We start from the raw sequence: 144,179 nt of genomic DNA, 5'->3' as shown, positions 1-144,179 counted from the left end.
TCCATTCTATCTATGCCTCATATCACCCTTTGTACCTCAGTCAAATTACCTCTCACCCTCCTTCACTCCGAAGAGAAATTCCTTATCTTGTTTAAACTTTCCCCATGGTTCACACACTCTAATCACACAGCATCCTGGTGAATCTCCTCTGCACCCTCACTAAAGCTTCCACATTCTTCACACAATGAGGCAACCAGAAACGAACGCAATACAATAAGAGTGATCAAACCAGAGTTTTATAGAGTTGCAACATTACCTGATGACTATAGAACACAATCTTCTGACTAATGAAGGCCAACATGCCATACTCAGTCTTATTCACCCTATTAACATGTGCAATAACAAAGACTCGTACAAACAAGAGAAAATCTGCAGATGCTGGAAATCCAGGCAACACACACACACAAAGTACTGGAGGAACTTAGCAGGCCAGGCAGCATCTATGGAAAAAAGTACAGTCGACATTCTGGGCTGAGACCCTTCGGTAGGCCCGGAGAAAAAAAGATGAGGAGTAGATTTAAAAAGTGGGGGAGGGGAGAGAGAAACACAAGGTGATAGGAAAATCTGAGAGGGGGAGGGATGAAGTAAAGAACTGGGAAGTGGATTGGTGAAAGAGAATACAGGGCTGGACAAGGGGGAGTTCGATAGGAGAGAACAGAAGGCCATGAAAGAAAGAAAAGCAGGGCGGAGCACCCGAGGAAGGTGATGGGCAGGTGAGGAGATAAGGTGAGAGTGGAAAAAGGGGATGGGAATGGTGAAGGAATTGGGGCGGGGGGTGGTGCGGGGTGGCACATTACCAGAAGTTTGAGAAGTTGATGTTCATGCCATCAGGTTGCAGGCTACCCATACGGAATATAAAGTGCAGTTCCTCCAACCTGAGTGGGGCCTCATCACAACAGTAAAGGAGGCCATGGATTGACATGTGGGAAGACAATCAGGCTCAAAAGACATGACCTGTCTCTCAGAAGGTCATGCTGCTTATCCCTAATCAGACAATGCTTTTCCAGTTGCTCATAAATCCTGTCCTGGACTCACTGATCTATAATTCTCAGGATCATCCCTATTAGCTTTCTTGAACAAAGGAATAACATTTGCCATTCTCAAATCTTCTGGTACTACTCCTCTGGGGGCCAGTGACAATGCAAGGATAATTGTCAACAGTGTGACAATGTCTTCTTTTGCTTCCTGCAGTAACCTGAAGTATGTCACATCTGGCCCCGAGGACTTAACTATCTTTAAGTATTTTCAAAGTTTGAACACTGCCCCTTTCTTATCCTCAATATGGTCCAATATATTAGCCTGTTCTATGCTGATCTCACATTTTTCAAAGTTCTTCTCACTGATGAATACTGAAGTGAAGTATTAATAAAGGACCTCCCTACCTCTTCCAACTCCAGGCATGTTTCCTCTTTTATCCAGGATCAACCCTACATTCACTTTAGTCATCGTCCTGTTGTTCACATATATGTAGAATCCCTTTGGCTTTTCCCTAATCCTACACAAGGCTTCCTTGTGTCCCCTTCTAAATACCCGAAATCCCCTTTTAAGCTCCTTCATGGCTACCTTATAACTCTCAAGAGCCCTGTCTGATATTTGCTTCCTGAACCTTAAGTATGCTTCCTTCCTCTTCTTGACTAAATGTTCCACTTCTCTTGTCAACCATGGTTCCTTCATTCTACCATCTTTTCACTGCCTCAATGGAACAAATCTACCCAGAACCCAATGCAATTATTCCTTAAGCAACGTCCACATTCTCATTGTACATAGCCCGAAGAATATCTGTTCCCAATTTATGCTCCTAACTACCTGCCTAATTGCACTGCAATTTGCCCTCCCCCAAATATTTTCCCATACTATCTCCTCCTATCTCCATCCCCAAAGTCGTGGAATTGTGGTCGTGGCTCTGAAATGCTCTCCTACTGATAGGTCTGTCACCTGTTCCAGGTGCATTGCCTAGTACTAGACCCAGTATGGCCTCCCCATTTTTGGTCTGTCTACATATTGTTATCATTTTATTTTAGAGATACATCAGGATAATAGAACCTTCTGGCTCAATAAGACTGTGGCACCCAATTACACCATGTGACAAATTAGCCTCCACAGGAAACCTACATGTTGTTGGGCAGAACATTCAAAGTCCTTATAGACAGCAGTATTGAAATAACATTATGCTAATCGTTATGGCACCGTGCCGCCTCTATGGCAGGAATTCTTCCTCGACACTCCTAACAAGTTCTGCCTCAATTAAACCTTTTGCACTAAGCAGATGTCAATCAATATTAGGGAACTTGAAGTCACCCATGACAACAACCTTGTTATTTTTGTATCTTTCCAAATTCTGCCTGCCAATCTGCTCCTCAGTAACCCTGTTGCTATTGGGAGAGGAGTTCTATAGAATACTTCCAGTGTCTGACATTCACCACACTGACTTAGCAGACAATCCCTCCGTGATGTCCTCTCTCCCTGCAGCTGTGATTAGCCATGCCACTCCACCACCTCTTATCTCCCTTCCTGTCCCTTTGGAAATCATAAAAACCCTAAAATATCCTAAAGCCATTTCTGCCTTTATGACTATAAGCCTCTGTAATGGCCACAATGTCTTAGTTTATGTACTGATCCATGCTGTAAGCCCACCACCATTGTTTCTGATATTTCTTGTGTTAAAGTAAACACATTTCAACTCATCCAACTAACTGAATTTATGCTCTATCTACTGCCTATCCTTCCTCAGTTTCTCTACACATTGCATCTCCCTTCACACTGACTGCCTCATTATCTGACCTAGCCCTAGTTTACATCCTCCCCAAAAGCTCTTGCAATATTGGCCCCTCTCAATTTCAGGCATAACCCTTCCCCTTTGTCAAGGTCCCAGAAGAGATCCCAGTGATCCACAAATCTGGAACCCTGCACTCAGCACCAATTCTTCAGCCACACACTCATCTGACATATCATCCTATTCTTACATCTCTTGTGTGCAATCCAGAGAAGACAACCCTTGACATCCTGCATTTTAGCTTCCTTCCTAGCAATATTGGCTGTTCCATTTCATTTGTTAAGTACTTACCTACTCACTTACTCCATTTATATTTCTTTGTCACCTCCTGATTTCATTTTGACAATATACTTCCCAAACTCTTCCTGTCACAACATAACTATACTTTGATGCTTTTATAAGTATAACTATACTTTTATGCTTATATCCAAGTAATTTATATACATTGTAATAAACCAAAGCCTTGGAACTGATCTCTGTGGCACACCTATCATTAAATTTTGCTATTTCAGAAGCAGTCCCATCAATACCTCCTTCCTAATTAGCTTCAAGAAGACTTACTGATCAGAATGCAGAACCTTGTCCTTCAGTGCTGTGGGGGAATAATGCAAAATAATCTATTCCTCACATCTGTCTTATAGCAATACAACAGCTGTTTCACAGCAGCTAAGACAGAAACCCGAACAGAGGCAACGTTCCTTCTGGCAATGATGCATTGTATGGAAGTATATTAAAATGCATTTTTGAAAGCAGTGGGGATAGAGAAATAAAGTGTATATAAAACCTATTTTAGTCATATTTTTCAATACAAATACGTGTTGCAACTCTGGAGGAGGTATGTAAATGATTGGTAGTGAAAATCCTGCTTTGCCTTGCTCATGTCATTGGTTCTCAGGCCTGCAGGTACTGCTTCACTGGAATTTTGACTTAGTTGCTTTTGGCAAAAATATTATTTGACCCAATGAAGAAAATACGACTTGGAATGACTAACAGAATAATGTTCCTGATCCAGCACATCCTCTTTGAAAAATAAATTTATGCTGCATTAACAAAGAGACATTAGGCAGAACCTCAAAATTATTTCATACTTGACTTTGATGATACTAAGCATAAGGTATAGCAGACTGTGCTGCTGTACTTGGCAGACTGATGATGTGTCCATGGGCAATGGATATTATAACTATATTGTTTTGTGATCATATTCACAATACATATCTTTTATATCTTTGATGTTCACTAAGGTGTTTCAAAATGTTCATGTGTTCCAAATTAGTTCTGCTGATTTGACTTTGGAGGTGTTATTTAACATATGGCACAAAATTCATTGAAAATTCCCTGCTGTGCATAACTTATCATTGATTTATAATTGCTGTTATCCATCACTGTTTTCTTGTTATTGGCTGTCCGTGTGAGCAGTGGGTAGCTATTATGATAAATGATGCTCAAAGATCAATGCTTTGTTATGAAAGCGATGATATAATTTGAATTAAGTAACTTACTATGCTAGTGAATAACCCTGACATTTTCTCCAAAATAAGGGTTGCTTGGTAAAACAAAAACCTTTTTTTGAAGGAATAATAAAGGATAATGCAGCACTGAATGATTGGTACCTACCGTAGCACTTAAACATTTACTTCCTTAACCTGGTTCAAGAACCACCACACAATCCAGCTCTGAGGAGCCATGCGGAACACAAATACCACTGTAGCTTGGATGGCTCAGTTATGCGTATTCATGTATTCAGGAACAACATTGTGCTTGAAGGACACCACTGGCTGCTCATCAGCAAAATACTCTTGCTTAATCACACACTAGCATGCACTAGTCTGAAATGCCATAGCCCCCTGCAGTGTAATTTGTACAACCTAACGAGAGCCCCACCTCTCAATGACACATGCCTTGGCAGACAACAAACAGCACTAACCTGAGTGTCAATTCCATTAAACCATGAGTCAAATTGGGGTCATGCTCAGCAGGGAATTTTCAAAATGAATTTTGTGCCATATGTTAATGGACGCTTCCATTGTCAAATCATCTAAGCCAATTTGGAACGCATAAATATTTTGAAATCTCAGCATCTGAAGACTGACGTTGTTTTCTATTTCTATTAACATGGGGAGGAGCCTACGTTGCGCCTGTGACCACGCACCCCCATACTGATCTTCAACCAAGAGTGGGCCACTTCTGGCAGCATCACATTCATTCCCATTGCTTCATCTGAAGCCAAGGACTGGATTGCCAATCACAAAATATGATTGCTTTCCTAGCCCCATGGAAAAATGACCCTTAAACATTCCCATGCCTCACCAACTGGAACACCATCATTCCAGGACATACTGCAGTAACTTGCGTAGGCCATTCTTGCAGCACTTTCCAGACTCTTAACCTCTAACAGCTAGAAGATAGGGATTACAGGAACCTGTGAACCCCACCATTTTGAGGTTCCCATCCAGCCTTCCAACTCAGTAATATAATACCGGCCATTCAGCATCAGTAGATCTAAAGTCTAGTGCTCCCTACCCAACTTCACTGGGCATCACTAAAAACTCCTCAATGATATAAGACAATGGCTCACCATCCTGTAAAGGGAAACAAGGAGGGGAATAAATATTGGACTTGTCAATGAAGCCACATGTTGAAAGTGAAAAAAAAGATTAAAGTTAAAGATTTAAGTAAAATTCATTCTGATGCAGGAGGGACACCTCAATTTGCTGGGATGCTATCTAAACATAAGTTACTGTGCCATTGTTTGCAATGATATTGGTCAAGAAAACCTGTAGGGTATGGTGGCACAACAGTTAGTGCTGCAGTCTCACACTCCAGGGACCTGGTTTTGATCTTCATCTTGGCTGCTGTTTATACAAAGCTTGCACACTCCCTCTTATATTGGTTTCCTTTGTGTACTTTGGTGTTTGCTCATATCCCAAAGATGTGGTGTTAATTGCTCACTGTAATTGGTCTACCTCTTTGGAGGCTAAGAAAACTCCTTAAACAGGAAATTGAATGATGCCACTTTTAAACATTACATGGTACTAATGGAGAAGAAATAACATGGTCAGTGAAAGGATAATAAAAGAAGTGGTTTTCAGGAATCTGGAACTCTTCAAAACTAAGTTTATGATGGGGAGTGTCAGTACTCTGATGACAGTCTTGAAAGTTATTCCACTTTCTTGGTGCAGTAATTCAGACAAGTTGCCATTGACATCACTGCCCTGATGAGACCCACAACAGGTGTGAGATAGACAGCTCAAAGAACACATCTTATTCTGGAGGGGAACCCAGAAAAAAGGACATTATCTTTACTTGTTTGGCATCACCAATGAGAACAAATGCGTCTGTTATTCCACTGATTCCCAGGGGTTAAATGAATGGCTTTTGACACTTTGACACATTCATTCATAGAAACAAAATGCATATAAGCACATGAACCCCGACTCTGGAAATAGCAAAGAAACCGAAGAGGATTTCTGTTCAAACTTTGAGCAATCCCTGATCGGAATTTGATTGGAGACAAACTGATTCTCTTTGGCAATTTCAGTGCTAGACTTAGAAAGGACAGCTGTCAAAATGTTCGATCTCAAGTAAAGGAATGAGGCTCTAATGAAATCCTCCTCTTGCCAAAAATGCTTAGAATACAATCAGGTTATCACCAACATCCTGTTGCAACAGCCACAGGCACTGAGGGATTATATTTTCATCCAAGCAAGGGATGTGAGGACGTCTGCATTATCCATACCATGACAGGAACTAACAGCAGCCAGACCAATCATTCCCTAGAAGAATCCACACATTGTGGTTTGCTAAATGGTGATATCCTTTGCTCTATTGTTTTTAGATCATGGGTTTTTGGAAGTTGATCTGTTTTATTTCCATGACCTCTATTCCATCACCTCCAATAATTTGACCCTAAAATGATAATGGAATCTGCAGGAAAATGAATAGTAAAGGAGCCTAGCCAACCTAATGATATTCATTGAATATCCATTGTGCCTGGTCATTCTATCAGTGTTAGAACATTTGATGGTCTCTTAGTTTATCTACCAGAGAAGACTAAGATGAATGAACAGCAGAAAATCCAGAAGTAATACATCCCAAACATGTGGAAATAAAACAGTTCAACTGTCAAAACCTCATGAACTAAAAACAAACAAAAGGAAGATGGAGCAATGGAGCCCACCATCTAGCAAACCACAATGTGTGGATTCTTCTAGATTTTGTCACCTGGGGAAAAGTACACACTCAGGACAATAAATACTTTTTCGGGTTTTAATTCCTTTATCTGTTTTAGATGTTTTAGTTCCAGAAGAGGGTCTCAAAACAAAATGAACAAATTTAAAACCAGTTTCTGCTGTTACAATCTCAGTTTAGCTTTTGATCCACACCCTTGTGTATCGACGAATTGTGTATGCAGTATAAAAATACATAAAGCAAACTGCACAAAACTAATACAGAACTAACACCAAACTAACACAGAACTAATACAGAAGTAATACAGAACTAATACAGTAGTGGCAATTCTGAAGGAACACAATACAAACAACATTAGAATCCCACCAACCCTGTACCTTATACATAGCAGCGAAAATGTAAGTGAATACATCTCATCTAAGATGTCTACTACTTTTTAGTACACACGTACTAAGCTTCCAAACAGAGAGTAAACACTCATGTTACGCTATTGCATTCACAATTAGTCATGATAGAATAAAGTTAGACAAAAAGTACACTTTGGCACAACTTTTACAAGATATTGCCTGGTAGTTAAATTACAGGAAGACCGACCTACTTGGCCGGTAAGGAACTTTGCACAAGCCACACTGTCCAGTGCCGATGCCTTCACTCGTGAAAATCTAAAGCATCCACATGTAAAACATGTCAGATTATTGATATTCTCGATTCGCCAACAAGCATGAACGAATTCACATGGATATCGTCAATTAATACTCACCATTCCTCACCATGCTCAGTATCTCTGTGAGGGACTTAACCCCAAAGCCCCACCAGCTTCTTCTGCAGAAAACAAAAATGGTCTCCACACTATCCCGCACGTGCATAATGACATCACCATCTCCACTTAAAGGCACAGACAACTATTCTAGCATTACCCGGATGGATGCCTAAGTTCACTTTTAACGATAATGAATACGATTTGAGGTCACCTGGTTATATAGGTATCGCAGACCATCTGTAGTATAATTGTAACAACCAAACACCCTTGCTAAGAGCCAGAAATAGAGGGAAGTTCATCTATAACAATGAGGATGTCAGCATCCACTGATCTATGAACATCTCATCAACCAAGACTCTTGTTTTTGAATCAAGTGTCTTTGACTCCTTTCTATAGCAACACTCCAGCACAAGTTAGGTGCACCCAACGCCTAACAAGATCGTGAAAGCGCTATCTAAGAGTTGTAAGTTAACAAGGCCTCTGGAGTCAATGAAACTACTGTTGGAAGTACATCTGGCACAATTCATGAAGGAGAGAGTATCCTCGGAGATCTCAGGGATTTGAATAATCATAACCATATTTAGGTAATGACACAAGAAATGATCAATGCAGTTATTACAGAGGCATCTCTCTCTTCTGTTGATCACAGGTAAATATATTGCAAGGAGCCCCCTTAACCATCTTTCTCATGACCAAAATACTCTTCTCAAAGTTGCAATGTGGATTCTGCAAAATATGCAATGCACAAAATAAATCAAAGAAAAATATAAAGAATAAGATCATCTTCTTTGACATCAGAAGACAATCAACTCCGTTAACTGTTTCAGGAGGATCCATCTTAAATTAGGCTGTTGATTTATAAAGAGATAATCTTTGTGCTTGTCAAAGGTTTTCACATTGTGGCCTTGAGCGTATGTGACTGGGACTATGAGAATGCAAGACCATTAAGGAAATACAACAGAGAGAATATGGAGGCCTCTTGAACATGGGTGGGACTCGTGAAGTGTTGTGACTACTGATGATTGGTTTGGTGGACTCTACTAGAGCTAATATGTTGGTCCACTTACTGCAGCATTTCAAATCAGTGGAGAGTGTATAAAAATAGAGTGGTCAGGTGCTTGAGAATAGTCTTCAAGGCCTCACCAATGAACTGGTAGCAAATGGTGCCACAGATCAACTGTCGTGAGAGGGGCCCCGAGTACAAATAGCAAATATTTTAAAATTTGCTATTTTAACCTAATAAATGAAATTTTGTAAGTCCAAGTAGATAATTTGAATGTGTGTCTTTCTGCTTACTGAACAGAATCTGCAAACCTTTTCATGTAACATTTTGGCATAGTTATCGAAGAATCTACTGGGTGTGGTAGGAAGCAAAAATATTTGCAAAAGTGTTGAGGAGTAAAAGTAAGAAGGATGACCTCCTGCACGAAGAATACCGAGTACTGAGGTAGACCAATAACCCTGAGGGGTTTGGGAGCCTGGCCAGTTTGCTGGTGAATCATGGTGTGCTGGTGTATTAGGCCCCCAAGTGATAAAGGTGGCTCTGTCTCCTGTCCATACTGAAGGGGTTAGGGTCTCTGGATAAGAATGGGAACCAGAGAGGGTAAGAAAAAGAATTAGTGAATCTTAAACAGGGTGTTGAGGCATGAAACAGTGCTGCACGACCATGATGGAATCCTGGGCTAATGAGATGGAAGAAAAGAGCATCGATATCCCCTGCCACCTTGCCAAGATCTGGCAGGAGGAAATGGCCCAAAAGGCTAATTGGAAACTGGACCCATTGAAGGTTCAGGCTCTTATTTTATGGGGTGATGATCCTGGCTATCTGGGATGTGGATATTTGGTTTGCTGGGGAGGATTACGAGGTAAGGCTGGATGGGATCCTAGTAATTCCACCAGTAGAAAATTGGTCTCCTGTCTGTGCCTTCCCAGCCCTTAAAAGCAGAAACAACTAGGGTTACTATGTTCACAGAAACATGGTCCGACCAATTTCCCTCTCCAAGCGTCTCTCAGCCTGCGGGGTCTCCCCGCACCCTGAGACAACCCAGCATACAAGTTATCGTTCAGCTGTTGGTGCGTGGCCAAGTGGTTAAGGCGTCGGTCTAGTGATCTGAAGGTCGCTAGTTCGAGCTTCAGCTGAGGCAGCGTGTTGTGTCCTTGAGCAAGGCACTTAACCATACATTACTCTGCGATGACACCGGTGCCCTTCCCTTGGACAACATTGGTGGCGTGGAGAGGGGAAACTTGCAGCATGGGCAACTGCTGGTCTTCCATATAACCTTGCCCAGGCCTGCGCCCTGGAAACCTTCCAAGGTGCAAATCCATGGTCTCACGAGACTAACGGATGCCCATCTATTGTTCAGCTGGATGGGAGTGGAGACCTGAAGTGGTGACTAAGGAATACTCCTCCAGGGAACTGGTGGAGCTGGGAGATCGGTACAGACAGAAGTCGAAGGAACAATTAGTAGTGTGGTTGTTAAGGATAGGTGGAGTGATCTCAACTGGCTGGAAAATGGGTGCCTGGGAAGATTATCATCATGCCATGGGTAAATAATGCACTATGGGCAATGGTCAGGGAGGATAGGCCTTTATGAGAGAGAGAGTAATGTCTATGGCAAAGGTTAAACATCCCTCCCTATTAGACTGGGATCTATAATCTCAAAAAGAGTAGAACACAGCAGAGGTGGGCAGTAGGTAGGGCAGGGGTGGCCCTGACTACTGGGACATATGCGGGTGGGATAATCCATCTTTTACCATGTTAGGGTACCTAGTAAAAACGACAGCTCCCATCAGAAGAGGATAATACAGTCCCTTTTAAGGCTAGCGGAAGGATGGACAGTCGAATTGGTAACTGGGCTCTTGGAGCGGTTGGAACATGTAGACAGGGCTCGTAGCCAGATAAGGCAGATAGAGATGCAAAGTGGAGGGGGTCCCACCTGACCCATAAGGAGATGGTTTTGGTAGGCATTCCTTAAGAATGGTTGGAAGGGATACCCACTGCTGCCTTACAGCCTTTATGGAAAGACCATTGTTAGAACAAGAAGTGAGACAGATCACGGAGGTGCTAAGGGGGCTGCTGCTGACCCCTCACTGAGTGGAGGAGGCACGAACTCTCTGTACTCCTCCCTACAGGCGTTGTAGAGAGCTCTCTGAGACCTGCAGCAGCAGGACTCCAGCAGTGAGTGGCTCCCATCGAGGCACAGCCAGAGCTCCTAGCGTATATTCTCAAAAACCCTTTCCCAGATGGGAGGCCTGAGTCTTTACGTACCTATTGCAGTACTTTAGGATAAGGGAAACATATAACGATGGATTGCACTTGTTGATACTGGAGCATACTATTATCCCAGGTTACCCTGACAGGTGAAAAGGTCCCTGGCTGATGTTCGGAAGACTGGGAGGGTCACTCATGTCGGCTCAGGCTGTTACTGGAACCAAGCGCACTATTATCTACGGGTGATCTCAATAGGTGAAGAGGCCCCCATGTGATGGTAGAAGGACTGGGAGTGTTACTCATCCTGGACCAGATGGTTACAATAAGGTCAGCTATTGGCTCAGAACAGCCAGGACGCATGTCAATGCTGGTCGCGATATCCCTGGAGTGGCTTTTGTGCATGTATGTGCTGAAAGGTAAGTCCCTGCAGACCAGTAGGGGCTGTTTTATTGTTGAGGTGGCTCGAGCAACAATACTGGTGGGACTGGCCAAGTGGAAGCATCTCAGCATTCTGTCCCTGACCACGGTGGTGAACATCAAGCAAAACTGCATCCTGAGTGGCACTAAGGAGAGGGGGAAATAATGGAAGAACTGATAAAGGAGAGGGTTATTCAGCCAGCAATGTCTCCTTGCAATATCCCAGTGTGACTGGTGAAGACGGGATAGAACATGGTGAGAGACGAATGGACTTTAGACAATTGAACAACTGCACCCCACCCCTCACAGCAGCAGTCCCTGATGTAGTGACCACCGTAGAAGTCATAGGGAGCAGGAAGGGGAAGCATTGGTATGCTAACACTATCTTTTACAGTTCCCTGAGCCCCAAGTCCCAAGAATAGTTTGGCTTTACATGGGAAGGCAGACAGTATACCTTTTGTTGTCATCCCCAAGGATATGTGCAAAGCCCAAACTTGTGCCACAGCATTATAGTTCGAGTTCTACAAGGTATCTTACTTGACCCAACCATCTTGGTATCCTATTGTAGGGACCCTTGGAGGGGATGGTGAGGGAGGTGCTAGATATGATTGTTACCTCCTGAGGGAGAGGGGTTGATCTATTAATCCTGACAAGATCCAGAGCCCCAGCAAGATTGCTTTATTTCTGAGAATTCAATGGAAATCTAAACATTGGCAGATACCAGAAGAGGCCAAATGAAAAACGTTTGGGGCAGTGGTCCCCACCTCTAAAGAGGAGACCCAGCATTTTGTAGGATTACTTGGGTATTGGCTACAACATATTCCCCAACGAACGATGATACTGAAACCATTATATCGGATATATCGGAAAAAAGACCCCTTTCCAGAGGGGTCCCAACCAGCAAGCCACCTTGAGATTGCCAAACAGGCTGCTGAACAGGCCCTCCCCCCACTCCCCCCCACCCCCAAGACAACATGGGGTACCTTTTGAACTATAGGTCTCAAGTGAATGAAAGGATGTCAGATCCCTTGGACCCTCTCTAAGGCTGCAACCAGGTATGTACACTCCTTTTGAGAGACGGCTCTTAACCTGTTATTGGCCCTCTTAGCCATCCAGCACTGAAGCCCCAGCTCCCCATTATGCAATGGGTGAAATCCGAAAATGTGACCCACAAAGAAGGCGGAGCTCAGCACTCGCCTATAGTGAAATGGAAATGGTACACGGCAGGTCAGGTGGAAAAAGGCTCCAGTGAGCAGGTTACGACCATTGTACCTCTGCTATGGATGCAGCCATTGACCCCTCACCTTTACAATGGGGAAACCGTATGGTGACCTAATCCTGGAGGAGAAAGAGCACGTGTGGTTCAGTGATGGATCCGGCTGTTGATGGGAGTGACAAACAGTGGTGGAAGGTTGCAGCCCTCCATCCTGTAACAGGGAAAGTGGTATCAGCTGAGGGGGAGTGAGGACCCAACCAGCGAGGTCACAGGGCCAGTATGAATATGCACCGATTCCTGGACCATGGCGAATGGGATGGCCGTATGGATGCATGGGCAAAATTGCAGGATATATAGATGACCCCACTGGTGCCGATCCTATTGGGAAAATGTATGGGAAAACGCCCAGCATCGGCAAATCACTGTCCACCACATAGATGCCCACTCTTCTTGTGAAACGGAAAAGGCGGCACATGCCACTGCCGTTGAGAGAGCTGCTCAGTTAATGACAGCCACGGTGAGCCCAGGGGAGGAAGATCGGGGTTGATGTGCATGCATCAGTAGAGCAGGCATCTAGGAGTGGAAGGACTGAAGAACAGAGGCCTGACAGCTGGTGCTGACATATGATGAAACCTAAACAGCAGTAGCGAATTTTCCAGCTCGCCAGTAGGCGAAGCCGTGGGAATGGCCGATGGGTCCCAGGGGACGAATCTATAGAGGTGCAAGGGCAGTCCAGGTTTGGCAAGTGGACCTCACTGAGCCTTTAGCAATGCATAATAGCAGTCAACAGTCATTATATGTTGACTACGGTGGATACCTACATCAAGGTACGGGTGGCAGTGCCCTGCAGCCATGCTGAAGAGGAGCATTGAAGTAAGGGTCTGCAATATTTATCCTCCATGTGTGAGGGTGATAGTTTGCTTCCCTAGTATTGCAGGGAAGGCCACGTCATTGCTGCTGCTTCTCTCCACAACAGCGATGGTGACCTCAACTAATACCTTCCTCAGAATTCCTTATGAATATGCTTTTCATCTGAACATATGGAAGAGTAGGGTATGCTCCCGGATTCCAACACACTCAGGTATGGGAGCACTGATTCCTGTCCCTCTGAATGACACTGAATACTGGGCATAAAATGCATCTGACATGAACTTGTCGGCTATGACTGTCGATGGGACAAAAATGGGAGTCCTTTTAAGGCAGGGGTTCCCAATCTGGATTGGTCCACAGCATGAAAAAGACTGGGAATTCCTGTTTTAAAGGACGGTATATATTAGCATATGATCAGAGTAAGAGCAACGTACCAACACTGGATGATAGCTTTTTCCTGTATGGTACTGCTCAGTTATCAAGGGAAATCATCCTGATGGCTTCAACCAGAGTAGAATGGCATTGGATCATACCTTGGCAAAGGAAGGAGTTGCCTGCGCCAAAATAGGCCAGGAGTGTTGCTCGTACATTCCTGATGAGTCAGAGAATATAATTGAATTGGCTGACCTTATAGAATAGTCGGTAAATAAGATACGTAACGTAAGATATCAGTTCCATAGCTATTATAGCTTGTGGAGCACCAGGAGACTTCTATGTTACCTTACTGCACTAGGGTGTTACTATAGCCATTGTGCTTTAATGATTAGTAGACCATAAAACAAAGGAGCTGAATTTGGCCACTCAGCCCATTGAACCTGCTCCACCATTCCATCATGGCTGATTTATTATCCATCTCAACACCGTTCTTTCTCTTTCTCCCCATAACCTTTGATGCCATGACTAAACAAGAAACTCTCAATCTCCACTTTAAGTATACTGGATGACTTGGCCTCCACAGCCGGCTGTCACAATGAATTCCATATATTTACTACCCTCAGACTAAATAAATTCCTTCTCATCTATGTTCTAAATGAACATCCTTCTATGCTGAGGCAATGGCCTCTGATCCTGGACTTCTCCATATAGGAAACATCCTCTCCACATCCACTCTTATCCAGCCCTTTCAATATTTGATAGGTTAACCCTTGTGAACTTCCTCTGGACTCTCTCCAAAGCCAGCACATTTTTTCTTAGGGAAGGCACCCAAAACTGCTCATGATATTCCAAGCGTCATCTGACTAATGCCTTATAAAGCCTCAGCATCACACCCTTGCTCTTGTTGCTAAAAATTGCATTTGCCTTCCTCACCTCAGACTCAACCTACAAGTTAACCTTTATAGAAACCTGTGGAGACTTGCAAGTTGCTTGGAATACGATGGGTGTCCACGGGAGTTGTAAGAAAGCCTGAGGGGTGAATGTAATGGTGTTGTGACACTCAAAGGGTGAAATGTATTGTAAATCATTGTGCATGTCAAATGTCTTCACCATTGTGGCCTTGAGTGTACTGTATGTAACTTGGACTGTGAGAATGTAATATGCCAATGGAGATGCAACAGTGAGAACATGGAAGTCATTTGAACACAAGGGTGGGACTCATTATATTTGGTGACTAGTGATAAATGTTTGAGCTGGTGCTATGTATTGGTCCATTTATTGCAGCATTTCATGTGAGTGGAGAGGATGTAAAAATAGAGTGGTCAAGGACCTCACAGAGGCTGGTTGCGAACACTGCCATCAGTCAAGTGGGAATTATGCTGCAAGGAGCGGACCCTGCACGCGCTTAGATAAATGTTTTAATGCTTGCTATTCTCTCCTAATAAAGCAAGTTTTGTCACTCTTAGTAGATAATTGGTGTTTGCGTCCTTCTGCCTCACCAGACAGAAACCTTTGTGAACCCTTTGGTGTAATGTAACAGCTGTCAACAAAAATAATCAACATTCCCATTCTGACTCACAATAACCTTCCAATAGAATCCTCATCAAAATATTCACTATTTAAAATTTGCCACCACAGAAATGAGATCAAGCACAGAGACATGTTTGCTTCAACATCCTTAATCTTCCTCACTCTATTACTTCATCTCATCACCAATAAGTACCCCACTGGAACAGAGTAAATATGCAAGATGAAAAGGCATCTCTTCAATTTTTGTTACCTTCAATCGAGGACCCTAGTAATTGTTACTTTCACTGTTAAATTAAGTTTACAGGCAACACTTCCTGTTGTATGTACAGTAGTTGGAGGCCAGGCTCAAACATGGAGTGTATGAGAGGATAGGCTTTAGACTAAACATTTAGAATGGGGGTATCTTTCAAAGGCTTTCTCCTGCAATAGTAATCCTAAGCTAACAAGATCTGGAAAAAGAACCAAGACAGTACTGTTCTCTTTTCATTTCTCAGGAGCCACATCTCAGCAGGGACAAACATTAAGAATAATTGTTTCTCACAAGTCATCACAGCCTTTAGCTGCCAGAAGAAAATCGTGTTTAAAGGTTAAGACCTCTAGCCTGGAGTATACATGGTCCATCAAGGAGCCCTGATCCTCACTCTCTTAACCTTCTGGAGATGCAGACTACCTAGAGAAAGCATTTCAGCATGAGTTCTTTAAGGGAAAATCTTGCCTGACAATTTCTGTTCGAATCCTTTGAGGAAATAACAAACAGGACAGACAAAGTAGAATTGGTGGATATTGCAAGCTTGCATTTTTGGAAGGCCTTTGACAAAGTATAGCACATGAGGCTCCTTAACAAGGTAAGAACCCAGGGTATTACAGGGAAGATACTAGCATGAATAAAAAGTTGGTAGATTGGCAGGAGGCAAAGAATGGGAATAAAGGGAGCCTTTTCTGGTTGATTGCTGATGGTGTTCTGCAGGGATCAGTACAGGGGCCACCTCTTTTTATGTTATATGTCAATGATTTGGATGATGGATCTGATGGCTTTAGGGCCAAGCTTGCAGATGATGCTAAGATAGGCGAAGGGACAGGTAGTGTTGAGGAAACAGGAAGGCTGCAGAAGGACTTAGACAGATTAGGAGAATGGATAAAGAAGTGTCAGATGGAATATAGGGTCAGGAAGTACATAGTCTTGCACTTTGGTAGAATAAACAAAGGCATAGACTATTTTCTAAATGGGCAGAAAATTCAGAAGTCTGAGTTGCAAATGGACTTGGAGGTCCTTGTGCAGGATTCTCTAAAGGTTAACTTGCAGGATGAGTAGGTGTTGAGGAAGGCAAATGAAAAGTTAGCATTCGTTTTGAGAGGACTAGAATATAAAAGCAAGGATATACTGCTGAGGCTTTATAAAGCACTGGTGAGGCCTCACTTGGAGAAATGTGAGCAGTTTTGGGCCCCCATCTAAAAAAAGATGTGCTGACATTGGAAAGGGTTCAGAGAAGGTTCACGAGAATGATTCTGGGAATGAATGGGTTATCATATGAGGAGCTTTTGATGGTTCTGGGCCTGTACTCACTGGATTTTAGAAGAATGAGGTGGGGATCTCACTCAAGCATATTGAATGTTGTAAAGTCTAGATAGAGTGGATGTAGAGAGGATATTTTCTATAGTGGGGGAGTCTATGGCAAGAGGGAACAGCCTCAGAGTAGAGGCACGTCCATTTAGAATGGAGATGAGGAGGAATTTTTTTAGCCAGAGGGTGGTGAATCTGTGGAATTCATTGCCACAGGTGACTGTGGAAGCCAGGTCAATGGATATATGTAAAGTGGAGGTTAATATATTTTGATTAGTCAGGGCTTGAAAGGTTTCAGGGAGAAGGCAGGAAAATGGGGTTGAGAGGGAGAATGGATGAGCTATGATGGAATGGCAGAGCTGACTCAATGGGCTGAATGGCCTAATTCTGCTCTTACCTCTTGTTGTCCTATGTTTGTGGTCTTATGGCATTTCAAAGGCAAAACCTCAAAATAAACTTGGAGGATAGCTGAACCAATGTTAGTATCTTCTCCAAAACTAATATCTTCTACACCGACTCTGATTGTATTCAACCAACTCCTGTGGGAAAATCACATTGTCTGCATACATGACAACCAACTTTCAAAACAATTACTCCCATCTCAGCAAGTGATTTCCAGGACTACAGAAGTCATGCTTCATGACCATCCTCAAATCCTCTTAGAATGATCAACACTACCTCATGGGAATGTCTAGCCCAGAAGCACTCATATTGATGGAGAAGAACACAAAAGGCACAGTGGAATTACATGGGTTGAGTGAAATCATTTTTTAATAATCACACTAAAATCTCAGGTTGCTCTTCCACGGTGTTTACTCAGCTCTGCACTGAACTATGGGGCTCTCTCACGGACTTCAGATTTGCATGTGGTTACTATCTGCATGTTTTTTTTCATTGCACATTGATTGGGTGTTTGGTAGTCTTTTTTATGGGTTCGGTTTTATGGGTATGATGTGGTTTTTATTCTCTGCACATTAGGTGTTAGACAGTCTTCTTTATATATATATGTTATGTTTGGGTGTGTCTTTGTTTCAGACTGCCTATTAGGAGACAAATCCCAAAGTTATATAATGTACACACACTTTGGTAATAAATGTACTTCAAACAATAACTTAAGACCAATACTTCCATGGTGCCTGATGTACCTACAAGGAGGGGTATAGATCGATGGATGGATTACAGTTCTGTTACATGCTCAAGGAGATTTTTTTTTGTGAGAATGACGTAATGGTCTTTTGGAGGTCACATGATGTGATTTTCCCGCCGATGTGAGGTCACATGATGACATGTGCCCCATGGCTATATAAGGGTCAACCCAGGAGACGCAGGGGTTTTTTTTTAGTTTGTAGATTTCCAGGTAGAACGTGCTGTATCTCTGTTTCTGTTGCGTGTTTGTTTTTGGTGACACAGTTTCATTTTTAAAACGGAGTGTGCGTTCTGTTGCAAACCTTATTGAGTCTTCGTTGGAGGAGTAGCTACCTGCATTGAGATAACCCTTGCCAAAAAGAGCAAGGAGTTCATGCAAAAAGGTGCTCTCTCTCTCTAAAGGAATTTAATGTCAGTTGATTTAAACTGTTTATTTTCAGCATCGTGAATCCTGTAGACATAACCAGCAGTAAAGTTGCGTCTGTGAAGAAATCCTTCTCCAGAGAAGTCTCTCCCAATTGAATGTGTAAATCTGTTGGACTTTCGAAGTATCACTTTAAGAACTATATTTGACTTTATCGCTTTAAGAACTGTTTTTGCATTTAATGCTTTAAGAACCAGAGCCGAGTGGCGAGTTGATGAACGGCTGCATATCTGTTAACTTCCGGTTAAAGTTTTTGTTTGTTTTTTTTTCTTTATCGTTTATCCGTGTTTAATAAATGTTTGGTTGTTTTTGTATAACCTGTCTCGATTGATATTTATTGTTGCCGTTTACGTAACATAGACAGTGGCGGCTCGTCCGGGATATGTTCCGATTTTGAGTTTACGTGCTGGTAAGTGCCATTTTGATTTTTTTGGTTTGATTGGTGTGTGTGTTGTATTCGGCAACAATGGATATTAACAGGTTTTTGGAGACGCCTGACTCGGGTATCTTTAGAGAATGTGAGAAAACCTAGGTATTGGAGATTGCTAGGAAGTTGGATATTAAAGGAATTACGAGAAATTCTACAAAGGCTTTCATACAAAGAAAAGTCGCTGAACATTATATTAATTTGGAATTGTTTGATGCTGAGGTGTTAGATAAGTTTCCACTGAGTAATCTGGAAATGCAGTCGCATCTTGAACAGTTAAAGTTTGAAAGATTTAAAGTGGAAATGAAAGAAAGAGAAGCTGAAAACCAGAGGAAATTTGAGCTAGAGATGGAGAAAATAAGGTCTGGGAATCAGTCTTCTGGTTCTACGAAGCAGTTTATTGCCAGTTGTGAGGTTATTTTGGCTTCTCCATTTAATGAAGCTGATGTGGACACATATTTCCAACATTTTGAAATATTTGCTCTGAGTTTAAAGTGGCTGAAAGACCAATGGCCAGTGATGTTACAAAGTGTATAAAGGCAAGGCACAACAAGTTTATAGAGCTTTAAATGCTGAGCAAGCACTGGATTATGATATTGTTAAGCAGCAAATATTAAAGGCATATGAGATGGTTCTGGAAGTGTATAGAGAAAGATTTAGAAGTTTGAAGAAATCAGTGGAAAAAACTTATGTGGAATTTGCCTATGAGAAATCTGTGTGTTTTGAGAGATGAGTTTCCTCTAAAAATGTGAATGGGGAGTATAATAAATTAAAAGAGCTGATTTTGCAGGAGGAATTTAAAAGAAGCATTCCTGTTGAAGTGAGAACATACTTAAATGAACGGGACACTGTTACATTGCAGGAGATTGCTAAATTGGCTGATGAGTATGTTTTAATTCACAAGAATAAATTTTCCCCAGGTAAATTTTTTAAAAGGAAAACTAGCACAGAGAGTCAAGGTAAACTAGAAAGTAAATCTGAAGTTAGTGAGAAAACGAAGGATGAAGGGAGGCATGTGAAGGAAAGACATTTTGGTATTATTTGTAATTATTGTAGGAAACCTGGACATGTGGTAGCTAATTGCTTCCGATTGGAATGGAAAGAGAAAGAAGTGGCCTCAGATGGTTGTGTGCAGCATATTGAAAAACCTGTAAAGCTACAGGGTTCAGTAAATACTAATGAAGATGTGTCAGAGTCTGAACAAGTTAAGAAGGGATATGAAGCTTTTATAACAGAGGGATTTGTATCCTTGAAAGAAGGATCCAATGCAGTACCAATAAGGATACTTAGAGATACTGGAGCTTCGCAATCACAAATGTTAGACAGTGTGCTAAGGTTTAGTGATGAGTCTGACATTACTGAGGTAAATTATATAAGAGGAGTAGGGAGTGCCTTTATGCCAGTACATTTACATAGAGTAAATTTAAGGTCAGGATTAGTTACAGGGGTTGTTAAAGTAGGACTACAATCCAGTTTATCTGTGAATGATGTTTCTCTTTTGTTAGGGAATGATTTAGCAGGTGGACAAGTTTTTCCTGAAGTGCATTTGACAATAAATTCAAATCCTGAGGAACCACAGAGGGATTCTAACACTGATTCTTCCTGTGTTGTAACAACAGCTATGGCTAAAAAGACTGATGTAAAGGATGAGGTTGTCACCCTTGACAGTTCAAATCAAGATTCGAATTTTGAGGATGTATCAGAAACTTTCTTACCTACATTATTTGATCAGGATTTTGGTGGCAAGTCTGATCAGGAAGATTTGTCTTTATCTCGGAAGGAGATGATAGCAGAGCAGGGTAGAGATCCTGAGATAGTTAAATTAAAAGAAGAAGCTCTTCTAGATAGTGAAGTTGAAAAAGTACCAGTTGGATATTATTTTGAAAAGGGGGTATTAATGAGAAAGTGAAGATCGCCTACAATTCCTGCTAGTGAGGAATGGGAAGTTAATTATTAGGTAGTAGTTCCTAAAATTTACCGAAATGAGATTTTGACTATGGCTCATAGTATTCCTTTGGGTGGTCACTTAGGTGTAAAGAAAACTATGAACAAAGTTTCTAAACATTTTTATTGGCCTAGTTTAAGACAAGATGTGCCGTCATTTTGTAGAACATGTCATATGTGTCACCTGTTGGTAAACCTAATCAGGTTACTCCAGTGGCCCCACTGCAACCAATTGCTGTATTTGGTGAGCCATCCTCAAAAATCGTTGTAGACTGTGTAGGTCCTTTGCCAAAAACTAAAACTGGACATCAATATTTATTAACTATTATGTGCACAGCGTCTAGGTTTCCAGAGGCAGTACCTCTTAGGACGATAACAGCTAAAGCTGTGACAAAGGCTTTTATAAAATTCTTTACTTATTTTGGGTTGCCTAAGGAAATACAATCAGATCAAGGTAGTAATTTTATGTTTGGGTTGTTTCAGCAGATAGTTTATAAATTGGGAGCAAAACAGATTATTTACTCAGCCTATCATCAAGAACCACAAGGAGCCTTGGAGAGATTTCATTCTACACTAAAAACTATGATTAGGACATATTGTGTAGAAAATGAAAAGGACTGGGATGAAGGTATACATTTACTACTTTTTGCAGTAAGGGAGGCAGTACAGGAATCATTAGGTTTTAGTCCTTTTGAACTTGTGTTTGGACATAGAGTTTGAGGACCTTTGGCTTTGTTGAAGGAACAGTGGATTAATAAGGAAGTACACACTAGTTTGCTAGATTATGTTTTGAAATTTAAAGACAGATTATACAAAGCTTGTAGCTTGGCCAGGGAAAATTTAAAGTTAGCTCAAGAGAAGATGAAGAAGTGGTATGATAAGGAAGCTAGGATGAAGTCATTTAAGCCTGGAGATAAGGTGTTGGTTCTTTTCCCAGTGCAAACGAACCCATTACAAGCCAAATTCCATTGTCCTTATGAGATTAAATCTAAGGTAAATGATGTGGATTACGTGGTAAAAAATCCCAGATCGGAGGAAGACAACACAGTTGTGTCATATAAATATGATAAAACCGTATTATGAGAGAGAAGTTGCTACTGTGATCATTGTGATCAATAATGAGTCTGATCTTGATGAGAACTTAACAGAGGATTCATCTGAAACTCATTTTAAACCCAACATTATTTCAGGCAGGTTACCAAATTCAAAGATTCTGGAAAATATTGATGAAAAATTCGCTCATTTACAGCTGGAGCAGAGAGAGCAGATGAAACAGTTAAGTTTTAAATATAGAGATCTACTCCCAGACATCCCTAGAAGAACCACCGTAGCTACACATGATGTAGATGTTGGAAATGCCAAATCCATAAAGCAACATCCATATCGAATGAACAGGGAAAAATGTGAACTTGCTGAACAAGAAATTAAGTATATGTTAGAGAATGATATTATTAGACATTCTAATTCGAATTGGAGTTCACCGTGTGTTATGGTGCCTAAGCCAGACCATAGTATTAGATTTTGTACGGATTACAGAAAAGTGAATGCTGTGACAAAAACTGATGCATATCCAATCCTTAGAGTAGATGATTGTGTGGATAAAGTTGGACAGGCCAAATTCCTTACAAAAATTGATTTGTTGAAAGGTTATTGGTGTGTTCGATTGATGGATAGAGGTAGAGAGATTTCAGTATTTTTAACCCCATCTGGGTTATATGAATATAATGTTCTTCCATTTGGGATGAAGAATGCACCAGGTACTTTTCAGAGGATGATTAATAGCGTGATTCAGGGATTAAAAGATACAGATGCCTATATTGATGATTTGGTTACAGGGAATAATACGTGGAAAGCACATGTTACGGCAGTGGAGAAATTATTTGAGAGACTTTCAAAAGCTAACTTAACTATTAACTTAGCTAAAAGTGAATTTGGTCATGCCACACTGACTTACCTTGGTTATGTTGTGGGTCAGGGAAAATTAGCACCTGATCAAGTGAAAGTTCAGGCAATTTTAGAAGTACCCACTCCAACTGGTAGAAAACTCTCAGAAGATTCTTGGGTATGGTAGGATATTACAGAAAATTTTGTAAGGATTTTGCAAACATTGCTCTTCCATTAACTAATCTCTTGAAGAAAAATGATAAGTTTGTTTGGACAGAGTCTTGTCAGGAGGCATTTGATAAATTGAAAGCTATAATATGTAGTCAACCTGTACTTAAATCTCCTGACTTTGAAAAACCGTTTTCGTTAGCTGTAGGTGCTAGTGATGAAGCTACAGGAGCAGTGTTACTTCAAAAAGATGATGGTGATGAAGTTGATCATCCAGTAGTTTATTTTTCTAAGAAATTTAATGCCCATCAAAGAAATTATTCAGCAATAGAAAAAGAATTGTTATCTCTTGTTTTAGCTTTGCAACATTTTGAAGTGTATGTTGGTTCTAGGCATAAACCGCTCACAGTTTATACCGATCACAATCCATTAGTGTTTTTGAGTAAGATGAAAAACAAAAATAGGAGATTATTAAATTGGAGTTTAATGTTACAGGAGTACAATATTTTGATCACTCATATTAAGGGTAAGGATAATGTGATCGCTGATTGTCTATCTAGGTGTGAAATGGACAATGAAAATTTGTTTTTTTTGGAGTGATATTTTAGCATTTGTAACACTCCTACTGTACATTAGTTTGTAAAGGGCTGAAAGATAAGATTGTATGTATTGTGTATTTTGTAAATTTTATACCTTTGTATTTTTTTGTATAAATTGTTAAAATTTTGTTCTTCAAGAGACCAAATTTTTTTTTTGGAGGGAGGTGTTTCATGCTCAAGGAGATCTGTTTTTTTTGTGAGAATGATGTAATGGTCTTTTGGAGGTCACCTGATGTGATTTTCCTGCCCATGTGCCCCATGACTATATAAGGGTCAACCCAGGTGACGCAGGGTTTCTTTTTAGTTTGTAGATTTCCAGGTAGAACGTGCTGTATCTCTGTTTCTGTTGCGTGTTTGTTTTCGGTGACGTAGTTTCATTTTTAAAACGGAGTGTGCGTTCTGTTGCAAAATACCATAGTATTTGGACTGGAAATTTTTGCTAGATGTGTTGATTTACTCAATTCCAACATTAGAAGGGAGAGTGAAGAATTTATCAAAGTTACAGGATCGAAGGATCGAGAGGAGTCGGCATCGTTTGGCAGTTTAATAAATGATCGACCTTACTGAGTCTTCGTTGGAGGAATAGCTACCTGCATCGAGATAACTCTTGCCAAAATGAGCAAGGAGTTTATACAAAAAGGTGCTCTCTCTCTCTCTAAAGGAATTTAAGATCAGTTGATTTAAACTGTTTATTTTTGGCATTGTGAATCCTGTGGACAGAACCAGCAGTAAAGTTGCGTCTGTGAAGAAATCTTTCTCCAGCGAAGTCTCTCCCAATTGAACGTGTAAATTTGTTGGACTTTCGAAGTTATCGCTTTAAGAACTATATTTGACTTTATCGCTTTAAGAACCAGAGCTGAGCGACGAGTTGATGAACGGCTGCATATCTGTTAACTTCCGGTTAACGTTTTCGTTTGTTTTTTTTTCCTTATCGTTTATACGTGTTTAATAAATGTTTGGTTGTTTTTATATAACCTGTCTCGATTGATTTTAATTATTGCTGTTTACCGTGTTTAATAAATGTTTGGTTGTTTTTATATAACCTGTCTCGATTGATTTTAATTATTGCTGTTTACGTAACAGTTCCATGATTTTGGTTAACTCGTAGGTAGCCTGCAGATGGTGTAGAAACACTGAAAAAGCAACTGTTATTTACACCACGTCAGGCCTCCTTAAAAGGAGACACTCTGAACAGGTCACAGACTATGCAGTGTGTTAGTGGGCACCCACCTCACGTAGTTACCCTGCAGTCTTCTACTCTCCCTCAGAACATGATTCCAGTAGTTCCCCTCTCCCAGTTTGCCCACATGCATCAATTATTAGGCATTGTAATGCACCTTCTGAAGATCCATACCATTTATGGATTCATAGAAACAGGACCTCCAGCCCAACACACCTATGCTGATCAGGATGACATTCCAATTCCAACCACACATTTTTTTCACATTCCATCTAGTGCTTTTAAACCAATGCTTTACTTATTGACCTTCCAGCTGGTGGAATGAGTTCCACATAAACATAAACATAAACAGAGTTCCACCTGCAGTGAACATACTCCTCTCAATAGCAGTTTACATTTTGATACACCTTTTGCATACATCACATAAAAAATACTAGCAATCAGAATCAGGTTTATTATCACTAGCATGTGATGTGAAATTTGTTAACTTAGCAGCAGCAGTTCAATGCAATACATAATCTAGCAGAGAGAGAGAAAAAATATAATAATAAATAAAATAAAACATAATAATAAACAAATAAGTAAATCAATTACACATATTGAATAGATTTTTTTAAAATGTGCAAAAACAGAAAAACTGTATGTTAAAAAAAGTGAGGTAGTGTCCAAAGCTTCAATGTCCATTTAGGAATTGGATGGCAGAGGGGAAGAAACTGTTCCTGAATCGCTGAGAGTTTGCCTTCTCCTACTTGATGGTAACCGTGAGAAAAGGGCATGCCCTGGGAGCTGGAGGTTCTTAATAATGGACACTGCTTTTCTGAGACACCACTCCCTGAAGATGTCCTGGGTACATTGTAAGCTAGTGCCTAAGATGGAACTGACTAGATTTACAACCTTCTGCAGCTTCTTTCAGTCCTGTGCAGTAGCCCCTCCATACCAGACAGTGATGCAGCCTGTCAGAATGCTCTTCACAGTACAACTATAGAAGTTTTTGAGTGTATTTGTTAACATGCCAAATCTCTTCAAACTCCTAATAAAGTATAACTGCTAACTTGCCTTCTTTATGACTACATCAACATGTTGAAACCAGGTTAGTACCTCAGAGATCTTGACACCCAGGAACTTGAAGCTGCTCGCTCTCTCCACTTCTGATCTCTCTATGAGGATTGGTATGTGCTCCTTCGTCTTACCCTTCCTGAAGTCCACAAGCAGCTCTTTCGTCTTATTGATGTTGAGTGCCATGTTGTTGCAGTGGCACCATTCCACTAATTGGTATATCTCACTCCTGTACGCCCTCTCGTCACCACCTGAGATTCTACCAACAATGTATGTATCATCAGCAAATTTATAGATGGTATTTGAGCTATGCCTAGCCACACAGTCATGTGTATACAGAGAGTAGAGCAGTGGGCTAAGCACACACCCCTGAAGTGCGCCAGTGTTGATAGTCAGCGAGGAGGAGATGTTATCACCAATCTGCATAGACAATGGTCTTCCAGTTAGGAAGTCGAGGATCCAATTGCAGAAGGAGGTACAGAGGCCCAAGTTCTGCAACTTCTCAATCAGGATTGTGAGAATGATGGTATTAAATGCTGAGCTATAGTCGATGAACAGCATCCTGATGTAGGTCTTTGTGTTGTCTAGGTGGTCTAAAGCCGTGTGGAGAACCATTGAGATTGTGTCTGCCATTGACCTATTGTGGCGATAGGCAAATTACAATGGGTCCAGGTCCTTGCTGAGGCTGGAGTTCAGTCTAGTCATAACCAACCTCTCAAAGCATTTCATCACTGCAGATGTGAATGCTACCGGGCGATAGTTGTTAAGGCAGCCCACGTTATTCTTCTTCGGCACTGGAATGATTGTTGTCTTTTTGAAGCAAGTGAGAACTTCTGCCCATAGCAGTGAGACATTGAAAATGTCCTTGAATACTCCCGCTAGCTGGTCAGCACAGGTGTTCAGAGATTTACTGGGTTCTCCATCAGGACCTTCCGGCTTGTGAGGGTTCACTCTCTTTAAAGACAGTCTAACATCGGCCTCTGAGACAGAGATCACAGAGTCATCAGGTGCAGCAGGGATCTTCACAGCTGTAGTTGTGTTCTCCTCTTCAAAGCCTGCATAGAAGGTGCTGAGTTCATCTGGTAGTGAAGCATTGCTGCCATTCATACTATTGGGTTTCACTTCACGGGAAGTAATGTCTTGCAGACCCTGCCAGAGTTACTGTGCATCTGATATTGCGTCTAACCTCATTCAAAATTGTCTCTTCACCTTTGAAATACCCCTCCGCAAATCATGCCTGGTTTTCTGGTACAGGTCTGGATTGCCAGACTTGAATGCCACAGATCTCGCCTTCAGCAGACGAAGTACCTCCTGGTTCATCTGTGGCTTTTGGTTTGGGAATGTGCAGTAAGTCTTTGTGGGCACACACTCATCCACACAGGTTTTAATGAAGTTGGTAACAACTGCAGCATACTCATCCCGATTCAAAGATGAATCCCTGAATACAGTTCAGTCCATCGATTCAAAGCAGTGCTGTAGGTGCTCCTGTGCTTCCCTTATCCGTACCCTCTTGGTCCTCACTGCTGGTGCTGCAGTCTTCAGTCTCTGCCTATACTCAGGGAGTAGAAGTACAGCTGGGTGATCAGACTTCCCAAAGTGAGGGCGTGGAATAGCATGGTAGGCATTCTTGATGGTGGTGTAGCAATGGTGTGTTGTTTCCTCTGGTATTGCAAGTGATCTGTTAGCAGTAATTGCTTAGTGATTGCTAAATATTATATTGCACTTCAGCATTTTATTGACACTTTAAATCAGTAAGCCATCAAATTGAAATACAATAACCTGTGCAAGAGTTACTTGAAAATATAATGTAGAGAGAGTCCTCTCAGTTCTGATGAGAGAACCATCATATTCATTGTTGTGGTGTGCATTGGGAAAGTATGAAGATGAACAGCACAAATATTAAATCACAAACACGAGAAAGACTGCAGTACGAGAAATCCAAAGCTTCTGACTGGCAATTGGTCACGTATTAAAAAGTAGAATCATAATACTCAAAGCAATACACACAGAATTCTGGAGGAACTCAGCAGATTAGGCAGCATCAATGGAAATGAAGAAACAGTCGATGTTTTGGGCTGAGTCCCTTCCTCAGGACTGGAAAGGAAGGGGGAAGATGCCAGAATAAAATAAGAGGGAGGGGGAGAAGGAGGATAGCTAGAAGATGAGAGGTGAAGCCAGGTGGGTAGGAAAAGTAAAAAGCTGCCGAGGAAGGAATCTGATGGAGGCGAGTGGATCATAGGAGAAGGGGAAGGAGGAGGAGACCCAGGGAGAGGTGACAGACAGGTGAGAAGAGGTAAGAGGCCAGAGTGGGGAAGGGTGTTGTTTTTGCCACAAGGAGAAATCAATATTCATGCCATCAGGCTGGAGGCTACTCGGACAGAACATAAGATGTTGCTCCTCCCCCTGAGGGTGGTCTCATTGTGGCACAAGATGAGGCCATGGACCGACGTGTCAGAACAGGATTGGGCATGGGAATTAAAATGTTTGGGTACCGGGTAGTTACACTTTGCGCGTATGGTGCAGAACTGCTTGACGAAGCAATCCCCCAATTTACAATGGGTCCCACCAATGTGGAGGAGGCCTTATTGGGAGCACAGACACAATAGATGACCCAAGCAGATCCACAGGTGAAATGTTGCCTTACCTGAAAGGACTGTTTGGGGCCATGGATGGAGGTGAGGGAGGAGGTGAATGGGAGGTGTAGCACTATGGCTGTTTGAAGGGATAAGTTGCAGGAAGGAGATTAGTCAGGAAGAACGAATGGACAAGGGAATCATGAAGGGAGCAATCCTTGCAGAAAGCAGAGAAAGGGAGCCTCTGCTTCCAGCACATCACTCTCCGCAACTTCTGCCATCTCCAAAGGAATCCTTCCACCAAACATATCTTTACCTCCCCCTCTCTCTCCACTTCGGGGAACTGCTTTGTCGAGCTCCATCTGCCAAAAGTGGAACTTCCCGGTGGCCAAACATTTTAATTCCAATTCCCATTCCTGTTCCGACATGTCGGCCCATGGCCTCTTCTTGTGACACAATGAGGCCACTCTCGCTTGTGTAACACCTTATATTCTGTCTTGGTAGTATGATGGTATGAATATCAATTTCTCCTTCTAGTAAAAAAAAATCCCTACCCACTTCTTCTTCTATTCCTTACTCTGGTCTCTTAACTTGTCTCAACTGCTTACCACGTCCCCCTGTGTCCCCTCCTCCTTCCCTTTCTTCTATGGTCCACTCTCCTCTCCCATCAAATTCCATTCTCTCCAGCAATTTACTTTTTCTACCCACCTGGCTTCACCCATCACCTTCTGGATTGTCCTCCTTCCCTTCCCCCTACTTTTCTATTCTGGCATCTCTCTCCTCCCTTCCTAGTACTGAAGAAGGGGCTCGGCCAAAAATGTTGACTGCTTATTCATTCCCATAGATGCTGTCTAACATGCTGATTTCCTCCAGCATTTTGTGCGTGTTGCAATTATGAAATGCTATGTCACAAAACAGCAGCTTTCTTTTGACTCATTACAAAATAGTAAGATTTGTGGAATAATAAATTCATATTATCCTACTAGAAGTTATTACATCATTGGATCTAGTCACTTGAGATTATTGCTTTATAACAATGTGATTAATGATTGGAACTGATCATTTCCTCAATTATTAATTGTATGATAAGTTTTGCAATTAATGATAGCACTTTAAAAGTCTACCCTGGGAACAATCTTCTTCCCTGCAGCAATGTATACAGAATCTGTTTAACCTGACAGCAGGGTGTGTTATTCCTTGTTGTCTAAATACCAGGTTCCTGAACGAGACAATGACCTCAAAGGACCTCATTGCTTTACCCATCCTCATTTTTGAGATTGTTTCGGTTCTGATGAAGATTCATCAATTTAAAGTATTAACTGTGTTTCTCTCTCCATGGACGCTATCTAATCTGCAGACAATTTTCAGATTTTTTTTTCAGCACGTCACCTGCGAGGCAATAACAGCTTTATCATGAGCCAGCTGTGAGGTCAACCAACAGTTCTGTATCTGTAGCCTGCTCTTATCACTTTCTGTGTGGTATCCTCTACATTCCCAAAGGCATCCAACTGATTTCCACCGATTTGCTGCAAGGACATTTAGTTTAGTATTACCATTCATAAAGACTGAAGTGATGGCTGAGTCCATTGAATCACAGACAGAATGTCCTGGACAACTTCTAACAAACTTGAGATGTGCCACATCACAGAAAGCAGCAATACATCATAACATCTCTTGCTGTGTTATAAAGCCTAGCTCCTCCTTTGGAAGAGATGAAGGAACAGTCTGCCAACAAAATACCACCACCTTCAGCACCAATGCATTGTGGCAGCACTGGGTCTCAGATGAACGAACGTCAGCGTTACCTGGGCTTCTTCAGTAACACTTCCCAAATCTATAACTTCCAGCTGCAAGATACAAAACAATATCACCACCTCCATGTATGTTTGTTAAGTTACACGCCAATCTGATTTGAACATTTATTATTGTTCTCTCATTGTTACTGAGCCACTATTCTAAAAACACTCACCGAACACTGTTTGGAGCACCTTGTGGAAGGTGACCCATGATAACATTCTCAAGGGCAACTAGAATTGAGGAGTAGATGACTAGTGATAACATATTCCCAAAATGAATTTAAACAAAAATTTAATGTAGCCACCATGTTATTTGCAGCCAGAATAACTGGTAATCGACCCCCAAATCCCTCACCCTGCCAAGAAATATCTTTGTATTACAGAGGCAACATTTCAGGTTCATGACTGTTCATCAGAGTACTTACCAATTAAATATACTTGAGAGATACACAAGTGTTTGAAACACTCGGGAAAGTTGGAGAACTTGAATATACACATTTTTCTGAGAAATTCGGAATGCATCATTAACAGCTGGAGGTTTACATCTGCAGCTCTACATCTGTAGGAGCAAAACAAATTGCAATTGGCACTGAGCAGCAAGGTAGTGAGATTTATTCAGGAAATGTTGTTTATCTTGGACTCTGGTAGAAACTAAATCCTTTTTATCAGATTGTTATCATTTAGCAAAAGACATTAATTTGAACTGAAAGGCAATTTTAATCAGATAGAATAGGAACATGGTGTCATTAAAATAATCCCCCAATAATGAATAGCAGCTGTGGTTGTAAACATAATCTTCACCAGTACTCTTGGTGTAGCATCATCCTTAATTTATATTTATACTGCAACATATGGGTAACTTAACTTACATTTGGTACTGTGAGTGGAAGGTATATTTAATATGTTGGGGAAATATATTAATGTATCTTTTCTTTTTTTTCCTTACTTGCAGATTGTTATGACATATTACAGTGCATAAAATAAAAACTCATATGTGTTCTTTCAAGTGTAATATTCCTCACTTTGTTTCCAACACATTAAGTTCAAAGGCAAACCACGCAAAATGGTGGAGGAACTCAACAGATCAGGCAGCAACAATGGAAATGAATAAACAGTCGATGTTTCAGGCTGAGACCCTTCATCAGGACTGGAAAAAAGATGAGAAGTCGGAGAAAGAAGGTGGGGTGGGGGAGGAGAGGAAGAAAGTACAAGGTGGCAGGTGAGGTGAAACTGAGGGGGTGAGGGGGTGAAGTAAAGAGCTGGGAAGTTGATTGGTGAAAGATAAAGGACTGGAAGAGGAGAATCTTAGGAGAGGGTAGAAGATCATTGAAGAAAGGGAAAGAGGAGGAAGAGCACCAGAGGGAGGTGATGGGTAAGCAAGGAGACAGGAGAGAGAGGGAAACAGGAAAGGGGAGTGGTGAAGGGGAGGGGCGGGGCAATTATCGGATGTTTGAGAAATCGATGCTCATGTCAACAGGTTGGAGGCTACCCAGATGGAATATAAGCTGTTGCTCCTCCAACCTGAGCACGGTCTCACTGCAGCAGTAGAGGCAGCCATGGACTGACATGCCTCCTCCTCCTTCCCTTTCTTCCATCATCTTCTACCCTCTCCTATCAGATTCCCCTTCCTTCAGTTCTTTATCTCTTTCACCAATCAACTTCCCAGCTGTTTACTTCAGCCCTTCCCCCTCTCCTGGTTTCACCTATCACCTGCCACCTTGCTCCTCTCCCACCACCTTCTTGCTTTGACTTCTCATCTTTTTTCCAGTCCTGATGAAGGGTCTTGGCCTGAAGCATCAACTGTTTATTGATTTCCATAGATGCTGCCTGACCTATTGAGTTCCTCTAGAGTTTTGTGTGTTTTGCCTTGGATTTCCAGTGTCTCCAGATTTTTTTGTGGTTTAAAGTTCAGAGTTAAAGTGTGTACACAATGTACAACCATGAAAGTCGTCACCTTACAGGCAGCCACAGAGACAAAGAAACCCAAAAAAACTAATTAAAAGAAAGGTCATCAAACACCCAATGTGCGAAAAATGCAATCATAAGGAAAGTACTCCAGTGTCTTTAAAATTTCTTAGGAGATTAAGAAGGCACACAAATACTAACACTCTAACAAACTTCTACAGATGTACTGTTAAATGTATCTAGACTGGTTACATCATAGTTTGTCACGGCAATTCTAATGTGCAGATTGCAAATAGCTGCAGAGAGCCCGATAGATCACATTCACATTCCTCCCTACCATCAGTAGTATCTACAGGAGGTGCTGTCTCAGGAAGGCAATGTCTGTCATCAAAATTCCACATCATTTGGGCCATGCCATCTTCTCACAGCTACTATCAGACAGTAAGTACATAAGCCTGAAGTTCTATACCACTAGGTTCAAGAACAGCTACTTCCCTCCAAACGTTTAGTTCTTGAACCAACCAGAAAACCCTCATCACCCTACAGTTTAACAGCACTATGACCACTTTGGTCACTGCACTGATATTGTTTTTGTTTTAATTGTGTTCTTGCTTGTAAAAATATGTGTAATTTATGCTTAATTTATCTTTTTCTTGTCGCATTCTGACATGTTGGTCCATGGCCTTCTCTACTGCTATGATGAGGCCACTCTCAGGTTAAAGAAGCAACACGTCATATTCCGTCCGAGTAGCCTCCATCTTGATGGCATGAACATTGTCTAACTTTCGGTAATTTTTCTCTTCCCCCTTCCCTTTTCTTCCATTCCACACTTTGGCTCCCTTCTTCCTGCTTCTCACCTGTCTATCACCTCTCCCTGATGCCCCTCCTCCTTCCCTTTCTCCCATGCTCTACTCTCCACTCCTATCAGATTCCTTCTTATTCAACCCTTTATCTTTTCCACCTATCACCTCCCAACTACCAATTCATTCCCCCTCTTCCAACCACCTACATCCTCCCTCGCCTGGCTTCACTTGTCACCTTCTAGTTTCTACTACCCCCACCTTTTTATTCTGGCTTCTGCCCCCTTCTTTACATAAAAATGGATGGGAGAATTTTTAGCACCTAAGATTCAAAACATAGCAGACGTCCTGAATATAACACTCATTGGTGCTTGCATAATGTGTTTCCAAATACTCCTAAACTGTTAAACTGAAAGGGTGGGTTCATTAGTTTGCAGAGTGCACAAAAATTAATGGTTTGTGGATTGTGTAGAAGATTGTTATAAGTTACAATGGTACATTGATAGGAGGCAGAACTGGACTGGCAGTTCAATCAAGAAAATTCTGAAATGATATACTTTGGAAGGTTTTATTTAAAGGTAGAATACAGAATTAATGTTAGGATTCTTATCAGTGTAGAAGAACAGTGGGATCTTGGGGTCCATATTAATAGATCCCTGAAAGTTGCAGTCATGTTGATAGGGTGGTTAAGAAGGCATATGGTGAGTTGGCATTCATTAGTTACAGGATTAAGTTTAAGAACCATAAGGATAATGTTACAGCTCTATTAAACTGGTTAGACAACACTTGAAGTATTGTGTTCAGTTTTGGTCACTTCATTATAGGAAGGATGTGGAAGGTTTAGAAAGGATTCAGAGGACATTTACCAAGATGCTGCCTGGATTAGAGAGCAGGACTTATGGGGAAAGTTTGAGCAAGCTAGGGCTTTTCTTTTGGAGCGACAGAGGATGAGAGGTGACTTGACAGAGGTGTATAAGATAATAAGAGACATTGATAAGTGGACAGCCAGCACCTATTTCTAATAGCAACAATGACTAATATGAGTAGATATATTTTTAAGGTGATTGGAGGAAATATGGCGGGGGGGGGGTTGTGGAATACACTGCCTGGGCTGGTGGTAGAAGCAGATACATTAGGGCCATTTAAGAGATTCTCAGTTAGACACATGAATGAAAGAAGAAAATGGAGAGCTATGTGGGAGGAGAGGGGTTAGACTGATCATGGAAGTCAGCTCAACATCTTGGGCCAAAGAGCATGTACCATGCACTATTATACTATGTTTTATCAAAATATAATTAGTGCAGGATTAGTGTAAACAGGTTCTTGATAGAAGTAAATAAATTTATGAGAGACACAAATAGGTACATATTCAGAGTGTTTTGCCTGGGATGGAAATGTTAAATAATAGAGGGCACAGTTTTAAGGTGAAAGATAAGTTTAAAGTTATATATATTTATTTTATACGAAGAGTGATAGGTGTCTAGAGAGCACTGCAAAGTGAAGTGGTGGGGGCAGATATGATAACAATGTTTGAGAGGCACATAACAAGCAGCGATTTGTATCATGTTCTGGCAGATGGAATTAGTAAAAAAAATTGTCATCATGGTTGGCTCAGTTCTAGAAATGATCAGTACAGAGTCAATGGGCCAAAGGGCTGTTTGTCTCTACTCTCTCCAGCTTCATGACTAGCTGCTAACAAGCTCAAATGTCATAAAGAATGCTTGCACATTGAAGCAAAACTAAATACATACAATAAAAATGTAACCTTGCTCCTAATGTGAAGGACTGATTGTTGGAGAAATGAACATCCCAGACTGTTGACTTCTAACTGTCACCTAGTTTTCTGTTCCTCACAGACAACCAATTACTTTCAGAGCCGTCTCAAAGTTTAGTTCTCTGCAGGCAAGTTGATGAGGGGAACTGTATGTTTTCAGAAAATTCCTGGAGTATATCAACAACTACACAGCCATATTCACATGGAACAGTCAGCCACCCTTTCTGTCAATATTGCCACAAAGCATACATTTCTAAAAGGAACAGTTAGACACTGACTACATTTTCAAGTACCAATCTTCAATAAATCGAAGTCTCCAACAGATGTACTCTCAGCTGAAGGGGACTTTATGTTCTTCTTTACTCATAGTTTCTTTCAGGTAGGTTGAGTGGGAGGGAGAGGATTTAAAATTTTGTTTTAAGAAACTATTAGAAATATTGGCATGCAGGACTTGTTGTTAATTAATGTCAGGGGGGTTGCCTAATTCAACAGCAGAACACAGATTCTGCAAAGTTTAACAGTTTTTATTCTGACATTTAAAATGCACTTCCATTGTATTCAGGAAAATGAACAGTATCAATCAGATGACACAGTTTTCAGATAGGAGGGGGAGAAAGATCTGAAGTATTATTTGCTCAGGCCAAAGTGGATGGGGCGGGGGGGGTGGTTGGTGATGGTGATGGTGTGAGAAGATAGAATAGTGTATGATGGTATTGGGTTCACTGTTTGCAAAGCCTTAAACTCAAAAGGAGATTTTGGTATTGCTGCATGACAAATTGTACTATGCAATGACAATAAAGATACTTCATTTCATTTCATTTCATTTTAAGCCCCATCTGATATTGGTATCTACAGTACTCTGACTATAGGGAGAATATATTGTACTAATCTATTCCTTAAGGACTAACTTATTTCCCTGCCTAGTTTCTGTGGTGAAGTTTAGCTGCCAATACCCTTCGTGTGAGTAGTGGGTTTCCCCTCCGCATCAAGGAAGAGATACATTAGCTAATAGTTTATTTTACAATTAATAATACATATTTAAATTTAGACAAGAAGTTCTAAAACTTATTTAATACTCACAGCGAATTTCTGCTTTAGAAAACATTTCTGAATTCCAAAAGGTTTATAATCTAAAAAGGATTTCCAACAGGAAAAATTTTTATGAATTAAATTAATTTACCAACGAGTTTCAGACAAATGAATCCTGGGTACTTTGTAGGGTTGTACCCAAGATGGAACTGACTAAATTTACGTCTCTCTGCAGCTTCTTTTGGTCCTGTGCAGTAGCCACTCCATACCAGACGGTGATGCAATCTGTCAGAATGCTCTCCACGGTACATCGACAGAAGTTTTTCAGTGTATTTGTTGACATATCAAATCTCTTCAAACTCCTAATGAAGTATAGTCACTGTCTTGCTTTTTTTATAGCTGTATTGACATATTGGGACGAGGTTAGATCCTCAGAGATCTTGACACCCAGGAACTTGAACCTGCTCACTCTCTCCACTTCTGATCCCTTGATAAGGATTGGTATGTGTTCCTTCGTCTTACCCTTCCTGAAGTTCACAATCAGCTCTTTCGTCTTACTGACATTGAGTGCAAGATTGTTGCTGCGACACCACTCCAGGAGTTGGTATATCTCACTCCTGTACGCCCTCTCATGTCCATCTGAGATTCTACCCACAATGGTTGTATCATCAACAAATTTATAGATGGTATTTGAGCTATGCCTAGCCACACAATCATAGGTATATAGAGAGAGTAGAGCAGTGGGCTAAGCACACACCCCTGAGGTGCACCAGTGCTGATCGTCAACGGGGAGGAGATGTTATCACCAATGTGCACAGATTGTGGTCTTCCAGTTAGGAAGTCGAGGATACAGTTACAGAGGGAGGTATACAGCCCTGGGTTCTGTAAATTATCAATCAGGATGGTGGGAATGATGGTGTTATACGCTGAGCTATAGTCGATGAATAGCATCCTGACATAGATGTTTGTATTGTCCAAGTGGTCTAAAGCTGTGTGAAGAGCCGTTGAGATTGCATCTGCCATTGGCCCATTGTGGCAATAGCTGAATTGCAGTGGGTCACAAGTGATCTAAAATCTTCAGGGCAGAGAGATGTCAGTCAGCATAAACTAACACCATGAGGGCTGACTCTAGGTATACAAATATCCTATCTGTTGATTGATCATACCTATGTTGATGTTTAATGTGCTAAGTTACAAAGTAAGTCAGGTATGGAACCTTCCTTGATCTCTATCACAATTATGTAAATAACTTAGCTATAGTCTCCAGTTTGATTAGGCCAATTAACATTACCCCATTGTTTATGCTTAGCTGATGCAGACCAGGCTGACACATGATCTCTTCCCTTTGTATACCATATCGCTTCTGTAGCCAGGTCACCTGCAGAAGGCCAGCAGCCTCTGCTCTGTAGATGGTGCTGTTTACAAAGATGTCCTTTTAACTTTTAACTTAAGACTGATTATCGCTTACAGCTTGCATTAAGAACTGAACACTGATTATTGTTTATGACAAGAAGCTGAGCAAGGAATATTGGGTAGAAGTTTAACTTCATCAGAAACCTTCTGGACCTTTTGGAAAGGTCATGCTGCTGTGTTAGAAAGTTTTGGTTAGCAATAAGCTTCTCGGGCCCTGAAAAGTGATTGCCCATCAAAAGTGCAGCATATAAACAGGCTTTTTTACTCAAGATGTCTGTGCCAACCATGATGAAAATCCCATTTGAATGCATTTGATTTCTATCCATCCATTCCTTGCTTATTTATGTGGCTGTCTAAATGTCTTTTTATTGATGCTTTCATATCAGCTTCCACCACTTCTACTGACAATGCATTCCTGACACCTAACTCTCTTCATGTAAAATAAACTTGTCTTCTATGTATCCTTTCCCTTCTCATCTTCATCTCTAGTATTTGATATTCCTATTCTGGGAAAAAGACTCTGACTCTCTACCATGTCTTCACATCTTAGAACCTCATATACTTATGCCAGATTACCCATCAGCCTTTGATGTCCCAGAGAAAATAATCCAAATTTGTCTACCCTCTCCTTTCAGATAATACTTTTCAAACTACATGTAGCAATAATAAACCAATTTACCGATTTACCTTCTAATCAAGTCAACATCTTGGTAAACTCTTCTGCATCCTCTCCAAAGCCTCCACACCCTCAAAGGAGGCATGTGGGCAATGCTTGTTCACTCTTCAAAACATTTCCATTTCACTACTTCTCAAAATACATCGACTACTGATATTGATGTTCATTTCTTGTTATTACATGTGCTGAGACATAGTGAAAAGTTTAATAAAATAGTTTTGGGAATAGTTGCTGAACCTTAGTGGTACTGTGAAATACAAACAGGAATATAATCACAGGTTATTATCGGAGTCATATTTCAACATTTCTCTATGGTGCTTTTAAAATAAAAAAATGCTCTGCCATTAAACATTACTGAAAGTTGAGTGTCTCATTTCAAATTTCAAAGTAAAATTTATTATCAGAGTACATACATGTCACCACATACAACCCTGAGATTCTTCTTCCTATGGGCATTCTTAGCAAAGCTATAGAACAGTAACTGTAAACAGGATCAATGAACAACAAACTGAGCAAATGCAAATATAAATAAAAGCAATAAATAATGAGAGCATGAAATAACAAGATAAAGAGTCCTTAAAGTAAGGCCAATGGTTGTGGGAAGACCAGAAATAGAATGAATGTGGTTAACTCCATTTTTTCAAGAGCTTGATGGTTGATGGGTAGAAACTGTTCTTGGTACGAATCCTGAGGCACTGGTACCTTCTATCTGATGGCAGCAGTGAGAAACGAGTGAGAATCTTGGATGATGGATGCTGCTTTTCTACGGCAACGTTTCATGTGGATGTGCTCAATGGTTGGGAGGGCTTTACACGTGATGTACAGGGCCTAATCCGTTACCTCTTGTAGGATCTTCCACTCAAAAAGGCGTTGGTGTTCCCGTACTAGGCTGTAATGCAGCCAGTCAGCACACTTTTCAGCACACATCTTCAGAAGTTTTCCATGGTGTTTGATGACATACCGAATCTCTGCAGATTCCTGAGGAAGTAAGGGTGTTGTGCTTTTTTTGCATTTACATTTATATGATGGGTCCAGGCCAGGTCCTCTGAGATAGTGATACCCAATAATTTAACGTTACTGACCCTCTTCACCTCTGGTCCTCCAATAAGTACTGGGTCATAGACCTCTGGTTTCCCTCTTCTCAAGTCTACAATCAATTCCTCGGTTTTACTGATGTTGAGTGAGAGGCTGTTATTACACCAATCATACAAATTCTTGATTTCTATTGCTCCAAGGTAGAATTGATACAAAAAATACGGCACGTGATTTAGTCAAACTTAGTTCCATTGGATTCTTGTTTTGAAAGCACCATTTTCTTCCTAAAATGAATTTGTAACGTAGTTCAGAATGTAAAAAGTGGGGTGGGGGAAGTTCCTCAATTTCAGTCTGTGGGTAGGAGTTGGTAGACAGTAAGTCTCCACGATACAGTAAAATTATAGGGGCATGGTAGAATTATAGCACAAATGTAATTAAAAATCAACAGTCTTTGAAGATTAATCAATTTATCATTTTCAAAGACTACTTGCAGTTATGTTTGTTCCTTTTAACATATCTAATTTCATATGCACCTTGCTAGTTTCATTTATATATTTTATCCTTGGTGTGTCTGCATATCAATTAAGTAAAAGCACACACGTGGAAGATGGCTTTAACCGGTTTATCATTCTTGTGCACATAACATGCATTAATATTTTGCCTTTAAGAAATATAAAAAGAAGGACAGTCCATAAAAGTTGTACTTTTCTGTCACGGTCACATAATTTCTTGTAATTTTTCAATCTATTGGTCCTCCAGGTTTCAGACAGGCAACGTGGTTGAAATTCATATTACCGCTACGCTAAAATTTCTGCATTGGCTTCTGCCACTCTCTATGTGCCTACACGATTTGGTTATTCCATATCTTTGATATGACATGGTATTCATTTTCCCACTTGTGCCTGCCCTAGAAACAACAATAGTTGCTGAAGGTTGGGGAGTACTTGATTCTTAAGCAGACCAAATGAGGATAAAAGAGTATAAGTGTCAACATTGTTTAGAGCAACGCTCACAACACGCTGGAGGAACTCAGCAGGTTGGGCAGCATCCGTGGAAAAGATCGGTCGACGTTTCGGGCCAGAACCCTTCGTCAGGACTGTAGGGGGAAGGGGCAGAGGCCCTATAAAGAAGGTGGGGGCAGGGTGGGAAGGCGAAGGCTGGTAGGTTCCAGGTTCCTCTGCCCCTTCCTCCTACAGTCCTGACGAAGGGTTCTGGTCCGAAACGTCGACCGATCTTTTCCACGGATGCTGCCCGACCTGCTGAGTTCCTCCAGCGTATTGTGAGTGTTGCTTTGACCCCAGCATCTGCAGATTATTTTGTGTCAACATTGTTTAACAAGCATCATAGACTTGTGCACATCTCAGAAAGCTATCACTTCTGTCATCCAAATCATTGACATAGAATGACATAATGGACCCTTGCAGAACACCACTAGTCATTGGCAGCCAACCAGAAAACGTACCCTTTATTCTCACTCTTTGCCTTCTGCCAGTCATCCAATCTTCTATCCATACTAGTATCTTTTCTATTCTGGCATGGGCTCTTATCTTGTTATGCAACCTCATGCAGCATCTTCGCAAAGGCCTTCTAAAAATCCAAGTGAACAACATCCACTGACTCTCCTTTGTCTTTCTTGCCTGTTATTTCCTCAATGAATTCCAACAGTATGTCAAGCAAGATTCCTCTTAAAAAGCCATGCTGACTTTGGCCTATTTTATCATGCTTCCAAGTATCACCGGACTCCAACCTCTTCCCAACAACTGAAGTCAGGCAAACTGGCCTATTTTTTCCTTTCTTCTGCCTCCCTCCCTTCTTAAAGAGTGGAGTTACATTTGTACTATTCCAGTCTTACAGAATGATTCCAGAATCTAAGGAACTTTATCCTTGTTAAGGTGGTGGGAAGGTGGGGTGAGCATGGATGTCCAGAAAATGGAGTAGATGCCAGCGAAGGCAGCATCAATGCTGGAGGACTGAGAACCTGGTTTCTTAAAGAAGGAGGACATCTCTGATGTTCTGTAAAGGAAAGCCTCATCCTGGGCCCAGATGTGGAAGAGACCAATGAGCTGGAAACAGGCATTTTTACCAGAGATAAGGTTGGAAGAAGTATAGTCAAGATAGCCTTTGAAATCGGTAGACAATTCGTCTCTAGAGATGGAGACAGAAAGATTGAGAAATGGGAGAGAGGCATCAAAAATGGATCAAATAAATCTAAGGGCAGGGTGAAAATTAAAGGCAAAGTTGATGAAATTGATGAGTTCGGCATGGGTGCATGAAGCAGCACCAATGCAGACTTCAATGTAATTCAGAAAGAGTTTTTTGAGCATTACCAGGGAAGGTTCGGAAGGTAAACATTTGCACGTAGCCAATGAAAGTGGTTGCAAAGCTAGGGCACATGTGGGTGTTTATGGCTATTCTTTGAGTTTGGAGGAAGTGGGAGAAGCCAAAGGAGAAATTCTAGAGCATGAGAACCAGTTCTACCAGGCAGAGGATGGGGGTGATGGAGGGGAACTGCCAGCACTACCAGCATACCAGTTGTGTCAAGAAAGACGTGGGAGAGCATTAAGGCCTTCTTGATGGGGAGATATTGTTGTATAGGGAGTGGACATCCATGGTGAAAATAAGGCTTTCACAGCCAGGGAATTGGAAGTTGTTGAGGAGATCAAGAGTATATAAAATGCCACGGATGTAGCTGGGGCTGGACAAGGAGGATAGAATGGAGTCAAGTCAAGTGGACATAAGTTCACTAGGCAGGAGCAGTCAGAGACAATGGGCGTACCTGGACAGTCAGTTGACCTAGTTTTCTAAATCAAGATACTGTGCAGCTTCAAAGGGAACTTTTGGATAGAGCCATTTCCATGCACCTGCTGTTCTGGTCTTTCTCATGCAATGAGTGACTTTGGGAAATGCTAATGAAGAAGATAAGGTAAGTTACTGTATATTTTTATGTAAAAGAGTATTATCATAATGAGCTGTGAGTTTTCCTGTCATTAATGTCCTGCAGGGAGGAAATTCACTATTCCTACCTGGTCTGGTTCACATGTGACTCCAGACCGCCAACAATGTGGTTGACTCTTGACTGCCTTCTGAAGTGTCCTAGCAAACCACTTAGCTGCCAGAAGGCCAAAATGAATCAAAACAGAAAGGATCACCTGAAATTGATCTGGACCCCAGAAATGACAATGGCAACAAAATAAAACTGCTCTTTCACTCCTGTAAATTCCTCCTTAGCAACATCTGGGGCTTGTGTCAAAACTGGGAGAGCTGTCTCACGGTCCAGTCAATCCACAGTATGACATAGTCATACTCACAGAATCATATTTTACAGTCGACATCCCAGATGCCTCCACCTCCATCACTTGGTATATTTGTTCCACTAGCAGGACAAACCCAGCAGAGCTGGCGACACAGTCATATGCAGTCGGGAGTGAACTGCCCTGGATGCCCTCAACATTGACACTGCATCTTATGGCATTTCATAGCATCAGGTTAAATCTTTTGCTAAATATTACCTATCACCTCAGTCAGCTGTTAAATCAATGCTACTCCATGAAGAACACACTTGGAAGAAGCGCTCGATGTGGTCCAGGCACAGAATGTGCTCTGGCTGGGGTGTTTCATAGGCTACCACCAAGAGTGGCACAGTGGCATCACTACTGACCAAGCTGGCTGAGCATTAAAGGATATCACTGCCAAACTGGCACATAATGAGGGAACCAATGAGGAAATAACCTACTTGATCTTATCCTTACCAATCTACCTGAATCAGGTGGATTTGTCTTGGGCAGAATCAATAGGAATGACCATTGTGCAATCCTCGGGAAGGTGAAGTTCTGTCTTGACAACAAAGATACAGTTCGTAATGTCGCATAGCACTACCAGCATACCAGTTGTGGTAGGCTTCAGACAGATCTAACAACAGAGATATGGTCATCCATGAGGTACTATTGCTGCAGAAATGTACTCAACTACAAACTGCAGCTTTGGTAAGTCACACTGCATTGCCACCATCATTATCAAACTAAGGGACCAAACTTGGTTCAATGAGGAGTGCAGGAGAGCATACCAGGAGAAGCACCAGCCATACCTCACGATGAGGGAGCAAGCTAGTGAAGCTACAGCACAGAGCTGCCTGCGTGCCAAACATAAACAGCATGCAGCAGACAACCACAAACAAGAGAATGTCTGCAGATGTTGGAAATTCAAAGCAACATACACAAAACGCTGGAGGAACTCAGCAGATCAGGCAGAATCAATGGAAAAAAATAAACAGTCAACGTTTCGGGCCGAGACCCTTCTTCAGGACAACCAAGCAATTCCGCAACCAACAGATCAGACCTAAACTATGCAGCCCTGACATTTCCAAACAAGGAATGGTGGTGGACAATCAAGCAACTCACTGAGAAGGCGGCTCCGTAAATTACTCATGTTCTTAGAATGGGTGATGCCAGCCCATCTGTACAAAAGAGAAAGCTGAAGCATTTGCAACGATCTGCAGGCAGAAATAGCGAATGGATAAACCATCTCAGCTTCCTCCAGTGGTCACCAGCATGAGAGATGCCAATCTTAAGTCAAATTCATTCACTCTACATGATATCGAGAAATCATTAAAGACGTTAGATACAGCAAAGGAAATGGGCCCTGATAACATTCCAGCAAAATACTGAAAACCTGTTCTTTCTGAGCCAAACTGTTACAGTACAGCTTGATCACTGGAATCTACACAAAATTATGCAAAATTGTGAAGTATGTCATGTCTACAAGAAGGCAGGTCAAATCCGAAACAGTCATTTACTGCCCCATTCGTCTCCTCTCGATCATCAGCAGAGTAATAACTGATAGTTCTTTCATGCAGCATTTGCTTAACAACAAGCTGTTCATAGAAATCTAGCTTGAGTTCTGCCAAAATCCTCACTTCATTACAACCTTGGCTCAAACATGGAGCTCATCTCCAAAGGTGAAGTGAGAGTGACTGCCCTTGACGCCAAGACAGTGTCAAGGGCTCTGGCTAAACTAAAATCAGTGGGAATCAGGGACAAAAGCCTCTGCTGGCTAGAATTACATCCAGCACAAATGAGGCAGGTTGTGGTGGTTAGAGGTCTATTATCTTAGCCACATGATACTTCTGTTGGAACAGAATACTGGAGAAACCCAGTAGTTAAGCAGCACTTGTGGAAGCAAAGGTATAGTTGGCATTTTTGTTAAAACCCTGTTTCAGGAATTTGATGTCAGGTCTTGATTCAAAATGCCAACTATCCCTTTGTCTGCACGAATACTACTTGACCAGCTGAGTTCCTTCAGAAAAGTGTTTCTTTCTCCATATTCCAGCACCTGTAGTGTTTTGTGTCTATGCATCTGCTAGTGTACTACCTTGAGGAGTTCCTTAGGATAATATCCTAGCCCCAAATATCTTCAGCATCTGGGGTGAGCACCAACCTCAAAGGCTATATTGACTCAAAATGAAAGTTCACCACGACTTTCTCAAGGGCAACCAAGGATGGACAATTAAATGCTGGCTCAACCTATGAAGCCCCTATCCCATGAATGAATGAATGAATGAATGAATGAGAAAAACACTTCATAATTAATGTAAACATATATGCACCGATGGGAATGATAGATTAAATGTAGCCCTTGGCCAATCCACTTCAATCACCTAATAATAATGATCATGAATTTTTCCTCTCCTTTCTATGTTTTGAATCTATCCCACAAGAAATGAATTTGGAACAGATGGAAGGGCAAGAGCCCAATGCATAAAACTGCCAACAAATTAACACTCTAATCTCCAGATATATCCATTTCATGCCTTGTTGACCAAGGATTGCTTGATGCTGACATGGTGTGAAAGAAAATAGTGTGCCTTGTGTGGGCAGGTCTTACCTCAGTGATCACTGAGAAAAATATAATTCAAAAGAACAGAGATGTCCTCCTTCTTCGAGGAATGGAGTTACCCTTCCTCCACCATTGATGCTGCCTTCACCTGTGTCTCTTCCATTTCCCAGACATCAAGGCTCACCCCATCTTTTGTTGCCTTTACAAGGATAGAGTTCCTCTTGTCTTCACCTACCATCCCATGAGCCTTCACATCCAACACATCATGCTCCAAAACTTCCATCATCTTCAACTGGATCCAACCAACAAACATAATTTTATCTCCCCTCATTCTCCACCTTCCTTGTTCCCTCAGTGATTCTCTTGTCTGCTTGCCCTCCCCACTAATCCTCATCCTGCCACTTAGCCCTGCAAGCAGCAGAAGTGGTGCACTCGCCCATTCACCTCTGCAATCACTTTCATTCAGGGCCCCAAGCAGTCTTTTCAAGTGACTTCACACTTCACACACAAATCTGTTGGGGTCATCTACTGTGTCTGGTGCTCCCGATGCAGGATCCTCAACATCAGTGAGACTCGACATAAATTAGGGATCACTTTGTTGAGCACCTCAGCTCCTTCTACAAAAAGCGGAGTTTCCTGGCACCAACCATTTCAATTCCTATGCCCATTTCTGTACCAACATGTTGGTCCATTGCCCCTTTTCTGCCACAGTGAGGCCACTTTCAGGTTGGAGGACCAACACCTCATACTCTGTCTAGGTGGGCTCCAACCCGATGGCTTGAACGTCAATTTTTTCTAACTTCCAGTAATTGTTTACACCCCTCCCCTTCCTTCTTCTTTATTTTCCTGCACTGGCCTCTTACCTCTTCTCCTCACCTGTCTATCACCTTTCCTGGTGCTCCTCCTTCTTCCCTTTCTCCCATTATCCACTCTCCTCTCCTATCACATTCCTTCTTCTCTAGTCCTTGGGCTTTTCCACTTATCACCTCCCAGCTTCTTACTTCATCCCGCTCTCCCACCCACCTGGCTTCATCCAAAACCTTCTAGCTTGTCTTCTTCCCCTCCCCCCACCTTCTTATTCTGGCTTCTTTCCCCTTCCTTTCTCGTCCTGATGAAGGGTCTCAGCCTAAAGCCTCAACTGTTTATTCATTTCCATAGATGATGCCTGACCATTTGAGTTCTGCCAGCATTTTATCGGTGTGGCCCTGGACTTCCAGCATCTTCAGAAACTCTTGTGTTTATTCAAAAGAACTTGACAATTTTCTCCCCATAGCATATATTGGATCATTCAAAAATAACTTACTTAATCCCAAACATGTCTTGTGCAATTCTAGGCATCCTTGTTGGTCATCAGGGTGACGTCCCCAGGACCATCAAAGATGCTTGCATAAGCCAGAATGCGAAGTTTATGCTGCTGCTACTGTGAAAAGAACTGTCAATGGGAGGAGAGAGTGAAGAGTAATGTCAAAATGTGACTCATTTGTGTTGGTCCCACTTCTCGGAAAGAAATTTCAGAAACTGAAAAATGTAGCAGGTTGACAGTGATGTTGTGAAGTGATTTGTCCTGGGAATAGAACATGGTCATTGTAGTACTGGCATATGTGCAAGCCCAGGTTTAAATAACAGTTTCCTATTAGCATAACAAGAGGGCTGTTTGTACATTCCACCATGCTACCAAGGGGGCCAAAATTATTCTTCCTAGTTTCATTTAAAGTACAAAGCAGAGGTCCCAGTTTATAGCAGCAAAGAAAATGCTCCTCAAGTGGAAAATACATCTGTACAAGAATATCTTTAATTCTTTATTTCTTTTTAATAAAGGAATACTCCATTATTGCTCTCCAGGTCTTCCAAACGTGACCTTTGTTGATGAAGAAAGAAGTAAGGTCTCCTTTTCCACTTGGTTACTTTGGAAACATCATTGTTAGAGAATGATCTGGTGGTGAACAATAGAGACCTTGGAGGACAAATTGGACTGAAAATTACAAATTGGGGTTATAAGATGGACGTTTTGACCTTTTGCACCATGGTTTAATAAGATCCTTACTGATCAGATTATAATCTTATCTCTGTATTCCTGTCCTCCTTACTGATCAGATTATAATCTCATCTCCGTATTCCTGTCTACCTGTAGTGATTCTTCAACTCTTTGCTAATCAAAGACCCATCTGCCTCTGTTATAAAATATTCTTGGCTTGGAGTCCACCACGATTTGTAGAAGAGAGTTCCAACAACTCATGACCCTCTGAGCAAAATCAAAATCTGGAGTATTGCATATACTCTGTTCTGGTCGCCCCACTATAGAAAGATGTTGAGGCTTTGGAGATGGTGCAGAAGAGATTTACTAGGATGATGCTTGGTTTAGATGGCATGTGCTATCACGAGAGATGGGGTAAACTAGGGTTGTTTTCTCTGGAGTGCTGGAGGCTGAGGGGAGATCTGATAGAGGTTTACAAGATTATGAGAGGCATAGATAGAGTATCTTTCTCCCAGGGTTGAAATGTTTAATAACAGAAGGCATGCATTGAGTGCCTTCAATGGTGAGAGGGGATAGGTTCAAAGAGGACGTGAGGGGTAAGTTTTTTACTCAAAGGACGGTGGAGGCCTGGAATGTGCTGCCCAGTATGGTGGTAGAGGCAAATACATTAGAGGATTAAAGAAACATTTAGATAGGCACATGAATGTGAGGAAGATGGAAGGACATAGGCATTGTGTAGGTAGGAGGGATTAGTGTTTGGATGCTTTTGATTTGTGTTTTAGCTAGTTTGCTCAATATTGTGGGCAATAAGGCCTATTTCTGTGCTGTACTCTTCCATGTTCTATTTTGTGAATGCATTAAGTTATTCTGAAACATTGGCACTTGGTTCTAGATGCTCCCACAATATGAATTACAAACTCTAAATCCACCTTGTCAAGACTCTTCTAGACCTTACATGTTTCAATCAAGTCCAGGCTTACTCTTCTAAATTTCAACAGGTATTGGCTTAGCTTGGCTAACCTTTGCTCATAACACCATCCATTTTACATATGTCCAGTAAGTTTTCTCTAAGCTTCTTCCAATGAGCAAAGTTCATTAAATAAGGAGACCAGTACGGCATATGTAGTACTCCACATGGGCTTTCATCAATATCCGACTCTATATCACTGAAGTGTAACCTCCTTACCTTTGCAAGCAATTCTACTTGAAGTTTAACCTTCCAAAATAAAAGAAAATGCAGCATCCTGAAATTTGAAATCGAAAAAGAAAATACTGGGAATACTCATCAGATTAGACAGCATCTGTGGAGAGAGGAACTGAATTCTGACAAAAGGTTTCATATTAAAACATTGAGTTTATTTCTCTTTCCCCCATGTTTCTGCTGATAACATTCTTTTAGCTTTCGTATTTATACGTTCTATCTCCATTCTAACCTTTTGAATAATTATTCCACAAGTTGACTTGAAACTATTCAGTTTGGGAAATCATGATACAAACTGAAAAATAGGGTACACCTGCTCCAAAGTAGAGACCATGATGTGACCCAATTTCAATTATTGTTCTATAGTTTATTTATTTGTTATTTAAAGAGCAATACTCAAACATAAAAACTACTTGCAATGAAGGTATTGGAAAAGTTGACAGCTTGTTGTTTGGAAGAATGAGAAACATGTAAATTACTGGGGGTGGAGGGAGGAGGACATGACATAATGGATTCTGAGATGTTTCCCTTATCTAGATCTAGGGGAGCATAATTTATAATAAGGGGTCGTCAATTTAAGATGGAGATAAGCAGCAATTTATTTCCTAAGAGGGTTTCAGATCTTTGGAATTCTCTACCCCAGGGAGGTAGAGACCTTAAAAATATTTATCAAGATGAATCCAAACCCTCTCATCTATGTTTGAAGGGAATTCTCTGATGAGGGAAAAGAAAGACATATCAGAAGCAGATTATTAAAGTAGAAGGGAATAAAAGTTCTTTTTTCTAAAGGGAATTTATTGTTGAGGAAAACATTATAATTAAAAAGCTTTTCAGGACCCAGTAATTAAAATGTCAGACATTTAACATTTTTAGGCAATGTTTTTATTCATCTCTGACAATTTAATGAGAACTATAGCAGACTCTTTCATTGGTACTCTCCGCAGGAGCTTTCATTGTAATATCCTATGCTGTTAGCCCTAAATGTCCTGCCTTCTCTTAATTCACCAAACTCTGATAGCCCAGTTACATTCTTTGCCGTGGCCAAATCTGGTATTCATTTCATGTCATGGTTGTATAGGTCACAATATATAATAATCATTATTGCTATTCTCCCTGGTGGGGTGGGGAGCTTGGTTCAGGGAATAATCTCCCTGAGGAGTGTTCCATGACATATTCAAGCACATGAAGTGTTTTTTTCTTGAAAATCTGCTGGTAGTCACAAGCCCTTCTCTTAAAACTGGAACACAATCCAAGGTGACACAATATGCTATAGCAGAAAGGAATGAATATCAGTGTAATCCATTCTTCTTGGCTCCCACTCTGCTCCCCCTCCCAAGATCATATTTGTGATGATCAAGTAGAGCACAAACGAATGCCTTGTGCTACATGCTTATATAAAGATCTGCAGTCTGACATTGAACACTGGCACCCAGGCAAGGGCGGACACACACCAGGTTCCCGCCGATCGTACCTTTCCACCCTGTGCATCTATGGCTTGGTCCAGCGACCAGCCTTCCAAAACTCCCACCGACTTGTGGGAGGCGCACCGCTTCCAGGGTCTCATTACCTCGTGGTGAGGGAAGATCAATCCTTTCTGTTCTAGGATGTACCATTAGTTTCATTCAATTCTAATTTTGCTTAAATCACACTAAACCATTGATAACTAATGTCCACTTTACCCATGTTTAACTTTAGTTTGTTCAGCCTGGCAGGAAATATCGAAGTTTTGGACATTATAAAATCTAAATTCTGGGTTGCACCACTGTGCAAAACGTCTTGCTTTGAAATTAATGATTAATGATTCAATCATTCAATCATTCAAGATTGTTTAATGTCATTTCCAGTGCACTAGTGTAAAGGAAAACAACACAATTGTACCCTGGATCTGATGCAGCACAATAAGATAAAGAACACAGTAATTAAAAAAAAAACAAAATAAATATAAAAGCATAAAATTCCTTATATATATATAGATTGATTACATGTCCATAAAGAGATGTCAGGCACAGGAGTGTCTGTCCATAAGGTTGCTGACAACACACAATAATGTGGAGGTGTTGATCAGCCTTACTGCTTGGGAAAAGTAACTGTTTTTGAGTCTGGTCCTCCTGGAGTGGATGCTACATAGCCTCCTCCCTCATGGGAGTGGGACAAACAGCCCATGAGCAGGGTGGGTGAGATCCTTCAGGATGTTACTGCCCCTTTTCTTGCACCTTTCCCTGTAAACATCTTTGATGGCAGGTAAGCTGCTGCCAGTGATGTGTTGGGCAGTTTTGATCACCCCTTGTAGAGTCTTCCTACTTGCTGCAGTGCAGTTTCCTCGCCATTCAATGATGCAGCTTGTTCAGATGCTCTCTACTGCACATCTGTAGAATGACATGAGTATAGATGTGCATAATCCAGCTCTCTTCAGCCTTCTGTTAGAAAAACAGTCAGGGAGCAGTATTATGAATTGTTTCATTTTCAGTCGAGTATAGAAGTGCAAAGTAAAGGCTCATTGCGTAGATTGGTGGGTTAATACAGTCAATCAGTGGCATTAACTTAAATCCGTAAAGACAGTTGGGGGGAAGAGGGAAGGGAAAGGAAGAGGACAGAGTTGGAAATGCAGTCATGTTATGTGATCCTGCAATTTCCAAACATAAACCAAGTATGTCAGTCAGCAATTGAGAAACTCATGAGAAACCTTAAAAGCTGCTTTGGGATGTACTGCAGAGCGCCAAGTTTCCCTGAACTCTTTGAAAGCTTGCCAGTGAAATCCTAATGGAAGCATTAACAGCTGAGGAGCTTAGAAAATAATTCCACAGCAAATATGACAGCTTGATAACTGCTCTCCAGTGTGGAAGCTTTGGTGAACAGGAATTGCATTTGCTGTCTTTTTAGTGAATCTGGAGAAGGTTTTGGGAGGATGAATTCTAATCTTACTGTTCACCGTCACAACTTGCTTACAGGAGAAGGCTGTCTGTATCATAACATGAAGATGGGTGTTGTTCAGGCACGCCTGTTCTGGGATCCAGAGTGGAGTAGAAACATAGAAACATAGAAAATAGGTGCAGGAGTAGGCCATTCGGCCCTTCGAGCCTGCACCGCCATTTATTATAATCATGGCTGATCATCCAACTCAGAACCCCGCCCCAGCCTTCCCTCCATACCCCCTGACCCCCGTAGCCTCAAGGGCCATATCTAACTCCCTCTTAAATATAGCCAATGAACTGGCCTCAACTGTTTCCTGTGGCAGAGAATTCCACAGATTCACCACTCTCTGTGTGAAGAAGTTTTTCCTCATCTTGGTCCTAAAAGGCTTCCCCTCTATCCTCAAACTGTGGCCCCTCGTTCTGGACTTCCCCAACATCGGGAACAATCTTCCTGCATCTAGCCTGTCCAATCCCTTTAGGATTTTATACGTTTCAATCAGATCCCTCCTCAATCTTCTAAATTCCAACGAGTACAAGCCCAGTTCATCCAGTCTTTCTTCATATGAAAGTCCTGCCATCCCAGGACTCAATCTGGTGAACCTTCTTTGTACTCCCTCTAAGGCAAGGATGTCTTTCCTCTGATTAGGGGACCAAAACTGCATACAATACTCCAGGTGTGGTCTCACCAAGGCCTTGTACAACTGCAGTAGTACCTCCCTGCTCCTGTACTCGAATCCTCTCGCTATAAATGCCAGCATACCATTCGCCTTTTTCACCACCTGCTGTACCTGCATGCCCACTTTCAATGACTGGTGTATAATGACACCCAGGTCTCATTGTACCTCCCCTTTTCCTAATCGGCCACCATTCGGATAATAATCTGTTTTCCTATTTTTGCCACCAAAGTGGATAACTTCACATTTATCCACATTAAATTGCATCTGCCATGAATTTGCCCACTCACCCAACCTATCCAAGTCACCCTGCATCCTCTTAGCATCCTCCTCACAGCTAACACTGCCACCCAGCTTCGTGTCATCCGCAAACTTGGAGATGCTGCATTTAATTCCCTCATCCAAGTCATTAATATATATTGTAAACAACTGGGGTCCCAGCACTGAGCCTTGCAGTACCCCACTGGTCACCGCCTGCCATTCTGAAAAGGTCTCGTTTATTCCCACTCTTTGCTTCCTGTCTGCTAACCAATTCTCCACCCACACCAATACCTTACCCCCAATACCGTGTGCTTTAAGTTTGCACACTAATCTCCTGTGTGGGACCTTGTCAAAAGCCTTTTGAAAATCCAAATATACCACATCCACCGGTTCTCCCCTATCCACTCTACTAGTTACATCCTCAAAAAATTCTATGAGATTCGTCAGACATGATTTTCCTTTCACAAATCCATGCTGACTTTGTCCGATGATTTCACCGCTTTCCAAATGTGCTGTTATCACATCCTTGATAACTGACTCCAGCAGTTTCCCCACCACCGACGTTAGGCTAACCGGTCTATAATTCCCCGGTTTCTCTCTCCCTCCTTTTTTAAAAAGTGGAGTTACATTAGCCACCCTCCAATCCTCAGGAACTAGTCCAGAATCTAACGAGTTTTGAAAAATTATCACTAATGCATCCACTATATCTTGGGCTACTTCCTTAAGCACTCTGGGATGCAGAACATCTGGCCCTGGGGATTTATCTGCCTTCAATCCCTTCAATTTACCTAACCTTCCCTACTAACATGTATTTCGCTCAGTTCCTCCATCTCACTGGACCCTCTGTCCCCTACTATTTCTGGAAGATAATTTATGTCCTCCTTAGTGAAGACAGAACCAAAGTAATTATTCAATTGGTCTGCCATGTCCTTGCTCCCCATAATCAATTCACCTGTTTCTGTCTGCAGGGGACCTACATTTGTCTTTACCAGTCTTTTCCTTTTTACATATATATAAAAGCTTTTACAGTCAGTTTTTATGTTCCTTGCCAGTTTTCTCTCATAATCTTTTTTCCCCTTCCTAATTAAGCCCTTTGTCCTCCTCTGCTGAACTCTGAATTTCTCCCAGTCCTCAGGTGAGCCACTTTCTCTGGCTAATTTGTATGCTTCTTCTTTGGAATTGATACTATCCCTAATTTCTCTTGTCAGCCTCGGGTGCACTACCTTCCTTGATTTATTCTTTTGCCAAACTGGGATGAACAATTGTTGTAGTTCATCCATGCAACCTTTAAATGCTTGCCATTGCATATCCACAGTCAATCTTTTAAGTGTCATTTGCCAGTCTATCTTAGCTAATTCACGTCTCATACCTTCAAAGTTACCCCTCTTTAAGTTCAGAACCATTGTTTCTGAATTAACTATGTCACTCTCCATCTTAATGAAGAATTCCACCATATTATGGTCACTCTTACCCAAGGGGCCTCTCACGACAAGATCGCTAATTAACCCTTCCTCATTGCTCAAAACCCAGTCCAGAATAGCCTGCTCTCTAGTTGGTTCCTCGACATGTTGGTTCAAGAAACCATCCCGCATACATTCCAAGAAATCCTCTTCCTCAGCACCTTTACCAATTTGGTTTACCCAATCTACATGTAGATTGAAGTCACCCATTATAACTGCTGTTCCTTTATTGCACACATTTCTAATTTCCTGTTTAATACCATCTCCGACCTCACTACTACTGTTAGGTGGCCTGTACACAACTCCCACCAGCGTCTTCTGCCCCTTAGTGTTACGCAGCTCTACCCATATCAATTCCACATCTTCCCGGCTTATGTCCTTCCTTTCTATTGCGTTAATCTCTTCTTTAACCAGCAACGCCACCCCACCTCCCCTTCCTTCATGTCTATCCCTCCTGAATATTGAATATCCCTGAACGTTGAGCTCCCATCCCTGGTCACCCTGGAGCCATGTCTCTGTGATCCCAACTATATCATAATCATTAATAACAATCTGCACTTTCAATTCATCCACCTTATTACGAATGCTCCTTGCATTGACACACAAAGCCTTCAGGCGCTCTTTTACAACTCTCTTAGCCCTTATACAATTATATTGAAAAGTGGCCCTTTTTAATGCTTGCCCTGGATTTGTCAGCCTGCCACTTTTACTTTTCTCCTTAGTACTTTTTGCTTCTACCCTCACTTTACACCCCTCTGTCTCTCTGCACTGGTTCCCATCCCCCTGTTGTGAACTAACCTCCTCACGCCTAGCCTCTTTAATTTGATTCCCACCCCCCAACCATTCTAGTTTAAAGTCACCTCAGTAGCCCCTGCTAATCTCCCTGCCAGGATATTGGTCCCCCTAGGATTCAAGTGTAACCTGTCCTTTTTGTACAGGTCACGTCTGCGCCAAAAGAGGTCCCAATGATCCAAAAACTTGAATCCCTGCCCCCTGCTCCAATCCCTCAGCCACGCATTTATCCTCCACCTCATCGCATTCCTACTCTCACTGTCGCGTGGCACAGGCAGTAATCCTGAGATTACTACCTTTGCGGTCCTTTTTCTCAACTCCCTTCCTAGCTCCCTATATTCTCCTTTCAGGACCTCATCCCTTCTCCTACCTATGTCATTGGTACCTATATGTACCACGACCTCTGGCTCCTCACCCTCCCACTTCAGGATATCTTGGACACGAAATCTAAGTAGATTGGGAGTCTCAACAACTGAAGGGTTAGCAGCAGCCAAAGCAAGACTAGGTGCGATTATGAGCAGTGAGGAGAAGGTAAAGAGGTTTGAGATAACTTAGACAAGCTAAGTGAGTAAGGCAAGAATATTATACGGAAAAAATGTGAAGTCTTCCACTTTGCTGAATAAAAAAGCAGTGTACTTTGTAAAAGGTGATAGTCTGAGACACCTGACTGTCCTTGAACTTTTTTTTGGAATGACCCGTGAATATTACCTCACTTTTCTACTATTAATCTACTATTTTTTGTGATTTATAGTAGCATTTTATTTCTTGCACTGTACCACTGCCACAGAACAAGAAATTTCATGACCGTATTCTGATTCAGAAACCCATGTGGTTGGAGCGAGAAGTGCTAGCACCAGACATCATCTATCACTGTATGTTCCAATTTATCAGGCAAATGTTATCAGGACAATGGCTGGAGAAACATCCCTTGTGTGCTTTGTCTTTCTCTATTGTTTCAGATTCTCATTCCTTAGAAGGAGAGATAGATGAGAGAACATAATGCGATATACTGAATGGATGTTTGAGGATGCTTGCTTATTCATGTCAGCCTTGATGATGTTGAATAAAGATGAACTGAATCTTCAATGATAGTTGCATAGATGGGGGTACATCTATATGCGTTGTAGAAGAAGTCTGCACCCGTGTGAAATATAAATTGATACGAGGGGCCAAATTAAAGATAAAGTAAGGTTGAATTAACAGATTCTTTGGGATGCAGCGATGTGAAGTGATCATCCTTCCTGATTTACAAGGTCACTAATGGAAACTGGAGCCTGTTCAGTCTGCAGCCATGGATTGTACTGAGAACACATGATTTTTCCTCTCATCAGCAAAGTGAATGACATTCCCATCTACCCGTGCAGGCCCACTGTGGCATTCAGAAGTGCAATGGTAAAGTTTGGCAGAAGTACCGCACAATCTCATTCACAGTGCAGACTACCTCAGAGGTAATGCCTGCCAAGTGCCTTTGAAAGCCCATGCTCAAATTAAACCTTGCATGCTGACACTGCATCTGCTCTTCCATTTTGGTGGAATTTATATGTAAATTGATGGCTGAGTTAAAGACACTAAAACTAATGAGATTTGCACTTTTGAAGGAAAGTGAGTCTCTTGTTGACTGGGGAACATCATCTCCCAATCCCAGAACATTGTTATCTCTTCCCCCATCTCCATCTGTCTTGCTTCCCAGAAAATTTCCTGGCTAGATCACTAGATGGAGCTCTCTACTGAAGTGAGATTTTCGGCCTGGAGATATGAGTAAGTGATGTTGACCCATCTGGGTGAAGCTTGTGTGAAAGGCTTTAGAGAAGCCTACAGCCATCCACATTTCTTCCCCATAAGGGCTTTTTCTTGTGTTCTGATACTAGTTTGCAATTGAATAGTGGGCAACATTTATAAATGAATAAATGTTTATCCAAGTGAATACATGAAGACTGGTCAAAAGGCCTGTAGATATATAATACTCAATGTAGTTTGAACATATACAAATCTTTGTGTGAAGCAGTGGATGAATTATTGCATGCTAATTACACAGCAAAAAGACTGATGTGTTCAGTACTGAAGATAAAATGTTCTGAAAATATCCTTAGGCAAAACATAGCCTGGTAATGAACTCTAATCTTGTGGTTAAATTTATTTCCCAGAATGGAAGAAAAAAATCTACTGCAAATCCACTTTTGGCCTATTAGGGTCTAATGGGACTCTATCAAACTGGAGTGAACACTGCAGTGGAAAGCTGGAGTGTTCACTGAGATCTTTAACCTCTCACTGTCAGTCTGAGGAACCTACCTGTTTCAAACAGGCTTCATTTATACCTGTGCCTAAGAAAAAAGTGGTAACTTGCCTCAGTGACTATTGTCCAGGAGCACTTGCATCCACAGTGATTAAGTGTTTTGAGAGGCTGGTGATGAAACATAATACTCTGGCTGCCTGAGAAGTGACTTGGATCCACTGAAATTTCCCTACTGTCACAACAGGCCCACAGCAGATACCATTTCACTGGCTCCTCTCTCAGCCCTGGAACATCTGGTCTGCAAAGATGCATACATCAGGATGCTCTTTATCGACTACAGCTCAGCATTCAATACCATCATCCCCTCAAAACTAATCAATAAACTTCAAGATCTTGGCCTCAATAGCTCCTTTTGTAATTCAATTCTCGATTCCCTCACTTGCAGACGCCAGTCAGTTTGGAATGGCAACAACATCTGCTCCACAATCACGAGGAAATCTGCAGATGCTGGAATTTCAAGCAACACACATAAAAGTTGATGGTGAACGCAGCAGGCCAGGCAGCATCTCTAGGAAGAGGTACAGTCGACGTTTCGGGCTGAGACCCTTCATCAGGACTAACTGAAAGAAGAGCTGGTAAGAGATTTGAAAGTGGGAGGGGGAGGGGGAGATCCAAAATGATAGGAGAAGACAGGAGGGGGAGGGATGGAGCCAAGAGCTGGACAGTTGATTGGCAAAAGGGATATGAGAGGAACATGGGACCAGAGGCCTAGGGAGAAAGAAAGGGGGAGGGGGAAGCCAGAGGATGGGCAAGGAGTATAGTGAGAGGGACAGAGGGAGAAAAAGGAGAGAGAGAAAAAGAATACATATATATAAAAAAATATAATAAATAAATAAATAATGGATAGGGTACGAGGGGGAGGCGGGGCATCAATGGAAGTTAGAGAAGTCAATGTTCATGCCATCAGGTTAGAGGCTACCCAGACGGAATATAAGGTGTTGTTACTCCAATCTGAGTGTGGCTTCATCTCTACAGCAGAGGAGGCTGTGGATAGACATATCGGAAGGGGAATGGGATGCGGAACCAAAATGTGTGGCCACTGGGAGATCCCGCTTTCTCTGGCGGACAGAGCGTAGGCATTCAGCGAAACGGTCTCCCAGTCTGCATCGGGTCTCGCCAATATATAGAAGGCTGCATCGGAAGCACCAGACGCAGTATATCACCCCAGCCGACTCACAGGTGAAGTGTTGCCTCACCTGGAAGGACTTTCTGGGGCCCTGAATGGTAGTGAGAGAGGAAGTGTAAGGGCATGTGTAGCACTTGTTCCGCTTACAAGGATAAGTGCCAGGAGGGAGATCAGTGGGGAGGGATGAGGGGGGGGATGAATGGACAAGGGATTCGCATAGGGAACGATCCCTGCGGAAAGCGGGGGGGAGGGAAAGATGTGATTAGTGGTAGGATCCTATTGGAGGTAGCGGAAGTTACGGAGAATTATATGTTGGACCCGGAGGCTGGTGGGGTTGTAGGTGAGGACAAGGGGAACCCTATTCCTAGTGGGGTGGCAGGAGGATGGGGTGAGAGCAGATGTGCGTGAAATGGGAGAGATGCATTTGAGAGCAGAGTTGATGGTGGAGGAAGGGAAGCCCCTTTCTTTATAAAAGGAGGACATCTCCTTCGTCCTGGAATGAAAACCTCATCCTGAGAGCAGATGTGGCGGAGACGGAGGAATTGCAAGAAGGGGATGGCATTTTTTGCAAGAGACAGGGTGAGAAGAGGAATAGTCCAGATAGTTGTGAGAGTCCGTAGGCTTATAGTAGACATCAGTAGATAAGCTGTCTCCAGAGATAGAGACAGAAAGATCTAGAAAGGGTAGGGAGGTGTCAGAAATGGACCAGGTAAACTTGAGGGCAGGGTGAAAGTTGGAGGCAAAGTTAATGAAGTCAACGAGCTCAGCATGCGTGCACAATCTCCTCCTCCTCCACAGTCTCCATCAGCACAGGTGCACCACGAGATTGTGTGCTTAGGCCCTGCTCTACTCGCTTTACACTTATGACTGTGTGGCTACGTACAGCTCCAATGCCATATTTTGTAGGTTGAATCAAAGGTGGTGACAAATCAGTATATAGGAGGGAGGTTGAAAATCTGGCTGAGTGGTGCCATAACAATAACTTCTTACTGAATGTTAGCAAGACCAAGGAGCTGATTTTTGACTTCAGGAGGTGGAAACCAGAGGTCTGTGAGTCAGTCTTCATCGGAAGATCAGAGGTGAAGAGGGTCAACAACTTTAAATTCCTTTGTGTTATTATCTCGGATGGTCTGTCTGGGCCCAGCACATAAATGCAAATCCTAAGCACAGCAGCATTTCTGCTTCCTTAGGAGTTTGCAAAGATTTGGCATGACATTTAAAACTTTTACCAACTTCTACAGATGTATCGTAGAGAGTTTGTTGACTGACCTTATCAGAGTCTGGTATGGAGCCTCATGACTCACACTATCAGGTTCAGAAACAATTATTACCCTTCAACCATCAGGCTCTTGAATGAATGGGGATAGCTTCACTCAACTTCACTTACCCATCATTGAAATAATCCCACAAGGTATGGACTTAATTTCAAGGACACTTCATCTCATGTTGTTGATATTTATTTATTACTATTATTTCTTTCTTTTTATACTTGCACAGTTTCTTGTCTTTTGCACATTGGTTGAATGCCCAAGTCAGTGAGGTCTTTTGTTGATTCTATTATGGTTAATATTCTATATGGACTTATTGAATATGCCCACAAGAAAATGGATCTCAGGGTTGTGTATGGTGACATATGTGTACTTTGATCATAATTTAACTTTGAGGTAGTAATTGAACAATATTTGGCTGGCAAGGAACGGTGTGTTATTCAGGATGTTGGAAAAAATAATGATTTACCCTTCTTTTTTCAAAATTGAGATGGAACCATGATTATTACTTTTTTTTCCATATGGTAACCTGAGGGAAAGTGTAAATTTGATGTCTGAAGTTGCAGGATACCTCTATTTTGAGTCACTAGATGGCAGTGAACATCACCATTTGAGGCTTATCCTTCCTGAACTAGTGAATGGAGAGCATTTCGAGAAAAATACCTTTAATTTCTAAATTGATATCAGATGAATACAATTGGAAAGTGGTGTACAAAAACAATGTTAAAATAGAAAGATAATGTCAAATAAAAATTATGTTCAAATTGAATAGGCTGATGAAAAAGAATGTGTTTTTATGGTTCTTCAAGCATTTCAGGAAAGGTATTTGGCTTAAGTAATGTATCTTTAAGTATGTATATAAATGTAGCTGAGAATGGGTTGAGCATTTGCGTACATAATTTCCAGAGGTTCAACTTTTATATTTTATTCTGGAGCACTCCAAAAATGCAGGATCCCAAATCACATGACAGTCATCCTGTCAAATGTTAGAGTTCAGCGAAAACATGACCCTATGCTCACAAATCAGGAGATGAATGACGTTTAGAACAATCAAATCCTTGTAAAATCTTTCAAGGGGTGATGACATCTGTCTGAAAATGTGAACTTTAGTCAAATGTAGTTGAAGCTAAAGGGATGGCAGCTTTCGACAGTTCCAAACGTAAGGGAACACTACGGTCAGGATATTTCATTTTTGTTTTTATTTGAGGATCAGAGGGCAAAATGATAGTGGAATAATATTGTTGCAAAGTCTAGTATGAATGAGAACAAATTTACTTAACAGTGTAAAATATAGACACTTTTCATGTGAAATTACTAGTATGTTAATATTAACACCGTGGTATTTAAAATAATTGTTTCTATATAATTCAATAGCAATGTTTGACATACTTAAGATCCATACCATTCATTATGTGGTAATTTCAAGTTTCTTGAAAGGATCGTTTCAATCCCAAAGATATAGTAAAAGCCCTATAGGAATTTCATGGAGCCTTGCAGATGAATACAAGCATTATTGTTAATCTGTGTGACTCTGGGAGGTATACTAACTACATGTTACCTCACTGTATACTTTTATAATAATAATTATTAATTAATACAATCCCAATTGCTCTGTACTTATTTTTTGTAATATGTATGATGTTGAAACTAATAAAAAGATTGAAAAAGGAAGAAAGAAAGAAAAAAAGGAAGAAAGAAAGAAAAAAATACAAACTGTGAACACTGTTGCAATTAAATTTCACATTTGAAATTTTCTTTAATAACTTGCAGTACGAAGTTCTAAAATATAATGACAAGGTGATGTATAAGTGATTTATCTCAAGATACTAAGATAAAAAAAATCTTGACACATTTGATCAAAACAATGGAAAGCTGCTGTATGTACTTGAATGCCCGTGTGGCTCATTAACTGCACTACTAGATTAAACCAGGTCAGAATAGCTGAAAATTAGTGGATACTTATTAGGTACTTTGCTCTCTAAAAATACAGTTATCTCTTGTATAACCTACAATATCTCTTTTGTTCCACAGCTACCTTGATCACCATTCCCTCATCACAACTCTTTGATAGACTTCAATCCACTCTCCCAGTTGCTCGACCTCTGAAACATCTGTTCAATTCCAGTATTTCTGTAGTATCATTTCTCCCTAGTGGAAGATTGACTTTCTAGCATGGTTTACAGAGTCCACAAATATATATATTGTATCCCCTTTTCCACACTTATTCCTCATCCTTTGTCTCACAAACATGAGAGTGCACAACATATGCTCTTTTTTAACAGCATCATGTGCATCACCCAATGGATAGTTTTCAGCCATCTGTAGTTTAATATCATGATGGAACTTCTTTCCCCCTCTCCTTTCAGAATTCTGTAGGGCACTATCCATCCTGAAATATCCTATCTCACTCTCTCTAAATAGTGAAATGTTGAGGTCCAAGAAGGCCTAGTGATTCAAATTTATACTAAAATGTCATGGACAGATACAGAAATTAATCTAAATGATAAAAAGAAATTCTACCCTTTTACCAGTGAAGTAGAACTGGAGGGGTAAAAATTATGTTGCAAACAGTCAAACCCCTAGTTAGACTATACCCTAAGGTATGTGAGCAGTTCAAGGCAATAGAGTTTAGGAAGGATATACTGGCCACAGAGGGATTATAGTGTAGATTTCCAGAATGATAAATGACTCCGAGATTGAATTACCAGTAGAGATGACAGAAACTGAAGCTGTATTCCCTGGAAATCAGAAAGTTAAGGAGTAATTTGATAGAAATTTACAAAATATTAAGGGGAACTTGCAGAATGGATAGAAGCTATTTCTATTCATTGGGGGACTAGAACAGGAGGAAATGGCTAAAATTAGAGCCAGACTTCTCAGGAATGAAGCCAGGAAACACTTACCTGGCCTCCCAATCTGCCCCACCGTTCAATATTCTCATGGATAATCTGCCCCAGATCTTAGCTCCTCTTTACTGCCAGTCCTCATCGCCCTCAATTCCCTGGTCTCTCAGATAAAAACCTAATCACTCATTAAATACATCTAATGATACACCAACTTTACTCCTGTTCATACATGCCTGAAAACAAAAGGTGATTCTACTCACTCCCAGACGTGTACCTATTGTGGGATTGTGTATCTCTTATATATTTCAATTAATTTTATATCTTGGCAAAATGGCCACAACTAATTGCAAAATCTTGCATCTTGACTGTAGAATTCTAACATAATGAGAGCAATTTAAAAGTTCCATCATTGTAATTCTGCTGACATAAATGTTTATATAAAAATGAATCATTCTTTCTGTGTATTGTAAAGTGCAGAGCTATATATACATAAAAAATGGAAGCATATAAATATGTATCTCCAAGATTTCAGCAGATGTTTGACCTACTAGGATAATGGTCATATAAGATAGCAATTAAGATACCTGTAAGGAGTTTGTACGTTCTTCTCATGACTGTGTAGGTTTCTCCAGGTGCTCCAGTTTCCTCCCATAGTCCAAAGACACATCACTTGGTAGGTTAATTGATAATTGTGAATTGTCCTGTGACTAGGCTAGGAAGAAATCAGGGGATTGTTGTGTGCTGCAGCTCAAACGATTGGAAAAGCCTATTCCACACCGTATCTCAATAAATAAAAGCAATGATGGAATGTTTAATCATTCATAGCACCTTGACCATATTTTACCATATCTATCGAAACAAACTTAATTTTTATTTTGCCTTATTGAAGCATGCACTGATAATTATTTTCTACTTCAGTTTTTAGACTCCATAAAATACAGTCCAACATTTGGGATTAATGACGCAGTATCCCCATTCTACAATATTAACGTATCGGAGATTGAAAGAACACTGTTCCTCCAAAACTGTTTTGAGAGGTTTTAACACACGCACTCCACGTGACTGATCATACAATTTAACTGTTTAAACTGGAATTTCCAATGTTCTTAAAATTCCAAGAGTCATTTTCCAACATTATTATTGCTAGTTCTTTCTCCACTCATATCATCTATGGTTTTTTTTTATATCTACATTAATGCTTAGTGGGGTCATTTGACAACTTGAATGTTCTCTGGAATACTTACCTGATTTGTTGATTGATTTGCATTTGGGTTAGCAAACTAAAATGTTTTCCTGCAATGGAAATCACTGAAAAAATATTTTTTCACCAGTGAGAGATTTAATTAGTAGTTAAAGTTATGATATTAATTAATTAGCTTTCTGCATTGTTTATAACCTAGGAATGAGAAACTGATTACAGACTGGAAATTAAAGGTTAAGTTGAAAATTTCCCTTACCGTATCCATTGTTGCAGAACACCCACACCTAGATCTTCACCTACATCACCACACCCCACCTCGCTGAGTGCTGTGAATCATCGTGAGGGATCAGTTTGGTTTAATTAACAAGAGGTTTGACATAAATTGAGTGCCATGTGTCTCCACTGATGTATCATTAAACTGTTACTGCTCCACATTCTCTCAAAGACATGTGAAATTGCCAATTATATTTTAGGAAGTTTTTGTTATGGTTTTCATGCTGCATTGAACAAAGTAATAATGATGCTCATTGTAAAATGGAATTGTAGGAATTTTACTCTTGTCAATGTGAAGACAAGTTGAGTGATGCGTTCCTGAAATACCTCCACAGAACATCACCCTTTGTACTGATACCCATCCCTGTGTCCTTCAGCACAGATCTTGCAACAAATTCCATGCAAGAGGAGGATTTGATGAAACATCAGGGGGATTTTTAATGTGTCTCACCCAGCTGGGAAATTTATAGGAAGTGATGACCCTCGGATTTTGCACTGAACTTTCAATTATTTTTGATTAATTTTAATATTGAGCAAGACTAAGGTTAGATTCATTTTGGTTTTTGGACATGTGAATACAGTTAAAATGAAAATTAAAAACAGAAAATATAAGAAACTCTCAGCAGGAATTGGTGGAAAGAGAAAGAAAAAAAAACAGGGTTTACATTTCATGTCAAAGTTCCCTCGCCAATTTTTTTTTATTTTGAATTATGTTAAAATTTAGCTGCTGCAATGATCATATTTTGAATTGGTTAGCTATGAGTCATTGCTCTCTGCCATTATCACACTGTGGAGTGCAAAATATGCTGCATCAATGATATCAGAATGTGTTCTACTGTGAAATCTTTCAATTCTGCTTCTTGCCAGTAAGGCATGGCTGCATGCTGTTTAATGGCAGTTGTCAAAGCAGAAAATCTGAGCTCCCTGACATCGCTCAACTGGGTAGTAACTGTAAAGAAGCAAGCTTGTGACAAGCTCAGTAAGGTGTCAAGTGATGTATCAATCGTGTTTCTGATTATTTTTGAATAATGTCTGCATCATTAGGTATACAAGTATGAAGTGTGAAGCTTATGAGGCATTGCCTCAGCAACAGCTCTCCTCTTTTGCCTCTAGCCACCTGTGTAAACTAGATCCCCCACCGCTTCTTCCTCTCAATCCGTTAAAATATCAGTGGCTTACATTGTAGTCTGGTGTCTGTTTAAGTGATGATGACACTCTAGTGTGGCATTTTTTTTGCTGAATATGTGCTTCGTACGTATCTGTGATGAGAGAAATGTGCACCTGATAAATGCATCTGCAGGCTGTTCCTAATGTAGTTCTATAGATAATGCATGACATATTTCACAGCACACCATATTTATTACTTCACACCAGCTAACACATTATGAAACAGATAAAGCATGCCATTACAAGTATGACAACAAGAGCATGGATCTTTCCTTTAGTGTTGTCTATCACCTAAATGTGTATCCATGTGATGACCTCTGTTTTTATTAAATCTTTCATGGATATGGCAGAGCCGTCATTCCTCTAAACGTCCTTGGAATGAAAGGGATTCTTTCAGAAGGCAGTCGCTTTTATTGATATCAGCTGGAGTCATTTACAGGCAAGATCAAGTAAGGACACTTAATTTGCTTGCTGGGAAATCTGCTACTAAACCCACACCAGCTTAGACATGATTCAGGAAGAGCGAGTCCATTTATTTTACTGGAGAGGAATGGCTGCAAGGGATAGTAATTAGGCAATTTTCTTTTAATTAACTAAGTTAGCTTAAAAATGTTTTAGGGAACCAGTTTGACATTTTATGACAATCTACTTGTTTATAATCACCAGCAATGATATTAAATTATTTTTAAAATTACAGATTTATTTAATTAACAATTTAAATTCTGTCGCTGTTTGGTGGAAATCATGACTCTATATCATTACTCCAGACCTTTATATTACTCATGTATAATGTAATCGCTTTGCTGCTTGTTTGCAAGTCTGTTGATCTTAATGATAGAACCCTTATTTACAGTACATCTGATGGAGGAGCCTCCTTGCCTGTCAAAAATGCACAGCTTAGTGATTGGGCCGTCAAATGGAATCAGACTGGGGTTTCCTTGAGGTATGTGGAGAGGAAGCTCCTACGGAAACCTTTTGGGAACTAAGGGAAGCATTTACCTTGTATAGGCAACAGCTGTTGGGAATTCCAGAGTTCAAGCCATCCCTTCCCTTCCTGTTCCATTTAAGTTGAGACACTGATAATGTCGTCAGGCTGCAACTTTGCTTGGCTAATTACTCTCCCATCTGCTTTTTGTTGGAAGTGTTGGCAAAAGCCTGTGTTCTACACTAAAATGTAAAAGGTCAGATTGGGGTCAGGTGACCCCCTGGCCTGGGATGGTGGGAGGGGTGGGAAGGGCAGGAGCTGGGTGTGATGAGGAGCAAAGTTGGAGGAAAGATAGCTTTTAAAAGTGGTAAGGTTTTAGTTTCTGGAATACACACTCTACCACCTCTCTTAACTACTTTGGTCTTATGTGTAACTTTCTGTTCAGGAAAGTAAACATTTACTATGTCTCAGCAACTTTTATTTAATCATCTGCATGGCAGGAGCAATTTTATGGAAGGTAATAGGCATTCAACAACGTAAACTAAAAGATCGCGGGGAGATAGCCAGTATAAAAAGTGGAGGGATGAGATGGAGCTGGAGCGAGTAAGTGATCGGTTGATCTAGGTGAGGAGGGTGGATAGGTAGACGGAGGAGTAGAGAGAAGAAATAGCACCAGGAGCTGGGAGGTGTCAGATGGAAATGGCAAAAGGCAGATGATGATGGAATCTGTTAGGAGTTAAAGGTAGAACCTGGAATCACGTGAAGGAGGTGGGGAGGGCAAAGAGCAACAGAGGGGGAGGGGAACTTGTGGGCAATGTGCAGATGGAGCGCGTGAAGAATCAGAAAGAAAGGGGGTGACAGAGGCAGGAGTGAATGTAGGAAGAACTGGGTAGGTCAGGAGGAGAAAGAAAAGGGATAGAGGGAGAACAATTTACCACAACTTGTACAATTCAGTGTTCATGCTGTTAGGTTGAAGACTTTCTCAACAGAATATGAAGCACCATTCCTCTGGTTTACAGTCAGCCTCAGCCTGGTAGAGGAGGAGCTAAGGAGTGGGTGTGGCTGTAGAAATGGGGAGGAAAATTAACATGGCTAGTGTCTGTGTTAATTGGTTGGGCAATCCAAGCTGTCATGGCAGATGGAGCGTAGGTACTCAGTTAAGAAGAATGCTTAGTTTGTGCCTGGTATTAGCAAGGTAGAGGAGGACATGTTGGGAGCACTGGATATAATAAATTCGGCTGGAAGATACGCACGTGAATGAGCACCTCACCCGGAAGGTCTGCTTAGGATCCTGGAGGTGGTGAGACACTTTCTATGGTCATGGGGGAAAACGCCTGGGGAGGGGGAGGGAGAAGGATGAGTGAATCAGGAAGTTATTGAGAGAGCTACCAAATTACCGAGGGATTAATGTATTTCTTTACTCCCTTTGCTAATGTATATATCTCACTGTTGTTGTAACACCTGACCCTCTTGCTACTCCCATGGCAATGAATTCCACAGATTCACTACCCTCTAGTAAAAGAAACTCCTCCTCAATTCTGTTCTAAATGGATGTCCCTCTAATCCAAGGCTGTGCCCTCTGGTCTTAGCAAACATCTTCTCGAGATCCACTCTTTCTTGGCCTTTCAAAATTTGAAGGGTTTCAATGAGATCTCTCCTCATTCTTCCAGACTCTAGCAAGTACAACCTTGAGCCATCAAATGCTCCTCATATGTTAAGCTTTTCATTCCTGGGATCATTCTTATGAACCTACTCTGGACCCTCTCCAATGACAGCACATCATTTCTTAGATAAGGGGCCCAAAACTTCCCACAATACTCTTAAGTGCAATCAGACCAATGCCTTATAAAGCTTCAACATTACATCCTTGCCCTTATATTCTAGTCCTCTCAAAAAGAATGCTAACCTTGGATTGGCCTTTCTTAGTGCCCACTCAGCTTGCAAGTTAACCTTTAGGGAATCCTGCACGAAGACTCCAAGCTCCCTTTGCACCTCTGATTTTTGAATTTTCTCCCTGTTTAGAAAATAGCCCACACCTTTATTCCATCTACCAAAATGCATGATCATACACTTCCTGGCACTGTATTCCATCAGCTACTTTTATTGTATTTTTCTGTTTATCTATAGACAGAGTCTGCAATACACTCTTCTGGCTTTTCAAGCCACACCACCCTGCAAACCCCGACAACCCTGTACTCAGTACTCAGAAAATCTTTGGATTGTGGGAGGAAACCAGAGGACTCGGAGAAAACCTGCACATTCCAAGGGGAGGAGGCCTGCATTGAACTCAGAAATCTGACGGCCTGAGCTGTAATCGCATTACGCTAACCGCTACACTACAGTGGTGCCCTTCTTTGCCCATTCTCCCAATCTGTCTAAGTCCTTCTGCAGACTCTCTGCTTCCTCAACACTACCTGCCCTCCATGTATCTATGTATTGTCTGCAAAGTTTAGTGATGATGGCCTTTGAAGACCCTAACCTGGAGCTACACGCTGACTTTGGTTCTTTGCGGGAATGGGACCTGCCCTCGACGTGCCATTATTCGACATGCCAAAGTCGCGGCCTAAGAGCTTAGCTTGCCTTCGGAGGTCCAAGAACTCGTGGCTCTGGAGACAGGCGGACCGAAGGTCGGTGTCCTGGCAGAAAATCGGTGTGTTGTGGGAGTCAGAAGATCTCTGGCTTTGTGCCCAGAGACCTGAGATCTTTGGGCACAGAGCTCGGAAAAGTTGACACAACGGACTTTTAATATTATAAGTCAGTGAGCTGTTTGTTATGTCTCCCCTCTCACTGTGAAACGGAGACACCTCTTTTTCCCTTATTAGGAAGAGAGAGAGAGCATGTGGTATGTCAAATACAGGGTGAACGAGTAGTCTTTGGGGTACTGCAGGTCTATGTCTTTGCTGTTGCTTTGCTGCACGCTTGAGTGCTCGGTGGTGGGTGCCGATGCTGTTTTTTGCTGGCGGGGGAGGGGGATCATTGCTTGCTGCTGCTTACTTGTGGGAGGGAGGAGAGTTGGGGGAAATTTGGGGTTCTGACAGTTAACTGTCATTCATTATTTGGGGACATTCCTCTGTTTTTGTGGATGGTTGCGAAAAAAAAGCATTTCAGAATGTATATTGTATACATTTCTATCACATTAAATGTACCTTTGAAACCTTTGAAACTTGACCACAGAGCAATCAATTCTGTCATTCAAATTGTTGACATACTGTATAATGTGAAAAGAAACAGTCCCAATACCGATTCCCGCTAAGCACCACCAGTCACTGGCAGCCAACCAGTAAAGGCCCCCTTCAGTCCCACCCTTTGCCATCTGCCAGTTGGCCATCCTTTTAAACATGCTAGTATCTTTCCTGTAATACCATAGGATCTTCTTATCTTGTTAAGAGCTACAACAGTGACTCTTTCACCTCAGATAGCTGAAGAAGTTTGGCATGAGTCCCCAGATCCTCAGGACATTCTATGGGAGCTCCACTGAGAGCATCCTGACTGGCACAGGAACTGTACTACCCTCAATCACAGGGCACTGCAGACAGCCATACAGACAGCCCAGCACGTCTGTGGATGTGTACTTTCCTCTATTCCGGACATTTATATCACCAGGTGCATAGAAAGGGCCCAGAGGATCATCAGGGATTCCATCCACCCCAACCACAAACTGTTTCAGCTGCTTCTGTCTGGCAAATGGTACCGCAGCATTAAGACCAAGACCAACAGGCTGCGGGACAGCTTCTTTCACCAGACCATCAGATATATCAATACACACTGATCTGATTGCATATCTGACCGTACACTGTATCTAACTGTACACACATGTATTCAAAACAATGATGTATACAATCTTAGTGTTTGGTTAATGTCCTTCCATATTTCCCTTCCTTATTGCTTGTACACAGCGATGGAGATGCAACATAAAGATTTTTACTCCCTCATGTTGTGAAATGGATGTAAGAGATTCTAATTCTAATTCTAATTCTAATTCTAATTGCAGGACTTTGTGAAAGACCTTCTGGAAATCCAAGTAAACAATATCCACTGATTCTCCTTTGTCTATCCTGCTTGTTATATCCTCAAGGAATTCCAACACGGTTGTCAGGTAAGAGTTTCCCTGAAGTAAACCATGCTGACTTTGGCCTACTTTATCATGTGCCGTCAAGTACCTCGAAATCTAATCCTTAATCATGGACTCCAGCATCTTCCCAACAACCGAAGTCACAGTAACTGGCATATAATTCCCTTTCTTCTGCTTCCGTCCCTTCTTAAAGAGTGGAGTGACATTTGGAATTTTCCAGTCCTCCAGAACCATTCCAGAATGAAGTGATTCTTGAATTACTCTTCTCTAACTAATGCCTCCTGAAACTCCTTAGCTATGTTTTTCAGATCCCTTGGGTGTATTCCTAACCTCAGTGGTGGGGAAAGTGTTGGAGTTCATTAATTAGGATGAGATGTTGAGGTACTTGGAGACTAATGATAAAATAAGATAAAGTCAACATGGTTTCTGTAAAGGGAAATGTTGCCTGACAAATCGGTTAGAGTTCTTTGAGGAAGTAACAAGCAGGGTGAACAAAGGAGAGACAGTGGATGTCATTTACTTGTGTTTTCAGAAGGCATTTGATAAGTGCCACACATGAGGCTGCTTAACATGATAAATTCCGTGGCATTACAGTATGGCATGAATAGAAGAATGGCTGACAGGCAGGAGGTAGCGAGAGGGAATAAAGAGGGCCTTTTCTGGTTGGCTGCCAGTGAATTGTGGTGTTCTTTAGCAGTCAGTATTGAGACTGCTACTTTTCACATTATTTGTCATTGATTTAGATAAAGGAATTAATGGCATTGTGGCAAAGTCTGTCGATGATACAAAGATAGGTGGAGGGGAAGGTAGTGCTGTGGAAGCAATGTGATTGCATCAAAACAGACAAATTGGAAGAATGTGCAACACAGTGGCAGATGGAATGCAGTGTTGGGAAATGCATGATAATGCACGATAAAAGGAAGAAAAGTGCAGACTATTATCTAAATGGGGAGAAAATTCAAACATTAGAGGTGCAAAGGGACTTAGGAGTCCTTGTGCAAGACTCCCAGAAGGTTAATTTACAGGTTGAGTTTGTGGTAAAGAAGGCAAATGCAATGTTGACATTCACTTCAAGGAGAATAGAATATAAAAACAAGGAGATAATGCTGAGGCTTTATAAGACACCAGTCAGGCTGCACTTGGGGTATTGTCAGCAGTTTTGGGCCCTATATCTCAGAATGGGTGTGTTGTCATTGGAGAGTCCAGAAGAGGTTCACAAGGCTGATTCCAGGAATGAAGGAGTTAACATATGAGGAGGGTTTGGCAGCTTTGGGTCTGTACTCACAAGAATTTAGAGTGTGGGGAGATCTCATTGAAACCTACCAAATGTTGAAAGGATTAGATAGGTTGGATGTGGAAAGGATATTTCCTATGGTAGGGGTATTCAGACTAGAGGGTGCGGCCTCAAAATTGAGAGCCAACTCTTTAGAACAGAGGTGAGGAAGAATTTTTCTAGCTAGAGAGTAGTGAATTTTTGGAATGCTCTGCCACAGACAGCTGTGGCGGCCAAGGCCATGGGTATATTTAAAGTGAAAATTGATAGTTTCCTGATTGTCAGGGCATCAAAGGTTATGGTCAGAAGGAAGGTGTATGGGGTTGAGTGGGATCTGGGGTTGGTTAATGATGGAATGGCAGAGCAGATCCGATGGGTTGAATGGCCTAATTCTGCTCCTATGTCTTATCTGGTCCAGGTGACTTATCTGCCTTCAGACCTTTCAGCTTGCCAAGTACCTTCTCTTTAGTAATAGTAACTACACTCACATCTGGCCCCTGACACTCTTGAATTTCTGGCATACTGCTACTGTCTTCCACAGTGAAGGTCGATGCAAAATACTTATTAAGTTTGACTTACGGCTATAAAAGTGCACACCATTGATGCTAATTAGAAACTGTTCGGCAACAGTACCCTACCCAATTAGGTGGCATAGTGTCCTAAATAAACAAAGGGAATTTGATTTATTTTCTCCATTTAGTTTTTATTCTTTAAGAGTTGTCCCAAATAAATGGCTGTTGCAATTAATCAATGGCTCAATTAACTGGAATCTACTGTAATCCATAATTATTCTATATATAATTTCATAATTAAAAGATCCTAAAACTTAATCAGTTCATCATTCCACTATTGGATAAGATTTTCTTACCTTGTGTTACTCCCTTTTGATGTGCTTGTCTAATTATTCCTTATTTCTATATTTTCAAACGTCTATTTTCGCAAAACTAGAATGTTTGCTTCTTGCATTTTGAGGTAAGCACTTTTAAAGTATGACATATTATTGTACAAAATACAACTAGTCAGTGTTAAATTGACAGAGATCATATGATACAAGAGTATGCACATCAAGTTAAATTTACCAAGTTTTAGAGGAGCATTCTTGAGTCCTTAACATATTTTATATTTTTTTATTTAGAGGTACAGCATGGTAAAGATCTGGGGGAATGTATGCTGGCACATCTGTAAGTTCACCCCATATGCATTTTCTTTTATGAGATTATATTTTTCTTCCAATCCTTGCACATACAGCTGTGAAAAAAAATCAGAGAAAGTGAAAAAAATGCTTTCAATAAGAAGGTCATTTGTAGCAACAGCATTAATGACAGCGAAGAGCAGAGAGCACTATATCTTTGAAAATGGTCACTCTAGTGTGCACTAATGTTTGTGTAACACCAAACATCTCACAACTGAATGATTTTGTAATAAGTTTTGTAATCTGATTTTTTGACGCTGTGAATTAGTTTTCTTTCACTTTTACAAATGGTATATTCAAACAGTTACTCAACTGTCCTAATAAATGTTTCTTGTGACAGTAGCAAGTCACTGATACGTATGTTATTAAGGATATTTTCAATGACTCTGCATCCAAGCGGCAGAGAATTCCATAAGTTCATAAGCATCGGTGATGCTGAACGGACCTTATCAACTGGGTGGAAATGGACCCCAGCTGATGTGGTGCTGCAAGCAACAGCAGCCCTTAGCCATAGAGATATTGTGGGGCAAGTCCAACAGGGCAGGGGAGGCTTTAGTCTGGCAGCAAGTGGACCCACCTGGCAGAAGGCCACGATTCCAGAGCGAAGGAAGATAGTTGTCGAGGAAATGCAGCGACAAGAAGAGCCAGACAGAAGTGCAAAGGCTGTCTCCCTGGTTAAGCAGGGGCAATGGATGTGGTGGGAAATCACTGAGAAGAGGAAAATCAACCAGAAGGACATATGGGAGATGGAAGAAACCAGACTTGGCTTTCTCATCAGAGCTACATATGATGTGCTTCCCTCACAAAAAAAAACTCCACTAGTTGGTTCGGTGAGGACCCAACTTGCTCCTTGTGCCCAATTCCAGCAACCCTCAAGCATATCCTGGCAACCTGCAAAACCAGCCTCACACAAGGCAGATACATGTGGTGTCACAACCAGGTCTTGAGGAGTCTGGTAACGGCAATCGAGACCAAGAAGATGGCAACCAAATCCTTGCCCTCTAGAATGACTAACACTCTGACTCCAGCAGCATTTCTCTGGGATGGAGGGAAAAGACCAACTAGTCTTCTTCCTAAGCCAGAAATAGGACAGATGAACATGGCCTGTGACTGGAAATTGCTGGTGGATGTCAATAAAGAACTCACCTTTCCACCGGAAATGGTTACCACCAACCTTAGGCCAGACTTGGTTCTGTGGTCCAGTTCACTGCAGATCACCTACATCGTGGAATTTACAGTTCCATGGGAGAATTCAGTTGCTGAAGCTATCAGCGCAAGAGGCTACGCTATGCAGATCTAGCACATGAAGCTCAGCGACAGGGCTGGAAACCAAAGTTTGTCCTGTGGAAGTGGGTTGTAGGGGATTTATAGCCACATCCACCATCAAATTGCTGAAGGAGCCAGGGATCCATGGTCAGACTCTACAGCAAACCATCAGAGATGGTGAAAAGAAGCAGTCACTGGCTTTGGATCAAGCGAAGTGACTTCTTCTGGACTCCAAGATAGCATCAAGAGAGTGGGAAGACTCATCGGTGGGATGGGGGTGTGGGGAGTGACTCTGGGATGCCAGAAATTGTTGTCAAGCCCTCTGGAGATGTAGTGGGCTAATCGATGAAACATCGAGGAAGGAGGGTGCCCCTGCGTGTCAACCTTCTGCCACTCCCAACATCAAGGCAGTCTTGAGCAAGTGCTCACAACCCATTAGCACGGGGGTTATTAATATCTTACCCTGTGTTTCTTGATTTTTTTTTTCTTGTGACGGTAGCAAGTCATTAAGGATATTAAGTTATTAAGGATAGGTGTTTAGATTTTATTTTACTTCTATCATCTTGGAATTCTTATACCTGAGTTGTAAAGAACCCTAACATAATATTTCAGAACTGGAGCAGGATGAACTTGTTCGTGCTTTGTGGATAACCGTCACAATTAAATATTTTATACTTCACAAACACATTGTCTCGTCATGTGAAATGTTCAGACAATGCAAGTGATGGCAGTTAGTGGAATCACATTTTTCTCAATTATACCTTGAAATATGTGATTTTTCTAGAAAACAGCTCAACGTTTCAGCTAACTGAATGAAGTCTTCTACATCACTGTGCCTGACAAATACAATTTGAAGAGTCAGCCACAGGGTGAGCGATTGAAACCCTGCCATTCCTGCCAGTGATGATAAGCTACATCTCCAGTGAAAAATGTGAGACAACAGCTCAGAATATCCTGTAGCAACATGATCAGTGATGTGTGGCATTCTGAGTGCTGGTGACTTAGATTTTCTAGATCTCTATTTCAAATTATTGCTGTAGTCTTATCAAAAGAAGAAGCAATGAAAAGGGATTTCACTAAATATTGTTCAAATTGTGTACACTTTGAGAATGGTGTATATTTTATATATGTATTATCAGCACTTCTCTACATTAATCCAAATGGTCTATTTACATTATGGCCATCAACTTTACATTAAAAATTGGAGGTAAATAGGTTTTAATGTATCATACCTTGAATAGAATAAGCATGGCTGTATTAATCTTTCAAGTTTTTCTTAAATTATGAGACACATCTTATTTCATTCTGCCCTGGAGCTCTGGCAGTGCAAATATATTCTTTTAAGTAGCACCAAAAGGAATACAATTGTGCCAAGTAAACTTGGAATATAAATCTGATGCTACACTTAATAACTCACAGCCTTGAACTACAGTCCCAAGATTGAAGGTTCAATCTTGCAGAGATTTTTTTATGCATACATCTTGCTTTGTTTTAAAATATATATTAAACAAAACACATTAAAGCAGGAGTGGAGTACTATAAACCGATTTTTATATAGGCAAGTACTTTTACAGGTGTTTTTTCTCCACACAAAACACAGTAGAAATCAAGGAATAGGCTTAGAAACAAACTGTACTACGAGCACAAGAAAGTCTACAGATGCTGGAAATCCAAAGCAATGCATTCAAGATGCTGGTGGATCTCAGCAGGCCAGGCAGCATTTATGGAAAAGAGAAAACAGTCTATGTTTTGGGCCGAGACCCTTTTTCAGAACTGAGAAGAATGGGGAAGAGGCCAGAAGAAAAAGGTGGGAGGAGGGGACAGAGGCTAGCTGAAAGGTGACAGGTGAAGCCAGGTGGGCGGGATAGGGCTGGAGAAGAAAGTATCTGATAGGAGAGGAGAGTGGACAATAGGATTAGAGGTTTCCAAGGAACATATGAACACAACCAATAGAACATGAGAAGGTCACATGTCCACTCTAAGCTGCTCCGCTATTCAGTAAGATTGTGACTAATACTATGCCTTAACCTAGTTTCCTACTTAATCCATGCATCTGCTCATTTCCATAGTTAACAAAATCTTCTCAGTCTTGCATATTTTTAATGACTCAGCATCCAAGCAGCAGAGATTTCCATAAATTTATTAGCATTTGTGGAAAGAAATTTCTCCTCGTCTTATTCCATCTTAGATGTGCACAGGAGGGAGAGTCAGCAGTGGACACAAGATGTCCCAATATCCATGAAGCATTTTGCACAGGATAGAAGTTTATGCACTTAATGTCACTGTATTCAGCAGTTTCTATGCAAAATTTCAAATTTCAAATTCCGACACATGTTCTTGTCCAAAATGGCCAACCTCGTTAGTCACTGATCCCACCTGATATAAGCTCCCAGAGGAAATAGAATCAGAGCATTTATCCTGTCAGCCAGAATCTTTATTGCCTCAATAAGATTATCTCTCATTGAGAACACATCACATTGTGAGTCTATACTGCACTGAGCACAAAGCAAGTGAATCTGTGTTTAGATAGGCCAGGACTGCGTACAGCATTTCACACATGGCCACAGTAAAGTTTAGCATACTTTCAACAAAGCTTCCCGCTTTTGTATTCCTACCTAGTGTAATGAAAGTTCTTAAAATACAGTATATTTAATTATTTACTGTACCTATATGTTTACTTTTTGCATCTCATGAACCAGTAAATGAATATCACTCTGTATACTCACTATTTTCGTATTGTTTGTGTTTTTCTATTCTTCCTACCAAAGTGTGGATCCTAACAAATTCCCATAATATATTCTGCCACATTTCACCCACTGATTGACCGAATCTATATACTGTCCCTTTACAGACTCCTTACAAACTCCTCCCAGCTCAGTTTCTCACTTGGCCGACATGAACATAATGCACTCTTTCTTTCATTGAAACATGACTATAAGTTGCAAATCTCTGAGGTCCCAAGGACCCCTGCAGGACCCTACTGGTTAGAATTTGCCAACCTGTAAAAGAGCCATTTATTGTAATTTGTTCTCGGTCCTCTAACCAATGTTTTAACCAGACTATTATGTTACTCAGTTAATCCTATGACCCGTCTGTAACCTAACAACCTTCAGTGTGATACTTAATCAAATGTCTTTGGAAGTTAGCTCTTTTATACTTTGAGTATTAGCCCCATGTGTCCTCTTACATCATTGCGCAAGAAAGCTGCTGTAAATCAGGGGAAAGTGCCATCCTTCAGTTTTGAATGGCCATGAGAAAGAAATCAGAGCTATCATAAGTAATAGTAACTGTTTCCATTGAAGATTTCAGTGCTGTGGTATAAATCACATGCCATAATTCCCTGGAGTATGAGCGCTAGCATAATGTAGGTATAGTATTATCAGGAAGCAAGAGTAGTTTGGAAATACTAGGAAGATTACTTTTGAAAAATGAGCGTTAATAACAATCATCACAGAAAGCGGCTGTCTTTTATTTAATTAAGTTGAATTTAGCATACTGCCATATAACTGAACTGGAAAACTGGTCTATTATCATTGAATGCAACCTTCATAAGGAAAGATGTGATTGCTATGAACCTGTTGGAATAAGACACATCCAGCTCTGTAGATCCTGGGAGCAGCTTTCTCTTTCATTTTCACTATGTCTATCCAGTGACTCTAGAAGCAGGTTGAGAGCATGCAGCATGGCGTAATACATACTAATTTTCTCCCTTTTCTCTATGCCAAACATATTTTACTTCAAATTTGAGATTACTTCTCACATAATTATTTAGAACCATTAGCACATTGAAATGTGTTTGAAAGACCTTGAAGTGTGATTAGCCTTAATTAGACTTGATTTTCTTCTGCCATTTAGAGTAAAACTCCAATAATTTGCCACCCATGAGACTTTGGTAATGCCAGACCAGTAGATTTTCCAGACTATTGGAAATTACATCTATTGAATTCCTGTCACACTTATATTTCACTTTTTTAATGTAACGTGGTAAAATAATAAGGTTTCCACTGAACCAGGTGAGATCAGGTGAGTGAATAGGAAATATTCAATCAACATTGTTGAACCCTGATATTCTGGATTCCAGCTGCACTTCCAGTCAGATCCCAGTCCATAGTCAAGACCTCCAACATGGCTGCTCTCCAGACCCTGGCTCTGGTCATAATAAACATTTACATTTTGGATCCTTGGCTCATTTTCCAGATTAATGAGTGAACCAGATACCAAACTATCCTAGTCTCAACCAAAAATGTTGACTATCCCTTTGCCTCCACAAATGCTGCTTGAACTACAGTGTTCCTCCAGCAGTTTGTTCTTTGATCCAGGTTACAGCACCTGCAGTCTCAGCTACATCAGATCATCAAGATATCCAATTAGATGTTTGTTTATTTGAATTTTTTGTCACAATATTACTTATTTCCAGGTTCCTTTGATTTGGAGGGTAAAACAGTTTTGGCCATTAACATCTCCTAAAGTTCTTTTAGTGGGTTAAAAAGATAAGCACTTTTATGGCTTCCTACTTTAGTGCACAATTTTACTCATGTTCTATTTGGTAATCAGAATCAATACTGTGATATAAGTAGCACAACAAGCTAATATATTTCATCTTTCCGATGATCAACAGGGCACAGATAGATCTATGGCATTCTTTAAAACATTACCTCAGTTTCCTTTCTTTTCATGGAGAATATTCCTCATCCTTAACAAAACACAAAGTATGACTTCAGATAGTGTTACATACCCCGTAACTGGGTTGCCAAACCAGCAGAAATGGACCACTTAGTTGGAGTCTGGATTACTGGAACAAAGAAAGTTTTATTAAAGAAATAAGTAACACAGTACTCTAATCGTAAGGATATAAATGCAACAGGTTAGCAATGATAAAACACACATGTACACAGAACTAGGATAATAGGAATCAATCAAGCTCTATCGCAGTCTAGGGGTAAAATGATCAGTCTCAAGTAATGCAGAGTTCAGTTCAGCTGAGTACAGTTCGCAGTAATCGCTGTTGTGCCATTGGAGAGAGAGAGAGAGAGAGGGAGAGATAATATGCAAATTCTGATTCACACAGACCTTCGTTCTTCGCAGTTAGCTTTCGGGCGAACGCTTTTAATGTCTTCTGTGGTCACCGACTGTGACCCCTCCGTTCCGGATACGACCGTTCTTCCACGGTGAAGCCGGCACCCAGGCAAGGGCGGACACACACACCAGGTTCCTGCCGATCGTACCTTTTCACCCTGTGCATCTATGGTTGGTCCCGCGGCCAAACCTCCAAAACTCCCACCAACTTGTGGGGGCACACCGCACTTCCAGGGTCTCGTTATCTCGTGATCTCGTGGTGTGTGTCCTGCCTTAGTTCAGGTTCAAAGCAACTGGTCTGTCAATACTCGGAACTGTGTCTCTTTTCGTTAATCTCTCTCCTCTCTCATTAACATTTTGAATGCTTCTCCATTGTCTCCCTTATCTCTCTCATCAATATCAATCTTCTGATAACTTGGTTCGTCGTCACAATAGTGAGGCAAGTCTTCATATAAAAATAGAAAGAAAAAGTAATTTTGAAATTCAAAAAAATCATTTTTTCAATTCATTATCTTGAAAATACAATAAAATATTCAAAGTTCAAAGTAAATTTATTACTGAAGTACATTTATACCTCCATATACTTCCCCGAGATTCATTTTCTTGCAGGCATTCACAGTAAATAGAAAGAAACACAATAGAATCAACGAAAAACCACACACGGCAGAGATGGACAAACAATCTATGTGCAAAAGACAAGAAACCGTGCAAGTACAAAAAGAAAAGAAAATAAACCAAGCAATAGATTTGGAGAACACACGTTGTAGAGTCCCTTAAAGAGTCAATAGGTCATGGGATCTGTTCATAAGACCATAAGACCATAAGACAAAGGAGCAGAAGTAGGCCATTCGGCCCATCGAGTCTGCTCCACCATTTTATCATGAGCTGATCCATTCTCCTATTTAGTCCCACTCCCCCACCTTCTCACCATAACCTTTGATGTCCTGGCTACTCAGATACCTATCAATCTCTGCCTTAAATACACCCAATGTCTTGGCCTCCACTGCTGCCCGTGGCAACAAATTCCATAGATTCACCACACTCTGACTAAAAAAATTTCTTCACATTTCTGTTCTGAATGGGCGCCCTTCAATCCTTAAGTCATGCCCTCTCGTACTAGACTCCCCCATCATGGGAAACAACTTTGCCACATCCATTCTGTCCATGCCTTTCAACATTTAAAATGTTTTTATGAGGTCTCCCCTCATTCTTCTAAACTCCAAGGAATACAGTCCGAGGGCGGAAAAATGTTTCTCATATGTTAACCCTCTTATTCCCGGAATCATTCTAGTGAATCTTCTCTGTACCCTCTCCAACGTCAGTACATCCTTTCTTAAATAAGGAGACCAAAACTGCCCACAGTACTCCAAGTGAGGCCTCACCAGCTCCTTATAGAGCCTCAACATCACATCTCTGCTCCTATACTCTATTCCTCTAGAAATGAATGCCAACATTGCATTGTTCCGTGATAGGGTGAGTGAAGTTCTCGCTTCTGGTTCAAGAGCCTGATGTTTGAAGGGTAATTACTGTCCCTAAATCTGGTGGTGGGGGACTTATGTTTCCTGTATCTTCTTCCTGATGGCAGAAGTGAGAAGAGAGCATGGCCCGTATGGTGGAGGTCCTTGCTGATGGATGCTGCTTTCCTGTAACAGCATTCCTTGTAAATGTGCTCACTGGTGGGAAGGGCTTTAACTGTGATGGACTGGGCTGCATCCACTACTTCTGTAGCTTTTTCTGTTCAAGAGTATTGGTGTTTCCATACCAAGCCATGATGCAGCCAGTCTGTATACAGTACACTCCACAGCACATCTATAGAAGTTTGTCAAAGTTTTAAATGTTATGCTGAACCTTTGCAAGCTTCTAATAAGGTAGAGGGACTGCTGCTCCTTCTTTGCAATGGCATTTACATGCTGGACATGGACAGGTCCTCTGAAATGATAACACCCAGAAATTTAAAGTTGCTGACTCTCTCCTCTTCTTATTCCTGATGAGCACTGGCTCATGGGCTTCTGGTTTTCTCCTCCTGATATCAATAATCAGCTGTTTGCATATGCTGACATTGAGCGAGAGGTTGTTGTTGTGACACCATTCAGACAGATTCTCTATCTTCCTCCTATATACCGATTCATCACCAACTTTGATTCAGCCCACAACAGTGGTGTCATCAGCAAACTTAAATATGGCAATCGAGCTGTACTTCACCTCACAGTTAAAAGTATACAGCGAACAGAGCAGGGGCTAAGCACCCAGCCTTGTGGTGCACGTGTGCTAAAGGTGATTGTGGAGGAGATGCTGTTGCCAATCCAAACTGACTGAGGTCTGCAAGTGAGGAAAGCGAGGATCCAGTTGCACAAGGAGGTATTGCTCTTGGGGCTTATTAATTAGTCTTGACTGGATGGTAGTATTGAATGCCAAGTTGTAGTCAATGAAGCGCACCCTGATGTATGCAGCTTTGCTGTCCAGATGTTCCAGAGCTGAGTGAAGAGCCGAAGAAATGGCATCTGATGTTGACCTGTTGTGACGGTAGGCAAATTGGAGGGGATCAAAGTCACTCCCCAGGCAGGAGTTGATACGTTTGATCATCATCCTCTTAAAGCACTTCCTCATGGTGGATGTAAGTGCTGCTGGACAATAGTTATTGAGGCAGGTAAGTACCTCAGACTGTCAAAGCGAGAGATTTTCACTATCAGTGGGAACACCAGCCAGCTGAATAGCACAGGTCTTCAGTACTTGGCCAGGGCTTTCTTTAAACAAAAATGCTGCATTTTCAAAGAGAAATTATTCACTGTGCAAACACTGCACCAGCAAACATGCAACATCCTGGACTGACAATTTATATTATCGAATGGTGGTTCTCTATTGCAGAATATTAAGATAATTATACAATGTGACTGCATAATGGAAGATTTTCAAATTAAAATGTGAACAATGGCATCTGGAATCTTTTAAAATTAAGTTTATTAAATAAAATATAAGAATCCTTAAGAAAAAGAAGTATTTTATTTAGTGAATCAGAAGATGTGACCTCAGGAAAAAAACGTACGATAACATCAAGCTATTAAGCAAAACCCAAGGGATGAACTTATATGATTTGCTGAAAGAGAGATGAAAATTTCAGGTAAGTTTCAGCTAAAAATCAAATCTTCTAACATAGTAACATATGTGCTTCAAGAACATATAAGTTAGGTCAAAGGAGACACTAACAGCCTGGAATCAATTAATCTTCAAAGTACATAACGACTCAAGCCCTGGACTGAAAGTCTACGGTGCAAATAATTAATGCATATCTGTTTCATGCATAACTTTTATCTGAACAAGGAATTCCTTTGGAGCATTTTTACAATGTTTGAGACGATCATACACCAATGTCTTTTTAAAAATTCTTCTCTTGTAGAATATTTATTTCATAGATAATAAATTATAACATCCTTGAAAATCCAAATTTTAATCTGTTTTTCTCTCTGCACTATGTGAACATAAGGAAATGACGGTGCCATTTTTTGGCCTAATGAAAAATAAAATGATCTTCTAGCATATTTTTTGAACTGGTGTAATAGCAGAACATGCAAATTTGTGGGAAAAGGTCAGGGCACTGGGAATAGTCAAATAATTTTAGCAATGCATGGACAACAACAGAATGGGCTGAATCTGTGTTGTCAGCTTTGTCAGTAAGAGGCATTTGAAAATATTCTACAGCAAGAATAATTCCACTTTCTACTTCTTTTAAACAGATACTTTTAAACTTCAAATTCATATTCAATGACATCTTGACTAAGGCTGGCTATAAAGTGGAGTTTGATTACACACCTTTTTAATGTATTCCGGTATGGACTTGGTTAACATTTTATGTGAACCAGTTTCTGAGTGTGACAGCTCAAATATTTGCTAACAATAATGTTTAAATTGTTTTAACTTTTACACAAATTATTCTTTTAAGTTGGTATCCTGACGGGTACACAAGATTTGAAGCATTTCCAAAAAGTAGCCTTCTAGAGCAACTAATGAGGGAGAATTAATGCTGATGTTGCTTGAGATAACCAACTCCTGTGTAGGAATATAGCAATATATATACTTTTAGCCATAAAAACTTCAGTATGTTAGTAAATTTGTAATAGCAAGCAAGAGAAATTACACAGTTCAATTAGTGCATAATGTAGTCTGGTTATTATAGTAACCAGATTATGGTTATTATTGTAGTCTGGTTAGTCTGGTTATTACAATGTCATTACATCTGAAATCCTTGGGTCTTCAGTATTTTTCTTAAAGCCAACATTGATTGTCCCTAATTCTATTAAGAAAGTAGGGATGAGATTCTTGATAATAGTGGCTTATGAGTCTATTTCAGAGGGCATTTAAACGTTAAATACTAATGCTATATATCTGGAAGCACAGAAATACAGGGAGATGGAAAGATGATGCAGCCAGTCTATAGAGGACTGACCCATCTTTACATCTTCCTGTCTTTCTTTCAGCTCCTGGGTCAATTTTCTATCTTAGATGTATTCAGTTGATTGAATTTAACTTCCTAACTGGTGATTGGAGTTTAGTTGTGAGTTCTACCATTCTACTACTATAGCTATTAGTTGTAAAAAATGGAAGAAATAGATTTTTGAATGTTGAAAGTTCTTTTGGGATTATTAAACAAACAAATTCTCAACAATAAAAACACTAACACTGGAGCTGCTTTTTTGAACTCCAAGAATATGCAAGTACTGTGTAGGTTTCAGAAAAAACATTGTTTTACAGTGTAGCTAGAATCTTATGACTGATTCATTTGCTTTGCACTTTATTTTCCCTAAGATTGTAATAGAAATATAATATAATCAAAGAATTTAAAAATCTCCTCAGAAATGGAAATCTGAAATAGAAACAAAAAATGCTGGAAGCACAGGCAACATCTCTGAAGAACAAAACAGAGTTAACTTTTCAGGATAATGAGCTTTTATCTGAACTGACAAGATCCATTAAATGCTTCTCTTTCCATAAATGCTGCCTGATCTGCTGAAAATTGTCAACATTTTTTGTTTTTTTTTAATATTTTGTATACATCTTTTCATCTGTGCAGGTTTACAGAATTAGCTTTGTCTTTCTGTTTAAATGTAGCACTTTCTAGTCATCCAGGTTTATCAGCATATTGCTGCACTGAGTGCCATATTTATGTCGCTCATTTTCAGGACGACAAGAACTTATCAACTTCTGCTTTAAATATATACAATGACTTGGCCTCCACTGCCGTCTGTGGCAGGCATAAGAATGGGTTTGAGTGGGAAAGTAAATCAGCCATGACCAAATGACAGAGCAGACTTGATGGGCCAAATGGTCTAATTTGCTACTATGTCTTACGATTTCAAAGTGATTAGCAGTTTTGTTAATCAGTTTCTTTTTCACTAAGCATTTTGTCTTTGCTTCCATTGTATAGTGAGAAATATTAAGAAGTTTAAATTTGAGCACTTTCTTTTGGATTTATACTTTCATTTTGATTGCTTAAATTTAATTTATGATTATTCATACAAACCCCTGTCCTGAGGCCTGAACATGTTTTGAGATGGTAGAGATTTCCCTCCACAATGGCAACAGTCTTTGCTTTTAAAATTATGCTAGCTTTGATTTGGAAACACCTGCTTTATAGTTAGACTCTAGTGCCCTTTGTTTCATGGAACAGCCTGTCTTACATGTAATTTCTTCATGGTTTAATTGGTCGTTTGCACTTCTTGAGAAATTTTTCAGGCTATTTTCAAAGTTAGGCTCACCTCTGATAACAAACACCTCAAAATTCAGTAATCATTGATTGCACACATTAACTTGTCTTTAGTATTTCAGAAAGTCTATTACCATATTCCCAATCTTGTGATGGATTCCCCAATTCAGCTATAAACTCAGTCACTGTCTTCTTAGATCTTTTTACTTGCCATCCAAGTCCCACTCAGCTTTGAATTAATGGAATTCTTCAAAAAGTTGAAAATGCCTTTTTTTTAATGGGAGTTTCTTCAGGCTTGGCAAGTTTTAAGCTATGTGTAGAGCTTCCCATTACACTAATTAAGGTAGACCTATTTATTTTCATCATTATTGTCACTTGCAGCAAAGAAACATGACATAACTTGCGACTTTCCTCCTATGTGATTTTGTGAGTTAAATGTTGCGATCTAGATCATAATTTTTGTACAGAAGTTTGTTATACTCTTTTTATTTATTTCATGCACTTCCTTTTACTTTTTTAAAAAGAGTAGTGTCATGTTCTCACGTTAAAAGTTTCCAAAATCAGGAGCAATTTTTATCATTGCCAAACTAATGCATCTTCACATGCCATAAGGTCGGAAGTTGAGTTTCATCCTATAGGAAGTTTATTTATCTTCAAGCCTACAGAATGCACATTCCTGCAAACCAAGAAATTGACCAAAAAAGATTGCAAAGATCAATGCGGTGACACAAGATACAAAAAATATCACAATCTCTGATGGCTTGCAGAACGATTAACGAACTTATGCATTCAATGTTAATGTGAATTATATACATTAAGCAAATTGGAAAATACAATTATTTGAGATTGTTGTATTCATTGTTGTTGTGAAGCCTGTAAATGTGAAACTGGTAGTTGAGATGTTGTGTTAGAACTTAGGTTGGACTCTGAGTTGTATAAGTGGCTATAAAGAGAGAGACCAGTATGGGAATGTGGTGGCAACTTAAAGGGAAAACTCATGGTCAAATTGAAAAGAAGTGTTCCATAAAGAGGTAAATCCCACCTGCATTTGTCTTCTCCATTTGGAGAATATCACACCATGAGCACAAAATGCCATAGGCTGATTTGCAAGATGTACAAGTGAATCACAGCTTCACTTAGAAAGACTGTTCAGGTCACTGGATGCAGGAAAAGGAAAAGGTGAAATTACTGGCTTTTCATTTCCTAGTTGAGAAGGTACAATCAAATGGAGTGAGCATTGATGTAGATGGAACAGAGAATCAGAAATCAAAATATGATCTTCCTTGGCAATGATGAAAGGGGTAGATGGTTCCAGTAATGTCATCATATTAAAAATGGCTAATTGTTAGAAGGTGATATGAAGAAGGAATAGGATGAGGCTATCTTGCCTTTGTATTTATTTCACCTTTAATAAAGATCATGGATGATCTATTGTGTCATTTTTCAATACTATGCCCACATTCCTTGAATCCCTTAAAGATCCAGATTATTTTGATTTGTGTGTTGAGTGACTGTGCTTCTATGTCCCTCCAGGATAAAGAATTCCAAAAGCTTCACTACTCTGAGTGAAAAAAATGTCTTCCTAGATCAGACCAAAAAGGCTTAACTTTTATTCTGAATTTATGTCCATTGGTCATAGACTCCTTGGTCAGAGGAAGTATCATTTCTACATCCAGACTGCCAAATACTGTACTTTAAATTTTATTTTAGAATTGTGAATGTTTTGTATTCAGTCCTTACAGAAAGCTTGATGGGATAAAGCGTAGGGATAAGAGCTATGAGAGAGCATGGAGAAGGAATAGATACTGAGCACTAACCTAGACTCTGAGATGGAATTGATGAAGTCAAAAAGAGAGGGAACGAACAAAATCTGCTGGAGAAGCTCAACAAGTCGTGCATCATTTGTGGAAGGAAAGGTTTTGTTGACATTTTGGGATGAAACCCTGCATCAGTCCTTTGGTGAAGGGCTTTGGCTTGAAACATTGGCAATTTTGAGAGTTTGAGGCAGATTATGTGAAATTGAGAGTAGACTTGGTATTGACAGCAAACATTTGAGTTCTGTATGAAAACAGGAAGTAATAGGAGTACAATCACTGGTGTACCAGAGAAAGAGATGGACAGGATATGCCCATGAAACAAAGAGAAATGGTGCCTTGGACCAAAATGAGCTCCCATAAGAACACCTCAGACTTGGATGAAGTGAGTGGAGTCAGTTTGTCAGTGAGTTTCTTACAGAAATAGTTTTGCAGGACTAAAAGCTTGGTCAAAGAGATAGATTATAAGGAGCTTAGGGACAGAATTCCAATGCATAGGGCCTTTGCAACTGAAGACACAACTGCCAATAATAGCATGATTAAATGAAAGGAGAATTCAGAGGCAAGGATTAGAAGACTGCAAGTATATTAGAAGGTTGTAGGGCTTGAAAAGATCATGGCTATCGAGGGATTTAAAGACAAAAATGAAATTTTTAAATCCTAGCACAGATTACTTGGAGTCAGGTTAGGTCAGCAAGTACATGAACAATGGGTCAATGTGTCATGGTTAGAGCTATTCCTTATCTGCAAATTAAAACGTGTTTCAATTTTAGCTGTTCCTAGATCTGGCGAAATGTTTTAACTGAAACATTAACTATCTATAATAACCATAGTAATGAGAGGAGGACCAGTCCTGGATGGTGAGTGTCCTTAATGACAGATGTGGTCTTCTTGAAGCATCATCGTTTGAAGTTGTTCTTGATGGTGGGGAGGGTAGTGCCCATGGTGGAGCTTACTGACTCTGCGAATCTCTGCAGCCTCTTTTTATCCCGTGCATTGGAGCCTCCATAGCAGGCTGAGATGCAATCAATCAGAATGCTCTGTAGAAATTTGTCAGCGTCTTTGGTGACCTACCAAATCTCCTCAAATTCCTAATGAATTATAGCTGCTGGTGTGCCTTCTTCATGATTGCATCAATAAATTGAGCCCAGGATAGAAACTCTGAGATGTTGACACCCAAGCTGCTCATCCTTTCCACTGCTGATCCCTCGATGAAGACTGCTGTGTGTTCCCTCGACTTCCCCTTCCTGAAGTTAGTTCCTTGGTCTACTGACATTGAGTGAAAAGTTATGGTTTTGAGATGACTCGATCAGCCAATCTATTTCACTTCTGTATGCCTTCTCGTCACTATCTGAGATTCTACCATCAACAGTTGTGTTATTGGTAAATTTATAGATGACGTTTGAGCTGTGCCTAGCCACACAGTCATGAGTGCAAAGAGTAAAGCAGTAGGAGAAGTGCACATCCTTGAGAATCAAAAATCCTTTTGTGATTGTCAGTAGGAGTAAATGTTACTTCTGATCTTCACTGTGCTCTCCTAAGGAGGAAGTCAAGTCTCCAATTGCAAAGAGAGGCACAGACACCTAGGTGATTAATACTGAGCGGATGATGATGTTGAATGCAACCTGATGTAGGTATTGCTTTTCACCAGGAGCTCCAAGGCCAGGTAAAGAGCTAGTGAGATTGCATCCACTGAAAACCTGTTGTGGCAGTAGGTATAATGTAGCAGGTCCAGGTCTTTTCCTTAGTCAGTTGGATGATTTCACTGACTGATCTGCTGTCTTTAGAGTGAGATATCTGGTTAGGGCTAGAAATTGTGTACATGGTTCGGCATCTGCCTGGAATCGGTGATTGTGTGCACAGTTTTTTGCGTGGTTGGAGTTGTGGATCATATACACTGTTTCATGTAACATAATATTCTTTGTGGGGATCTTGCCAAGTGACATTGTAATACCTACAATAGTGACTACAATTCAGTGTTATAAAAGTGGTTTATGATTCCTGCAGCTGTGTTTGCTTGTTCAATAATTCACTATGTACCAAGTCCTTGCTTAATCAGAAGTCGATTCTACCCTTGATGAACTTTTCCTACACTTCACCACAATAGATATGAGTGCCACTGGGTGATAGTCATTGAGGAAGCTCACCCAGCTCTATATATATATATATATACATACATACATACATACATACACACACACACACACACACACACACACACACACACACACACACCCCTTATATATATATAAAAAAAATTTTGTGTCAAAGTGAAAACAGACTTCCACAAAGTGATCTAAATTAATTACTGATACAAAACACAAAATAATTGATTGCTTAAGTATACACCTCCCCCTTTAATATGATGCAGCAAATCAACACTGATGCAGCCAGTTGGTTTCAGATGTCACATAATTAGTTAAGTGGACATTTGTTTTTGGAGACCTGTGTGTGCAGTCGAGGTGGTTCAATTGACTGTAGTAAAAATACATCTGTATCTGGAAGATTTAACTGCTGGTGAGTTAGTATCCTGGCAAAACCTACACCATGCAGACAAAAGAACACTCCAAACAACTCCATGAAAAGGTTATTGAAAAGCACAAGTCAAGAGATGGACAGAAGAAAATTTCCAAGTCACTGAATAGCCCTTGGAGTACAGTGAAGTCAATCATCAAGAAATGGAAAGACCATGGCACAGCTGTAGATCTGCCTACAGCAGGCTATCCTCAAAAACTAAGTGACTGTGCAAGAAAGGGACTGGTAAAGAAGGCCACCAAGAGGCTTATGACAACTCGGGAGGAGTTACAAGATTCAATGGCTGAGATGTAAGAGACTGCGCGAACAACAACACATGCCTAGGTGCTTCGAGAGTCGCAACTTTATGGGAGAGTAGCAACGAGAAAGCCACTGTTGAAAAAAACTAACGTGAAATTTCGGCTGGAGTTTGCCAGAAGGCACGTGGGAGACTCTGAAGCCAGCTGGAAGAAGGTTCTATGGTCTGATGAAACCAAAATTGAGCATTTCTGCCATCAGACTGAAGGCTATGTTTGACGTAAGCCAAACATTGCACATTATCAAGAACACACCATCTCTACCATGAAGCAAGGTGGTGGCTGCATCATGCTGTGGGGATGCTTCACTTCAGCAGGCCCTGGAAGGCTTGTGAAGGTAGAGGGTAACATGAATGCAGCATTGTACAGGGAAATCCTAAAGGAAAACCTGATGCAGTCTGCAAATAACTGCGACTTGGGAGAAGTTCTATTTTCCAGCAAGACAATGACCCCAAGCATAAAGCCAAAGCTACACAGGAATGGCTTAAGAACAACAAAGTTAACGTCCAGGAGAAGTCAAATCAGTTTCCAGACCTCAATCCAATTGAAAATTTGTGGCTGGACCTAAAACGGACTGTTCATTCACGATCCCCATGCAATCTGACAGAGCTGGAGCAGTTTGTAAAGAAGAATGGGGAAAAATTGCCGTGTACAGATGTGCAAAGCTGATAGACACCTATCCACACAGACTCAAGGCTGTAATTGTTGCCAGTGGTGCATCTACTAAATATGGACTTGAAGGGAGTGAATACTTTTGGCAATCAATTATTTTGTGTTTTATATGTGTATTTAATTTAGATCACGTTGCAGAGATCTGTTTTTTCTTTGACACAAAAGAGACTTTTCCTGTTGACCAGTGTCAAAAACGCTAAATTCAATCCATTGTGATTCAATGTTGTAAAACAATAAAACTTGAACATTTCCAGATGGGTGAATACTTTTTATAGTCACTGTATATGAATATATGTACATGTACTGTATATATGTCAGGATGTATATGGTCATGCAATTTAGTAGAAGAAATGAAAGAGTAGACTGTTTTTTAAAAGGAGAGAAAATTTAAAAATCTGAGGTGTAAACGGACTTGAGATCCCTCGTGCAGTATTCCCTAAATGTTAACTTGCAGGTTGTGTCGGTGTACCAGAATATAACTTCTTAAATTAAAACGAGATCAAATTGGCCCTTCTTTGGTCTGCTAACTCGAGAGGGCTTTGCTCATCTTTATGCATGTGTTCAATTTCACTGATGTTCAACCACGTCAGCTCTGGGTTCACATTGCATTGCTACTATGCTTGTTCTGTCAACATAAAGATCATTGTGTAAAGATCACTAAATAAATGGCTTTTATTTAACTAACTGATTGGAGTCTTTACAATAAATTCAGTAATCAGGTAAAATAGTGCAGCAACATTTCCTCACTTTGTCAGAGACTTCCTGCTTGGCAAAGCCACCTTCCTGTTCTGTAGTGGTTCTGTACAATTTCTGATGCTGTGTTGTTGAGAAAGGAAAGTACCTCTGATTGTACAGCAATGTTTTGAATAATGCTCACATTGTGTTACAATAACTGTTACTATCTGGAGATATTAAATAACTTCAAATGATGTGATGTGATATGACGTAAGTTCGGAGCTAATGCAAGCCAGACTGAACCTGGTATTTTTCATTATATCAGACTTGAACCATCATAGAGCACTTATGAAGTAGAACTCAAATGCTGACTGTTTTACATTGATACATTTTTAAAATAGTACATAATGCATATTTATATCATTTCTATCTTCCAAAAATATTTGTTGTCATTGATGACATGACTGTTAATGACAATATCCAGACTGAGAAGGTATTCATATTTCACGGCTCAGTTTTACAAAAAAATAAATTTTCCAGTTTCTGGAAGGACATTTCTCAATCTTAACTTGGGAAGATATATGCACCTAAGAGAGGAATCCTCTTACTTTTCTTAAAGATAAAGAAAGAGTGAGTGGTTTGCTACTTTCTCCTTATTCCCTTCTCCCCCCTCCTCCACCTGTCTTCCTCCTCACACTTACATCTATGTGGATGTAGTATATGCAAAGTTGGGCTGAAAAGCCTAAGAATTTTTCAAATAATTCGGAAGATGTGATTGGCAATGATTGTACTGTTACTGTACAAACCTTTTTGGGATATTTGTGTTTTTCAGCATAAACAATATTTATAATTAAATAGACTGATGTTTGCTGTGATGCAGTTTGCAGCAATCTTGTTTTTAAAACTTGAAGGTTGAAGTTCAAGTCTTAATTCTAGATCAAGGGTGGCACACAATTACCATACTGTGTATGTGTCGCACTGTTGGAACTGCTGCTCTTTGCAGGAGACGTTTAGTGAGCCCTTGCCTGCACTCTTAGGTAGGAGTAAAAGATCCCGTGAGCTTTGTTGTTTCCAATATTCCACCCGATTTATATCACAACTGGGTCCAATGAAGAAAATTATTTAGTTATCTCCACAATGTTATTTGTGGGCATTTAATAAGCATGCATTGACTGTCACAGTTTATACATTTCAAGTAACTGTTCTTGCTTCAATAAGGTAATGATCGCTGGGGTATGTTTTGTTACGTAAACAGCAACAATGAATATCAATCGAGACAGGTTATATAAAAACCAAACACTTATTAAACACGGATAAATGATAAGGGAAAAAAAACAAACAAAAACTTTAACCGGAAGTTAACAGATATGCAGCCGTTCACCAACTCGCCACTCGGCTCTGGTTCTTAAAGCGTTAAATGCGACAACTGTTTTTAAAGCAATAAAGTCAAATATAGTTCTTAAAGCGATAACTTCGAAAGTCCAACAGATTTACACGTTCAATTGGGAGAGACTTCTCTGGAGAAGGATTCCTTCACAGACACAACTTTACTGCTGGTTCTGTCCACAGGATTCACGATGCTGAAAATAAACAGTTTAAGTCAACTGACCTTAAATTCCTTTAGAGAGAGAGAGCACCTTTTTGCATGAACTCCTTGCTCTTTTTGGCAAGAGTTATCTCAATGCAGGAGGCTACTCCTCCAATGAAACCTCAATAAGGTCGATCCTTTATTAAACTGCCAAACGATGTTGACTCCTCTCGATCCCTCGATCTTGTACTTCGATAAATTCTTCACTCTCCCTTCTAATATTGGAATTGGGTAAATCAACACGTCAAGCAAAAATTTCTAGTCCAAATAATAATGGTATCTTGCAACAGAACACACACTCCGTTTTAAAAATGAAACTGCGTCACCAAAAACAAATACACAACAGAAACCTGGAAATCTACAAACTAAAAACAACCCCTGAGTCACCTGGGTCGACCCTTATATAGTCATGGGGCATATGTCATCACGTGACCTCACATCAGGTGACCTCCAAAAGACCATTACATCATTCTCACAAAAAAAACAGATCTTCTTGAGCATTGAACAGTTTATATTAGTTTAGAAATGCAACAGCTGAAGACACTAACATGAGGAAATCTGCAGATGCTGGAATTTCAAGCAAGACACATAAATTTGCTGGTGAACGCAGCAGGCCTGGCAGCATCTCTAGGAAGAGGTACAGTTGAAGTTTCAGGCTGAGACCCTTCGTCAGGACTAACTGAAAGAAGAGCTAGTAAGAGATTTGAAAGTGGGAGGGGGAGGGGGAGATCCAAAATGATAGGAGAAGACAGGAAGGGAGGGATGGAGCCAAGAGCTGGACAGGTGATTGGCAAAAGGGATATGAGAGGATCATGGGACAGGAGGCCTAGGGAGAAAGAAAAGGGGGAGGGGAGAAAAAGCCCAGAGTATGGGCAAGGGGTATAGTGAGAGGGACAGAGGGAGAAAAAGGAGCGAGAGAGAAAAAGGGTGTGCGTATATAAATAAATATTGGATGGCGTACGAGGGGGAGGTGGGGCATTAGTGAAAGTTAGAGAAGTCAATGTTCATGCCATCAGGCTGGAGGCTACCCAGACGGAATATAAGGTGTTGTTCCTCCAACCTGAGTGTGGCTTCATCTGTACAGTAGAGGAGGCCATGGATAGACATATGGGAATGGGACGTGGAATTAAAATGTGTGGCCACTGGGAGATCCTACTTTCTCTGGCAGACAGAGCGTAGGTGTTCAGCGAAACGGTCTCCCAGTCTGCGTCGGGTCTTGCCAATATATAGAAGGCCACATCAGGAGCACCGGATGCAGTATATCACCCCAGCCGACTCACAGGTGAAGTGTCGCCTCACCTGGAGGGATTGTCTGGGGCCCTGAATGGTGGTAAGGGAAGAAGTGTAAGGGCATGTGTAGCACTTGTTCCGCTTACAAGGATAAGTGCCAGGAGGGAGATCGGTGGGGAGGGATGGGGGGCAACGAATGGACAAGGGAGTAGCGTAGGAAGCCATCCCTGCGGAAAGATGAGGAGGGGGGAAGGGAAAGATGTGCTTAGTGGTGGGATCCTGTTGGAGGTGGCAGAAGTTACGGAGAATTATATGTTGGACCCAGAGGCTGGTGGGGTGGTAGGTGAGGACCAGGGGAACCCTATTCCTAGTGGGGTGGCGGGAGGATGTAATGAGAGCGGATGTGCGTGAAATGGGGGAGATGCATTTGAGAGCAGAGTTGATGGTGAAGGAAAGGAAGCCCCTTTCTTTAAAAAAGGAGGATATCTCCCTCGTCCCGGAATGGAAAGCCTCATCCTGAGAGCAGATGCGGCTGAGACGGAGGAATTGCGAGTAGGGGATGGCATTTTTGCAAGAGACAGGGTGAAAAGAGGAATAGTCCAGATAGCTGTGAGAGTCAGTAGGCTTATAGTAGACATCAGTAGATAAGCTGTCTCCAGAGATAGAGACAGAAAAATCTAGAAAGGGGAGGGAGGTGTTGGAAGTGGACCAGGTAAACTTGAGGGCAGGATGAAAGTTGGAGGCAAAGTTAATGAAGTCAACGAGCTCAGCATACGTGCAGGAAGCAGCACCAATGCAGTCGTCGATGTAGCAAAGGAAAAGTGGGGGACAGATACCAGAATAGGTTTGGAACATAGATTGTTCCACAAAGCCAACAAAAAGGCAGTCATAGCTGGGACCCATATAGGTGCCCATGGCTACACCTTTAGTTTGGAGGAAGTGGGAGGAGCCAAAGAGAAATTATTAAGAGTAAGGACTAATTCCGCTAGACGGAGCAGAGTGGTGGTAGAGGGGAACTGGGAGCTGAAGACACTAATAGTTTAGTCCAGGTAGGATTAATGTTTTGGCTACTGAAATGCTGTAATTTACCTTTTATACAGTTATTATGTCCTTCATTCTGGAAAGGACTAATCTTCAGAGAATCTTTCACTGCAAAGCTGTAGCGTCGAACGATGTGAGTTCAAATTATTAATAATTTCTTGTGCAAAGAGTAATTGAAATAAAAGCATGAATGAAGTTTAATAAGTCCTTGAAAACTAAATGTGATTTTCATTGCAATGCTTAAATAATGGTTTTGTCTTAGAGACATTGAACACTACAAAGTAGAACCAGGCCCTTTGGCCCATTTAGTTCATGCCAAACTATTTACCTGCCTGGTTCCATCCTTCTGCACCCGAACCATAGACCCTATACCACTCCCATTCATGTACCTATTCAAATTTCTCTTAAATATGGAAATCAATCCCACATCTACCAAATGCACCAGTAGTTCCTTTCACACTCGCCCCACCCTCTTTCTGAAGAAGTTCTCCTTCATGTTCCCCTTAAGCATTTCAGCTTTCACCCTTAACCTATGACCTCTAGTTTTAGAATCTCCCAACCTCAGTGGAAAAAAAACCTGCTTGTATTTACCCTATTTTAACTCCTCATAATTTTGAATATCTCAATCAAATCTCCTCTCGTTTGTCCAAGCTCTGGGCAATAAAGTCTGACCTATTCAACCTTTCCATTCAAGCAGGTCCTCAATTCCTGGTAACATCCTTGTTAATTTCCTCTGCACTCTTACAGTCTTATTGATACCTTTCCTGTAGGTAGGTGACCAAATCTGCACACAATACTCCAAATTAGGTCTCACCAAAGTTTTATGCAACTTCAACATAACTTCCCAACTCCTGTATTCAATATTTTATTGTCTTCAGACACTATTTTAGTTATGTTTCTTAGTGACTAATTTATCTGATGGATTTGAAGGCCTAGCACCAATTGACAGTTTTTACCATAACTTTCTCTTATCCCCTGCAGGACTCGCAGAAAATGGTGGAACTCAGCAGTCAGGAAGCATTGTGGCGTTAATGTTTCAGGTCTGAATTCTTTTGTCAGTACTGGGATGAAATATGTCAGACCTGAAATATTAATACAGTTTTTCCCTGACTTGATGAGTACTTCCAGCATTTTCCATCTCAACTTCAAATCTCCTGAAATTTTGAATATTCACTCTGTTACTCACAACGGGCTTATCTCTGCTTACGGAGAGTAGCAATCTGCTGAAGAATGATCAGCATTTCATCCTGGGGTGCAGAGGTACTTGGGTGAGGTAAAACGTTCAAATCAGTCTGAGACTTCACAGAGGCACCGAGAGCTCATATGGCTTCTGCCTGGACCTCTGTGGCAACTGTTGGCTGAGAAAGTAGCCACTATGTAATGGACACGTTCACAGAACTGTGTATATAAGATACATAATGGAAGTGTTCCTTCAGAATGGGACTAATGCTCTCCTGCTTTACACAGTCTCTTGTAAGACAGGTAGTGGATTCTCTGTCTTGTTCCTGGTATATCCCACTAGCAGGTTCCTCAATATCTTGCCTGGAAACTCCTCTATGTTCTTCATTATCATGCCTGGAACTCTCCAAGTACCTGTGTGTATCTGCACTTGTTTTCTCATCAAAACTACACAGGCCTTAGAGTCCTGTAGTGCATTGTGTCCTTGTGGACCTTTCGTGAACCTATTCAACACAATCCCTGTGCCTCTCTCCTGATTACTGCCAATAGTGCTGGATGCCTTCCCAATAGCCATTGTGGTGTCAAGCTTTGATTCATCAGCATCCTCATTATCATTCACATTTCTGCATTTTTGGTTGAGATTATGATGGTTGGGGAAGAGATAGCCCATTTTCATTAGTTACGAAAATAAAATGCAAACAATAGATGGATACATTCTAATTAATGTCCATTCACTGGACAAATCAAAAGGCGATAGATTTGTTGGGAAGGGAAATATTAGATATTTATTAGATAATTTAAAATAGTCTCTCGTCAAAATTCCCTTTAAGTCTGTGTGTCCCTTTGGCCATTAAAATCACCAACATCTCCTTGTGAAGTAGTGAGATTGATGGGCATCTCTCCCTCCCTGGTGACCTTCCCCCTGTTGCTTTCAACAGAAGGCAATGTTTCAATGTCAAGGGAGTGCGAATCAATCACTGAAGGATGTGAGTGTTGTAGAAGTTGCCTTGAAATAGCTTGTGATTTTTTTTATTGGCATTGCTGTATATTCTGGATGTTTGGAGGTCAGAATTTCTGCTGTTTCCAACCACCCACTGTGAAAGGCTTCTCTACACAGTCTCCTGGACTATTCCATCTTCTTCTTGCCAAAGATTTTGTCAATATGGACCCCTAAACTCTCAGTTACTGTGTTTTGGACTTAATGCCGCAAATTGATAAACTTCAGGCCTCACTTTTTTACTTCTGATGAAAGGCCAGGTTTATTTCCTTGACTACTGACACTGTTGGCCACAAGTGTTAACAGTAATGTTTTGGTATAAATTGATTCATATTGGATGAAAACTCTGGAATCCAGTCAATAATTCTTCCAGTGATATCAGTTAAGAAAGGTGTGAAATGAGTGGCTAATTCAATTTGCCTTATTCCTTTTAGTGAGTAGGGAAGAAAATTGCTTCCTATTGCACAGCCCTGGTGACCTAGTTGCTCGATACATTGCACAGAAGAATAAAATAGTGAAAAACAGGAAGATTTTTGATCAGTCAATGTCACTGAAACAGATTACTGATATTTTTTGTTAGGAGACTGATCAATTACTGCTGGAAATTCAGACAATCTCTCGTCCCCTCACTAAATTATAGCACTCACATGCTAAGATTTCCTTTCTCTTCTATATGGTGAATCTTCAAAAACTCTGCTTTCGCTTTACTGATAAATTTAGTCTACAATTCCTCCCATGTCAAGCTGGTCTGATATCAGAATATATGAAAAAAGGTGTAGGCTATTCAGTCCTTCAATTTTGCCCAGTGTGAACAAGGTTGATCGAGCTCATTTCTTCATGCGTGCCAGTTCTTCAAAGCTCTCAATTTTTTGATGGTTCAGTGATTCATCTACTTCCTCCTTAAATACTTTCTGTGGCCTTGTCTTCACAACACTTTGGAGTGGGGCATTCCAGAGGTTCACCACATTCTGCAAGATGCTCCTGTGCAATTCAGTTGTAAATGACCAGCTGCTTAACTTATAATTAAGCAGCTCGTCATTTACAACTGATAATTAAGCAGCTCATTTGAGATTTTCCCACCAGAGGAAACATGCCTACATCTATCCTGGTATGCTCCCCCAGGATACTATAGTTTTCAATAAAATCATCCTTCATTCTTCTAAACTCCAAAGAATATAAACATAATTTATTTAGCCAATCATGATGAGGCAAACCCTCTTATCTCAGGAATTAGTTTTTTGAATCTCTTTTGGACTGCCTCTAATGTATATCCTTTCTTAAGTAAAAGACCAAAACTCTACACTGGTGTAACCTTAACAATATTCTGTTGAATTGTCACAACATTCCCTTATTTCTAAACTCCATCTCTCTTGTAAAATCCATTTACTTTGCAAACCATTTGTTGCACCTGCCTGCTAATATGTGGATCATGCAAATGAACACCAACATCACTCTGTATTTTGTTTGTCTATTCTTTTTTCCATTTATATAATAGCCTACCTTCAGCTTCTTCTCACGGAAGTGCATAGCATTACTTGCATACTTCCCTCCCCCCATACAAGAGTCCATTAAGTTTTCATCCGGTCACTCAATTATCCTGTTACAGAGCCCAAGTATCCTTATCACAAGATGCCCTCCAACCTTTATGTCACTAATAAACTTGGATACCTTAAACAAAGGCCAGAAACTGATCCTTGGGAACTTCACTAATTAATCTTTCCAGCTTGAAAAAGACCCATTTATTCTAAATTTGTCTTCGAAGGGCTAACCAATTTTCAATCTACAGTATGCTAACGAATTTTCCCCAATATCATCCACTCTCATTTTGTGCAGTAGCTTTTTATGCCTTCTGGAAACCATTCTTTCCCATTCCATGCCCCTCAAGCTCGGCTCCTATTTGAAACATAGCCTCTGCTGAACTTTTAGTTTAGAAACAAAACAAGGAACTTTTAACTCCTCCATAATGGATTAGTGACTGATATGGTAGGAATTGTACATCAGTCTAATTTCTATTAAACCTGTAAGTTACTCCCTTGTTCTCCAAGTTCCCACATAAAGAATAGTCACAAGGGACATATTGTAGGATATGCAATGCCAATGAGTCTGCATCTTTCTGACAGGAAGAAAAACAAAAGTCCTCAATGGAGGCCCGTGTTCAATTTCTCAAGTGAATTGCAATTTCAAAATCCAATTTTCAATACCAGCATTGCACTTCTCAAGACTATAACTCAATCCTAGCTGAATTTATAAGAGAAAGACAAACCAGGAGTACAGTAAGACATTATCTAAATGATTTTCAATACAACAGACTGAGATTTATATTGTTATCCTCTGGAGCAGAAATGACCATTGGTATGATGGTATCAAAATTTTGGACACAGTTCAATCTAACTTCAAATACTGTATTATGATAAAACTGTGATATACGGTATATTTGGTTGAGTAACCTATTAGTCTTCACTAATGTCTTATTTCATTTCGGCTCCTTAATTGCTGGGAAAATTTCAGTGCCTGATGATGTCTTTCATATTGTAAGCATTTAAAAATTTTATACACAGAAACTTTAACTCTAAAATATTACCTTTTTAATCATTCAGAAGGCTATAATGAATTAATAATAGTGAAAACTCCTTCACTATTGGTTCTATTAAATAAATAAGTCTCTTCCACTTGTTGGCTTTCACCAGCACCCCATGAAAAGCTCAGCAGGTCAAATAAAATCAAACATAATTCAGAGGACTAAAGCAGTTCATAGCATTTTCTGCAATTTCTGAAGGCTGTTTGGCAACAAAAAAATCCAGTATGGTATCTGTTGTTGCATTATCTATCATACAATTAGGGTGTGACCTCCCAAACCTGCTCGTGCTTCAAAGTAGGTTATGTCACAGTCTACCATAGGTGTTTTATGTTGATACCCCATTTTTGAGTTTTACTTGACAAAATCAGTTTACTGATTAGATATTTATTATGGTACAGCGCAGAATAGGCCTTTCCAGTCTATCGAGCCATGCAACCCTTGATTTAATCTGAGCTTAATCACAGGAAAATTTATAACGACCTAAGCTACCAACTGGTATGTCTTTGGACTGTGGGGGGAAACAGGAACACCTGGAAGTAAGCCACGCAGTCACGGGAAGAACGTATAAACTACTTACGGGCAGTGCTGGGAATTGAACCGGATCACCTGTACTGTAAAGCGTTGTGCTAAGCACTATGCTACCGTACTCCCCTCTATTTACGTTGGGCACATTAACCCTCCTGTTTCCTGAGAAACTCCAGCCTCTGTCTTTCTCTGATCTGAACTGTTTTAATAAGACACTGTCCCTTAAGATTTGTTTCAGGCAACATTTCCTTATTAGCACCAATTTCCAGGCAAATCATGAGTTCTTTATTGCTTTTGACATACAAAGACTTATCGCAAAGGATGATAGTGCTGATGCTTGGTGATGGTGCTTGATCCATGGGATAAGCAAGAGAGCAAGGTATATTTCAGCAAGGCAGATACTTTCTGTAGGCTTTGATAAAAGGTATCTAGGGGAAATTAGCATGGTGGATGCTGACTTGGATAGAGACTGTAGGAATTAAGGTCCGAGTCTCAACATAAATAATCAGAGGTTAGAAATTATTTCACAGTAAGATGTTTATGTGTTACATGCTTGAAATTTATGTTTCTCTATAAATAGGACCAATGTGACTAATTTGCACAGCATGCTAATAGCACATTAGTATTAAGGGCAGGAGTATGCCATCTGGCCCTTTGAACTGGCAACACTATTCATCAAGATCTTGGCTGAGTTTTTACCTCAGCTCCATTTTCCTGTACTATCTCTGTATTTTTAGATTTACTTCATATTAAAAAGCATATTGATCTCTGAATTGAATGACAGAGCCTCCATGGCTCCTGGTGGACTGAGAATGTAACAAATATATGAATGAGCTTAATAGATATGAGCAGACTTAGTTATGTACTAGCCCTGTATCAGCAAAATGGAAATATTTCTGAACACCGTCATCTCATTCCCTAGAAAAGAACACAATGGAATCAAAGCAATACACACGAAGATATTTTAAAATATTCGCTAGGCAACAAAGAATTTTTTTGTTTTCCTCATCTTATCGTATTGGTCCACCCTGTATTCCGAGCGTGTGATTTAACTTGATTCTAGACTCCTTATGAAACCACTTTCTTTGATGCTATACGCTTCTTGGAACCTCCCAAACTTACCCAGTTAATGGTCTGTATTGGTGGAGCAAGTAGATCCCATAACACAAGTGAATCCTGGATCTCTGCACTCTCCAATCTTATGATTCTTTCAATAAAAGTCTTTTAATCCTGGTAATTACTGGAGCATATCGATAGCCCTTGGAAAAGTAAAGTCATTTGTCTCCACTCACAGACCAACAATTCATCTTCTCCAGTACTTACAACATCGTCCTCACACATCGGGCAAAACGTGGTTGAGGTATTTCCAACACACACCCTGGCCTTCAATGGCTGAGCTGCAGCAGTAACACTATGCATACTAAATTTGCTTCAAGGATTAAGTTGGACTTGGATCCATTGTCTTCATCATTTACATTGCATGTACATTAGACATTCTCAGCATTCCTGCCCCTACCTGTTCTTTCTCCAGTTACATGGGAGTGTAACTGGCACTTAAGAATCAAGTGAAAATATCTCACATTTAAAACCCCATCTCCATATTGGCAATTGCTCTTCAATATTAAATCCAAGGTTTCAGCAATTAGCTTTGCCTGAGTTCTCTTATTTGCCAGTCCTCAGAATGAACCATTCTGTGTTGGCCATTTTGAACTGGTCTGGAAATGATACTTCTCTCTGAGTACCTCTTGCCTGATGTCTTATTCTCCAAACAATTTCTTTGCTCCCTGATTGCACTTTCTTAACTAAAAGTTTTCAATTCCCTGCTAATGAAATAAAAATACTTTTTTAAGATTTTCAGTGAACTTATATCAGTTTGTGCCACTAATAACCCTACCAATGTCTCAAATCTGTCTTTACGAACACCACTAATGTTACTGAATTTCTTTGTGTTGTGTTCAAAGACCTTCATAACTGTTCTCATTTGTAATTTCCATATTCTGAGGAAATGCTCAAGGTTGTTTATTTTTCTCAAGCTCACTAATTTATTTGCCATATTCTCAGCCTATCATCCTCACTTCTCCATTAAGAGAAACCATTCTCTCCTTGCTTTGCACTGGATCACTGTGGTCCTGGTTACTCAGCAGCACAATTTTATTGTTGTCACCTATGAAGTGTCTGCAAGCTCCAGTGTCATTATCCGTAAATACAAATTGGACGTAGAACTGTTAACAGAGAAGCAGTAAATGCTCAACCAAAGTATTGTCCATACAACAGTGTTTTAAAAGTAAGCCCCTGAAACAATGGCCCAAATACTGCAAACTATCATAATTTTAATGTAAAACTTAGACTTTTGCTGCCTGAGGCCTTTCACGAAATCTCCAGTCTGAATAAACCAAGCTAACCATTTATGGTTACTTTGGTGTAATCAATAAGAAAATACTTATTGTATTTCTTTATGAGGTGCAAGTAATTTGAGCCTTAGCCCAAGATGCTTTTTCTTCCATTTCTGCCACCTCCAACTCAATTCCACCACTAGTTAAACGTTCTCTTCTTCTCCTCTTTCAATCGTTGAAAGGGATTATTCCCCTTTTGACTCCTTGGTCCACTTTTCCCTCCCCATCAACTGCAGGAGTTGTAACCGCCTCTTCCTATTCCACCATCTAGGAACTCAAACAGTATTTCCAGGTCAAGCCGCAATTCCCTTACTTCCTTCATTCTAGTGCCTTGAACCTGGTGTTTACAATGCTGGTATCTCTATTCTGGAAAAACGAAGTGGATATTTGTTTAAGCAACACACATCAAAGTTGCTGGTGAATGCAGCAGGCCAGGCAGCATCTCCAGGAAGAGGTGCAGTGAACGTTTCAGGCTGAGACCCTTCGTCAGGACTAACTGAAGGAAGAGTGTGTAAGGGATTTGAAAGTTGGAGGGGGAGGGGGAGATCCAAAATGATAGGAGAAGACAGGAGGGGGAGGGATAGAACCAAGAGCTGGAGGGGTGATAGGCAAAAGGGGATACGAGAGGATCATGGGACAGGAGGTCCGGGAAGAAAGACAAGCGGGGGGGGGGGGGACCCAGAGGATGGGCAAGAGGTATATTCAGAGGGACAGAGGGAGAAAAAGGAGAGTGAGAGAAAGAATGTGTGCATAAAAATAAGTAACAGATGGGGTACGAGGGGAAGGTGGGGACTTAGCGAAAGTTAGAGAAGTCGATATTCATGCCATCAGGTTGGAGGCTACCCAGATGGAATATAAGGTGTTGTTCCTCCAACCTGAGTGTGGCTTCATCTTTACAGTAGAGGAGGCCGTGGATAGACATGTCAGAAAGGGAATGGGATGTGGAATTAAAATGTGTGGCCACCGGGAGATCCTGCTTTCTCTGGCGGACAGAGCGTAGATGTTCAGCAAAGTGGTCTCCCAGTCTGCGTCGGGTCTCACCAATATATAAAAGGCCACATCGGGAGCACCGGACGCAATATATCACCCCAGTCGACTAACAGGTGAAGTGTTGCCTCACCTGGAAGGACTGTTTGGGGCCCTGAATGGTGGTAAGGGAGGAAGTGTAAGGGCATGTGTAGCACTTGTTCCGCTTACACGGATAAGTGCCAGGAGGGAGATCAGTGGGGAGGGATGGGAGGGATGAATGGACAAGGGAGTTGCGTAGGGAGCGATCCCTGCGGAATGCAGGGGGGGGGAGGGAAAGATGTGCTTAGTGGTGGGATCCCGTTGGAGGTGGCGGAAGTTACGGAGAATAATATGTTGGACCCGGAGGCTGGTGGTGTGGTAGGTGAGGACCAGGGGAACCCTATTCCTAGTGGGGTGGTGGGAGGATGGAGTGAGAGCAGATGTACGTGAAATGGGGGAGATTCATTTAAGAGTAGAGTTGATAGTGGAGGAAAGGAAGCCCCTTTCTTTAAAACTCCCTTGTCCATTCGTCCCTCCCATCCCTCCCCACTGATCTCCCTCCTGGCACTTATCCGTGTAAGCGGAACAAGTGCTACACATGCCCTTACACTTCCTCCCTTACCACCATTCAGGGCCCCAAACAGTCCTTCCAGGTGAGGCAACACTTCACCTGTGAGTCGACTGGGGTGATATACTGCGTCCGGTGCTCCCGATGTGGCCTTTTATATATTGGCGAGACCCGACGCAGACTGGGAGACCGCTTTGCTGAACATCTACGCTCTGTCCGCCAGAGAAAGCAGGATCTCCCAGTGGCCACACATTTTAATTCCACATCCCATTCCCATTCTGACATGTCTATCCACGGCCTCCTCTACTGTAAAGATGAAGCCACACTCAGGTTTGAGGAACAACACCTTATATTCCATCTGGGTAGCCTCCAACCTGATGGCATGAACATCGACTTCTCTAACTTCCGCTAAGGCCCCACCTCCCCCTCGTACCCCATCTGTTACTTATTTTTATGCACACATTCTTTCTCTCACTCTCCTTTTTCTCCCTCTGTCCCTCTAAATATACCTCTTGCCCATCCTCTGGGTCCCCCCCCTTGTCTTTCTTCCCGGACCTCCTGTCCCATGATCCTCTCGTATCCCTTTTGCCTATCACCTGTCCAGCTCTCGGCTCTATCCCTCCCCCTCCTGTCTTCTCCTATCATTTTGGATCTCCCCCTCCCCCTCCAACTTTCAAATCCCTTACTCACTCTTCCTTCAGTTAGTCCTGACGAAGGGTCTCGGCCTGAAACGTCAACTGCACCTCTTCCTGGAGATGCTGCCTGGCCTGCTGCGTTCACCAGCAACTTTGATGTGTGTTGCTTGAATTTCCAGCATCTGCAGAATTCCTGTTGTTTGGATATTTGTTTATTGCTTTGGGAAGTACTTATGATCGCAAGGGATTGACTTGAACTTCCAGTTACTTGCCAGCTGAATTCACCATACTGCTGTCACATGAACTTATCTATCCATGACCACCTACACCATTACAACAAGGCAAAGGGTAAATTTGATGAACAACACTTTATTTTCCTTTGCCAATGTTGCAGCCTTTCACGTTCAATACAGAATATTATGAATTTAGGTAACGCGTTCTTTCTTTGTCTACATCAGAACTGGCCATTTCTGCCAGTCATCCAACTGTGAGTTTAGCTCAATTTTTCCTCTCTCCTCTGAGACCACTGGGCATGTCCCCCAGTTTTGTTATTTGTAACATATAACGCAGACTAATAAACTTAATCTGCTTCTAAATGCCACATCAATTTGTTTGGTCCTACCCTATCAAAAACATTCCATTCATTCTATGCATGCCTCCCCCACCTAGGTTTATAAAAGATTTCAGAAGATAATTTGTCCCCGGAGATGGAGACAGAGAGAACAAGAAAGGGGAAGGGGGGTGGGGGGAGAAATGGACCAAGAGAATTTATGGACAAGGTGGAAGTTGGACACAAAGTTGATGAAATTGACGAGCTCAGCATGGGTGCCTGAAGCAACAAGAATACAGCTGTCAAGGTAGTACAGACAGAGTTGGGAATGCATTGCCAGTGAAGGCTTAGCAGATGAACTGTTCTGATTAGCCAATGGAAAGGCAGGCATAGCTGGGACACATGCAGGTGCCCATGGCTACACCTTGGGTTTGGAGAAAATGGGAGGAACCAGAAAAAACAACACACACAAAATGCTGGAGGAACTCAGCAGGCCAGGGAGCATTTATGGAAAAGAGTAGTTGACATTTCGGGCTGAAATCCTTTGGCAGGACAGAGGGAAGTGACTGAACCAAGAGGGATAAAATGGAGTCGAGGTATGTAGATACAAATACTTCAGCCCCATACCTTTTCCATCTAGCAACTCCCAGCTTCTCACTTCATCCTCCTCCCCAATCTAACTGCTTCACCTATCATCTTTTAGCTTGTACTCTTTCCCCCCACCAAAAACTATCTGACCTGATGAGCTTTTCTTGTATTTTCTGTTTTCATTTCAGATTTCCTGCATTGTTTACAATTTTAAAAATGTTCATTTATAGTTACAATTACATTTCACCCAAAGATATGTGATAATTTATAATAGATGAGCACAGTTCAACAAAAGATGACAAATTATCAGAAATTTAAGAGATAAATATCTGAATGAGCTGAAATCAGGAAATTACATCTAAAATATACGCCCAAAAAGATCTGTATTGGATACTTCAATTTTCTTCTCGGGTTTATTAGTAAAATCACAAGCAGAATTACTGCAGGAACCAACACAATCAGACTGTATCATGGAAAGCAACTTGCATTTCTTACCAATGTACTGAGGAGTGGTAAACTGCTACCGTTTTATTCTCAGATTATTCAGATTAACCAGATAATTCTCCATTAGAAAAGTGTTCTTGTGTGTAAGTAATCCAATTTAAAGTTATTGAATAGATTTAGAAGAATTATATTAAACCATTAAAAAGTCTCATCGCTGTACAATTATCAGTTTCATATTAAATCAAATCATTTTTGAAATAGGAAATCCATTAAAATGTGTCTATTGTGGACTGGGCAATTAACAAAATGAGGAATTTGTAGAATTTTCTCAAGCATTCATAATTGGAGGGACCTTGCTCTCCGATCTAGTGTTATAGCAGTTTCTGTGGGCAGAGTCTGAATTGATTAAATTTTAAACTGAACAAGTATCGAATCATTGCTGAAAACACATGCGTAGTTGGTTATGGGAATAGCTCCATTGGATTTAAAACTTGTTGAACTTTGGCTTATTTCACTTGATGCTCTCAGATTATGCTGGCTTTAATGCATAAAGAACTGTAAACTCAATAATGTCAACTTCAGATTGAAGTCCAAACGAGTAGGGTGGACTGCTGTTACTACTTGCTAAACACATGTGATTAATGAAGGGGGTAACTAATTACGTGGCACAAAAAATCCAGTTTATTCAATATTCCTTTTCGATGGAGGGACTAATCTAGGCAGCATCCTTTCATACTGAATTTTATGGTTTAGGGAGCAGCATATCCTTTGCAAGACAAAGATAAGCTTATTAGAGATTCAATAAGCTTAGAATAGCCATCATTCAGAGTTTGCTTTCACAACAAATAGCAGATTTTTCCTGAAACAGACCTTCAGTTGAAATACTGTTTTTTTGGAAATTGAAGCAGTTTGAAAACCACAAGCACAAGAAAATCTAACTACTGTGCTGTTGTCGTCAGTAATTCTCATTGCCCATTTCAGTGTAAATACAGCAAGTTGTGCTATAGGTGTTTGTACAGCATTAAACTCCTAACTTTCTCACTTCAGTCTTCAAGGCTACATTCATGCTTGTGGATTTTATTAACAATTAGCTATTTATTGATTACCAACCATTAAACCATACTGTCTAGTGATGGAGCACACAATGGTAATTAGGGTTATTTGAAATACAATTATTCTGCAGTAAATGCAATGGAAGAGCTGCTTTGGATCCAATGCCTAATTACATTTGTTGACATTTTTACAGCCTTGTAATATTTTTCGATTTTGTCATGTACTAAAACTGTTATCTAAAGAAACAGGGATCATTTAAAATTCTTCTATATATTTTGGAGGAAATGCTAATTAACTGTAGAGGGTAACTTTTCAAAAATCTTTCTAACCAACAATAACCTCCCTTAGCGAAAACAGAATAGTCAGGCACGATCCACGGAGGCAGAAGATGGAAGCCGTTTCAAGCAGAGACACTGTATCAGGAAAGATTGTTAATATATTTCAGTATGTAATCAGTGGGATAGAGATTGGGCTATGATAGGTGGAACTCTCATAGAATTCCTTATACAACTAAGTCCTTCATACTGTGTATAGAATGGAGGAGGGAGTGGGGGCACACTGAGCTGAAGGTTATAGTGGGGAGGGACTTGCACTGTCATATCTAGGAGTGGCAATTTCTTAGTCAAATTCTAATCCCTAGGAGCCTTTGTAAATAAAGTTATTTAAAGATACATCTGATTTTTATGTTCCCATATAGTCATCTATCATGAATCACTGCCTACTTAAAATCTTTATAATCTTTAAAATCTTTATATTTATATGAGTCCTGACAAAGGGTCTGGGCCTGAAACGTCGACTGTACCTCTTCCTAGAGATGCTGCCTGGCCTGCTGCGTTCACCAGCAACTTTTATGCGTGTTGCTTGAAATTCCAGCATCTGCAGATTTGTGTCTTTATATTTATTGTTCAGTTTCTTTAGAAAGCTCACAAAACTTGTTAAATATCAAAAAAACAATTCACATTAACATTTAAGCATATTGTGCCTCCCTTAAATGAACATCAGAGATTTTGTTGAACAGTTGTACATTGGTGTTAATCTGTAGGAAAATGTTGGCTTTGCATTGTGATAGAAAACTTGTCACTATCTCTTTGGCCAGATCACACTGCTGAGAAGCAAAATTCTGCGAAAAAGCACACAATAGCTTCACAGGATATGGGTGCCACCAGCAAGACTGGCATTTCCTTACTGGTTTGTTAGATCCCTTCAAAGTAGAAGTTTATTCGCAACAACTAGGCTGTATGTCTGGGGTCACATATAGGTCCCATGAATTAAGGATGGTAGATTACATTCCAATATTGAACCACCAATTTTATAATTTATGGTTTATGGTTACCATTATGGATACTGCTTATATGAGTATATATTTCTTCATCACCATTGACAGATTCAAACTCATGTTTGAATCAATAGTCCAGACCTTTGGGTACTAGTCCAATAATTTAATTACCACTCTGCACTCTGCTTTAAAGATATAGGTGGCAATACGTGTTGGTAAATGCAAATAGAATGAGATATTTACATAAGAAATAGAAGACCATAGGAAGTATTTTCTCTCCTATCATGTCATATGGGAATTTTATGTTTCATCATCACCATTCTTCATGGAAGGCAAGTCTGCTCATTATCTTCTCAAATGACATGTTCTTCATCCAGGAATCAATCTAGTCAACTCTCATTGGCCTCCTGCTATTGCATGTCTATACCTGTACATATATGTTTGAAACTATACTTGTACTAAATATTGCAGGTGTTTTCTCACCATGACCCCATACAATTCAAATGAGACATTTATGCCCTTGAGTTCAGAACCTTGTACATGGCTCTCCACATGAAACTACTGCTGAGTGGATTGATAAAATAATGGGTAAAGGAAAAAAGGGAATTCAGGTTCCCTTACATTCAGAGTGTTGTCTCAATATTTAGTTAATTTGTTACAATGGGTATTCATAGTGGCTACAAAGAAGCAAAGATAATAAAAGGGTTAAAAATAAGAAAATAAAGATAATTTCTAAATTTTCATTCACATTATGCTAAAAGCGCTCAAAGACGAGGATAACTAATAGCATGAAGGCAAGTCACTCGATGTAATGCCATTTTCCTGCCCTGCAGCTACCTTTCATTAATTTCACATTTGCAAGATGATCAGGTCAGACTTACATATGCAGATTCTCGGGGACATCAGATTCTTGGAGCAGGGCACTGAACCTCTGTCGCAGAATGAGGAAGGAAAAGTTAAGTGATTTGATAGGTCTTGCAATAAAGATTATTGAACACATAATTAATGCAATTGTTGTTTCCTGTGAGGTTAAAGGTTTATTTTATTTTGTTGTGTTTCTAATTATGTGACATTAAAAAGTGACTATTTTTCTCTTGGCGGCTTCTCATTCTACATCCAGGCATTCAGATATTGTACTTTAACAAAGTTTAATGAATGACTTGCAAATTTTCATCAACATTCAGCTATGCAGAGTGTTATAAGACTTGATAACAAAAATCTGTGTGTCCTGAGATGAGAACCATTATTCAGGGACAGCTCTGAAGGTCACCTGCTTCAGCTATCTGAGGAAGGGATATCACCTGACTATTCAAGCAACAGTGATTTTGCTAAGCTTGTGTTGTCAGGGTGTTTTGATAAGAATTCACACACGCCAGGTTATGCAGATATTAACACAAAGGTTACATTGACTTGGGGAAGACAGGGGTTCAAAGTAAAGGAACCCTATTTGTCTTGAGCTCGATGAGGAAATGGTCTTTTGATTTGTTAATTTCAATTTATTATTTCAGGTTTATTTGATCTTCTCCATTTCCACTTCTGTCATGGTATGCACCATTTCATGGTCAGGCAATACGAAGTTAATATATAGCCGCATCTTTCTTTTTCATCAATCTTGTCCTTTGACTTTGACTGTAATTTTGTTCTCTACTTCTGTAGATATGACCTATAACTGTGTTTACTCAACATCACTATAAAGATAATTACCATGTGAAAACTTGAAATTATGGTCCATTTTATGAAAAAGAAACATATTACGGCTCTGCATCTTTGAGTGTAATTATAAGTGCATTACAGTAGACAATGAAATAAATGTCATATTAAACAGAAAATGTGATCTTGTGTAGTTCCAGCAATATTGCATCAAAAATGTTTGTATTTTTGACCTTCTGGGGGTGATTTCATGGCAAATACTTTATTTATATTCAAAGAACAATTATTTAACTTGTCTATTCCAGTACACTGAAGCATGTCCTTGTAATGGAATGCCCAGTGGTGCATAAGCTTTCCTCACTTTTAATATCAGAGCCATTGGTTGGACTTTACTCTTCAAGCACTGGTTGTGTTATTAGTTATTCAAAATTTTCTCTATTCGATTCTGCGGCTGGCTGTACTTTTTTCTATTTTAAGTAATAATAGATTACGGCTTACACTTGGGAATGGAATTACTGATTGAAGGACGCCAAAATGAAAATTGTTTTTGCTAGATCATCATTTTAGTCTATATATTCAATGCATGTGATTTGATACGGTACCTTTAAAAGTACTTTAGTATATGATACTGTATGTAGATGATATTGACAAAAGGTAAACCATGGATTGAGCTACTTGTGATGAACTGAATGTAATGATTGCATCCTATTTTCTTCACCGCACTAAACCAGCGTTGTTCATTGGGCTTACTCTTGCTTCATCCACAGAGAAGCCACATTATGTGAAAGGAATTTTATATGATAATAGTTGAATCCCGACCTATTGCTCAACTCTACGTGCCAGCTACACGGAACTTCAGGTCAGGAGAACAGGATATGTTTATATTTCAAATACAGATTTACAACATTATTGAAATCTGAGTGGTGGAACATCTAAGCACATGCCCAACATTTTGGGGTGATAATGAGGTATTGTAGTATCAGAGGGCACTGAGGACTAGGGTGGTAGCAGGTGGTTAAGAAAGCATCTGAATAATAGGGATCGCCCTAAATCTCCAATAAGAGAGAAGCCATAATCTGGAACTTGGGGTGACATCTGGTTAAACAGTGGCCACAATGGTGCATCCATCTACATATTGGTCAAGTAAAGATAGTTCAGATTTGCCCATTAACTTGCATGTTAAAAAGTTTCAGTTTTCCATTAAGGTCTGCAATTTTGCCAAGCCTCCATACTCTCCTGTCGACTGTATGTGGCACTGTGATTAATGCAAGTGCAGAACTTTTGATTCATATATCATTTCTAAGCACAGGAAGGAGTTACCACATTGATACTGAACAATAAATGTCTAACTATTAATAGGTACAAATGTCATCAGCTATACAGTATAGTAGTGCAAACTCAGAGCATATGAATACAAATCAAAAAATAAGTTTATCAAACGGTGGCCCGCAGAGGCAAACCCTACAATTGCAAGTAAAAATGGGACATTAATATTTGTTCCATAGGCCCGCCAGGTCACATTTGTATCCTACAAAGGGAGCAAAATTCTAAGAACATCAGTTTGGTTATTAACAACTTGTATGCTTTTTCACAAAAGGAAGAATTTTGAAGAGACCAGAAACAACTGCAAAATTAGCCATGCGATCAGTGATGTTTCTCTTAATCCAGTGCTGAAGTATTACCACCCCACCAGCCTCCACCTCCACCACATTATTCTCCAAAACTTCTGCCATCTCAAGAGGATCCCACCTACAAGCACATCTTTCCCTCGCCCCCCTCGTCACTTTCTGCTTTCTGCAGGGATCCCTTCCTACGTGACTCCCTTGTCCTTTCATCCCTTCCCACTGATCTCCCTCCTGGCACTTATCCTTGCAAGTGGAACAGTGCTACACCTGCCACAACAACTCCTCCTTACTACCTCACTAAACAGTCCTTTCAGGTGAGGCGACACTTCACCTGTGAGCCTTTTGGGGTCATATACTGTGTCTGGTGCTCCCGGTGTGGCCTCTTGTATACGAGTGAGACCTGACATAGATTGGGAGACTGCTTTACCAAACATCTGCACTCCATCCACCAGAAAAAGCGGGATCTCTTTGTGGCCAACCATTTAGATTTCACTTCCTATTCCTATTCTGATAGTCAATCCAGGGTCTCCTCCACTGTCATGATGAGGCCACACTTAGATTGGAGGAAGAACACTTTATATTCCGTTTGAGTAGCCTCCAACCTGATGGCATGAACATCGATTTCTTGAACTTCCGGTAATGCCCCCCCACCACCCTATCCTCTCCTTCACCATTCCCCATCCCATTATCCCTCTCTCACCTGATCGCCTTGTCTACCCATTACCTCCCTTTGGTGTTTCTCCCCCTTTTCTTTCTTCCATGGCCTTCTGTCTCTTTCACCAATCAACTTCCCAGCTCTTTACTTTATCCCTGCCCCTTCAGATTTCACCTCTCACCTTGTGTTTCTCTCTCCCCTCCCCCACCTTTTAAATCTACTCCTCAGGTTTTTTTTCCCTGTCCTGCTGAAGGGTTTCAGCCCAAAACGTCGACTATACTCTTTTCCATAGATGGTGCCTGGCCTGCTGAGTTCTTCCAGCATTTTGTGTATGCTACTTGCTTTTCCAGCATCTGCAGATTTTCTTTTGTTTGTGGATGAAATATAATGTATGGTTTCAAGACCCCATGGTCCCACATTCCCATGTTCCAGCAAAAGTGATTTGGATGTAATGTGGCCACTTAATGATAGTAAAGATATATTACATTACAGGCAATAAAGTCATAGAGTCATAGAACAGTACAACACACAAAAAGGCCCTTCAACCTATCTGGTCAGTGCTGAATCATTTATCTGCCTAGTTCCATCAAACTAGCCCTTCATACTCTTTTCAACCATGTACCAATTCAAATTTCTCTTAAATATTCAAATTGACTCCAAATCTACCAATTGCACTGTCAGCTTATTCCACATTCTTAACACACATATGAGCGAAAAAATTCCCCTTCATGTTGTCCTTAAACATATCACCTTTCACGCTTCACGCATGACCTCCAGTTGAGGTCTTACCCAACCTTAGTGGAAAAATGCTGTTTGCATTTACTCTGTCTACACACTTCATAATTTTGTATACCTCTATCAAAGCTCTCAACTTTTTATGTCTAGTCCTAACCTATTCAACCTTTCCCTGTAACTCACGTCCCCACAGCATCCTTGTAAATTTTCTCTTCACTTCTTCAGTCTTATTTACCAGGGGTGATTGATATGTTCGTGGCCTAAGGTAGAAGGAGTCAATTTTAGAAAACTTAGCACATTTATTTTTCAACATAGTTCCCTCCTACATTTACACACTTAGTCCAGCGGACGTGGAGCATACGGAGCTTGGACCTCCAGAAAGTGCCCACAGATGGATGATTGATAAGTTCGTGGCCTAAGGTAGAAGGAGATGAGTTATACAGCTCTCTTTACGTGCACATGTAGGTCAACTCTTTGAGTGATTATGCAGAAACTTTGAAGTAAATAACTCATCTCCTTCTACCATAGGCCGCAAGCTTATCAATCATCCCCAATGAGTTGTTAACTTCAAACTTTCTGCATAATAAATGTGTTAGGTTTTCTAAAATTGACTCCTTCTACCTTAGGCCACAAACTTATCAATCACCTGTCGTATATCTTTCCTGTAGGTAGATGACCAAAACTGTACACAATATTCCAAATTAGGTCCCACCAATGTCTTCTACAATTTCAGTATAACTTTCCAACTCCACAATACATTGATTTATGAAGGCCAATGTGCCAAGAGCTTTCTTTATGACTCAATTTACCTGTGACACCACTTTGATGGAATTATGGATCATATTCCCAGATCCCTCTGTTCTACCACACAACACAGTGGCCTACCGCTCACCATGTAAGACTTACCCTGGCTGGTCTTCCAAAATGCAACACCTCACAATTGTCAGCATGAAATTCTATCTGCCATTTTCCAGCCCATTTTTCCAGCTGGTCCACATCCCACTACTGCTTGATAATCTTCCTCACTATCCACTGCAACTCTAATCTTGGTGTCATCCACAAATTTGCTGATCCAGTGTATCACATTATCATCCAGATTGTTGCTATAGGTTACCCATCACCAATCCCTGCGCACACCACTAGCCACAGGCTTCCAGTCAGAGAGGCAACCATCTATGACCACTCTCTGACTTCTTCCATGAAGCCAAAGTCTAATCCAATTTACTACCTCACCTTGAATGCCAAGTGAATGAACTTTCTTGATCAACCTCCCATCCAACACTTTGTCAATTGCCTTGCTGAAGTCAATGTAGACAATATCTACTGCCTTGCCTTCATTAACATGCCTGGTAACTTCCTGAAAAAGCTCTATAGGATTGATTAGACATGACTTACCACACACAAAGCCATGTTAACTACCTCTATCCAGTCCCTATCTATCTAAATACTTATCTGGTTGGTTCCCTAGACTACCTCCCAATAACTTTCCCACTGCTGATGTCAGGCTCACCAGCCTATAATTTTCTGGCTTATTATTAAAGCCTTTCTTAACCAATGGAACAACTTTAGCTATCCCCCAATCCTCCAGCACCTCACTTATGTCTAAGGATGTTTTAAATATCTCTGCTAGGGCCTCTGCAACTTCTGTCACAGCCCCCCATAGGTTCTGAGCAGACCTTGGATATTTATCCACCATAAGTTGCCTCAAGTCAGCAACAGCACCTCTTTCTCTGTAATCTGTACTGTACAGGGTGCATAACCTTGCTGCCGCATCTCCTCACGTCTATAGACTCGGTGTCTGGTTTCCGACTAAATACAGCTGCAAAAAAATCCATTTAAGATCTTACCCATCTCTTTCAATTCCATGCATAGATCGTCACTGTGATCTTCCTCAGGACCAGATTTGTCCATTGCTATCCTTTTGTTTTTAATATGTCTGCAGAATCCCCTATGATTCTCATTCACCTTGTCTGCTAAAGCAACCTTGTGTCTTCTATCAGCCTTTCTGATTTCCTTCTTAAGTGTTCTTTTGCATTTCTTATTCTCCTCAAGTACCTTGTTTGTTCCTGCCTACTATGTACCTTCTTCTTTTTTCTTTACCAGAGCATCAATATCTCTTGAAAACCAAGGTTTCATAAGCATGTTATCCTTGCCTTTTATTCTGACAGGAACATGCAAACTCTGTGCTCTCGAAATTTCACTTTTAAAGGCCTCCCACTTACCAAGTACACAGTTGCCAGAAAACAACCTACCCTAATCCACACTTGCCAGATTCTTTCTGATACCATCAAAATTGGTCTTTCTCCAATTTAAAATCTGAACTTGAGGACCAAATCTATCCTTTTCCATAATTACCTGGAAAATAATGGCACTATGATTACTAGATACAGAGCTCCCCTACTCAAACTTCAATCACCTGCCCTATCTCATTCTATAATTGGAGATCTAGTCTCGCACTCTCTCTAGTTGGGACTTCCATATACTATGGACCCTGGCACCTGGGAGGCAACCTACCATCCAGTAATCTTGTTCTCACCCACAGAACCTCTTTTTCATTTCCCTAACCAATGTATCGCCTGTCACTACAACTCATTTTTCTCCCCACTTCCCTTCTGAGCCACAGAGCTGGACTCAGTGCCAGAGACTCGACCACTGTGGCTTTCCTCTGCTACATCACCACTCCCCACCCCACAACATTATCCAGAGTAGTATACCTATTGTTGAGGGGAATGGCCACAGGGGTACGCTGCACAGTCTGCCTATCCCCTTTACCCTTCCTAACAATTAACCGTGTCCTACATTTTGGGTGTAACTACATCCCTGTATAGAAACATAGAAACATAGAAAATAGGTGCAGGAGTAGGCCATTCGGCCCTTCGAGCCTGCACCGCCATTCAGTATGATCATGGCTGATCATCCAACTCAGAACCCTGTACCTGCCTTCCCTCCATACCCCCTGATCCCTTTAGCCACAAGGGCCATATCTAACTCCGTCTTAAATATAGCCAATGAACTGGCCTCAACTGTTTCCTGTGGCAGAGAATTCCACAGATTCATCACTCTCTGTATGAAGAAGTTTCTCCTCATCTCAGTCCTAAAAGGCTTCCCCTTTATCCTTAAACTGTGACCCCCATTCTGGACTTCCCTAAAATCGGGACCAATCTTCCTGCATCTCGCCTGTCCAATTCCTTTAGAATTTTATACGTGTCAATAAGATCCCCCCTCAATTTTCTAAATTCCAGCGAGTATAAGCCTAGTCGATCCAGTCTTTCATCATATGAAAGTGCTGCCATCCCAGGAATCAATCTGGTGAACCTTCTTTGTACTCCCTCTATGGCAAGAATGTCTTTCCTCAGATTAGGCGACCAAAACTGCACACAATACTCCAGGTGTGGTCTCACCAAGGCCTTGTACAACTGCAGTAGTACGTCCCTGCTCCTGTACTCAAATCCTCTCGCTATAAATGCCAGCATACCATTCGCCTTTTTCACCGCCTGCTGTACCTGCATGCCCACTTTCAATGACTGGTGTATAATGACACCCAGGTCTCGTTGCACCTCCCCTTTTCCTAATCGGCCACCATTCAGATAATAATCTGTTTTCCTGTTCTTGCCACCAAAGTGGATAACCTCACATTTATCCACATTAAATTGCATCTGCCATGAATTTGCCCACTCACCTAACCTATCCAAGTCACCCTGCATCCTCTTAGCATCCTCCTCACAGCTAACACTGCCGCCCAGCTTCGTGTCATCCGCAAACTTGGAGATGCTGCATTTAATTCCCTCGTCTAAGTCATTAATATATGTTGTAAACAACTGGGGTCCCAGCACTGAGCCTTGCGGTACCCCACTAGTCACTGCCTGCCATTCTGAAAAGGTCCCGTTTATTCCCACTCTTTGCTTCTTGTCTGTATGTGCTGTCTATCAACCCTGAGCTCAGTCAGGTCCTGCTCTAACCCCCTAACATGTTCAACGTTAGGAAAGTTTCGGCAATGATCAGGAAAGTTTCATATATTCATATGCATATGCATATATTCATGATAAGCTAGAAGGATCATCTCCAGACAGAGAAAGAGGGGTTGGAAATCATACTTAGGATAACAGGATTAAGGAGAAAGACCATCTTGATCACCAATCACAATTCATGTATGCTATTCTTAGGCCCAATATGGAATTCCCTTGAAGGTGGTCTCTGAGATGCAGAAGTGTGTTAAAATTCTATACAGGTACATTCACAACAATGAGTACTGAACAAAGATACAGAAGAAGCACGAGAATGCAGGCACTGGAATTGGGAATGATAAAAAGCTACTGGAAAATCTCTACAGGGCAAGCAGCATCTGTTATTGGTGAGGAACTGCTGATACTTCAGCTCAGGTCTGTGCCTCAGGACTGAGAATGGAGAGGGCAAAGAGTGTAAGGAGGAGAGCGTGGGGTGGAGAAGTGAGGTGTGGACTAGAAGGTGAGAGATGGACTAAGAAGGACGAAGGATGGGGGGGCAGATGGGTGTTAGGTGGAAGTAAGCAAGGAAACTAAAAAGGCAGATGAAGGGACTGGAGGAGGAAGGGAGAGGTAGCTGCTTCGGGGTGATAAGTGGGAACACAAAGGCTGCCAGAGCTGGAATCTTTTTTTCAAGATGGTACGGAGCTGCAGTCTCCATTCAGGTTATGGCTTAGATTTAGTTAGTTTTTAGGTTCATAGCAATGGTTTTGGGGACAGTCTGTGATGTTAAATGTTTGGTTAGGGTTTAGCAATAGGAATGTGGGAGGAATTAGAGGTCAAACAGGAGCCTAAGCCTCTACTCCACATTCAAAGACCAGCGGACATGGAAAGTGAGAGGCCTGCAGACCAAAGTGGACAAGGACTGGTACTCGTACCCACTCCCCACCCCCACATGTCCCAGTGGTCAGTGTGTTCTGGTGTTGGAACTTTATGCAGGAAAGAGGAATAAGGTCTGATGACCCACTGGGTCGGTGAATCAATCAGGCCGGAGTTTGACGTCTAGTGTATGAGGTCCTGTCGTTGGTGTGTCTGGAGTTTAAGGCCTTCTACTCAGTGATTAGTGTGTCCTGGGGGTCAAAGCAGAGTGTCAAAACTTGAGGGTCGAATCGGATGTCTGGAAAACGAGGCCTTTGACTGGAGCCTGACTCTGCAGATCTGTGTGTGTCCACTGGGAATTCAAAGGCTCGCTACCTGTGCGTCTGCTGGAAACTGGAAGCCAAAGATGTCCCGCTCTGCGGTTGGAGGACTATGTATGTGTGTGGGTGGGAGGGAGGAACAGGGCTTGTTTTGCTGCTGCTGTTTTGTTGCTTGTTGGGTTGTGCTTTGTTGTGTTCTGTGTTGTTCTGTCCAGCATCGTGTATGCAATGTTGGCGCCGGAAAGCGTGGCGATGCTTGCAGGCTTCCCTCAGCATACCCTTGGGTGTGTTGGTTGTTAATGTAAATTTCACTGCATGTTTCAATGTACATGCGGCAAATACATTTGAATCTTGAATCTGCTTAGTAAGGAGAGTGGTAGTGAGAACTAATAGGTGAGTGATAGAGGGCAGATGGATCCAGATGGGGGAGGGGATGTGATGGGAGAAGGTGCATGGAAGCACCAAAGTGATCTTGGACAAAACTATCTGATGGGTGGTGTTAGTGTGTGTGTGGAGGGAGGGCAGTGGAGGAAACAAAAATGGAAGGACCAGAGATGGATCAGAAAGCGAGAGAGGGGAGGAAAAATCACAAATCACAAGAGGGAAGGGTAACCCAAAATTGGAAAATTCAGTGTTTGTACCATTGAGTTGTATACTATGCAGCAGAAAATTAGGTATTTTTTTCTAGTTTACTTGTAAACTGCCTGGGACTGAACTGGAAGATAAGGAAATGGAGCTGGAAGCAGGGAGACAAGATGGTGGTGAAGACAGATACTGAGTAAAACACAAATGGTTGTGTTGTGAATATAGCCAAAGAACAGGAGAGCACTACAGAGAGGGAGTAATGAGAGAGGGTGTCACAGAACTCTCAGAGAGGTAGTCAGCTGATTGAAAGTTTACCAGCCTTGAAGAAACTTTACAGTGGAACAGTAAAGACATGAGACTGCAGATGCTGTTCCAGCAGAAGTATTATCGAGATTGCCTTATGAAAATATTGAAACAAATACTGTGCAAAAAACATAATATACATGTAATAACAGAGGTTGCCTTTCTTGCACTGGAGGTAATGAGACTGACAAAGATACTGTATGTCTGGTAATGAAGCAAGCTCATGAGTATACCTCGAGTGACCAGGCAGATTAGCAGATATTTGGAAAAGCACGTAAAAGCTTTCCAGCATAAATATTACAAGTTGTTACACGTGCAGTCCTGTGCCAGCTGGTGGCGTAGTGGCATCAGCGCCGGACTTCGGAGCGAAGGCTCCCGAGTTCAAATCCAGCCGACTCTCTTGCATGCTTTCCATCTGTGCTGGGTTGAGCATCGAGCTAGCAACCCGGCCTCATAAAAATAAGAAAGCTTGCTAAAAAAATGCCATCATGACAGCGTCCCGATGACTCCACTCGGAGTTAAGGGCTTTCTTACATGTCAGTCCTGAGTCACAGAACATTTACAGTCTTCCTATAATGGAAGAGATTAAGACAGAATATCTGACTTTGTTAATATGCAAGAAGTAATGTGTAACTTGGAATAGGCTAGAGAAACCAGGAAGTGTACAGTTTGTCAAAACTGACACCAAGAACACTATGCTATTTATGGGAGTAATCCATGAAGTCATTCCAGTGGAGTACGCAAAAGATTCTCAGAGAAAGGTACAGTTACTTGGTGTAAGTAGGCTGCCCGTCAAAATCGATTGAAACAAGTATGCAAGGTCTCTCTCACTGAATACATCACAGAAGAACCTGGATTATTTTTGCAATGCACAATCTTCCTGAAGAGTTCATTATAAATAATGGCCCACATTTTTGGCCAGATGTGTTCAAGCAATTTATGAAATGGCTTCAAATATCACAATTATTTACCATCAAGACTCAAATGAAGCAGTAGGAGATTAATAAAAGTAATGCATCAAAAAAACACCACTTCAGAGGCAAATCAGTTATCACTATGAAACATCAACTTGCAAATTTTCTTCTGAGCTGAATCCACATTTGCTTAGGGAGTACAGTCCTGAAACAGTGCTCTTGTATTGAAGATCTAGGATGCAGTTGAGACTGAAAAGGACAGTTATAGAAGAGAAATATCTTGGATCATGCTATGAAGGGAAGCAATTCACATTATTTAATAAGGCTTGTGTGGAAAGAGTTTCAGACAGGCTAGAAATGAAAAAGTGGAATATCAAGGAGATTATCAAAATACCTGGCTTATACAATTAGCCATAGAGTCATAGAAAAGTACAACACATATACAAACCATTCAGCCCATCTAGTCAATACTGAACCATTTAAACTGCCTACTCCCATTTACCTGCACCAGCAACATAGCCCTCCATACCCCCACCATTCATGTACCCATCCACACGTCTCTTAAACATTGAAATTGAGTTTGCATGCACCACTATGCTGGCAGCTCATTCCGTCCTCTCACAATGCTCTGAGTGAAGAAATTTTCACATTTCATCCTTAACCTATGACCTCTGGCTATCGTTTCACCCAAACCTCAGTGGAAAAAGCCTGATTGCATTTACCCTCTCTACATCCCTCATAAATTGGTATACCTCTATCAAATCTCCTCTCAATCTCCTACATTCCAAGTAATAAAGACCTAACCTATTCAACCTTTCCTTATAACTCAGGTTCTCCTCACCAAACAACATCCTTGTAAATTTTCTATGTGCTCTTTCAACCTTATTTACATCTTTCCTGTAGGCAGATGTCTGAAACTGCACACAATACTGCTAATTAGGCCTCACCAATGTACTATACAACTTCAATGTAACCTCCCACTTTCTGGTTTATGAAGGCTAATGTTCCAAAAGCTTTCTTTATGACTCTATCCACCTTTGATGCCACTTTCAATGAATTATGGACCCGTATTCCCAGATCCCTTTGTCCTGCTACACTCCTGAGTGCCCTAATGTTCACTGTGCCAGACCTACACTGGTTGGTCCTATCGAAGTGAAGCACATCACATGGTCTGCATTAAATTTGATCTGCTATTTCCAGCTGTTCCAGATCCCACTGCAAAGCCATCATAGCCTTCCTCACTGTCCACTACACCCCCAATCTTGGTGTCACCTGAAAATTTGCTGATCCAGCTTACCACATTATCATCCAGATTGTTGATATAGATGACAAACAACAGCTAACCCATCACTGATCCCTGTGGCATCCCACTAGTCACAGGTCTCCAGTGAGAGAGGCAACCATCTACTACCACTCTCTGACTTCTCCCACAAAGCCAATGTCTAATCCAATTTAATACTTCATCTTGAATACTGAGTGACTGGACTTTCTTGACCAACTTCAATTGAGGGACCTTGTCAAATGCTTTACTAAGGTCCATGTAGACAACATTCACTGCCTTAGCTTCATCCTCTTTCCTGGTAGCTTCCTCGAAAAACTCTATAAGTTTGGTTAGACATGACCTACTGCACATGAAGCAATATTGACTGTTCCTAATCAGTGCTTGTCTCTCCAAATACTTATATATCTAGTCCCCCAGAATGACTTCCAATAACTTTCCCACTTCTGATGTCAAGCTCACTGGCCTATAATTTCCTAGTTTATTTTTAGAGCCTTTCATGAACAATGAAACAACATTGGCAATCCTCCAATTCCTGGTACCTCACCTGTCGCTAAGGAAGATATAAAAATCTCTGCTAGAGCCCCAGAAATTTCTACACTTGCCTCCCACAGGGTCCAAGGGAACACCTTAGTATGCTTGTGGACTTATACACTCTGATTCAGGACAGCAAACACTTCCTCCTTTGTAATCTGCATCAGGTTCATGAAGTTGATTCCACATTGCCTCACTTCTATAGACTCTGTGTCTGTCTCCTGAGTAAATAAAAATGTGAAAAACATTACTTAAGATCATGGATTACCAGTCTGATCTTCTAGAGGACCAATTTTGTTGCTTGCAATCCTTTTGCTCTTAAATTAATTGTAGAATCCGCTAGGGTTCTCCTTCACCTTGTCTGCTAGGGCAAACTTATACCTTTTTTATAGTCCTTATTTTCCTTCTTAAGTGTTCTCTTGCATTTCTTATACTCCTGAAGTACCTCATTTTCTCATTCCTGCTTATACCTGTAATGATCCTCCTTTTATTCTTAACCATGGCCCCAGTATCTCTTGCAAACTAATGTTCCCTACACCTGTTATCTTTACCTATTATTCTGACAGGCACAACAAGCTTTGTACTCTCAGAATTTCAATTTTGAAGCCCTCCCACTTACCAAGTATACTTTTCCCAGAAACAGCCTGTCCCAATCCACTGTTGTTAGATCCTTTCTGATACCACCAAAACAGGTCTTTCTCCAATTTAGAATCTCAATCCGTGGACAAGACATATCTTTTTGCATACTTACTTTGAAACTAATGGCTTTATGATCTCTAGATGCAATGTGTTCCCCTACACAATCTTCTGTCACCTGCCCTGTCTCTTTCCCTAATAGCAGATCAAGTATCACACACTCCTTCATTGGGACTTCTACGTACTGAGTAAGGATATTTTCCGGACCACATTTGACAAGCTCTATCTTATCTAGTCTTTTTACAGTATAGGAGTCCCAGTCAATATGTAGAAAATTAAAATCACCTATTATAACAAACTTATGTTTCTTGTAATGGTCTGCAATCTCTCTGCAAATTTGTTCCTCAAAATCCCTTGGACTGTTGGGTAGTCTGTAATATAGACCTACTAATATGGTCATACATTTCTTATTTCTTAGTTTCACCCATAATGCCTCACTGGACGAGCTCCCCAGCCTGCCCACTGAGCACTGCCGTGATCATTTTCCCTGACTCGTAATGCCACCCCTCCTCCTTTAATCCCTCCCGCTCTGTCACATCTAAAATGACTGAACCCTAAAATATTGAGCTCCCAGTCCTGCCCTTCCTGCAAACATGTCTTCCCAATGCCTACAATATCATAATCCCAGGTGTTGATCCATGCCTTGAGCTCATCTGCCTTTCCTATGATACTTCTTGCATTGAAATATTTGCAACTCAGGACACTAGTCAGACCATGCTTAACCTTTTGCCTCCTGACTTTGCTCTTGGTCTTAACAACATTTGTCTCCGCAACTTCTCCTCTCGCTGTTCTAGCAGTCTGGTTCCCCCTGCAACTCTAGTTTAAACCCCACCATGCAGCACTAGCAAACCTTCCCGCTAATATATTAGTCCCCCTCCAGTTCAGGTGCAAACCATCTTTTCTGTACGTCCCACCTTCCCTGTAAGAGAGCCCAATGCTCCAAAAATCTTATGCCCTCTTCCTGCACCAACTCCTTAGGCATGTCTTAAACTGTGGAATCTTCCTATTTCTGGCCTCTCTAGCATGTGACACGGGTGGCAATCCTGAGATCACAACCCTGGAGTTCTTGCCATTTAACTTAACTCCCTGAACTCACTTTGCAGAACCTTGTCACTCTTCCTACCCATGTCATTGGTACCCACATGGACCACAACCTCTGACTGTTCCCCCTCCCTCTCAAGAATGCAAAGGAATTGATCTGAGATGTCCCGGACTCAGAAGGCAACATTCCATCTGGGAATTTTGTTCTCGTCCATAGAATCTCCTTTCCGTTCCTTTCACTAACAGCACAGCTCATCTCTTCTTCCCCCACTTCACTTCTGAGTCATAGAGTCAAACTCAGTGCCGGAGACGGGACCTCTGTGACTTTCCTTTGCTACCTCTGCAACAGTATCCAAAGTGGTATACCTGTTGTTGAGGGGGGCGGGGGGATGGTCACAGAGATACGCTGCATTGATCGTTTAACCTCTTTCCCCTTCCTGACTGTCGCCCAGCAAGATTTGGTGCGAGAATCAAAATATTTAAGTAGACCATCTTGAGACCATCTTGATTTCAGTGCAAGGTTGGAGAGAATGGGGATGAAATCCAGAAGTGTGATCTATAACAAAAGGAGTGCTACTTTGAAACAGAAAGTGACAGCTTCTGAGAGCCAGACTTGAATACTACATCAACAGCATCTAAGAGCAATGACAGTTAAAGGTTGAAGAGAAGCAAGTGAATTTGTACATGCAAAAAAGAAGGATGTTATTAAGTGTGTTTCATCCTTTCATTTCTTCAACAAAGGAAAGCAGTGGAATATGGAAATATAATCATCATTGATGACACATTTGATCGCAAGTACATCATTATACATGTGTGCCAGTCTAAGAAACGTCAAATAAAACTACTCATTTTAGTAGTTCTCAGTGCTTTACATTAAGAATACTCAAGGGTGCTCATTTTACAGCATCTCTTAGTGAAGTATTGAACTGAATCTCAATCTATGTGATAGATCAGCTAGTCCCTTCTGACAATCTTAATGGGTTCCAAAAGCATTACTAACTTGCTTTTTCAATTATTATCACCCATTTTAAAACTGCTTACATTTTAACACATGAAAATTAACTGCATTTAGTGACATCAAGCATTTTGCAACATATGATTGAAATATACTTTCTGAAAACAAGCATATAAATTTAAGATCACCTTCAATTTACGAAAAATTGATAGTTTAGGTACATATTTTCCAAGAGGAAGCTTTTATCTAAAGTACCTCTGTAACTACACATTAAGTCTGACTGCAGCCTTTGTGGAGGATTATACTCAGAGCAATAGAGCAATCAAAACTGTAAAGAAAAAGCGTGATCCGTGAGCATCTGAATGAGATTTTCTGACTTCTAGAAACTTTGAAATGTGTGCACTCCTCATAAGCAGGAAACAAACTGGCCAATGTTATACACAGTAAACATGGAAATAAGTGAAAAGATGTATGTTGGAGGGATAAATACAGTCATGACGCATCATCTGCCTGTTGTCTTCAAATATTTCCAGGGATTTTTTTAAAATACACTCGAGATGGCAAAAGAGGAATCAGGATGTTGGTTAATCCCCAATGAATATGGGTGTTCAAGTCTCTGAACACAGAGTGACAGAGCTAGTACCAAGCCAAGAGCTGATAGCTAGAACAGCCACCTTAACATGTGCTTATAAATCTGTGAGCCTGTGTGTATATGAGCAAAGTTTTTTTTTATGGTCCATGCTTTCTGTTGTAAAAGAGTGGATTTTTATTAATGATGATTTCAATCCATATTATTGCAAAATATCAACACAAAGAACCACACATTTGAAGTTATGGATGTCATTCACCTCCACTATTCCAAAGGAGCAATCCACCAGTCATAAGTGTTAGAGGCACAAACATTAGTGGGGCCATACAAGACACATTCACTAGTGGCAGTCTCCTGCCTTTCTTCAGCCACACAAATTATTTCTGGCATGTCCTGATACAATAGACAAAGTTTCAAGTTAACAAGCTTAGTCCCCACTGAAAATACCCATCAGTCAGCTAGTTCTAAAATTCGATGGGGCACCATGGTTCTCAGAGTATTAAAGAAGCTCTGTCCTCAGCCTAATAAAGATTATTAATGTGGAAAGTTAAACAGATGGATGAGCAATCAAAAGAAAAGGTTTTGGCTGATGTGAGCATCAAATCAATATTGTCTCTGTGGACATTATTGATCTTTCCAAGCTATCCATCTGCTAATATTGATCCTGCCCAACAGCCTAATTTTGATTAATCAGCCAAGGAATTTGAAAAATTCTTAGTTAAATGTATTCTGTCAGATTCCTTTTGCTGCTTTAACAACTTTTGCAAAGTCAGAACTTATATCCCAAGAAAGACAAGAAATTTTTTGATTGTCAGAATATTTCAAGGCTTTGATTTCTAAAACAAGTATTAATATTGAACTCAAATGCAATTTTTCAAGCACCTCTGTATACTGATGTTAGATTAGAGGGATAAATCCATTAAGATCTACCAATCAGCTTTTGTAGACCCTCAAATGAGTATTCACAATAACGATGTCTTGAAGGCTCCTTCTACTCAGCCTGGATTTCTTTAAAATGCAACACACCCATCACACTCAAAAATAAAATTAATTATTGTCTGCCAATCCTTACTTTTGTTACCTGGAGTTCGGGAATGGGCAAAGGAGTAAAAGGGAATTGCAATGCAGACACACAAGAGCTTGAGAAGATAGGAGTGGGAGTAGGCCATCAGGCCTTTCAAGCTTTCCTTCCCATTGAACATGATTGTGGTTGATTCATGCTGGCCTCACCTCCTCTTTTGTGCTAGTTTCCATAATGCTTATTTCCTTAATTGTTCAAACTTTTATCTGTTTCCACTTAAAAAAAATCTCATGATCTAGATCTACTACCCTTGGGGGTAGAGTATTCCAGTGATTAACTACCCTCTAAGAGAAGAAGTTTCTGCATGCCTCAGTTTTAAATGATGTGGCCTATATCTTGTTGTTATGCCCGAGATGGTGACTCTGACTAATAGAATATTTCAACTTTTACTCAGTTGGCACTATCAGGAGATCATTTAGGTTTGAATAAGTCAGACTGCGTTATTTTAAATTCCACCACCCTTGATAAGCTCCAAAAAGCCTCAGATCCAGATAACTGACTGTATAATGAAAATAAAAACCTGCAGATGCTGGAAATTTGAATACAAACTGAAACTGTTGGAAAAACTCTGCAGATCAATAGTGGAAAAAGAAACCAAATTAGTTTGAAGTTATAGACCAGATGGGAGAGGATATTCCATTAAGCAACAGTTTGTAAATTAAAAAGTCAAAATATATCATGGGGGTTTCTGTGCTCAGAGAATAATATACTACTTATAAACAATAGCTTCAGAAATCAAGGACACATATCTCAAAGTAACAAATGTGTTATAGCAAAAATGTACTTTCGAAGTCACTGGCAAAGTTTGAACTTGCCGTACAGTTGAAGATATGTATCAGCTAGGATACGTATCTCAATATATAGAAACCTTAACTGCATTAAATACACAATTTTTGGTTCTGATGCTATTTTGTTCTTAAAGGCTTCTTCGGGCTAACTGAAGAAAGTACACGATTGCTTGTGCTATTCATGAGGGTCCCAAATCCTAAAATGAAGCCCATGTTCATCCCCCAGTGCAAAATCCCAAAGTCTGTGGATAAATACAAGCGTACCAAATGGCTTACGACGTGGTGAATTAAGTCTGTCTTCCTCAATAAGCTCCTGTAAACTGTGCAGAAAAATTCATCAAGAAATAGTTCCTCAATTATAAGTAGACAATATGGACTTAAAACTAAAAGTTTTCAAATCAACTTGCAAGGTATACTTTGGAAGTTTTAAAAAAATATATGACATATGCTGGAATTTGAAGTGTGCCATGAAATGAAAAATCTGTCAAATAAAAATAGGTATGACTATCAGAGGTTTGGTGAAGCAATAGCAGAGTAGAATATTTGATGCATAAACTTGCCTATAATCACACTGATCATTTAGGATTAGCAAATATTTCTTTTTAACACAAGAAGGAAATTTTAAATTAAATTGGTACATATCAATCATCCCAATGACTGCCAATGTCTAGAAGTTTGGTCAGGAGAAATTTCACTTCATTACAGCTTCTGAACATCGTGTGGAACGACTTGATTGCAAAGGACTTTGCAGGAAGGAAGCAATGATGTTTACAAGAATGGGTAGCAGTCGTCTGAGGGGCAAGCTCGAAGACACCCAAACTTGATCACCTAGACCCTGAAGGAAACCGAGCAGCATGAGTTCATTGTCATTAATATTGTGCGTTTGTAGGTAATATGGCTGTGATAGGAATTGGGCTTGCATTTGGAACCATATAAAACAGCGGTCCCCAACCACCGGGCCACGGACCGGTACTGGGTCGCAAAGCATGCGCCACCGGGCCGTGAGGAAACGATATGAGTCAGCTGCAACTTTCCTCATTCCCTGTCACGCACTGTTGAACTTGAGCATAGGGTTGCCAAGTGTCCCGTATTTGCCGGGACATCCCGTATATTGGGCTAAATTGGTTTGTCCCATATGGGGCCAACCTTGACCCGCATTTCTCCCGCTAAGGTAGAGCGTTCATATGAAACCTTTCGTGCTGAAATGGTGTGAAGCGAAGAAACAATTACCATTAATTTATATGGGGAATATTTTTGAGCGTTCCCAGACCAAAAAATACCAAATAACACATAAAACCGAAAATAAATAACACTAACATATAGTAAAAGCAGGAATGATATGATAAATACACAGCCTATATAAAGTAGAAATAATGTGTGTACAGTATAGTCGGGAAGATGAAAGCAAAACCGACTTGTGGGGGAGAAAATCAGCACGTACGCACATGCGCACACAGGTGTCCGTGCAAGGCTTCATGGTCAAGGCAGTCTTTCCTGGGGTAAAATGTCCCGTGATTGACTGCTACTTTTGTCCCTTATTGGGAGAGAGTAAGTTGGCAACCCTAACTGTAAAACACATGTTGAGGCGAGTTTAACCCTACTTGAACACGCCCCCCCTCCCCCACCAGTCGGCGGCCGGTCCACAAGAATATTGTCAATATTAAACCAGTCCGCGGTGCAAAAAAGGTTGGGGACCCTTGATATAAAACATTCTATTAATGTAGATAGTTTTTCCATATTTTGAAATTAATTTCAAAATATCAGAAAACTATCTATCAATTTATGATATTGATGAATCTATTGGTAGCAGGCTCTATCAACATCATAAATACATAGTCTGCTTAAATTGAAAAGACATTATTGCAGCAGCAGAGATGATAACTCTCGCAATTTGGTCCTCTGGGCTTTGACTTCTCAAAACATTGTAAATGAAGAACTATATTTTATGAAGTATTTCTGAATTCATTCATCTGTTAAGATCATTGAATATATCTTTTAGGTTTATTGTTTTACAACCTCTTTCAGCTCAATGCCAATACAATATTGCCTTAAAATGATGCATAATTACTTCTGAAGAAAACTCTGAGCAAAACAAATTGAGGCAGAGATTTATTGAACTTATGCTGGTATGTAATAAATTTGACTTAGCATGTTTTAGTTGACAACAGACTAATGCTCTTTTACTGGCAGATCGCCCAGTCATTCTGATTATGGCTTATTTTTTGAATTGATTATCTCTTTGATTTACTTGAAGAGCCATAAAAGGTTTTTCGAGATTAAGATGTGAGAGCTCTTGTCTACAAAAATCACACACTATAACATTAATGGAGACATGGCATCTGCAGAATTTGATTTGAAACTGCTTCTAATCTTATTTGACCTCCTGCATACTGAGAGCATGTTACTAATGCATGGACCCAGTGAAAGCAACAGTGTTAGCAGTTTTCACATTATAGGCAACTTTAATAAGGTACAATCCTTTGAGTGCAGCATTTGGTTAAGCTGTTGCTCCTTCACTAGCTATGAATGAGTTTCAATGTAATACAATTTTAGAGAGAAATGTACGTTACGAAGCTATCATGTCATACAAGCTAATGTCAGGAATTTAAAAGTTATATTTTAGTCATTGCTTTTTATTTTAATATTGTTAGCAGATGTTCAACATTCCAGCTTAGAACAGTTATTAACGGACCTTTTCTAAATTTCTTCTATCCAAACAAAACAGTAGGAGGGGAGGAGAAGATGGCAGCATGATGCAGCGCGCACAGCCACTCCGAATTGATACCGTATTTGTTAAATAGGGGCTGTGAACAATCCTGATTTGATGGAGACAGACGTGAGAAGCACAGATGAACATCTGGAGAAACTTCTGAAATGCCTGCTTCGCTGCCGCTGCTACTGTGCGATCGAGCATCTCCGGAGGGGAAGGCCCCAAATCCTTGGCTTTGCTTATTGCCTGTTGCCGGGTCTGGAGTCGATGCGCTTGGCAGAGATGGTGCTCGGTGCTCAGTGTCGGAAGGCTGGTCAGAAGCTTGAAGTTTTCGGACAGACTCAGAATCAGACTGTGGTCGGGTGCTTCCAGGATGCTGCATCGGCAAGTTTGCGGCGCTGGAAGGTCATAGCAGGGAGAGTTTCTTCCTTCAACCATCTGCGTGAGATGATGGGACTTTCGAGAGACTTTGAGACTTTTTGTTTACCGTGTCCATGGTTTGTTCTTCATCTAATTACGGTATTGCTTTGCACTGTTGTAACTATATGTTATAATTATGTGGTTTTTGTCAGTTTTTTTTGTCTTGGTTTGTATTGTGTTTCTGTGATATCATTCTGGAGGAACAAATTGTATCATTTCTTAATGCATGCATTACTAAATGACAATAAAAGAGGACTGCGTGTCCTCATAATCTAATCTAAAATAGACAGTATTGGTAGCATTTAAGCTTTATTCATTCAATAATTTATTGAGCAGAGTAGACAAAATGATTCACTTTACGTGAGAGTTTGACAAACATGAACAGAATGATGAAAAATGTAACTTCTTTAAGTAATAACATGGAAGCATTGTAGCAGCATTTTCTAATTTTAGCAGCCCAGAAATACATCTGCGATTTCCCTACTGCTCTCTCTCTCATTTTGACTTGGATTATATTTGCAAATTTGCTACTGCTCTATTTTTTACTTCAAATGGTTATAAGAAATTATTTTGACTGCCTACTCTGAATGGGATTAGTCCAAAAAAAAACTGTTCACTGCCATAGTTTAAAAGGGCTTACTCTACGTCTTACTGTTTAGTGGAGTATCAATGCTTGCACAACTTCTTCCTGAACTGCCTGCCAGCAACCAATTAAGTTTACTTCCTGCGATATTGGCTAAGAAAAGGCATGGGAACTGCAACCATCCAGGTTATTGTAAGGGAGACCAGTGCATGACAACAAGTTACACCTTAGGTCAGACTTTTTAAGTACAGTTCCATCAGCTGCCTTTGGACAATTGGCTTTGCAGCTCCCATCCACAAAAAACCGAACAAATCCATTCCAGCTAATCACCACCCCAACAATCCACTTCTAATCGAGGGCATTGTAATTGATGCTGCCGTTAAGTATCACATAGACCAGTAACCTGTTTAGTAAAGCTCTCTGTTAGTTCTACCCTAATGCTTCAGTGAAAGATACAATTGCAGCTTTTGTCCAAACTTGGTTTAAAGAGTTAAATTAGGGAAGAAAGGCGAGTTTAACTGTGTTCAAAGCTACAAATGATCAATACATCAGATGATGTTTCAAATCACACTTGCACATGGCTGAACCTAGCTGATAACTTCAGCACCAGGCAACGCTCATCTTGTAAACAGTTTATGTGTCACCTCCATCAAAGCGTAATCACCCGCGAGTATTCTGCGGTATCATCGGTGATCAGGAAGCTGACTGTACTACTCATATGCTGTAAATGCCATTTTGGTTCGGTGGTTGCATTCCACAGTTTGAACTTTCGCTCTCCTTGATACTGAACAGTATGAGTGGCAATGATGCTTCATTACCAGATGAACTCAACGCCTTCTATGTACGCTTTGAAAGGAAGAACACATCTACAGCTGTGAAGATCCCTGCTGCACCTGATGACCCTGTGATCTCCATCTCAGAGGACGATGTTAGACTGTCTTTAAAGAGAGTGAACCCTCACAAGACGGAAGGTCCCGATGGAGTACCTGGTAAGGCTCTGAAAACCTGTGCCAACCAACTAGCGGGAGTATTCAAGGACATTTTCAATGTCTCACTGCTACGGGCAGAAGTTCCCACTTGCTTCAAAAAGGCAACAATTATACCAGTGCCTAAGAAGAATAATGTGAGCTGCCTTAATGACTATCGCCCAGTAGCACTCACATCGACAGTGATGAAATGATTTGAGAGGTTGGTCATAACTAGACTGAACTCCTGCCTCAGTAAGGACCTGGACCGATTGCAATTTGTCTGTCGCCACAATAGACCAATGGCAGATGCAATCTCAATGGCTCTCCACGCGGCTTTAGACCACCTAGACAACACAAACACCCACGTCAGGATGCTGTTCATCGACTATAGCTCAGCATTTAATACCATCATTCCCACAATCCTGATTGAGAAGTTGCAGAGCCTGAGCCTCTGTACCCCCTCTGCAGTTGGATCCTCGATTTCCTAACTGGAAGACCACAGTCTGTGCAGATTGGTGATAATGTATCCTCCTCGCTGACTATCAACACTGGCACACCGCAGGGGTGTGTGCTTAGGCCACTGCTCTACTCTCTGTATACACATGACTGTGTGGCTAGGCATAGCTCATATACCATCAATAAATTTGCTGATAATACAACCATTGTTGGTAGAATCTCAGGTGGTGACGACAGGGCGTACAGGAGTGAGATTATGCCAACTGGTGGAATGGTGCCGCAGCAACAACCTGGCACTCAACATCAGTAAGACAAAAGAGCTGATTGTGGAATTCAGGAAGGGTAAGACAAAGGAGCACATACCAATCCTCACTGAGGGATCAGAAGTGGAGAGAGTGAGCAGCTTCAAGTTCTTCAGTGTCAAGATCTCTGAGGATCTAACCTGGTCCCAACATATCGATGTAGTCATGAAGAAGGCAAGACAGTGGCTATACTTTAAATCTATTAAATAAACGTAATTGATTTACTTGTTTATTTATTATTATATTTATTATTATTATTTTCTCTCTTTGCTAGATTATGCAATAGATTTGCAATTGCATTGAATTGCTGCTGCTAAGTTAACAAGTTTCACATCACATGCTGGTGATAATAAACCTGATTCTGACTCAGGATGTTTTTGAAATTTTGAGACTCATGTCTGTGGACTGTAGTTTATATAGTCTCCTTCAGTTTTCTGTCTTTTCTTTCTTGTGGCCTTTTATCGGGTGGGCAATATGTTAGTCTTTGTGTGAGGGAGGAGCTGGGGAGTTGGGTCTGACGTTCTTGTTGGTGTTTTTCCATGTGATCTGTTAGCATTTTGTGGCTGAGAGAGGGGGTTGCAGCTTGATGTTACTGTTGTACTCTTTTGCGTGGGAAGGGGCTGGGGGTTGGGGGCTTGGTGTTTGATGTTCTAGTTGCCGTTTTAGGGGTGGGTGATCAGTTAGTTTTTGTGTGAGGGAGGGGTTGGGGGGGTTTGGGGTTTTGTGGGTTTTGTTTATTTTTCTTTTTCCTTGCCGGGGGGGGCGGGTGGGGTTGATGTCTTTACTTTCAGTGTTTTCCCTGATTTTTCTGTGTGTCCTGTCTATCTGGAAAAGATGAAACTCTGAGTTGTAATTTGTGTACATCAGGTCCCCTTATCTTAGAAAAGATGTGATGAAACTGGAAAGAGTTCAAAAGGAAGTTCACAAAAATGATTGCAGATTTGAATGGCTTATTATATGAAGAACATTGGATGGCTCAGAGCCTGTATTCACTTTATTCAGAAGAATGACTGTTTTTTTTTAGCATGTCGCACCAGACAGTCAGCCATTCTTGTCTGGCGCGTGGTGTCAGGATTGGTCTCCTTTCAGATTAACCAGGTCATGATATGAACGTTCCTGACTTGATTTTTTTTCTACGAGGCCGAGTGGCTAGCTCGATGCTTAACCTGGCATGGGTGGAAAGTGTGCTCGGGGGGTGGTCCGACTTGGATTTGAACTCCGGAGTCTTCACTCCAGAGTCCAGTGCTGATGCCATTGCACCACCAGCCGGCCATCTAGATGAGTGGTGACCTCATTGAAACCTATCGAATGGTAAATGGCCTTGATAGAGTAGATGTGGAGAGGATGTTTCCAATGGTGGAAGAGTCTAAGACCTGAAGACACTGCCTCAACATAGAGGGACAACCTTTTAAAACAGAGATGAGGAGGAATTTCTTCAGCCAGAGAGTGGTGAATCTATGGAATTCAGGCAGCTGTGGAGGTCAAGTCTGTTTGTACATTTAAGGCAGAGGTTGATAGATTCTTGAATGGTCAGGGCATGAAGGGATACGGGGAGAAGGCAGGAGATTGGGGCTGAGGGGAAAAATGGATCAGTCATGACGAAATGGCAGTGCAGAATTAATGGATAAAATGGCCAAATTCTGCTCTCAAGTCGTATAGTCTTATCATAAAATGAACCTTTGAAATGACCTCTTACTAGCTCTTCTTTCAGTTAGTCCTGACGAAGGATCTTGGCCCGAAACGTCGACTGCACCTCTTCCTAGAGATGCTGCCTCGCCTGCTGCGTTCACCAGCAACTTTTATGTGTGTTGCTTGAAATTCCAGTATCTGCAGATTTCCTCATATTTGCACCTCTAAGATCTGATCAGAGATTGGGGATTTTTCAGAATTACAAACCTCCTTTTTCAGCATAACAAATGTGCACATCAGTGATGTACCGGAATATCTACCACTTGCCAGGGTGATGAACTTTTCAGGATTCAAGAAGTTCAGTGTAATCAAGCCTTCTTGCACACTGTAAACACCCATTCCCTCCAATGTCAGCACACACAGCCTTTAATGTGAGCCATCTACAAAATGCTGTTCTTTTATTCACCAAAAATTCTTCAGCAACATCTCCTTACTCTGTAATTCCATCAGCAGAAAGGATGAGAACAACTGGCAAATACATATTGATGCCATAAGCAGCACCTCCTCTCTGAACTGACTCAGGAAGAAATCCACTCCTAAACTCTGTCAAAGTCCTGATTCTCCATGTCTGATGTAGCTCAAGGAGGCATATCCCCAGCTTCTCAAAGACAACCAGAATTGGACAGCAAAACAAAGCCTCGTCAGAGCCACCCACAATCAAAGAATTAATTAAAAACATCTCATTGCTGCCTTTTTCAATGGAACTTATTTCATGTAGGATGATCAAAACATGGTCGGTCAAACTTCTACAATATTTGACCATCACCACTACTATTGTACTGACATGAAGTAATTCAAGTGGAACAAAAGACTTGCACAACCATTGATTTATATCATACCTTGAAAAGATATTTCACAGTGCTTTCGTTACAATGAATTACAAGTGCTACATAAGTAAACATAAATACCATTTTACACACTGCTTAATTGATTAATACTTGTAGAATTGCCCAGTCTCGCAATCAAACACTTTTCTTCTAGTGATTTTATTTGGAAAAAGTAGAGAGTAGAGTAGAATAAGTAGCGCGTAAGAATACTGTATTCTCACGGTCTCAGCATGAACTCTTTCTTAGCTATGTGAATGAAAATGGGCATATCTCTCATTTTGCTTTGTATGGGAACATTTTAAGCCAGGTAAATGCTTACTTTTGTCTACATTTAAAAAGTTTTGGCTTTACTTCAGATTACCTTCTTATCTTTTGCCAGTTTAAATAGGTTCTGTCATCCTTGCTATCCCCTAATAATCAGAAGAAAGCAGCTGAAAGATGGAATGTTCCATTATGTATTAAACTTAGTTCCTTTCCCTATGATGGAAATTTAAATATTCACAATTGATAGGATGTTAATATCTGTAATACAAGGGACATTATTACACTAACCTGAAGTTATTTTCAGTGAGACACAATCAGCAGTTTGAGGTTCATCAAAATTGCATTTGGATTTGGAATTATAAATTTTAATTCAAGCTGACTTATGTTATCACATATGTTAAGGAGCTGGAGTTGCCATTAGTGCAGAGTAGTCTGCACTTGCTGCTGACCTTGGACAAAAATATAGACTTCCCTGACACAGTCCACACAGCAGGAAGTAGCAGGGAACAGCTGCTCCAATCCTTTGAGGAGCAGCATACTGTCAGGATGTGAAGCATCCACAACGTATAACGTCCAAAGCCAGCACCACTCACAGAACAGAAAAAAAAGACAACCAGCTAAGAAAGCCACATTACCTGACTTATCCAGATCTGTCAATGACTGAATATTTCAAAAATGCCAAAACGTAATGCAAAATTAAAAGTAAAATTATTATCAAACTACATGTATGTACTTGTATGTGTGTGGTATATGTATACTACATCCATACAAAGAATGACAAACAGCCCAAATGCAAAAGATGACAAAATGTGTAAATACAAGAAAAATAATAATCAATAGATACATAAATAAATAATATAGAGAACATGTGTATTATTGAGTTGTAGAGTCCTTGAAAATGAATCCATAGATTAGGGCATCAGTTCAGAGTTGAGGTGAGAGAACTTTATTCACACTGGTTAGAAGCCTGATTGTTGAAGGGTAATAACTTTCTGAACCTGGTGGTGTGGGACCTGAGTGTCCTGTACCTCCTTCCTGATGACAGCAGTGAGGAGAGCATGGCTGGATGGTGGGGATCCTTGTTGATCATTGTTTCTTTCTTGTGACAGCGCTCCTTGTGATTGTAGTCTATATCATGGATGTGTTCATATGTTACTAATCATATTAAACATTTTGAAATCTTGATCAAAAATTCAAGACTGAAAAATGGGCGCAGGTTTGAAAATCCTCTTCTGCAACAAATAAATTGAAAAGATTCTTGCCATTGGAAATCAGCAATTTACTGTACTTTTCTTGGTCTCTGAGGAAATTTTACTCCTGACTTTTCTTGATGAAGGATGTTAGCCCATTTTCTGCAACTTGTTCTCATGTAGAACTCTCCCAGCTGATGACATCAATACTGCCATGTTCAGCTCCAGAATGATTTCTCAACCTCCCCCCCTTAAGATTGTGATATTTGAAGGGCTAATAGATAAACTGCTTTCTTTGACATCATAGATCTGTGCCTTTCCACACTCTGATATTTCAAATATCAGATATGCATCACAGAGCCATGGTCTTTCTCAGCTTCCTTGCCTCGGGCTAATTCTAAGTTACTGCCACATTTCACAGTTTTGTTGCTTATTGCTGCATGAGGGAGGTCACTGAAGTTCCACACTCAAGCAAAGGAGACTTCACCTTTTAGTTTACAAGGGAAGAAAGAACAGAAACTGCAATGCAGACTTCTCCCAAGCACTTGTACCTCCACTCAGGTACATCCAGAGAATGTGCCGGAAACCTATTACCTGGAGCAACTGGTTGTAGCCTGGACAGCCCTCTTCCACATGGAACAATGGCTTCTCCTGGAATCATTCTCTCCCTCCCATTGTTGTTTCATTTATTCATTCTATTACACCACTTCTGGTAGCTGAAAGCATTTCTTGTATTCTCATGCCCCTTGAACAGCTGGAATCAAAGATTGTAACTGCAGAACTCAATGCAGGTAGATGAAAGAAATTGCAATGTATTATTCGAGATACTGCACTGACATTGACAATTTTGATTTTATTGTGTAATGCAAAAGGAAAAATAAATACTGTTATTAACCTTTGCAATTGAAGTACCTGTTACTATTTGGCTTTCACAAGTAGTGCAAAGATGACCCTTAACATTACATTACTGCTCATGTTAAAGAAGTTTCCACCCTAAATATTAGAATACAATCTAAAAATATGAACGAGCTATTACTTACCATAGGTATAGAAACATCAAGTCCTAGTAGCTCTACTGAAGAGTTTGTGTGCCACAGATTTCCTCCATTCAGGTCTCTGACAAAGCAACACTTGCAGGATCTTCAGTCTGTTGCGGGATGTTTGGTGACTTCCCCGATGGTTTCCTATTTTCACCCTGAACTCCAGTATCAGTCAGCTGCTTCATTGAGAACTGATGCCACAGTTCCACATTCTGTTGCGGGGATACAGAAGCTGACATCAAGTTTGATGTGACTTCATCAAAATCTGAGTTTTTAAAAATTTCCCTATGTTATTCCATCCGAAAACTGCAATGTTTCAAATGTAGATGAATGTATCTTTCTAACATTAAAATTTATCTCTTAAATATATTCAAAACTGTTCATTTGATGTGGTTTGATGCATACAGCTGAAAACATCACACAGATAAACATACTGTGATTAAAAATGTTTGACATGGAACAAGGTGATTTGATCCAGCGCATGGTAATGTGAGTATCCAGTTTATCACTTGAGCAACCGCTTTTAAATAACTGAATATAAATTTAAATATTAATAGAATCATTAATTATTTCCACTATGAATATCAGTCAGCTTATTAATTATAAATTATGTCTAAACAAGCACGTGCAGGAATTAATAAAAACTCTTCCCCTGAGAGCAACAAATGGTGCAAATGGAAGAAACTGGATATTGCCAACTTCCCAGGTTTGACCCTATATTTGAGAGATAATGAGGGTTACCCAATGTCCCTTTTAAATCTTTCCACATTAAGTCTATGTCCTCTAGTTCTAGACTCTCCTTCCCTGAGGGAAAAAAGGCTGAGACCATCCATCTTGTCTACACCCACCATGATGTAGCATACTTCTAAAAGGTCATCCCTGAGATTTCTATGCTCCAGGGAAAAATAAGGCCCAGCCAACCCAGCCTTTACTTATAAATCAAGCCCTTCAGTCCCCATAACATTCTCATGAATTCCTTCAACATCCTATTCAGGTCAATGACATCCATCCTGAAGAGAGCACAAATGTTGTTTCACCTATAGCTTGTATAGTTGTTTCTTCATTACCTGTCTACTTCTGCCACCACTTTCAGGGAACTACGTACCTGTCCACCAGAGTGTGCTGCATGTCTGTTCAGCAACACACTCCAGGGCCCTCCCATTTTGGCGCACATGAGAAGGCCTTGGCGGCAGGATTAAGGAAAACCCAAGGCATTCTACAAGTATGTGAAGAGCATGAGGATAAGACATGAGAGAAGAGGATAAGACGTGAGAGAATAGGACAAATCAAGTGTGACAGTGGAAAATTGTGTATGGAACCGGAGGAAATAGCGGAGGTACTTAATGAATACTTTGTTTCGGTATTCATTACAGAAAAGGACCTTGGCGATTGTAGGGATGACTTACAGTGGATTGAAAAGCTTGAGCATGTAGATACTAAGGAAGAGGATGTGCTGGAGCTTTTGGAAAGCATCAAGTTGGATAAGTCATTGGGAACGGACGGGATGTACCCCAGGCTACGGTGGGAAGCGAGGGCGGAGATTGCTGAGCCTCTGGCAATGATCAGGAAATTATAGACCAGTGAGTCTTACTTCAGTGGTTGGTAAGTTGATGAAAAAGATCCTGAGAGGCAGGATTTATGAAAATTTGCAGAGGCATAATATGATTAGGAATAGTCAGCATGGCTTTGTCAAGGGCAGGTCGTGCCTTACGAGCCAGATTGAATTTTTTGAGGATGTGACTAAACACATTGATGAAGGTAGAGCCGTAGATGTAGTGTATATGGATTTCAGCAAGGCATTTGATAAGGTACCCCATGCAAGGCTTATTGAGAAAGTAAGGAGGCATGGGATCCAAGGGGAAATTGCTTTGTGGATCCAGAAATGGCTTGCCCACAGAAGGCAAAGAGTGGTTGTAGATGGGTCATATTCTGCATGGAGGCCAGTGACCAGTGGTGTGTCTCAGGAATCTGCTCTGGGACCTCCTACACTTTGTGATTTTTATAAATGACCTGGATGAGGAAGTGGAGGGAAGGGTTAGTAAATTTGCTGATGACACAAAGGTTGGGGCTGTTGTGGATAGTGTGGAGGGCTGTCAGAGTTTACAGCGGGACATCAATAGGATGTAAAACTAGGCTGAGAAGTGGCAGATGGAGTTCAACCTATATAAGTGTGAAGTGGTTCATTTTGGTAGGTCAAATATTATGGCAGAATATAGTATTAATGGTAAGACTCTTGGCAATGTGGAGGATCAGAGGGATCTTGAGGTTCGAGTCCATAGTACACTCAAAGCAGCTGCGCAGGTTGACTCTGTGGTGAAGAAGGCATACGGTGTATTGGCCTTCATCAATTGTGGGATTGAGTTTAAGAGCCGAGAGGTAATGTTGCAGCTATATAGGACCCTGGTCAGACCTCACTTGGAGAACTGTGCTCAGATCTGGTCGCCTCATTACAAGAAGGATGTGGAAACCATAGAAAGGGTGCAGAGGAGATTTACAAGGATGTTGCTCGGATTGGGGAGCATGCCTTATGAGAATAGGTTGAGTGAACTTGGTCTTTTCTCCTTGGAGCGACAGAGGATGAGAGGTGACCTGATAGAGGTGTACGAGAGGCATTGATCGTATGGATAGTCAGAGGCTTTTCCCCAGGGCTGAAGTGGCTAGCACGAGAGGGCATAGTTTTAAGGTGCTTGGAAGTAGATACAGAGGAAATGTCAGGGGTAAGTTTTTTATGCAGGGAGTGGTGAGTCCGTGGAATGGGATGTGGAAACGATAAGGTCTTTTAAAAGACTCCTGGATGGCTGCATGGAGCTTAGAAAAATAGAGGATTATGGGTAAAGCCCAGGTAGTTCTTAGGTAGGGACATGTTTGGCACAGCTTTGTGGGCTGAAGGGCCTGTATTGCGCTGTAGGTTTTCTATATTTCTATGTATTTGTTCCTGTGCTTGAGCACCTAATCTCAGGAATAACATGTGAGCACCTGAATTTAAGACTTTCAGAACACAGGTTCCAAAAGGTGTGTCGGAGAACTGCATGCATACGCTCAGTGTCAGGAGCTGAATCAAACGTATGTCCTCCTTGCCCATCCAAGACTGTAATTACATGTTGATCTATCAGGTGAGCAACATGTTACCAATCTATCTTCAGGATAAAAAAGTCCGCATGTACAGGAAAGGATCACTTTCAAATAATTCCAATTCTGTCAATGAATTTACTGGAGGCACTGATTTATAGGCCAAACATTTGCATTTAAAAACTGCATTTTGAAAGATGAGAAAATAATTTAATAAAGTTGAGATGATAAGAAGAGAATAACTATGGATCCACATGGACGTATCAGCAATTACAATTTCTTTGTAACCACCATAATTTGGGATAACAGATTTTATTTTACTAATGGCAAACAATAACAGATTATCCATGCTATTGTTGGCAGTTGCCAGTTTAGCTGAAGTTAATTATAAATGCTAGAATTTTTTGAAAAGCATTTTGGAAAGAAAAATCAGAATTACCAAACAAGTCAGATTTTGATCTCCAGAGTTCCATCCAACTATGCTTAAGTAATTTCAAACCTCCCCATAACTAACTCCATGTTATGCTTCAGTACTTTTATTTGTTGTAATGAGTTTTGTTGGGATTTTTTCTTTGGTCCTTAACAAATGGCACTTTTTGAGATATAAAGAATCCCTCAGGTGAGTCAATCCCGTTTTCCCTTCTTTTCTGTATGCCAAGGTTAAGGGATATGCAGTTCTCCAAAGCTATGAGTTGGAATCCTGAATTCCCAGTATCAAAGTAAACAATCTCCCTTTTGCACTGAATGGGAAAGGAAAGATCTAGTTTCTTGTAGCCCTCATGAGAAATAATAGAGAAAATCTGCTGAAAGAGTATGAGTAGCTGGACTCAAGTTAATTTATAAAATGTACAAAAATCTTTGCATTTGACTTACTTGGGTGATAATTCAAATTGCCAGAGTGTCATTAAGATCAGCAGTCTGAAAGTGAGGCTCAAAGACAGATGTGTGTCCAATTTGATGATCTGACTTGTTATGTTAATAATCTCTCAGAGCTGCTTCATGTGTCTATTCATACAAAGTTCCTGATTGGATAGAAGAGTCATGTGACATTCCTGTTTTTTAACAAGATAACAATGTCATGCTCAGACTGCCCCAACAGATTAGAGCCTCAACATGAAAATGTTTATATGCTGTCATACATATAAATCATTATCTCTTTGACTACAAGTCTGCCTTATCTCAATGTCTTTATGATGACATTACGTACTGTAGATAATATAATTAATGTCATTTAAGCCACCAGGGGACCAGTAAAAGAAAGGGAAGGGTACAATTGGGAAAACACCATCAATAATGCTTTATATATAAAAGAATCTGTAAACATATTGACTAGGATAATTGACTTCAACTGCTCCAATTATTAGAGAACGGAAAATGTAAATGGCTCCACTAACTAAATCACAAGACCAAACTTGTAAGGTAGAAGTACACATTTTCTCAGGGCTTTCTCTTGCTTTGATAATTTAGATTTTCGACTCCATATGATGACACTAAACATAGAACAGTACAGCCCAGAACTAGGCCCATGATGTTGTGCTTAAATAACTAAACTGGTAATTAAATGCATAAACAAACTAATCCCTTCTGGTCAATCACCATGTCCCTCTGTTCTTGGCACATTCATATGCATATTCAAGAGCCTCTTAAATGTCTTATCTTGTTTGTCTCCACTATCGTCTCTGAGGGTGTGTTCCTGGCACTCACCACTCTATAAATTTGGGGTTCCCAACCTATGGTCCAGGGACCCCTCAGTTATGGTGAGGGTCTATGGCATAAAAAAGGTTGGGAACTCTTCTATAAAGAAACACTTGCCTGGTACTTTTTTTTTTGATTTAGTGATCTAGCACGGTAACAGGCCATACTGACCCAAAGAACTCATGCTGCCCAAATACACTCAATGACCTATCAACCTATTAACCCGCTGTGTTTGGGAGGAAACTGCAGCACCCTGGGGGGAGCCCACATGGTCACAGGGAAAATACACAGACTCCTTGCAGAGAACAGCGGGAAATAAACTTGAGTTGCTGGTGCTGTGAAGCATTACCTTAATTGTTATGCTACTGCCCCCGAATCTTTGAGCATCTTTGAACTTACCCCTCACCTTAAATGCATGCCCTCTAGTATTAGACATTTCAACCCTGATACAAAGTGAAAGTCTCAACTAATCAGCTTCTTGTAAGTTGCCTTTAACATAGAAAGTTTGACATGTTCAGTCAAATATGCATGGATAATATTTGGGCGTTCAGCAACTATTGCCTAGGACACTTACTCTGCTCTTCAACACAAAATCTTAGGTTAATAGAAAATCATACAGAAAATGAGGAGCAGAAATTCAATGCTAGTGCAACCCAAAGCATGTAAGCGTGGCTGGCACTTTCTCTATTGCATCTGAAATTCATTTCCATTAAAAGTCAATAGAATCAAATTTCAGAAGCAGAAAAGAGCCAATGCTATCACTATACATCAAGTTTGGCATATGTCTGGGACTGAGTATCAAATGGTAAATGAGGAATAACTTCACAACTCAATGGGTAACATTGAATCTCCTTCGAAATCCATTCCTAGTTGCAGCATAGCAGACATTTAAAGTTAGGATTTTCTTTAAGGTTCAGCATGGGCCTTTGCAGAAACCCCATCTAACATTTTGGTAAATTATTGCAAATTTATTTATATAATGCACAGAAAGGGCCAGTTAATATCAAATGTGTTCAAGACCATGTTAGACCATGAGATATAGGAGCAGAATTAGGCCATTTGGCCCATTGAGTCTGCTCCACCATTTCATCATGGCTGATCCATTTTCCTCTTGGTCCCAGTCTCGTGCTTTCTTCCCCATAACCCTTCATGTCCTGACTAATCACCAATCTATCAACCTCTGCCCTAAATGTGCCCAATGCCTTGGCCTCCATAGCCACCTGTGGCAACAAATTCCATAGATTCACCAGTCTCTGACTCAAGAAATTCCTCATCGTCTTCTATTGGTGAAGAATATCTACAGTATTTCACAAGTAGTTTATTGCTCTTGAGCAGCAAAGTCCTAGAAATTAGTTTAAAATAATACATATAAAAGGAGTAAAAAATGGAGTGTGTCAGTCTGGTAGTGGGTACTTGAAACTTCACCTGAGAGCCCACACAGCGTGGGACAAGGCACAGAGGCCAATCAACACTAAGCATAAATATTGGTAAATATTTATTGAGCTTGTTCAATGATGAAATCAGCATAAGGTGGGAGTCAGAAGATTACTTATGGAAATATATTTTTCTCTATTGAACAGTAATTTACAGTACATAATGTCAATATTTGAGGATTGTTTATGTGTCAAGGGAAATAATTTACTTTTCAGTTCTCTAATTTACTTTGAGTTCAAGGTGCTTGCACAACCAAAATAACTTGGTCACAGAGTTTGTTCAAAATCTCTGCAGTATTCAAGAAGTAATTATTTTCTTAAATTTCTTCAGATTCAGTGCTTGTTTACCAAAAACATGAATGCAATTGTTACCAGCTGTGGTTTTATTATGGGTTGCTAACCAGTGAGCTCTATTAAAATTATTCAAATGTATTAAGAAGCTTTGAGATATAAATCAAAAATTACATTTACAAAACAATAATTGACTAACAGCAAACTATGTAAACTCATTGGGCAGTTTTTCATTAACAACAAAGCATGGAGTTTTCATAGTGTCATAAAGTAATACTGAACAAAATTATGCCCTTTAGTCCCAGTAGTCAACCACAGCATCCTTCCCGCTAGACACAATTGTCAGCATTCAGGCCAAAACCCTACAAACCCCTCTCCTCCATGCTGCTATCCAAATACCTCCCAAGTGTTGGAATTGATGCTGGCTCAAGCTCAGTCCAGACGCTCGTAATCAGAATCAGGTTTCTTTAGCACTTATGATGTAAAATTCATTGTTTTTGTGACAACAGTACAATGCAAAGACATTAATTACGGTAAGATTCAAGATTCAAGATTGTTTATTGTTATTTTTCAATATATGAATGTTAAGGAGAACAAAATAATTGTTATCCTGCTTCTGATGCAGCATTAAAAAACACAATGAGCAAAATGAATATAATTAAAAAGCAATAAAAACAATAAATATAACTATAAAAGCTATCTACAAACCAAAATGTACAAATAACTGTCATATAAATAGACTGATTGCATATAAGCATTAAGTGAAGCTAGGAGATATACTGTATATGTCGTGATGAAGGGCTTGTGGGGTAGGTTAATGGATAGAGATATTGATCAGCTTGAGGGCATGGGGGAAATAACTGCTTTTGAGTCCAGTGGTCCTGGTGTGGATGCAGTGTAAGCCTCTTACCTGATGGGAGTGGGACAACAGTCCATAAGCAGGGTGGGTGGGATCCTTCATGATACCTTTCTGACACTTTTCCGTATATATGTCCTTTATGGCAGTAGTCTGGTGCCAGCAATGCATTGGGCAGTTTTAATTACCCGTTGTAGAACCTTCCTGTCTACTGCAGTGAAGTTTTCTCACTATGCAGTCACGCAGCATGTTAGGTTGGTCTCCACTGCTTGAGTATTGGTGTGCATAGAACAGCTCTCTTCTGCTTCCTCAGAAAATGCAGGCATTGGTGAGATTTCTTGACTGTGGAGGATGTGTTTTGGGACCATGAGAAGTTGTGTGAGATATGTACCCCCAGGAGTTGATGTGAAGAGGGGTCTGAGTAGTATGGGTATTTCTAAGTTGATAACCATCTCCTTTCTCTTGTTGACATTGTGGAAGTGGCTATATGCCTGGCACCAGGCCTCATGCTCTTCTGCCTCCTCTCTGTAGGCCATCCCATCATTATTGGTGATGAGCCCCACCATTCTCATGTCGTTGGCGCACTTGGTTATGTGATTGCTTGGGTGTTTGGCCCTGCAGTGGTGTGTGAGCAGAGTGTACAGCAGTGGGCTCAGCA

This window comes from Mobula hypostoma, chromosome 4 (genome assembly GCF_963921235.1).
Source record: "Mobula hypostoma chromosome 4, sMobHyp1.1, whole genome shotgun sequence".
Classification (NCBI taxonomy): Eukaryota; Metazoa; Chordata; class Chondrichthyes; order Myliobatiformes; family Myliobatidae; genus Mobula; species Mobula hypostoma.
The sequence above is the reverse complement of the archived record's forward strand: the minus strand, read 5'-3'. Positions refer to the sequence as shown.